Here is a 143,775-nt window from a genome sequence, read left to right on the forward strand (position 1 = left end):
ATGTCCCTTGTGCCTGTAATTACACTGGCTCACTCACCCTTCAAACCGGAACACAACAGTTTACTGGTGGTAGGGCTTTGTGCAAGCTCGTCTGGGTAGGTACCACCCACTCATCAGATATTCTACCGCAAAACAGCAATACTTGATATTGTTGTGTTCCGGTTTGAAGGGTGAGTGAGCCAGTGTAATTACAGGCACAAGGGACATAAAATCTTAGTTCCCAAGGTTGGTGGCGCATTGGATATGTAAGCGATGGTTGACATTTCTTACAATGCCAATGTCTAAGAGCGTTGGTGACCACTTACCATCAGGTGGCCCATATGCTCGTCCGCCTTCCTATTCTATAAAAAAAAAAAACAATACCAAGTACTGCTGTTTTGCGGTAGAATATCTGATGAGTGGGTGGTACCTACCCAGACGAGCTTGGACAAAGCTCTACCACCAGTAAAGTTATCTTATAAGGGTTTTTACCTTTAGACCTCTAAATGGAACGGAGCGGAACCCTAAACATATCAATTTCTTATTATTTGTAAAAATATAATATAAATAAAAAATGCATTAGGTAAAGTTTTTTTTGATGTTAATAAAATTGTCAGCAAGATTTTGAATCAATATATATATATATAATGTTATTGTTTGGATTTTTTTAAATCGCATTTCGTAAGTTCTATTTGATCTTCTCGGAATTTTATTTGAGTATTATATGAACAAAACTACAATTTATCGCTTATTCCATATTTACATTCATTTTACGTATGAAGTTTTTCGGGAATAAAGCGACGGTACAATATAAATGAGTCTGATAGATTTATTCATTCAATATTAAATTTGAAAGTACAAACATCTTCTAAAGCAAAATTTTACTTTTTTTAACAAATTACAGGGCAAATTATCATAACAGAAAAAGTAATCCATATTATTTTACAAATACGCTTTCGTTAGTCTCCTTATGTCATTGAAATAAATCTTCGAGTTCAAATATCAGTGATTGCGAAAATGACTTCGTATGTTTCAGTTACTAGATTCATTTTGTGTCGAAGGAATATCAATTATCATTCGTAAAGGATTATCTATAGGTATACCTAACATTTAACCACTATTTTGCTTGTGTAATACACTAAACATTGGTGATATGACATTGATGTCAGTAAGATTCAAATATATAACACGACCTTAAGCCCGTAGACATTTATTTGTTTATACTAGGTTCTTGTACAAAATAAATAGTTATGCTTTTAAAAAATACAATTTTTAAACTTATTCATTAATACAGGCAGCATGATTTTGAGTACTGTTATACGAGTACATTTCTCTTACAAAATCCCATCATAGTTTAAAACAAAATGGGCAAATGCTTTTGAGTCGTGTAAATTTTGATCGGTAAGTAAGTAAGTAGAATATACTACAAAATAATGGAAAATAAAAATACATATTTAATGTTATATAAAGAACATAAAATATGATATTGAATATACTTACATCTATAATATGTCAATCTCAGTGATGTCAGTAAACGTGGATCCTCTTAATTTTTTTTAATGTTTTATTTAAATAATATTAAATCTTCTGAGATTTAGCAAAGGTGGAAATTATTAAACTGGGATACAGATTTAATACTTTAAAGCCACAAATTGTCTTCTTATAGTTCTAAGGAATATATAAATTCATTACTAAAATATACATTAAATTAAATTTTAATTTGAAATTAATGTTTTAAAAAAATCGATTTATAAGTAAAACTTTCACACTCATAGTGACTAACTGACTCGGTCGTTTGAATTATTTATATTCACATTTAACTCTCTACAAATCTGGCGATTAATCCAGGGATATTTTACATTTTTCATTAAAGGTATCATCTTATAGTTCACTGATAAATATCGATACCCTTTTTCATCATATTTCATATAACAATAAATCACTTCTTTTTATTATATTATTTTTAAAATATTAAAGGTTATCAGTAACTTTGCTTTTTATATTTATACAATTTAAATTTTTCCTAACGTAATGTAATTTTAGTTGAACGGCCAAAGTTATAAGTAGATATGATCTTGCAAGCCACTCGAGCGAAAATAATTCCGAGTAAACTTGCTTTTATTTCATTTTTATGATTGTCCAAGTTTTTACAGGTGATGAGAGAAAAAAGGTATTATATATATATATATATTTTTACAACAAAACTTTTAGCCAAATTTAAAATTAGAATATTATTAGAAAAACTACTATAAAATAAACAAAAATTAAAAAAATTGACAATTAATTTTTAGTCTGTGACTTTTGATTAAATTAAAATTTAGTAAAATTAGCTTTTAATAAAAATTACATTAAAAATTTGAAATAATACATATATTAATTATGACATCATTCAATTAAATTTGTTAATTTTTTTTTCATTGTGGTTAAACTTTTCTGTTGCATAGAAAATATATCATTATAATAAATGTAATATAAAATAAATTTTTTCTTGGACAAAAATCAAACATATTTATAATTTTATATTAATTTCACTTTTAGCTCACTTGCAAATAACGCCCTTAAAAGTATAAATTCATAATTGAAAATATATCAAGTATGATATTGCTTATTATAGCCCTATTGCAAGCAAGACCAAACCAATTTGGACACATGTGCAGAGGATCCCTTGCCAACTTTGTGCACACTTAGCAAGGCGTTAAAACGCGCCTTTATAACGCAGATAAGCTCGTTGGGATAAACATCGTATTTATGAAACTAACCAGAATAAATTTTACTTAAATAGAATATATGTAATCTGGGAAATTCTAACGTTTTTGCAGTAACCACTTTTCTGTCTGTGCTTAATTTACTGTTTATTATAGTATATAATATAATAATAATAATATCCTGGGACAATTTACACACACGGCCATCTGATCCCAAATTAAGCTTGTACAAAGCTCGTGCTATGGAAACCAGGCAACTGATATACTACATATACTACTTTTCTTTTGTAAATACATACTTATATAGATAATTACACCCAGACTCAGGAAAAATAGGCATGTTCATGCACACAAATGTTTGTCCTGGATGGGAATCGAACCCACAACCTTCGGCGTGAAAGGCAAGTATCTACCAACCACGCCAACCGGCTCGTCAAAATTTATTATTTAAATAATTATACACTATTAATGAATATTATTCAAGTATTTTTACAAAAACACGTAATCTCACTCTGTAAGTTCCATACTTTTTATACAATTTTCGAAAACAAATAATTAACACGAGCTTGTAATTTATATACTTAGTAAATATTTCATTCCATTAGTCATTTCATTTTCTGACAAAAATAGTAAATAATTCAATTCCGCAATAAAATGTTCAAGTTCATATGTTAAGTTAATTACTATATAATTGTATTTTAGCAAATAACAAGTACAAATTAGTTTTAGATTTTTTATGTATTTAATATGAGATTTTTTTTTCTTCTATAATAATTACTATTACATAACTTAACATTTCATCAACTATTAGCTTGGAGTAGGTTTTTTTATTCGCTTTATTTCCTTTTATACATTAAGTATAAAACTTTTAGCCAAATTTAAAATTAGAATATTATTAGAAAAACTACTATAAAATATAATTGTCAATTTTTAGTAATATCAACTTATATACTACATATACTACTTTTCTTTTGTAAATACATACTTATATAGATAAATACACACCTTAATTATTATACAATATATAAAATTATATTAAAATTATTTAGTATATACATAAACTTTACTCGCTTCTGTATGTTACTAATTGTTAAGACATATTGCATTGCTTTTTGTTTTCATTAAAAACACAACATAATTATACATAATAATAACATAATACAAGATTAGGTACAATTATATTGACAATATTCTGAATATAGACAAATTCTAATTAAAAACACATAAAGCTAATGCTCATTATGATCATTTTCTCCATTTTATATTATACAAAAAAAAGAAGACTTGACCGCGTTTTTCGTTTTTCAATTCCGTTGAATTTACGACTTCGCATTACGTCATATGAATAGCTGGTTAGGTGTCATGGCACTGGCCGTTGTATAATGTTTGTTTTCTGTATTCATTAAAATGTACTAACCTGGTTGATATAGAACTTACATGTTATTTTTACCTTCAGGACGTCTTTACACTTTGTTTATATTATGCTGTGTATCTTTTTAGATATGGCTTATAATTAGGTTTCCCTAGTGAACGCTGCCATAACTATAATAGACGTTGGAAAATGTTGTATGTAAGTTTTGTATACGTTAGGAATATGTCAAAACTATAAAAAGTACTAAAATTGTCTAAATAAGAAAAAAAATGTCTAAAATAAGAACAGAACGCCTCAAGGCTGCGTGTGAGAAAGATCTATGTAAGTTAACTCAGTGACAATTAATACATTAATAATATATAGATGTATAAACAAAGACAAATGACTAATAATAACAATAATACAATAGCTTATAAAGGTTTCCCAAATGGACGCTTCCATAACTATACATGTAGGAAAATGTTGTATCTAAGTTTTGTATTTCTCTAAAGTGTACGTAAAAGTTTGCACTGCATATCTATCTCGACAGAAGTCCAAGTAACCATTTTCAGTAGATAAACAATGTAATTTACACTTTGAAATAGGATCAATAGTTAAAAAGATATTTGAATACTGTAATTATACTGTAACAACTGTGCTAAGGCCTCCTATCCTTTTTTTTTTGAGGAGAAGGTTTAGGAGCTTATTCCCACGCTGCTCTAATGCGTGTTGGTGGAATATACATGTGGCAGAATTTCAGTGAAATTAGACACATACAGTTTTCCTCACGATGTTTTCCTTCACCGTCAAGCTCGAAATGAATTATAAACACAAATTACTGAAAATTAATGAAATATAAACATATAGTTTGTGTTTATATTTGAATAATCGCATGAAAATAGATTTTATTACGCCTTATGCGATGCTCTCCCCTTTCCGATAACTTTGGTGCAAATTATTTTACACACAGCATTAATCCTGACCTAAATAAATAACGTTATTAATTTTAAACGTTTTCAGTAATTAAAAAATACCGTAGATACGCATTTCGTAGTTTGAACTAGTACTTTCGCACATTTATAATAATAATAATCATTTATTTTTAAACAACAAAAGTCCATATAAACGAGATAGAGATAAAAATTACAAATTTCTTACTGTATTATTGTTAGTAACAATTTATCCTTAAAACTATGTTATACTACATAATTAAACTATTTATTATTATTGTCGCAATGTAAGGCATGCCAGTACTTAATAATAGGGTTTTCAGGACACTCAGAGCATATCCTTAGAATCTCATTGTCGGAATTCCTAGTACGGCATTAAAATGCCGCAATACGCGACTTAACAATCGTAAAATAAATATATATAACAGATGTATATCATATATGTAAACATATGGTTTCTTCGACCTTTTGCCGTCCATTGCTGGATGAAAGCCTCTCCCATATCCATCCCCCATCCATCCTGTACCTGTCATCTTTTTTAAATCGTTGGTCCACTTTGCCACAGGGCGTCCTAAACTACATTTGCCTAAGCGTGGTCTCCACTCTAACACGAGTCGGCTCCATCGGCCATTGATGCGTCTGGAGACATGACCAGCCCACTTCCACTTCAGCGAGCTAATTCTACGCGCGATATCGGTGACTTTAGTTCTCTGGCGAATGTGCTCATTTCGGATTCTATCTGCCAGAGAAACCCCAAGCATCGCGCGTTGTGGACCAGTCCTACGGTGAGTGTCCACGTTTTGGCACCGTAAGTCATTACAGGTAGGACGCACTGATTAAAGACCCTGGTCCTAAACGACTGTGGGATCAACGATTCAAAAATATGACGCAACCTCCCGAATGCCGTCGAGTCCAAACGTATTCTTATTTTAGCCTCCTTCTCAAAGTTGTGCCGGCCAATTCTATACAAATTGGCCCAGTTAGATGTATTCCTGCACAACTTCAAGTGAAAAGCCATTTACGACCACGGGTCTCGGGGATACATGTTCGTTGGCAATAATTTAGGTCTTTCCAATGTTCATCCCGAGACCTACTTACTTACGAGGTCTTGAAGAATCGCTCAGGCTGTTTACGATCTCTTCCAAATCCTGCAGAGTCTCCGCCATGATGATATGGCGTCGTCGACAAATCGCAAATGTGTTGTGTTGGCCATTTATATGTAAACCGTTTTATCCGTGCAGTGACGGAGAAAGAATACATTTCACTGCCCCTCTCTTTCCCATGGGTGTCGTAAGAGGCGACTAAGGGATATCTGAGCGACCATCTGCTCATCTGGTGGTAGGATGCTAACATCCGCCTGGCTTGTTACCGCCGTACGCATGGTGAAAAACTCGTGAAGTGGCTTGCAGCCGCGTTTCGAGATCAGCCAGCGTACAGCCAGAGCCCGAGCGAGTATTGCCGCGATGGGTGTTGGTCCGATTGGAGACGGCTGTTGAACCAATGCCGGGGGAAACTGTATTGACCTGCCGGACAGGGAGACCCGAAGAAACGGCTGTTCCGCTGGCCGCCCGTGGCATAGTACAGGGGCCCGAGCGTGCCTAACCAGCTCGTGAGGCTGCCCCACCAGGCCACGCATAATCTCGGGGTGGACCGTCGTGCCGGTTGGTGACCGGTAGGTGGGGTCCCGGTGGCCACTTCCGGGGGGGTTCGGGGGCCCTTCCGTCTGGCGGGTCAGTGTACTTTTCCTTTTGGCAACCACTTGGGGAAACACGCCTCCACACTTTGCCCATCCCTATCGTGGCAATACATCGCTCGCTTCACGTCTCTTTTCCATTTCTTTTTTGTCACCGCCTAACTGTGACATCAATTCCATCGCGAACAAAGAAATTTGGCAACTCCTTTCTTTGTCGCACTTCCAAAAAATGGAATTCCTTACCAGCTCACGTGTTCCCCTCTTCTTACAACCCGGGTTCCTTCAAACGAGGCGTGAAGAGGCATCTTGCGGGCCGGCAAGGCGAAGGCGGCTAGTGCAGAACGTTTTTCCCGTCTGTACTGGCCGTCGTCGCATTTGGACTCTACTACCACTTACCATCAGGTGGAGTAGAGTCATTTGCCCTCCCGACGAATATAAAAAAAAAAAAAAAAACAAATGTTTACATACCGTAATACAATAGGCCGTGCTGTAAAATTTATAAGAGATAAATAGAACGGATAGGATACCTACTTGGCTCGTTATTAACTGTTTTATTATTTATTTTAAAAAAACAAGGCAGGCAGATAGTATATTTTGCATAATTGTATTTTTTTAACAGAATAATAAATGTTATTTTATTTTCAATAATTTATTAGAAACTCCAGTAATTAATATGAATGTAGATAAAAATAAAGGATCAGCTTCATATTATTATAATTTCACAGCAATGAACAGGAACTCTTCTATGTAGTCATACAATTGAAACTTTTCCCCGATGTAACCGCATCCTCGAAAACGGCGTGAATTTTTAGAAGTACGCGAGTAATTGTTACTGGAGTGCTTAAAAGCTTTACTTTCAAACCATTTTAACATATCCGGAAGCCTGGAGCAGTTACGAATCTATTCACTTATAATATTTTATTCTTATAATCGCAGAACTAGCGATACTTTTTACCTTATTATTAACAATTTAATAAAATCTTAATTTTATTTAACGAAAAATACCTAAAAGGCCAATTGTCATTCGAGATTAATTTGTTCAGTTTCACTTTAGTTTCGTAAATAGCTAATACTAAATAGCTCATAAGCTAGCTAGCCCACACATGAATCTTAATCGAACGACGAAAACTGCGGGTTCAAACCCGTTCATTTACCTACCATATGTGTTTACAAATATTAATTTCATGGTCGGTGGTAAAGAAAAATATCGGAAACCTCTTTGTATAGAACGAATATTTTATTAGTAATAATATATTCAACATAATGTAATAAGTTCCATCCCTTAGTCTCGATAGAACCTTTGCCCAGCATTGGGACATTTATAAGCTATTACCTTACTATTAGTAAAAAATAATCGTAGTGAATGAACGAATGGCCAGAATGTTCTCTTGCCTTTTGTGAATTTTTATATCATATAGGTGCAATAAAAGTTGGTTGGAATTATTTGAACGGATAATTTTTCTGATGGTTACCTGATCTGCTCTTCGCATTTAAGTTATTTTAGAGGTGGCTCAGTAGATATAGCATATAGTTTTATATTAAAGATTATGGTTTCAATTCGCGCATGTATAAGTGAGTTTATCATGTGATAAATTTGAATTTTGAAGCAAAACATAGTGAGGATTTCGTTTGTACGTGTCAAGGAAATCTGACGCACGTACCTGCTCTTATTTGCACAAACATGCAGTGGAGCAGCGAAATAAGCGTCCCATTCTTATTTTTGGCAGGTCTTAGGCTAAGACGTTGAATTACAAGGTGTTTCTTAAGATTTTATATTTTATCCAAAATAAATACTATTTTATTATTGAAAACTGATTTTAATACCACACATACACGAGAAAATTAAACAATTACGTTCCGTTGTGTAACGATTAATTTGTACATGATTACTTTATATACTTATCAAAATAAACCTATATATTGTTTAACTTAAGCTTAAAAATAAATAAGTTTTTTTTGAAGTGAAAATAAACGACCCTTAATTGTTGACACAGCCAAAAATACAAATTTAAATATGTTCTTTGGATCGTAGCGTCGATCAGTATGTGAATAGAAGTAGGTACGTAGTCTACCTGCAGATTTTATCCCAGCTAAATATTTCGAATTATCTTTTCATTAGGGTAATTCAAGAAGATAATTAAAAATCTATATGTCATACGCGAATATAACTTTAAAACACATTTTATCCCCAGTCCCGTCGAAAAAGTGCGCACATAGCATACATCGCATGTTCACGTTAGTTTTAGGTGGATGTCATACACAGTGGGAAAGATATACCGCGTAGTGCCAATAAAAGAGTTTTGCATTATATATCCCGGAGTTAAGAAGTTGAAAGCACGGCAAGAAAGTCAGTATGTGAAATTGCAAACGTAGCACGAGAAAATTTGTTGGAACAATGCAAGTACGTAAAGCATACTAGTACAATATGAATATTTTAGAGATAGGATAAGTATACACGCTTAGAACTAAAGTATAATTCAAGTGAGCCATTGCTTTATTTTACCACAATATCAGGGAATTTGATTCGTATTATATTGTATTTCCATTTACTAACACAAAAAAGTCGTCAACATTTATGCATCATCGATAATGTTAATATTTGTTTATTTGTATTTATGTTGCTGACTTCACAACTTTAACGTGTATTGTTCAAAACAATCTCGATTTACCGCAAGCACTCGATTGATACGCTTACAACACAATCGAAGCCTAAGTGCTTTCCACTTGCCACAGGAATTGTCGGTCCTTGATGTACCTACTCCAGACGTTTATTGTTTTATGTCCTCTCTGCTTTTATAAATACACAGATATAACTTTAAAGTTTATACTTACAATTTAATTTAATTACATTATCAAAGTTTATTTTAATAGCGTGCAGTGAGTATTTAAATATGTAGGGGAAGGCTGGGCAAAGTGAATACCTTAATCTTTGGCGGGCTATGGGAAGGGAAAAAGTACAGATAGATAAAAAAACATTATTGAGTTTGAAACAGTATTTATTTAACTTATCAATATAATCAACAAAAAACACATAACATCAGTACTTTACTTAAAATTATTAATCACATTAAAATTGGTACCACTATCCGCTTTGCCCAAACCACCGGGTAAAGTGGATAAGCTCTTAGGGCAAAGTGAACACACGGTTAATTAAGAAACAATTACCGAATAATATAATAAAACCTCGGTAAATAAAGGAAAGAATATTTAAAAAAATCAATTAAACAGTCATAAGTGCAGTTGTCACACTGAAATATGCCATTTCTCTCATAAGCTGTGCATTTCTCGTGACTCCATTCAAATCAATCAATCAACAGTCAATCGTTGTCCACTGCTGAACATAGGCCTCTCCCAATTTCTCCCGATTCGCGGTCTCCACTCTAGGACTCGTCTGTTCCAACGGCCATCGGTCCTACGATATACGTGACCAGCCCACTGCCACTTCAGCCTGCTAATTTTGCAAGCTAAGTAGGTGACTCCGGTTCTTTTCCGGATAATCTCATTTCTGATCTTATCCTTCAAAGATACTCCGATCATAGCTCGCTCCATAGCACGCTGAGCGACTTTGAATTTGTGAACTAATCCTGCAGTTAGTGTCCACGTTTCGGCACCGTATGTCATGGCAGGTAAGACGCATTGGTTGAAGACTTTTGTCTTCAAACATTGCGGTATAGACGACTTGACGACTTGACGAAGGTTGCCAAATGCTGCCCATCCCAAGCGAATTCTTCAATCGGCTTCCTTCTCGAAGTTGTTCCTACCGACTTGTATTACCTGTCCTAGGTAGGTATATTCACTAACAACTTCGAGAGGTTTCCCCTCGACGAATATCGGTCCCGGCACGACATGCCTATTGAACATGACCTTGGTTTTGTTCAAGTTTATACCGAGACCGACACACCAGGAAGACTCGCCTAGGCTACGCAGCATTTCGGTGAGTTGTTCCAGCGACTCTGCTGTGATGACGATATCGTCGGCAAATCGAAGGTGTGAGATGTACTCGCCGTTTACATTGACTCCATACCCAGTCCAATCCAGCGTCTTGAAAACGTCTTCCAACGCGTTGGTGAACAGTTTCGGGTGTGACTTCGTTGCTTGAAGGAATTGCATTGAATCCAGTCATCAACCGGTTGTTCCATAATTTCATATAATCCTCTCCAGAAAAACAGCACGTACATTTTACATCATTTTCTGTGTCCTTAGATCCTTTAGCTTTAATAATTTTGGTTATTTTAACATTTTTGTTCGTTTTAGCAATTTTGGTTGTTTTGGTTCTTTTTTTCGTTTTGGTAGTGTCAACATTTCTTTAATCTTTGTCAATATTTTGTTAATAATTTGATACTTGTAACAAATTTAACTTTTTGTTCCTCGTTTACAGCAGTGCTAAATCCAGCTTTGAATGCTAAATCATTAGCTTTTCCATTTTTATCCCAATTTTGTGGATATGTTAAATCGTTTCTTTTTGAATAAATACTTTAAAATCTTTAACTAGCAAGATTTCATTACACAGAGACAGTCAAAAAAGACAGGAATAAACTCAGTAAAAGCTTGTAAAATACTTACTGGGCCAAATGAACACCTGGTGGGCAAACTGAATACGGTTGCAAAGCGGGTACTTGTTGAATTAAACCCAACCTAAAATCAAATATAGAAATCTCAATAAAATTATTCGCAATATTTCAGCAAGAAAACATGTATTTTGAAGATAGAATCAAGCCAATACAGTAGTACTATATAAACATGAGTAATTACAGAATAATGTACCTTGAAGAGTCGTAAACAATGTTCACTTTTAATTTTTATTACTTTTTTCGCAAAGGACTCATGAGTCGGGTTAGCTTTACTTGTTTACAACTGAAGGGCGCGGGGAGCACCTCGTGACGCAACGGGAGCGCTCTTGGGCGCGTTATTTTGAAATAATGGAGGGTATCCGCTTTGCCTGGGCTGTTCACTATGCCCGGCCTTCCCCTATACATTACAAAAATATTAGATGTTATCTGTTATATGTGTGAGTAAATTATTCTTTTTTCTTTATCATACGAAATTAAAATCTAAGTTGACCTTAAACATCAAGCCTTTAGTCTCCGTATATTTAATAACAGGTACATATATATGTGTATCATTGTAAGGGTCATATACCATACTCATACATACCTAGCCACTACCTAGCCTTCGGCATACCAACTGTCAGATATAATATAGATATTAATCAAAGACAAGAGATGTTCCCATAGGCCATTCACAATGACAAGTTTTAACTAGTTAGATATAAGTATTCCTAATAGGGCATTTAATTTTACACTATTAGTAAAACCAGTTTTACTCTTCTGTTTCAAACATATAAGTTTTATATAATAGTATGCTTTTAAGAAATATACGATATTTTAATAATTAGTAGTTAGTTTTAAGAATTTATTTCAAGTACCTATGCAAACTTTTACGGGCTTACATAGTAAAACTGACTAAGTCGAACGAACCCTACATCACATAAACTGAAACTTCCTATCCGTAACTAAGTCTTAGCAAGTTGCGCAGTTTAACTTTACTAACTTTTCGAATGTTCTAATTATATCGTAACTACTATTGTTTGAAATGTAATGACTATGACAAAGGATTTAGTTAGCGTAATCCAGTGAAAACATGTTTTTTATTAATGAAAAATTTTGTTTATGAAGTAATTGTAACATATATAGAAATCAAAGGTAATAAATAATCGTATATATTTAAATAAAAAAATACTAAATAATACATTTGTCTATATTTTATTATTGTGTCATAATAATAATAATAAAATCATTAATTTCGACCAAACAGGGATCATAAATACAAAACAATAAATAGTAAAAAGACAAAAATTATAATAATAATATTTTACAGATTTTACATATTATAAATTGGATTAAATTAATTCCAATTATATTATAATACCAAATTAAACTAAAATCATATCGTTAATTAATTTTAATAAACTTTAAACCAAACACGATTTACGCCGATTTTCGTCATTCACTGGATATAAAAAATATATGTATCCTGTGGGCCTCGGCTACACATTGATAATAATATCGATATCGTATAGATTATACGATAGACAGCTAATACATTTTTTCTATTCCAATATTAAAAAAAAAATCTAATAAATCTGGTTTGATTATAAGTTCACAATTTTATATTAAATATCTGTTGTAAATTACGATTGACGTGATGTAATCCAGGATAATTAAATAAAAAAATTATTTCTGGTATATTCTTTACTAATTATAAATATAACAAAAAAGATTACATTAACAAGTTTAAATAGTTTGTTCGGATGTCGGTTTATTTTTTACTCTTAATTGGATATCTATGACAACGGGCTTTTTAAACATGTCTACTAAATCATTTCTAACGTGGGATTTTATTTGTTGAAGCCGGCCTCCACCAGCCCCACTAATTAACCTGACTAATCTCTCTGTGGGACATTCGACTGACACGGAACACGTAATTTTGTCTTCTTCTGCAACGTCGTCAAAATATTCTAACTTCGTTGTTAAGGTATAAGGAATTTCTTGGTTAAGAAAATCCATAAATTTCGCTCTCACAGCTTCTTCTATTAGTATTTCCGGAGTTTGGTCAGTCCATTCTGATGGATCATAATGCAAGTAACGAAGTTTAGCATTATTAATTAGATATTGCTGGAAAAATTAATATATTTTTTATTAAATACGAATTTTATGATAAAACTGTTTATATGGTTCATAAATTATAAAAGAAACGAAATCATAGATAGATTTTCCGGTGGTAGGGCTTTGTGAAAGCTCGTTTAAGCAGGTTTCCCATTCATCAGATATTCTACCGCAAAATAGCAGTACTTGGTATTAATGTGTTCCGGTTTGAACGGTGTGTGAGCCAGTGTAATTACAGGCCCAAGAGACATAACATCTTAGTTCTCAAGGTTTGAGTTGGTGTCGCATTGGCGATGTAGGCGATGGTTAACATTTCTAACAATGCCAATATCTACGGGCGTTGGTGACCACTTACCATCAGGTGGGACAAATGGTCGTTCGCCTACCTATTCTATAAGAAAAAAAAAAGATTTAGAATGGCAATGAACCCACTTAATAGGTTATCTCGCACATAAATCAAGTAAATATACATAAAGTAGTAGAGAGGGAAAAAGTTAAATGATATAATTAAATTATAAAAGTACTGTAGTATTATTTATTTATAATTATTCTTCTACGTAGGATTACAATATGTGTAAGCTGAATTGGTAACTTAGATACCAATAACTAAAAATCTAATAATGTATTATTATATTCTATCGGATACATTATCGATAACCCACTATTAGTACAGTACTTGTAATCACACTTGCATATTCACATCTCTAGTCTAAGTAACCGAGAGCACTACCTGCAATTTGTTCCTCGAAACAAGCAGATTGAAAGGTTATTCTCATAGGTGTGGCAATAATTATAAATGTGTAGTATCTATAAAAAAAAATATTATACCTTTATATCATATACACCATCTCCATTAAGCGCAGATACCAAGAACACATCGGAGAAGTGACTGTAACCTTGCATCTTTTCTTGGGTCTTCCTAGTTTTATTTGCATTAGGTATTTTACTACCGGCAATAATACCATTTGTAAGGTTATTAATTACAGTCAATAATTGTTTCTTAGACTTTAACATATCCACCTAAAATAATGTGAAAATGTTTAAAATACAATTTGCCGAGTATTGTCTTCTAAACTCTTAAAAAATATATATTATATCTAAGCGCCTTATGCAACTTCATGTCAAAAAAATTGCAGTAGAAGACATTTCTATTTTATCTTACACCTGAGCTGTCTTTGGTTGTGTCAGATTGTCATCCCGTCGAATTATGAGATTTGATGTTCTATATTTGCACATACACTGGAGATAACAGTTAGGAGGATATCATCAATTTTTGTTAGCAGTACCTTGTTTATGATCAAAAAACTAGGTATTTCCTTGACCATTTCTAGCATATTAATAACATCATTATGTAATTTGTCTTTTGTCCATTTATTGGAAACATCATGTACAACGCCTATTACATCTGCACATCTTAAGCTCTTTTGACATGCAGCAAGCATAGATTCAGGTAATTTATATCTGAAAATAGAAAAAAAAATTAATTCTCAATGCTTTAAAACATTATATGACTTTTATTAGTATAAAATTATTCAAAAATTAATAAGCTTATCCTTAATCTAAGTACTTATTATTGATGTTTTCTGGTTTGAAATCACAGTGAGTGAGTTATAACTGCGGGCATAAAGGACATAACACCTGAGTTCTTAAGAATGGTGAAAGGAGAAAATTGGTGGTGTAAGGGATGGTTAATATCTTACAGAGCCAATGTTTAGCCTCTTCACCAATCTGCCTTAAACAATATATACTACCCATAAAAAATACATAGTACTTTTATATTTATTTTAACTGTTCTTTTGTAGAGTAAAAAAAAATAACATCTGAAGTTAACAAATACTAATATTTTATATATTAAAAAATTTATTTACCTTTTTTGCTCCTTTTCTGTAACAATACCAGGAGTGTCCAAAAATACAATTTGGGTATCATTTTCATAACAAAGAGCTCTTATTAATTTAGTAGTAGTGTGTACTTTGTTGGAAGCAGCACATATCTGAAAATAGCTATTTATTAGATACTATCTATATCTAATATTTTATTATTAATTTTTAGTTATGTTAAAATAAATTAAAAAAAAATTCTGTCAACTCACTTTCCTCTCTATGATTTTATTAATTAAAGTGCTTTTCCCGGCATTCGGTGCGCCAATAATTGCTACATTAACGACTTTACCTAAGCTTTTTGTACATTCCTGCTGTGGTTGTGATGAATAAAACAAGGCTTGGAGGATAGACGTTTTACACTTTAAACGTAAAGCAACACAAAAAAGCTTAGACATTATATAGTATGATATAAAATAACCACCATATCAATATATTTTATTAAGCTGAACACTAAGTTTTAAACTATTTTCTTTATATTTAAATTCGTTTAGAAAGATTTTCGAAGACAGAGGATTAAATATACCGTAGTTATGCTTTTTCCTAACCTAAAAAAAGTTTTGTTTTGACAAATCATAGAAATCAAAACATCAGTTTTGTATTGCTTGTGGTACTATAGTTTCAGTGCACATGTTTGTAAATTCTTACTATATTACCTTAGCAAATAAAAATATATATTATATCAAAATATTTTTTAAATTTTAAATGATTTGTGGAATAGTCATTTTACTACTACTTATTTATTTTAATTATTTATAGTTGTAATTATTTATAGTTGTTTTTATGATTGCTACATTTTAGTGACGACTTAATCACTTTGATTTGACTCACTTACTCAATACGAGACGATTATAACTACCAAAAATTTATAAGGGGACATCACCACAGTAAAATAAGAAAAAAATCACAATATAGAAAAAGAGTAACTGTTTAGTTTGAAATGGACAGAGTGATTGACGATTACACATTATAACCGTAATCATTTTAATCTCATTGCATTTTGCAAAAGTCTTCACACACTGGAGTTTACATTCCACTCTAGTGGTAGCTTTACCTATAATTTAATTTAATAAAATGACTATTCAAAAGATTGCCAGATAGATGGACACGATGGCCAAGAGAGACTAGCTAACTGGTTAGAACATATTTTAGTGTACAAGTACGCAATCCAATTCCACTTACTATTGGCTCACTCACATAATCTGATGGGACACTAAATCTGACACGAATGAGTTTAAGCTCAGGACTAACGAATTCTTCTGGGGGCACAGCAGCACGGAAGTGTAAACAGTAAACACTTTAATTCTGAGAAAATAATCTATTCATATAAATAAAATTGAAGTGTCTGTGATTTCAAAATTACTGCCTCTTTTAAAAACCAAAACAATCATTTTTATTTCTTTTGTTTGTCTGTCTGTTTATCCAGGCTAATCTTGGAAATGGCTTTTTCATTTGACATTTCATGCTTCTTACTAAAAAAATCATAGACTTCCAAACAATCATTTATCCTTTCTTATAGTTAAGCACCAGCGAAGTCGCGAGCAACAGCAACATTATATAATATATATATTTTTGGCACGACCATGGGCTTGAACTAAAGACCACCACGTAACCAACTGAGCAGCCAAATAAATATAACATAATTAATATTGTTACTTCAGATAAGTACCTACATGATACGTTGTATTTATTTTTTCTTATTTTGTTTAAGGCACTGTATTATAATTACTTTTTAAACAATCTGTCTATTTTATATATTTATGCTATAATTTTAACAAAATCTTATTATCAGTAGGTAGTACTGATTCGAAGTTGTACTAAATCGATTTGTAGTCGGTGCCAAGCCCGAAACAAAATAATTTAATACCTAAATAAAATTTTATAAAATACCTTGATATTTTGTCATTCAATAAAGATCAACCTATACATGGCTAACTGCAACATTCAAATTATACTAATTACTTCAAGTTCTTTTTTTCGACAATTACAAGCCGTTACTATTATTAGGTGGGGGTCTGCTCGTCCTGTTACAACATGACGAGAAATGGAAAGATGAAGACGAATGTGTTATACATCCACGTCTATTCAAGAACTGGTAAGTAGTTTCTATCGACGTATAATTGCTTACTCCTAAGAGTAAAAGAAAACTGCGGTGTCCATTGTTAGCTCAGTAGCATTAAGTAATGACTTTCAGACTCAATCAACTAAATCATTATTAGATTTCATTTGATTTGAGAGAGTTCAAGAAATACACTATATAGCGTATAAAACTAGTAGATTTCCTATGGGATTCTCTCATCAGATTCAGACTTAGTGACAAAGGGACACCTCGTTTGTAACAACAGAAAAAACAGTAAACTTACATAAAAAAATATACAGTTGAATATAGAAGGCATTTTTTGAAGTCTTTTAAAAAAACAGGTGTTTGCTTAAGATATAACTATTCAACTGCTATTTTAATGAGCTATTTACTTTCATCCTTAAATGATCAAATCATTCACTTTGCTTTTTAGTAATGGCAACATCAGTCAAATAATCCCAGAATTAGATAGGCATAACTCATAAGGCACTTCTAAAGTTCTGATTCTGTAGCATATAACTTGTCTACTACTTTTGTAATTTTTATACTTAATAACAACTTATGTTTTTAAGTTTTTTTATTTTTCAGTTTTTATATTTTTTGTCCCCGTTTATTAAGCCATATCCGAATAGATTTAAATTTATCGGAATGCATTTGCTCAGGTATAACTTCATTTCTAGTCTTTGTATATATTTTATTTTGTTGTGCACAACTATCTAGTGTATTAAATAATGGGATATTATTTTATTTTTAGAAATGTCAGAGATAAAGTATAAAAATCAAATTCTAGCAGCGATCGATCACTTGCGTTCAAGAAAATCAAGACCAGATATAAACAGAATTTGTAAGTTTATGTTAAAGTGTTATAAAGTTACACCGAAAGACACCAAGGCGGACTTAAAACGTTGTTTAAAAGAAAAAAGTATATATAAAGTTGATTATAAAGATAATGTAAGCTACAGAAACGCAGCTAAGTGGCGGAAAAAGTCAACCCAAAATAACAGTATGTATATCGCTTATAATTATTTTGTTTATTAATCTGTAAAATTTCTGTAAATTAATACTTTTATAAATTTTAGAAATGAGTGCGACTGTTGCTACAAGTGAGAGACGTATAATAACATCAGCTATTGCAACCTTGATTTATCAAGATCAAAGTTATTTAGAAAATGGAATTGCCTTTGATGACTTAGTACGGGTAGCAGCTTCACAAGAGTCTAAGTACTCCAAGAAACAATTGGAGACTATTATTAACAAGGAACTCTCATCTGGAAGTCTGGTGAAGTTACCAAACGGAACTTTAGCGCTAGGACCAGCAGATCATGATGGAGACAGCTCAGATAGTTTTAAATTTGATTATAATGATTCAAACACTAAGGTAAATATATAATTTATTTTCAGCTGCATAAGTTTTATACAATTTAGTTTTCCTATTCAATTTTTTTTTATGTAAATATTAACTTAATAATATTTATGTACTAATATTTAATAGTAAATATTAGTCTGTCTTAAGCTTACATCTAATTCTACATTCTGTCATATTTAAATCTACATTTTACAATTAAATTATTTTGTAATTTTTATTTATTAAGTATTTCTTTACAGATGACGTCTTCAGCTAATTCTTCATGTAGGTCATCTCCACAGCGCACGAGGGGAAGACCTAAAAAGCGTGGAGGAGGCACATCCAGTAATAGCATGCACAGTAACAGTCAAAATGCAGGAGTAAGGGTTGGAGAGAGACGTAAAATGGCTAAAAAAGTATTTGATCCTTCTGACAATAATGTTCCTAGTAAGCGTAAACGAGGTCGACCTATAGGATCTCTAAATAAAAGTACTATTAAGAAGAGGTTAATGATTGCGGGAAAAGATAAAGAAGACACTCCGCTATCGGAAAGCCAGCAGTCATTAGATGGAAGTGGAGATGAAATGGAGCACGATGAACCAATTCTCCATGAAACATCTGGAGGTGTATGTTCAGTTTGTTTAGTACAAAAACCTCGTGGGTCTAATGACAGACTAGTTGAATGTCGTGACTGCAATAACAAAGCACATTTAAGCTGTCTTCAATCTGGCTCTGGTATTTTAAAACCAAGACCAGATAATACATGGCAGTGTCCTCATTGCAAGACTTGTGTAGTTTGCTGTGAAACTAATGATGCAGTAAGTTGACAAAATTTCAAATATATTTAAAAAATTGAAAAGTTTTAATTTTTGAATATAGAGTTTTAAATACTTACAAATTAACTTAAAAAAAATATTTATTTGATTTTTTATTTCAGGGTATATTAACTGTATGCAGTATTTGTTCAGATGCTTATCACACTCTTTGTCATTCTCCACGAATACCTGAAAGGCTAAAAGCTTGGGACCAATGGGAATGCAATAACTGTTTAGAATCTCGTCCTACTGTTGTAGGATCACCTGCCGTTCATCCAAATAATATAGATTACAGCACAAAAACGGCTACATTAGATCCATTTTTAAAACCACACGAATTAGATAGAGTGCAGACAAAATTGTCTGAAAATGTACCAATAGATATAAGCATACCAGACATAAGTAATTGGAATGTAGACAATGTGTATGACTATTTTCTAGAACACTTTCCTGAAGCTGCTCCAATATTACGAGATCAGGTAAGTTTTATTAACAATAAACGTAACTTAGTAGACAGATATGCTATTTAACAATACAATTATTTAAAAAAAAAACTCTTTGCAGGAATTTGATGGCCAGGCCTTAAGTATGGCATGCAGAGCAGATATTGTGAGAGGCTTAGGTTTACCCCTGGGTCCAGCTTTGGCTTTATATCGCATTATAGTCAAATTACAGACAAGAAGAGATGATTGGAGAATGTGTTGGGGCTGAAATATAATAACATTTGTTCATAATTATAATGTTAAAAAAAAAAATTTTGCTATGAATTACACCTTATATAAATATATAAAAAAATACCAATTTATGAGTTTTATTTTATTCGGTAAGACATAACCCATATAAAACGATTAAGTATATAATATTAATATACTAAAAATATATTTGAAACATTTTTTGATTATATATACTTACCAAATTTATCATAAGATATGGCTAACGAATACTGAACCTAGCAGAATGCGAAAAGATATGTGTATAATTAATACTAGATATTATTGAAAACTAAGGCTACTGAATAAAACAAAAACCCTACTACATATTTTAATCAAGTATATAAGTAAAAACAATAATTCATAAATCGTACTTACTCTTCACGACTCGGTTGTGAAAAGAAGCTATAGATGCGACGATAACAAGCGACAAGCTGATATGGTTGGTAAATGAAGTATAAAAGCAGTTTATTTCATTCGCAAAAGTCACTACAATTGTGGTACATATATGAACACAATAAATAAGAATAAGATTCTATGAATATCATGCAAAAATATAATAATAACATTTAAAGATATTTGTTCGCGTTTCTCGCCGGAATTTTATCAAATAATGAAATCAGTAGTAGTATCAGTAAGAAAAGAATACCGTAAGAAAAAAAGGCTCGGGCAGTACATATAAATGTATATATTTATTTTAACCTGCATTGTCCATGAACATATTTGTTGGTAGGGCTTTGTGTAAGCCTCTAAGCACCGCTACTTAATATTGTTTTGTTCCGGCTTAAAGTATCAATGTACTGAAACAAACTTTGAAGTTGTATGTAATATTAGGTCCTTACATATGAAATTGGCGTTTTGTACGGGAGGAATATAAAGTCTTTTTTTTGTAAAATATATTTAATTAATCAAAATAGTTTAGTAGGTAGTTCATTGGTCCTTTTACTAAAAAACCACGGGGGCGAGAATTAATACACTCTTTGAAGGCGATTTGGACTGCCGCATCGGAGTTGAATTTTTTTCCTTGTAAGAAGTTGTCCAAATTCCGGAAAAAATGGTAATCTGTTGGAGCGAGGTCCGGGGAGTACGGTGGATGTCGCAGACATTCCAATTGTAGCTCATCTAACTTAGTGGTTGTTTGTTGTGCAGTGTGTGGTCTTGCGTTGTCGTGAAGCAGCAGTGGCCTAGAGCGATTGACAAATTTCGGTTGTTCAGCAGCTAGTTCTTCCTTCATGGTTTGCAGTTGCTGACAATAGATATCTGCCGTAATCGTTTGGCCAGATTTTAGAAAGCTGTAGTGAACGACACCGGCGCTAGTCCACCAAACACTCACAAGTAACTTTTTCTGAGTCAATTTTCGTTTAGGGCAGGATTTGTCTGTCTCCAGGGTTCAGCCATTGCGATGAGCGCTTCCGATTATCGCACAGTATCCTCTTTTCATCACAAGTAATGATTCGATTTAAAATCCCTTCATTATTGTGTCGGTTGAGGAAAGTAACACGGCAGTCGACGCGTGTTTGCAAGTTCGATTCACTCAATTCATGAGGTACCCATCGTTCAAGTTTTTTTACTTTCCCAATTAGCTTCAAGTGGATTAATACAGGTTTATCACTTACCCCGAAGCCTGCAGCTATCTCTAAAGTGCTTTGTGATGGATCCGCTTCCACAATAGCCTTTAATTCTTCATTTTCCACTTTGGTCTCCGGCCGTCCACGGGGTTGGTTCTGAAGGTCGAAATTTCCAGAACGAAAAAAACGTTGAAACAAAAAACGTACCGTGCTTTCTTTTGCGACACCAGCGCCGTACACATCATTAATCCTTCTAGCTGTTTCTGCAGCACTGGTGCCACGGTAAAACTCGTACTCGTAAATATACCGATATTTCATGTTTTCCATTGTGCGGTAATAAGCGACGCCAAAGAAAAAAATAATGAGGAAAAGACAAATGAATGACTGTTTTCAAAACTCAAATGTACCAGCTAAATGAATTTATAAATTTGAATTTGGAATTCTTAACCAAAGAGATATTTCAGATCAAAGTGGTCAGTACGACAAAATGCTAATGCAAGGACCTAATATCTTAAGTCATTAAATATATAAACATTTGCAAACTGATCTGGTATATATAAGTAAAATATATTTAATTTATATATATATATATATATACATATTATAATGTAACAATATGAATTTTCTTTTATATAAATTGAATGAAATTAAGAATACTCTTGTCTGTTATAATTTATTTGCATTAGAATGCCCATAGTAAATTTAGGAATTAAAGAAAGGAATAATTATTAATTCTTTTAAGGCTTAATTCTCTCTCGGCTCTCTGTTCTAATTATTTTAAGGCTTTGGCTTCTTAATACCTCATTTCAAAAAATACAAGATACTTGTAGGTGGAAAAAAAACCGCTTATTGAATTATAATAAATATTATTTTACTCTTTATTATTTACAAAAATATTAACTATCACTTGCAATAAATTACTTATAATGGTCAAAATGTTTCATAAATGACAAAAATACATTATATATCATTGTTGCAACATTGATATAAAATACCCTGTAGTGTGTAGGCAAGAAATAAAAATTAATAAATTGCACTGGCGGCCAGAATAGACAATCTCCCTGCAACAAAAACATTTTTTTAGAAAAATTCCAATGATTGTATTACTAAAATAAAATACTGCTTACCCCGTAAACATATCTGAATTTTTCTTTAATTTCTAAGGTGCTTTGTTCGAAAGTTTTCTTTTCCAGGTAGCCCATTCCATAGAAAAAACATAAAATTGTTAATGGAGATGCAATCAATTGATCAGTCATAATCTTTTGAGCAACTGTTTTTAAATTTGCTTTAGGTAGAAATTTATCTAAATAAATATAATAATAATGATGCATGGGGCCCATTAATGTTCCTACAAGGAGCATTCTGCCTGAAAACAAATATGCGAGTACTGTTTTATTAATCAAAAAATTAGAATGCAATTGTATGGAACTATAGTTTACCTGCTCGGGACCAGTCATATCTTTTTGGTAAAATTTTTGACTGAAATTCAATTTCTTGCAAAATTAAATCACCAATAAGCATAAAACCACCAGATGAAACACTGTTTGTAATAAGCAAATTTTTTTTAAATAAGTAATAGACACCACGATTAAAAGTTGACCTCATCTTTAACACCACAATGTTAACGATTTCAGAGGAATCTGAAAATTATGGAATAATGTTAAAACAAAATGATTTGAATTTTTTTTATTTGATCTTTTTAGTTTTTTTTTTGTGTTAACTCTATAATAGTAGTAAGAAAACATTGTATTAGTATACAACGTTTAGTATTACAATGATTTCTTTAGGTTTTTTTAAATTGTTTAGGTCTTATATAATGAACATCATAAATTACTGCCTATATATAAAAAAGTATATTGCAAAGTTCAACGTAAAACATTAAATATTACCAAAAAACTAACATATTACACAATAAAGGCGCCAGTGCTTAGTAATTTTTAAGATATTTTTACATATTGCTACTTTTGAAAGTTGCGCCTACTTTTGTTCATATTCCCTGAAAGTTAACCTATCACCATGATCACGTTTCCTTTTTGCTTCTATAATAAAATTTGTTATGACTTATGACAAGCTTATCAATTCTGACAATTCTGTAATAATTGACAATATACAAATGTTGCTGGTAATAAAATTTATGTCACAATCACAAAATACATAACTGCTATGGTCACATTATGTCGGTTAATATTCAAATGTAGCATCATTTGAATATTAACCGACAATTTATACATTGTTTGATCATATTAAACATTATTTTTTAAAATAGTAGCATTACACATACTTATTGATAGTGAATATCTCTCTATAGTAATATAGATCTATTAACCTATTTGCAAATACGTGCTCGTGATCCGCCACGCCACTCGAGCAAGTGCTCAGCGAAATATTCATGAATATGAGTGATTGTTTACACATTCGCAACAGTTCGTTTCGCCACTCGCCCTTTGGGTGTCTAATAAAATCCCAACGCAAACGTCACGAAGCGACGCGAAACACGAATCTAATAACAATCGAGTTTTACACATGCGTGCTCGTACGTAATTCATCTCGCCAGTTGCTACTCGTCAGTAGTCTCTTACTAGTAGAGTACTCGTAGTAGTAGTCTAGTACTCGTCGTAGTTGTCTTTCTTGGCAAGATGTAATTTTTTATGAATAGTACTTTAAGAAAGGAAATTCAGAAGTTCCTTGTTCAATTTCAACAACGCGAAAAAATGATTTTGTGATCATTTATTTTCTAGGGTATGCCGGGCGATGCCGGGTAGTACCCGTAAATTAACAAATCGTGTAATAACAAAATCAAAATCTGAAGGACTTATGTGTGTAGTGTTGCCTCTTACAAATAAGCTGACCGTGCGCATAATCTCGCAAAAAAGGCAATTGGTGTAATCTAAATTTTTGACACTGACAATTACACCGACAGTGACACAGAAATTATACACATTTACTTATACCTACACTCTAAATAAAAAGTGCATAATGCATAATGCAGATGCGCAGTGTTTTTCTGTAACTCAAAAATTAAAGCGAAATGCGTATGAAATTAACCTGTAAAAATAACATTATATCTAAATTAAATAAACATCTTTATTAAATTATAAAGATACTCAATAACAATGTCTCAACAAAGTGAAAATCTGGATTTTTCTGGTCTTTTTAAATTAGACGTTTTGGCACAGTTTGATATCGCAAATCACAGTTTCTCCGAAGTTGGCTTAAAGAAATTTTTAGCATTATCTAGCGACAAAGAGTTATTATTTTTATACATAAATTCACAGTTTGAAAGATTTGATCATGTGTACGATTGGGATTTCGTTGACAATCCCGTGTATTGTATGTGTTTTGAGCCAAGTGGTACATGGGTATTGATTGTCAGTGAGGAAAAAGTACTACTTGTTCCTTTTTTACCTCGGTTTATACCTCAAAATACCTTTGACTGCAAATGGTCATTGTCAAGTGTTACAGTCTTACCACTTCCTGAAATTCCAGAACCTATATCTGTAGTGTGGTGGCTTACAAAAGAATCTGAGAATATTATTATTATTGCTTCAAAGGTAAGTTTACTTTATAACAAAAAAAATAAAGCTATTTTGAAAATGGAGTTCATATTCATAGCACATTTTTTTTAGTCAGGATCAGTCATTTTCTACTCTTTGGAATCACAACGAGTTGTTGGAGAAACTAAGGTTCAAGGTGAAATAGTTGATTTGCAAATTTGTTTCGATGATTCCCTAGATCTTCTTGCACTATTAGTAAGTGGTTTCTCTGTTTTAAAGTATATATTTTTTTAATCGAAACTCTTTATTGTGGATTAATTTAAAAAAAGCAAATTAGTAATGCATGTTTTGATGAATTTCTGAAATTCTAATTTTCTCACCCTGTTAAGTAGTAAGGATTTCAGTAGGCCAAGAACTTAGAATTTAATTCTCAGCAACCAATAAGCTATTGACATTGGTGATACAAATATTGTTTATTGTTAATAATTTAAGAATTAAAATAGAAACTTAACTTACATAGTGTAAAGAGATTTGTTTCTTGTTAGATTTCAAAAGGTCCTACTCAGCAATGGAAATTAGTGTTGGAGCACAGATCTTTCGGCTATAATTGGCTCCAACAAATGCAAATTCAAAATGATAAGGAGAAGAAAGATGGTTTCATGTCGTACATTAAGCAATTATCTAAAGACAAAATAACATTTTTTACACAAAGTGGTTCTAAAGGCAAGTCCTTTTATTAATTAAATGGATTGTTTACATTTAAATTCCATTGAAATTACTATTTATAAAATATGTACCTAAGCAAAATGTACCTATTTCAGATGAAAACAAAACACAAACTGTGGAGTATGTTTTGACTCCAATAGAGTACTTGCCAAAAAACCGTAAAAATTCTAACAGTTGGGCTTTGAGTGCACAATATGTAAATGGAAGACATTTTTTAACAGCATTTGAAATAAACGAAGGGATTATTACAGTAAGTTTATCTTAAAAAGCAAAAAAGTATTATTTTCAATAGCAGATATTATTTGAAATAAATTGTATCACTCAAAGATATTCTATTAAATTCTTCAGCTTGAAAGCCCTGCTGACGATGCACCATCGAAAACTCTTAAACCTCATATTAAAAATGATGGTTTATACATTCAGGGCCTATGCTCTCAAAGATTAGTATATCTTTTAAGAAAAAATCAATTGGAAATACACAGTGCTCAGTTCTCTCAGAGTCAGGTAAATCAGTTTCACTGTATTATATTTATTTTGTTTGACAATTTGTTCATTTTAAGATTTTTAAATAAATAAATGTCATAAAGTTACATTGTCATTATGGTCTGGGATTTTTTTGTCTGAAACCCCTTGTATTCTAATAAAATTTAGTTCTTTCCTTCTATCTAAAAGGTACCAAACCTATGGTAGTAAAAGCTTGAAATGCAACTCTTTGATTTTTAATAAACATTTTGATTGATTTGTTTCATTCTGAAAAAAGTTAAAAGGAGAAAATAACATACACGGTAAAATATATTTGCATTTGCATTGATGGATACTTATCGCGATATTTCTTTGAGTTTTTATCCCTGTATTAAAATAAAATAACACATGTGTCCTATTGCAATTTTAAATGTGCATGTATGGTGTGTGATAGGTTGCTTGTGATATATAGTAAAAATTAAGTATTGAATTTTGTGCAGGGTGAAGCACTTCTTGGATTAAAAAGAGATTTCTCAGAGCTTTGGACTGCTGAATTGATCGGCAATGTTCAACGAGCGTACTTGATGTCCGCAAAGGAGCCACCTTCGATCTCTTCTGGGTGGAAGGAACCAACCTTCATGTGCGACTTGCAGCTGCCACGTTTTACATTGGAGCCGTGTCTCATCGTGACCTCCTGTGGTGCCTACGTATTAAACACCGTGTGAGGCTCTTCAATATATAAGAATATGTTAATTGTAATCAGAATCATTCTCACTTCATTATTGAACTTGATCAATAAATATGCTGAAATGATCATAGTTAGCGCTAAATAAAGTTGTAAGTCTGCCTGCTGCAGGAGCGAGCCGTGCGAGTGGCTGGTGGGGCTGATCATGCGCGGCGGCGCGGGCGCGGAGCTGTCGGCGGCGGCGCTGGGCGCGCCCGTGCCCGTGCTGCTGCGCGCCGCCGCCGACATGCTGCTGTCGCGGGGCCGCGTGGCGCCCGCGCACTACCTCTACTCGCTGTCCAAGGTCACTACTCGTTATGGGGGAATTGGTCTTCTAACGTTTCCGAAGTCGAACTCGCTACATCAAAGAACACGTTATTTATACAGCTATTACTTACCATCGACAACATTAATTTATGTAGAAGTATAAGGCCAAAACAATAAATATAAAATAAGAGTGAACTTCGACGAGTTCAAAGTATATACGCACTTTTAACAGAACCAGAATAGAACTTTACCGACTTAACGTTATCCGAAATAGGACCTATTTTAGTATGCATACGCCGAGATGGCCCAGTGGTTAGAACGCGTGAATTTTAACTGAATTTTCATGTGCTTAATTTGTGTTTATAATTCATCTCGTGCTTAGCGGTGAAGGAAAACATCGTGAGGAAACCTTCCCAAAAAAAAGATGCTTTAGCCGAGCCGTGCTACATTCACAGGCTGTTACTTAGTATGCATGTCTAGAATAAAGGAGCTTGCTCTCGCATGCTGTCTCTTGATGGTGCTGCATAAACAAGTATTTGTTTTTATTAATTGCAAGTGACACATACAACTCACGATGTTTTTAGTCTCCCTTAACACAAAATTATTTATAAAATAAACTGCCCGTAGACAATGGCGATGTAAGAAACCATTACTGAAATCGCCAATGCGCCACCAACATTGGGAACCAAGATGCTATGTCCCTTGTGCCTGTAGTTACACTGGTAGAATATCTATATCATCCGTGTAGTGACGGAGAAAGAATACATTTCACTGCCCCTCTCGTTCCCATGGGTGTCGTAAGAGGCGACTAAGGGATATCTGAGCGACCATCTGCTCATCTGGTGGTAGGATGTTAAACATCCGCCTGGCTTGTTACCACCGTACGCATGGTGAAAAACTCGTGAAGTGGCTTGCAGCCGCGTTTCGAGGTCAGCCAGCGTACAGCCAGAGCCCGAGCGAGTATTGCCGCGATGGGTGTTGGTCCAATGGAGACGGCTGTTGAACCAATGTTGGGGGAAACTGTATTGACCTGCCGGACAGGGAGACCCGAAGAAACGGCTGTTCCGCTGACCGCCCGTGGCATAGTACAGGGGCCCGAGCGTGCCTAACCAGCTCGTGAGGCTGCCCAACCAGGCCACGCATAATCTCGGGGTGGACCGTCGTGCCGGTTGGTGACCGGAAGGTGGGGTCCCGGCGGCCACTTCCGGGGGGGTTCGGGGCCCTTCCGTTCGGCGGGTCAGTGTATTTTCCTTTTGGCAACCACTTGGGGAAACACGCCTCCACACTTTGCCCATCCCTATCGTGGCAATACCTCGCTCGCTTCACGTCTCTTTTCCATATTTTTTCCCAAATGGTAGCGCAACAAAACAGAAATAACGGTCGTACAGCGGTGCACACCCCCACCATACCCTCGCTGTTTGAGGTCGAGTTCTCTAACATCCGTGGACTCCACACTAACCTCAACGCTGTCCACCACCATCTCGAGACAGCATGGCCAGCAATATTGTTTCTCACGGAGACACAAATACTCCGTCCTGCCGATACTAGCTACCTTAATTATCTCGGCTACACGCTTGAAGAATCCTTCAAAGCGAAAGCCGGAGTATGCTTGTTCGTCAGGACGGATGTTTGCTGTCACCGACTGCGCTGCTTGGAGGACCCCTCCTTCTCCATGTTGGTGGTACGTGTGGACCTGGTTCGTCCAGAGTCGAGTCTACGAGTGCCTCTACAGATCCCACAATGGTGACTTGGAGACAAGCCGATTATTTGACCATCTTAGTCGGGTGGCAGATGCTGCGCAAGAGCAATTTCCTAACGCGGAATTGATGTTTTTGGGGGATTTTAATGCTCACCACGAATCATGGTTGAAATCCCTCAAAACTGACCATGCTGGAAGGACTGCTCATGCTTTTGCTCTCACACATGACTTGACCCAACTGGTTGATCAGACCACCAGGATCCCAGACATTGATGGGCAAGCACCTTCTCTACTGGACCTTCTGCTGACTTCTCACCCGGTGGAATATCAGGTTGTGGTTCAGGCTCCTCTTGGCTCTTCGGATCACAGCCTTATATCTACCAGAGTGCCACAGGCCAAGTTGCCGCCACTAGCGGTATGCAAACGTCGTGTTTGGCGTTGAACGTTGCTGACGAGATCATGTTGGGAATGGAATACTACATTCCTAGCTCAGATCTCGTCAGTAGGAGTACGCGTAACCGTTGGTTCACTCGTGAATGTGCCGATGCTGTATCATCTAAGCAGGCGGCATATCGCAATAATGTGCTCAGGCATACGATGCCTGACATCAAAATCAGGCAACGTGATGTGCGTGCGGAGCTGCAATCACTTGATGTACGGAAAGCTAGCGGTCCCGTTGGAATACCAGCCATAGTGCTGAAGAAGTGCGCAGCGGAGCTGTCTCCTGTGTTAACGCGCCTGTTCCAACTTTCTCTCTCTTCGGGATGTGTGCCGGAGGCTTGGAGTAGAGCTAATGTGCAAGCGGTTCCCAAAAAAGGAGATCGGTCTGACCCGGCAAATTATCGGCCAATAGCTATCACCTCAGTACTTTGTAAGGTGATGGAACGGATTTTAAACAACCAACTGATCCATTACCTAGAAGATCACTGTTTAATTATGTACCTGTACCTCTGGGGTGAAACTATCGACAAGCATGGAGAATCGTTGGCTGTCAGCCTCGATATCTCCAAGGCTTTCGACAGGGTCTGGCACAGAAGTCTTCTTTCCAAGCTGCCGGCATATGGTCTGCCTGCTCAGCTATGCACCTGGATTGCCAGCTTCCTACACAAGCGTAGCCTTCGTGTTTTAGTTGATGGTTGCGCTTCACAATTCTATGTAGTGAATGCTGGGGTCCCCCAGGGATCTGTGCTATCTCCCACACTCTTTCTTTTGCATATCAATGATATGCTCTCTCTTGGGAACATACATTGCTATACAGACGATAGTACAGTGCATGGTGGATACCACGGAAGCGCAGTGGCTGGGCGAGCGGAAATTGAGGAGAGGCGGAAGGATCTTGTCATTGAACTCGATAGGACGTTAGGCCTCTGCCTCGAATTTTGCGGGCAGCGGGGCGGCGGCGGCGGCGGCGCGGCAGCGGGGCGGGCAACGCATACCTGTTCTCCAAACCAGCGGGCAGATCGCGCGGCACTATAGCGGTGTAGTGTTGTGTTCATGGTTGTGTTGTCGAGATATTTGTTTTTATTCGCGAACGAAATGTCTGAAAAACGGCGACATCTTTTTGATTCAAATTTATACCTAACGCTCGATTTATTGTGGGCAAAAGAAGAAGTGGATCCCTACTATAGGGCAAGGAAAATAAATGGCGAGTTTTATCGAAATTATGAAGAACAGAGACAAAATCCCGACAAATTCTACGACTAATAATTGGTTAATTATTCTTCTATTTTTATGGTTCACATCTTTGCTGTTCCATATGGGTGTCCTCTCAAAGATTGCCGAAATAATTAGCTCTTGCACGTCCGAAGACATTTTGATACGTCACAAAAAAAATGTACAACACTATACCTACAATGCAGACGCGCAACGCGGGCGGTCACCGCTTGACTGGAGTGCACCGCTCGTTGCCCGCCCCCGCGCCGCTCCTGCACCGCTGTATTCGAGGGCCGGTCCATTTGATTATACGCGTAAGATCCTGCCGCTCCCGCGCCGCCGCCGCCGCCGCCCCGCTGCCCGCGAGATTCGAGGCAGAGGCCTTAGAGCTCATCGCCAAATGGGGCTCTGATAATCTTGTTGAGTTTAATGCCAAGAAAAAACAGGTATGCGCTCTCACAGCGAAAAAGTCAACATTTTCCCCTCTTCCCTCCCTCTGTGGTATTCCGCTGGTGATGCAAAGCAAAATCGCCATGCTGGGGATTGACGTTCGCTGCGACCTTAGTCCAAGGGATTACATCGAGGCTGTTATAAAAACAGCTTCACGGAAACTCGGAGTTCTGAACAAGGTGCGGCGCTTTTTCACGCCACAACAACTGTGCCTGCTGTACAAAACACACGTACGGTCTTGCGTGGAATATTGCTCGCACCTTTGGGATGGCTCCGCTAAGTACCTACTTGAGGCCTTGGACCGGTTGCAGCGACGTGCCGTACGCATTATTGGCGACGTAAAGGTCACAAACACCCTTGAACCTTTACAATTGCGTCGTGAGATAGCAGCACTAAGCGCTTTCTATCGACTGTATCACGGCGAGTGCTCTGAGGAATTATTCTCTTTAATTCCTGCTACCCCCTTCCTTCTCAAGTCCACGCGAGCTGGTTCTCGATGTCACCGCCTAACTGTGACATTAATTCCATCGCGAACAAAGAAATTTAGCAACTCCTTTCTTTGTCGCACTTCCAAAAAATGGAATTCCTTACCAGCTCACGTGTTCCCCTCCTCTTACAACCCGGGTTCCTTCAAACGAGGCGTGAAGAGGCATCTTGCGGGCCGGCAAGGCGTAGGCGGCTAGTGCAGAACGTTTTTCCCGTCTGTACTGGCCGTCGTCGCGTTTGGACTCTACTACCACTTACCATCAGGTGGAGTAGTCATTTGCCCTCCCGGCAAATATAAAAAAAAAAAACTGGTGAATGGGTGGTACCAACCCAGAAGGGCTTGCTCACTGCTCTATCACATAGGACATACGACACTCTCGGCGGACATCTCGTCTCTCTTACGGTTTTAACCGTGAGAGAGACGATGTTGAAATACTTTGATATATTTGATATGTTGATGAGATGATGAGATACTTTGTCAACAGAATGTAAAAGTTTTTTCATTACAGAGTCAACCGGATGGTTGGGTAGCTCGTTTGGGTGTGTTTGGAAGACTTCATGAACTTTCGATGTACAAGCAAGTTGGTAACGTCGGGAGCCTTGGCAATGCCGCCATTACTTCTAAACTGCTTGCATTGCTCCTAAAAATTGGAACAAATAGCGAAGAAAGTTTTGACATGTAAGTATTTCTATTAATTGTTATTTTTATTTCATTCGTTCCTCGTTCGTTTTTTGTTCATTCTTCCCTTATATGTAATATTCCTTTAGTTTTTTTATATAATATGAAGGCGGACGAGCATATGGGCCACCTGATGGTAAGTGTTCACCAATGCTCATAGACATTGGCATTGTAAGAAATGTTAACTATCGCTTACATCACCAATGCGCCACCAACCTTGGGAACTAAGATATTATGTCCCTTGTGCCTGTAATTACTCTGGCTCACTCACCCTTCAAACCGGAACACAACAATACCAAGTACTGTTTTGCGGTAGAATATCTGATAAGTGGGTGGTACATACCCAGACGAGCTTGCACAAAGCTCTACCACCAGTAAAATTAATCTAATCTAATCGACTCTATATTAATTTATTATTATTTTCAGGGATGTTAAGTTCACAAATCTTAGTACAATGGAACTCCAAGAGTTAACTTCAGTGGCTGCTGCTATAGGATTGTGGGAATTGGTTCCAGTTTTCAGTATTCACAGAGGATATCCTCATTTGCTACTCAACGCTATTAAAACAAGAAGTGATATTTGCCGAGGTGCTATTGTATGCCTATTGCAAAATAAGTGTCTTGTGCCGATACTTTTGGAGGAAAACGGACAGTGGCTTTTCGACTTTATCGCTGAGAAATGCAATAAACTCGATACAATCATACTGAAAGTACGTATATTGTTTACGATATCCAATAATTCGCTCCTTGATAAGACATTGATATCTTAAACGAAGATCTTGGGTTCAAACCAGGGCGAGCACCACTGAATTTGCATGTGCTAATTTGTGTTTATAATTCATCTCGTGCTTGACGGTGAATGAAAACATCGTGAGGAAACCTGCATATGTCTAATGTCACTGAAATTCTGCCGCATGTGTATTCCACCAACCGCACTTAAACAGTGTGGTGGAATAAGTTCCAACCTTCTCCTCAAAAAGGAGAGGAGGCCTTTAGCCCAGCAGTGGGACATTGTGGGAGTGGGACATTTAGACAGCAGAGGCTGTTACTAAATACAAATTAAATTAAATAAAATATAAGTACGCCTTTATAAGTACGACATTAATAAAATCATTGCATTAGATAAGTAAGCACATTTTATTACCATGTAGTTATTACCGAGAAGTAACAACAAGAAAGTATATTTACTTTCTTTTTCTTAAATGAAATAAATATTGAAATATAATATTTTGTAATGAATTATGTTATTGTGGAAATTATGTATTGTGTTATTGCAATTAGAGCAGCGTGGTGAAATAAGCTCAAACCTTCTCCTCTAAAAAGTAGAGGAGGATTTAGCCCAGCTGTGGGACATTCACAAGCTGTTACTATAATTAATAACTATTGTTACAGCGTTTATGTTTGTGGTTGAATCCATTACAAGATCAATTGCGTCCCGTGATGCGTGACTTGAAACAAGGGATAACATCAATTTACGTAAGTTTTTCTTTTCTATCGTTTCATGATTTTTGTATGTAATAGAAATAAAATGTTTGTAAAATAATAATTATATAGCGCACGATATATCCTTGATATAGAAGAATACGATTTTTAGACTACAATTTACCTACTGGTGGTAGGGCTTTGTGCAAGCTCGTCTGGGTAGGTACCACCCACTCATCAGATATTCTACCGCAAAACAGCAGTACTTGGTATTGTTGTGTTTCGATTGAAGGGTGTGTGAATCAGTGTAATTACAGGCACAAGGGACATAACATCTTAGTTCACAAGGTTGGTGGCGCTTTGGCTATGTAAACGATGGTTAACATATCTTTCAATGCCAATGTCTACTGGCGTTGGTGATCACTAACCATCAGATTATGCTATTAATAATAATTAATATGCTCGTCCGTGTACCTTTTCTAAAAAAAATTATGAATTGTAACGAAATTAATAAGAAACATTAAAAATACAACAGATTGCATAATGGTCTGCTAATAATAAGTAGAAATAAACTTATTAAAATTACGTAATAATAAATTGTTTTAAAATAGGAAATTAATATAAAAATAATTATTTTAATAGGGAGACCGACAATTACGCAACCTTCGTTTTTAGACTACTCTATGTAACATAGATAAAAACTTTATTCAAAAGTAAAAAAAATTACAGAAACAAATAAAGATAAATTATAATTGCTCGCTAGGCGGCCTTATCAATAATATCGAGATAGATAGAATTGAGATTAAACTAAGAGAATGTTAAAAAATATATAACAGAAAGGTATGTCTTTATTCTAGGCGACAAGAATGCTACAACTTATAGCAACATTTATGCATGTCGCTTGTGCAATAGAATCTCGGCAGCCTTGTCTTGAAATCCACACGGATGTCACACAAAAGCCCGAGACATGGAAGAATCAGTTTGCTCCAAGAAGATCGGTGTCCTGTGGCCTGGGACACTGGGCGGTGACCGATGAGGGCAACGCTAAGATAATGGTTGCGAATACATCCGTCAATACAGAGCTAACCGGTATGGTTATTGACGTAGCATGCGGGAGACACCATACGCTTCTGTTGACGGAGAATGGGGTGAGTAAGAGTAATTTTCGCATAGAAGTGATGAACCGATCTGGTTTGGTTTACTTATGGTTCTCATTGTATTTTTTTCTATTGGCTATAGAGAGAGTAAGAGAGTGTAAGAAACTGAGTGTTTACTGGAATTTAAAACGACACCTTTCGGTTTCTATTTGTTTAACCTTCTTAATTTCCATACAAAATCCTCCTCTTTAATTAAAATTCGTAATTTTAGATTTTGAGATGTGAAAAAAACATGTTTAATTTAAACAATTGCATACATTTCTTTCTTCAAATTAATGAAATGAACGATGCTAACACGAGCGCGGTAATGGTCGCCGGATGCCCCTATTCCACTCGCAAGGCTAATTGGCCCGCTCGAGTGATGTACATATATGTGATGCGTGCGGTGCGGCAGGTGTACGCGGCGGGAGACAACTCGTTCGGGCAGCTGGGCGTGGGCGCGGCGTGGGCGGGCGCGGCGGGCGACGGCGCCAGTGCGGGCGGCGCGGCGCTGCACGTGCACTACGCCTGGACCGCGCCGCTCGTGGCGCTCGCTGCCGGACACTACCACTCCGCCGCCGTCGACGTCGGCGGCCGCCTCTACACCTGGGGGTGAACGACTTGGACTTTCTGTTTCAGTTGACAGTGATTACAAAGAACCTGCATGTGTCTATAATGCACAACTAGTTTGTACAGTTGGTGCAAAGTAGACATAAAAATTGACAAACTTTGAATATAACTAAATAGATTCAACTCAGAAAACTCATGCAACGAGAAACGTCTGTTATAACACTTTTTTAGTAAAGGCGGAGGGATTTAACCATTTGTACCATAAGATGTCTTTTTTTAAACACTTGTTTAGATGAAATTGAAAAATACTTATTGTTGGTTCACCAATTAATTGAATGACACCGTGATCACATTTAATTTGCAGGTGGGGCGTCCACGGACAGCTTTGCCTAGGAAGCATAGACGACCAGTACACGCCTCAACTAGTGACCAAGTTTCAAGGCAGAAAGGTGACTGTCGGTCCCCATCGATTGAATGTGAACGATTGAATAGTAAGAGATAGGTACTAAACCGTTCTGTACTACACTACATCGCCAGGTGCTGAACGTGGGGTGCGGCGCGTGCCACACGGTGGTGCTGATGAAGAACGGCGAGGTGTGGGCGTGCGGCGCCGGCGTGTTCGGCCAGCTGGGCGGCGGCGCGCGCGACAAGAGCGCCGTGCCGCTGCGCGTGCCGCTCGCCGACGCCGTCACCACCATCGCCGTCGGGTACTTCCACAACGTGAGTGCGTCGCGACAGCATTCGAACTAACGAACCATTTTGCATGATACGGGGCTTGTACTCAAAAAGTTAAGAATTACTAACTCTTATGAACATAAACCAAACCATGTGTATTAATTTCCAGCTAGCGTTAACTTCGAAAGGACAACTCTGGTGCTGGGGAGCGAGCCCGCAGCAGGTGCGCGCGACGCACGCGCGGCGCTCGGGCAGCCCGCCCGCGCCCCCCGCGCCCGCCCCGCTCGCGCTGGCGCCCGACCCGCACCTGACGCCGCAACTCGTCGACACGAGGAACGTGCAGGGAAAAATTGTGCAGGTGATTCGTCCCGCGCCATTTGTGTTGTCCTTAATTGTAGAGCCACGCAGAACTTCTTCAGCTATTCACCCTTCAATTTGCTTCGTAGAAGATGTGCAACTAAAATAAGGTTTTGGTCCTTAGCAAAAATGGTTAAATCTAACTTTTGCCGTTTAATTTTGAAACCTGACAATTCGCTGGCTTTCTCAGTGTCTGACAAAGCAAATCTTCTCGTCTTCCAGAAGAATTTGATTGCTTCGATTCGAATCGGAGCTTCTGCTTAGCGACTAGTTAATTAAGGCTGCTATTCAAAGGAGGTTCTCAAAGAATTTCCACGCTCCTTTATATATGGAGTACTCTTGTCAATTGTGCGACTCAGCCAACAAAGAAGTATAAAATGAAAGCATTAAACGGTTGCACGTAACATAAATCATAGCTTATTTCAATTTCTCGTTTCATTAAATTTTTGGTTTTTTATTTTAATAAAAACAGTTTTTTAATTATATTTTGTGTGTAAATGACTCAATCCAAAACTCCAAGTATCCAAAATATAGAATATTATTGTTTTCGTTATAGTTATCGGCTGGTTGGCATCATTCATGTATTGTCAACAACTTTGCAACGATATACTCGTGGGGACTGAATTTTGATGGGCAACTAGGTAAAGGTCTCACTCTAACTAACAAATGTTATATATTGTATGAAATAAATGATTAAAATAAAGAGTATATTTCTAAGCATTAAATTTTATGATACAGTTTAAAAACTAAATTTAAAAAAAGTTAATAAAAATAAATTTTAAATTACATATAAACTTTATTTAATAAATGAATCAATATAATAATATTACAATAATGAAACGTAAAATATATAAAAAATAATGAATTATTTCATAGGAAGTGGAGATCGTAAACAAGTACAGATACCGACGGAGGTAAAAATCCGTTCAGAGACCCAAAACGAAGCGAAGTCAAACAATTCACCTACCAAGGAGATTATAAATATGAAGGCCCTTGTAGCCTGTGGCGGGGATTTCACCATATTTATAGATGATGACGGACGAATTTATGCGACTGGAAACATGCACTTACAAGTAATTATTTAATTTTTGTTTTTAATTTTATTCGTTCCTTTTGTTTTACATTTTTATTGGAAGGCAGACAAATGGGCATCTTATGTATGTTACCACCACCTTTAGATATTGCTACTGTAAGAAATATTAACTATTCCTTAGTGTCAATGTACATCTGCATGAAATAAGATGTTATACTCTTGGGTCTGTAATTACACTATTTCTATACGAGTATTATAGTTTGCCGTTACAAAAATTAATGAGCATGGATATAGATGAAGCATCCCTTTCAATTATTTTGGGAGTTTTATCAATTTATTACATTTAAATGAACACTCATTTTTTTAACATATAAGCTTTTATAAATCACTTATTGTTTTTTCAGGCTGTCAATGAAAAAGAGAAACCGAATAATCGAGTTATTATGATGAAGACGACGAAGCGGGTGATAAAGATACCAGCGAGCAGGACCAACAACAAGTTCCTATTTCAAGAAGTAGATTTCATACATATAATGTTCCCGTTCGATATAGACGGTATTGACAGGAAGCCAATTGAACCAAGATTGAATCCATTGAACTCTCTCGCTGATTTCAAGAAGAAATCGTGGGCAGATGACGTCATTATGCTTCTCAAACCGTGGATCAATGAAGAGAATTTAACGGGAAATCTAAATATGGCCGCTAAATTAGCGTATCACAGGAAAACGTATTCGGACTGTCTTAAATATTCGCTTGATAACTTAAATCGAGGTAATCAAAGTGACCAATTCTACGTAACACACCAAGATAATTCAGAAGACGTTAATCAGCTTCGAACGAAGGACGAGTCGAAAATCGCGATCACGAATATTATGTCGAAACGTATTAAGGATATATCTATGACGATTTTGAACGAAGAACCCTACCCGATAATCGAACCCAGTACCTTTCAAGCTATACCATGTTGCTGCGATGAGTTGAAATATACAACGAAACAAATAATATCAAAATCGATCACAAACATTGCTGATATCAACCTATCTGCGCAAGCAGCTCAAATAATAGACAAATGCATTAGTATTTTCCCCGTCGACAGCAAATTGTGGGAAACCTCCTTCCGATTCGCGAAAGATTTTTATTTGAGCAATGATTTAGATGTTGAAGAATTGGAAGCGGTTCTTCGCAAATATATGGAGACCAACGCGAACACAATGGCGGCAGCTATAATGTATTCAAATGATTGCACCCAGTATAGTGAGATATTGTCTCCAAAATTTTATTTAAATATGTGCAATGAAATTTTAGACACATGGGGTTGAAGTCATTTTAAAAATACGACGGAATTTCGTTATCTATTTGTGACATATTCAGTCATTTGATGTTATAAAACGAGGGTACAATTCGATTTCAATCATATCTTCGGAAATCATTAAATATTTCAAAAGACGACGCCGTCGTTCGGTTTTTTACCGAATGTATTGTTGGTAGAAATACTGAATAGTATTGACTGATGTATAGCAATATACTATATCGAAGGTTGCAACAAAAAAAAAAAAAAAATTAACAATTTGACACATTCAAAAATTATTCTAACCGCTAGGCAAAATCTTCTCTCCCATTGAGGAGAAAGATTTTAAGATTGATAAAGTATTTATCCATAAAACTATTGAAAGTATTAGTCTTTCATATAATTATTAGCATATTTTACAATTTTAATAGCAATATGTGTTACTTGTGTGTTATAATTACAATGTGCACATTTTTTATATTTTTTTGTTATATATTTAAAAAAATGTATTAAGATGTGTGTTACTCATTAATGTGTCTCACTTTTTCTCATAATAAAGTGGACTGTATAAGAACGTATGCTAAATTTTAATTGTTAAAATTAGTTGAATTATTAATTATGAAAAAAAAAACATCACAATTCTTTAGAAATTATGTTTTAATAAGATTATTATATTAATATGTTGCCATTTAAAAACTTAGTTTGTATGGAATTTAATTATTATGATTTATAACACTCTTATTGGCCTAGCTTGAGATTGAAATCATAAATATTGTTTTTTTATTATAGTCTGTCTAATTTTTAGTACGACAGAGTGATTTTAAAAAAAGAATATCAATCTTAATCGATAATCGCGTTTTAGACAAGTGAATTAAATATTGTTATAATAAGCGTGTATAAAATGTTACTACTCAAAGAAATTAGGAGATAAAAATCTTTAATATTCGCATATCGACTTTTTACGTGGAATTTTTGATTAAGAAAAAAAGATGTTTAAGAGTTATTTAAAGTAATCTGTTGTGGCCTCAAGTAGAATAATTTTAGTTATAGACTTTCCATGTTTTAGTTATATGTTATAAATACCGTTTTTATTGAAGTTTGTTTCTCTAGTCAGTAGATATAGTAATAATTTTTATTGCCTTATTTTCATGTTTAATACGCTATTTTACCGTCCGCAGACTTATTAAAACTATTATAGAATATTTTTAAAATGTTTATTTTTGCTAAATGAAATATTACAATTGATTAATACTTGTTACTTGTATAGGTCTTATTAACATATTCCGTCTATTGATTGCTTGCTAATATATATTGTGATATGTATGATAATTTGCAACACTTAGTTATTAATCCGATTTCTTAGATATATATATATATATATATATTTTATAACAAAAATGTTGTTTTAAAGAGCTTGGCATTATTGTGAATTTATTCTAGATTATTTAAATTAATTCCATTATTTTAAATATTTATACTACACTGCTAATAATATATTATATAATTGGCATCATGATTGTGTAATGGTATATATATATTTCTGTGTAAAATTGTTTATAGTATGATTTTTTAACTTAACTGTTTTGGAATTGAAGTAAATAGCATAGCAATAGTCTTATGCTTTTATATAGAAAAATAGTGATACGATATAACCCACTCTTGTTTTACTTTTATCTACTGAAATACTTGAAAAACATAAGTCATCTCACTCTTTATTTGTTAAAATAATTATGGTTGTTTATATAGATCAAAATGGTAAATTTAAAGTGTCTCAATTGCAAGGTATTATATAATATAGGAATTAAAACTATGCGTTAATTCTCTAGAAACTTGAAACGTGATCGGTTTGTAGTTAAACATAATTAAGGGAATATGTTTAGTGAATTATTGTTTAAGTGTACTACTGTTTGCTTATCAGTTTAAAGGGGTTGACATTTCAAAATATATCTTTTTGATTTGTACTACTTTATTCATACCTCGATATTGATTATAAAATAATGTACTATTTTCACAGTGTAATATTTTGTAAGTCTGTAGTGAAAATATATGTGTAATATCAAAATATTTGTTTCAATTAAGTTGAAATAAAAAAAATAAAAATAAAACACAATGACATTTATTCTGTAAATCTATTTACAACAGAAAATAAATACACGAATATTCACAACATTTACTTCAGAGTAAATGCAAGAGTTTTTAAGCTGCGGTGATACGGAATGAAGTATTTCAGAAGATAGAAGAAATATGAAATGAAATTATTATACACTAACGGCAGAACACTGTATTATAAATGGTCTTAAAAGTCTGGATAAGTGTTGGTATTTAATATTAATAATTACCAAAATGTTATCTTTAGAATTCATACAAGTTATAGGCTACGTGAATGTTTCTGGGATTTAATCGACGCATAAATTATTTGTACAATAAAATATAAATAAATTTTAAGCTTAGAAGTTGATCGGCTTTCCGCTGTATGCCGCCAGGTTAGCTTCTCGTAACGCTTCCGCGCAGGTCTGTAATCAGAATATATCAAATGAGTTATAAAACTAATCGAAAATAATATCATCCAACGACTTTTCAGCTAAACATATATATACATATTATATGTACTATCTATAATAATCAATCAATTTCCTAATACTTGTATTACTTAGAAAATTTGTAAAAAAATATTTTAAACAATAAAGGTGCACGAAGTACTTATAAATAGGTTACCCTATTCAGTAACAGCCTGTTAATGTCCCACTGCTGGAATAAGGCCTCCTCTCCCCTTTTGGGGAGAAGGTTTGAAGCTTATTCCACCACGCTGCTCCAATGCGGGTTGGTGGAATACACATGTGGCAGAATTTCGATGAAATTAGACACATGCAGGTTTCCTCACGATGTTTTCCTTCACCGAAAAGCACGAGATGAATTATAAACAGAAATTAAGCACAACACATTCAGAGGTGCTTGCCCGGGTTTGAACCCACGTTCATCGGTTAAGATTCACGCGTTCTTGCCACTGGGCCATCTCGACTTTCACCTTATTGGTATTTTAGAAATAGAAGTAGCCATATAAAAACTATTCCCCAATCTATGATAAAATTCAAATATATCTTGTTAATTTTTTATGTCAATTGATATATATTAATTACAACATAGTAAATATAAAATTTTAAATAAAGAGATTTTAGATAAGATTGATTTTATTAATATTGGCCTTAAAATAAATTGCATCATTCAATCAAATGGTAGTTTTTGTTTTGTTAAACTAAAGTATAAACTTCTATTATTGGATAAAGAAATTTGAATTGCATGTGCGTTTGTGTACGCTAAGCTCCAAACCTTCTCAAAATGGAGAGGAGACCTTAGCCCAGCAGTGGGACATTAACAGGCTGTTACTGTACTGTTTGTTGTGTACGAACCGGATGTGCGTGACAGACGCGCGCGATGTCTTCCGCCGCGGCGCCGTACTCCTGCGCCAACACCGCCTCGTTGATGAGCTCGCCGCCGCCCTGCAGTTACACCTTACGTTACTACTATACTTAGGCCGAACCGTGCTTGTAAACCGTGCGAACTTATACAGTGCGGTCTTCGTATTTATTAGTTTATTTTATATTTTAATAGCATGTCATTTGAAATAATTAGCGTTAAGATATTGACATATTAATATATGTCAATTTATAAATTTGAAGTGTGGGAGTGATTTGTATGATATTGAATAAAAAGTGAATATATTGACGCACGGGTCCAATGATGTGGGTGCCGAGGATGACATCGGTGGCCTTGTCCGCTAACACCTTGACGAATCCATCGGGCTCGCCGTTAGTCTTCGCGCGAGAGTTTGCCAAGAATGGGAATTTACCCACTTTGTATGCACGGCCCTGAAATTGTGTATAGTCTTATACAATATTAACAAAGTCCAATAAACACTTACTTATTTTAACGTTATATATTTAAATGAAAATCGTACTTTTTACTAATACTTCATTTAAATTAATATTTTTCATCATTGATTAACTAACATAAAACTTAAAGCTGTATCAAAATATATAATTATTGATTTTTTTGAACACAAACCTCTTTTTTGAGATCCTCCTCCGATTTTCCAACCCAGCCGACTTCTGGTGATGTGTAGATAACAGATGGAATGGCATCATAGTTGAAATGTACTGGCATTCCCTACAAATTAATATTAATGAATTAGCAAAAGAACATTAACAGTAAGAATAAAAAATATATATAATAAAGTCTTACTTTGATTCCTTCAACACACACAATGCCTTCATCTTCTGCCTTGTGAGCCAACATGGGGCCATGGATAACATCACCAATAGCGTATATTCTACAAATATGACCGTTGATAAGGAACAATAAAAAAAAAAATAATTTAAAGCACCTTCAAAGAGAAAAGTTTTACATTCTATGAGAGTTATGAGTGGATTTTTTAAATTTAATCACTATAAAATATCTGTAGATCATTTAATTAATAAACAATAATAAACCTACAACATATTATTATAATTGTCTTGTAACAGAAATATTTATATTCGGAGTTTTTGTTAAATTATGCACATAATATTAGTTACCTACCCAGGAACGGTGGTCTGGAACTTGTTGTTGACGGGAATGCGTCCTCGGTCGTCTAGGGCAATGCCTACCTTGTCTAGACCGAGACCTCCGGTGAACGGGCGACGACCGATGGAGATGAGAACAACATCGCAGTCCATCTAGAAAATTATTTACTTACTCATACTTTTTAATTGCAATATTTCTAATATGTTTTCATAGCAAAAAATCTCAATTCTATCTTAATTTTACAAAAACAATTGGTACATAATCTTAACAAAAAAATATATATCTGTAAATAAATATTCTAAAATGGCCTAAAAAAATAAAAATAATTATTAAACTATGTCAATGTCAACTAATTTAAAACCCTTGAAAAATATTTGAGATTTATTTATATAAACAAGAGTTGTATAAATCTCACACAGTTCAATTTTGTGGCAGTCATGTTTAGATAACATTTTATCACATACTGATAAGAAACAATATTAATTTGTTACTAAGATTGAATGTGCTCAAATTGAAATGACTATAGAATATTAATGTGGGCAAAAAATAGCTTTAATAACAGACTTTAAATTTAGGGCACTGTCATACTTACAGTTTCCTTATTACCACCCTTGGCAGCCTCAACGTCAACTTTAACAGCGCCTCCATCTTTTTTTACGCCAGTCACTTTTGTACCTAGTTTAAACTTCATGCCTTGCTTAGTAAGAATCTTCTGTAGGGTTTTTGATACCTCTCCATCAATACCAATACCTATAAATAAACATTTTACAAGCAATTTCATATGAGTCTATAATTAAAAAATTGAGCTTTCACTTGTTATAAAGTTAAACAATCAAGTATTCAATTTCTTATAATTACCTCCTATACTTTCTAGGAACTCTATGGCAGTGACATCTGCTCCTAGTCTCTGGTAAACTGAGCCCAATTCAAGACCTATTACACCAGCACCGATCACCAACATCTTTTTTGGTACCTTAGGCAGAGAGAGGGCACCTGTCGACGTGATGATCTGCTGCTCATCAAACTAAGGCAAAAATGTTTACTATTTTAAACTTCAATCTGAATTAGGCTATGACAAAAAAAATTGATTTTAAAACAAAAATAAATAAGAAAGAACTATAATTATAAAGGTGTTTGTGACGGTTAATAATAATGTTGGTGTGGTATCATTAAATAATGAATAAAAAAACATATTCTTACCGTAACACCAGGGAATGGTGTGACCTCAGATCCTGTCGCAATTAAAATATTCTTTGTATTAATGGTTTCAACTCCCTTCTCTCCTTGAACTTGAACTTTGTTAGGAGCCACGATTGAACCAACACCACGAACAAGTTGCACCTGTAATTAAATAAACAATTGTTTTTGATTAATCACAAATGTTATTTTTTTTTTCTTTCCTAATCAAATCAAAATACTGTATTTTAAATCTTTTTGAAAAACACAACTATCACATTAATAAGATTAAAACACACAACTTACCTTGTTTTTATTAAAGAGCATCGCAATACCACCAGTTAAGGCTTTTACAGCATTCGCTTTGTAAGTCATCATTGCGTTAAAGTCAAACTTAACTTCCCCAACTTCAATACCTCGATGTTTGAAATCATGTTTGGCCATGTGGTACAAATGGGAATTGTGCAGTAAGGCTTTAGATGGAATACATCCTACATTCAGACATGTTCCTCCCAAACTCGGATCTTTCTCCACTGATATTGTCTAAAATATTTAAAATAATTATGTTCAGTTTGGTCAATCATGTAATGGTTGTCTGTTTATTTATAATTGTTTCATAGAATATATTAATTTTTACTTAATTTCCATTTAGAAATATTGAGATATATATCACTATTAAAAAATCTCTATTTTCAATGCCTTTTTTATGAAAAATGTTTCTTTGCTATTAAAAAAGTTATCATAAATAAAAAGTGAAATGTAAAAGTTAATGACAAAAAGACTATTTCAATTACAGTGTTTTTTTACACATATTAAAAAATTGTAAAATTATAATAATTATAGTTTGCATTTGGATAGCTAAATAAATATTATTTGATGTAAGCAAATAAACAGTAAAAGTAGCATACCTTTAAACCTAACTGAGCAGCTTTGATAGCAGCTACATATCCGCCAGGGCCCGAGCCAATAACTACAATATCAGCATCATGAGTAGTGGCATACTGTCTGACTCCGATCCTTATGTTACCATTCTACAACATAATGAAATAATTTATTTGAAAATGTATACACAATTTGCTTGACCCTTTTATGCTTTTTTTGACATAAATGTGAATGAAACATGGATCAATGGTCAAATCAAATCTATGTTCTGGTAAGAATTTTGAGAAATTCTGAATATTGATAGTGCCGATTTGACAGACGGTCACATGTTGAAGGTCAAAGACAAGACAGTTTATATGTGAATATGAATTTTAATAAAATTGTAACGATTAACTTAATGTTATATATACTGTGAACACATACCTAATATTACTTCTCAGTAAGGAAAATAAGATCAGCCTCCCAGGCATAAGGTTGCATAACTTTTGACAAATTATATTATATTTTCTTATACAAGTAAATAACATAAATAAGACTTACCCTAATGGAAGATGATGCAAGTTTTAAAAATTTATAGCCCATATTTAAAATCAATATAAAGGGCTTATTTAATTAACCCAGATAAGAGTATTATTGCGGTACCCTGGCGATCAGTACAAATGACACTACTGTCATAAAATTAAGTGTCAAAAATTTGCACAGAATAAATATTGCATTTTTATGTACTTAGTTTCGATAAGACATTATTTATACGTTTTTTTTTTTAATTATAAATTAAAAAAGCGAAAATATTAATAATCATTCAAATTGTTGACAAGTTTTATATTATGATTAAATAAAGTTGATAAGACAATATTTTAAATATATTTTTTTAAGTGGCAATACACAATTGCGCGCGCTGCTAGAACGGAAGTTTTGTTTATCAATCAAGTGAAGCAGTATGAAACATCTCGATCTCGGTAGTGTTTGCTGTTGGTTATCGTTAAAAATATACGCGCATGCTACGTAAATCGATATAAAATATTTATTATATCTATTGTTCCACGTGTTTTTAATAACATTCAAGTGATTGTAAACGATACTATCGTATGTTTTAATAAACGACTTTGTGTTAGTTGGTGAGTACTTTGATAAATTAAAATTGCTTTTTGTTGTTTTTTTTGTATTTTATTAAATCATAATTTTGCGCAATATTTTTTTTCAAATATGGTTTAATTTAATTTTAAAACGTTTGTATTAATCGTCTGATATAAGAAAAATTAATGAATAATTTTCATTTAGGCTATCATGATAATAAATGCATGACACTTACATCATACATACTTCAAATGATAATAATAATGGCATTGTTTTATTCGTGTTACGCGTCTATAAACGAATTCGAGTACTGAGGTACTTTTAAAATAAATAATATATATTTTTTAGTATTAGTAGATTTTATACATTGCGTTAATATACTTTTACATTTTATAAAGTAATCATCAATTTTAATTAGCTCAAATTATAACAATCAATGAAATTATATTAATTAAAATTAACGTTGATAAAAATTGCACACGATTGTATTGTATTATTCGGGCTGCAGAGCTACACGATTCCTTTGAAATGAGCGGCAGGTGCAAGCTATTTGGAATATTTTAGTAGTTCAACCTTAAAACGGGCATTCAGTAGACGTTGAGTATTTTCTGTGGTATTTGCAGTGGGGATACAAAAAAGGAATTGGCGGTTAAAGTGAATAAAAAATTAACATAGAGTGGTCGTAATGGTTGGTAGTATGTTATAAAACAGGCTTTAAGCAATATAATGTCGTACACTATTTTTTTTATAAGGTATCTTTTAATATTTTAATTAATAACTCCCGGCTTCGCATGGTTACAATATGCGTCTACATAAAACGTTTATATTGATATACAAACATACAAAGAAAATAATCTTGTCTTTTTTGGGCCAAGGCCTTCGCTCGTGTACGCAGAACACCTCACCAAAGTTTTATCATAATCGGATGAACAAGTTAAGAACGCAAAGAAACATGAAAACGTTCATTTTTATTTATTAATGTGTTATTTTGTCATTAGTTGTTTGTAAACAAACATCGTTAATAATATTATATAATAGTAAATGAAGAAGCTTTTTATGTATAGGCGTTTTTTTATCATCCGACATTTAATAGTAAATGCAAATCATAATTAAAAAATACCTAGTGTACAAATCATGACAACGCCACATCAAGTAGCAGCATTTATTCGTGAATCGCTATTCCGATTCTCTGGACAAAAAATGGAATGTGTGTTTGAAAAGTACTAATATTTTAATTATACGTATATGTCAGACGATCTCTCTAGCAATCTCAGTCGTACAATAACATGTATCGTCAGCTTAAAGAAAATATGTTTAAAAACCAACCAGAACACAAATTCACTAGTTTGATTACTTTTCTGGGTATCCATTGTCAATATTGAAAAGTAATGTTTTTTTTTTACATAATTTTTCATGGTTTGTACATGATACGTTATATAAGCTATTTTGTGTGTAATCTAAATAAAGGGAGAAAATCTCAATCTCAAGTATAGCCTATACTTGGAAAATATGTAAATCCACTATTGACTTTTAGATATTACGTCTTTAATTTTTATTAATTAAATGACTGTAATAAAATATTTATTTTTATTTGTTAGTTACTCTTCATTAAAATAGGTCATTTCATAATAATATTACGTAAAGTATATTCGTTTACTTAGTTTTTTAATGACGACACATTCCTGAACATTATTCATCAAATGGGCGTACCTAACGTCGTTTGATTGTATTCATAAGTCTGCACCAACATCACGAAACGTCAATCACAACAAAGTGATACAAGACATTTGTCATAAATCCTTAGTAAACACGCTATTGTAACAAGAAACTAATTTAGATAACAAATGTATGAATCAATTGAATGAATTATTTACTTTTCAATACTTGTTTGGATGTTCGTTGATTGGCTTTAAATAACTCGTTTCGCCGCTTTTATTTATTTATTCGTCCATCGTTAATATTTTCGTCATCAAATTCTTATTGAAGATTCGTGAAAAATATATGTAACTCACAAAAACAAATTATTTAACAAAATTATAATCAATTTGTAGTTGATTAAATCTTAGATTGACTATCTAATCCAGTGTTGTTATAAGGGAAAGAATTGAACCAATTTAGAAGATATGCTCATTATTATTGGTTGTTAAGAAATGCCGATTTCAGTCTCAGTCTCCGTTTGTTCTCGGTAACTTAAGCCTAAGCTCCTTTAAAGGTCGAGTGGGATAAAGCTTGTGTCCGCTCATAATCCGAGCAATATCATAAGCCGGTTAAGGCATTTCTGGCCCATATCTATGGTTCAGTTTACCTGCGCAGTAGAACAGGTAATCCTGTTAGGTGGCCGTGACACGTTGCCCGGCTTCTGTGTGGAGCATTCAATTCAGTTTAGTTCGGCGCGCATCCGTACTCGCGATGTGCGACGCGAGAACTCGTAAAACTGCACCTGCCATACAAGAGAAGCTCGCCATTTATGAAAACGGTATAGCCGCCAAATAAAACAAATATCTACACCCATTTTAGCATATCATCTGTCGCCTTCGTGTTTGGTAGCGCTTCGTTTCGTTTTACGATCGAAAGTGTCCTACCGCGTTTATAATTATTATGGTGTTGCATATTCATATGGACACGCGTTTCTCTATGCCTAGTTGTCATTTAGTTCACGTGCTATTAGCGTAGGTTAAACAAAAGCACGTATATCAGGTGCTTTCACGCCTCGTGAGTACGACATTCGATCGCATTGACATACTGCACCGGCTGCGCAGACACCAGATATTACTTTGTTGCACCCATCCTTCTAATGAGTACACGTTCACTTTCATTGTTTTGCAATTAATGAGCAATGGCATCGAGCTTTATCGCTAGTAACTCTTTATGCAATTAGTTTGCACCAGAAACTAATAACAACGTTAACTCAATCTCGATAAAATTTTATTGTTATAATAATGTTAAAAGCAAACATTTTAATTAACGTATTGGACGTTATAAATGAAAACGGCGTTACAATTTAGTTCATTAATGTATTAACTGGAGATTTTTGTTTTACAAAACTATTAATATGCAGGTGCGGTGTTGAACTCGTCGGCAAGTTCTCATTAGGTGTCCTGTACAATGATGTCTTGTTCTCAAGTCACGTACGTTCAAACGATTAGTCCTATGTGTTACCGCTCGCGCCAGAGTAACAAAACACAGAATTCATTACAAGTCTTATCATTTAGTATAATAAGCATTTTGTGTTGATATTCGTAATACAGTCATTACGGTTCTTTACTATCAGAAACGGACGTTTTACTTTATTTTCGTAATTACTTTTTGCTACAAACAGTGTCTCTATTATATCGAATTAGAGCATTTTATTTTGTTGAATTTTAATATTACTAAACAACAATAAAAACATTCATAAACATATAATAATTTTATTTACCGCAGAATGTTCGATAGCTTGTTGTACACGCCATTAGTTAGTTATCGGCTACCTATTTTTTTTTTTTTAATTTCGACCTAATAGTCGATTTTAATGAAATTTGTGCATAATGAAGTAAACTTCAAACCTCCTCCTTGAAGGCTTTTACTTAGCAGTAAGACATGTACAGTATTTCCAGGCTCCCGCGGTTCAATCAAATAAATAATATACTTTGGGATATAACAGCTCTATAATATACTATACCAGTTCCGCCAACTTTAGCTGAATTCGTTGTACCAATCATTCACATTTTGAGTCCTAGTGATGTAATTGCAATTATTTAACATATCATATGTAATGTCACGGAATGATTTTCTTTATGCAACGTATGTGTTTTCAGCAGCAACTTATACCGTGATACCTATCCTATTTTGAGTGTAGGCGTGTATAGTCTATTTTATTTTTCTTACAACCTTGTGAAAATCAAATATACAATCGATGTTTATAGAAGCTAGTTAAGTAATAATTAACATAGCTTACGTTGACTTGTGGGCGTAATAGGGCTGCCATAAAATTTACAAAGTTTATTTAAAAACAAAACATATGTATGTAATGTTACCTCAATACATATATTACCATGTGTGCAGAATGTTGTAATATTTACGGAATTGTTTAACTGTAGTCCAAATGCGACACTACAGTTAGTCTTTTGCGTACTGCATGTCAAATACTTTGAACATATTGCATTATGTATGCGCCCCGTGCCATGGTGCATTGCGTACGACGCGCACTGGACTGATGGGATAAGCGACGCCCTGGGTGGTTTCCGTGAAACTAAATATATATATCATTTGATCTGCATTGACATTCGATTACAATATAGCTCTTGTTTCAGAATGACTCATTATAAAAAAATGCAATAAAAATAAAAACCGACATCCACATTTGCCTGATTGTACGCTTAAAAAAAACTTCAAAATTACAATATCGATGAAATTGACATACGACTGTTGGAGCTATACTGAACCCAACGCAAAAATATCATCAAACTCGGCTCTTAAATAAAAACCTTATATCCAAATATAATATATCCATATATGTTTTATAGTTTTGTTCAATACTGTCTTATAGTAATAGTGTTCGTCTGGAAGTTGAGTTTAAATCAAAAATATATAAATAGATCAAACGCGTGAACTCGTTCATACTTACAAGGAAATAAATTTCCAATGTTATGAGCACAACCTACAATTCTATTTCGCATGATGTATGTTGTCTATTGCAATTTAGTTTCTACAAAAGATAATATTATTCACATTGACGAAACATTTATTTCATAATTCTGTGATATATAAATTAAATATGCGTAGTTTTAATACGTTACCTATTAAGACTTAACGTAAGTTTTACTTACTATTCTAAATAGTTCTTATATATTATACTTGGTCACTGGTGAAAGTAGGTTTATACTTGCCTAACATAACATAATTTTTTTGTAGTAGTTAAATTATATGTACTATGATAAATGTTTCTTTATCACATCCATTTTTATTTATATATATATATTTATATATATATATATATATATATATATATATATATATATATATATATAATTACTAATAAATGTGATAAATAATGATGTGATAAAGAAACATTTATCATATTGCACATAATTTAACTACTACATATATATATATATATATATCTCAAAAACTACTATATATATATATATATATCTCAAAAATCTCTTCAAATCTCAAATATATAATAAATCTCAAAATTATCTTCATCCAACGATTGTTTTATCGACATATCTCAAAAAGTCACCATAGAGGCAATATCCGTGAACAACATCCTAAGAAAGTGTTGGAATTATCGTGGTTACGACACGGCTATTACGCATTTGTTGTAATTCCTTACGAGAGCGAAGCTAACCCGCTATCCGAGATAATCACATTACTGCTCAAACCTGTTGTATTTTATTTGTCGGTAAAACGTTACTCTCGCTGTGGCATGTCTCTGTGGATTTTGTTTATTGCTCGTTGAATCTAAAGATAACCTCTTGCGTCTCTAATAGCACGATAATCTCTGCATACTCGGTTATAAGTGCTTAACTATTTACTCATACAAATACACGATAAGCGTTCCGTTTAATATATTATTTATTAGTTTATTACGCGTTTTAAATGAATCATACTTAAATTGCTTTAACGAGACCCGTGTAATACATTGAACTGGTAATTGTTGTATTTTACGATACTGTAAACATAATATGTGATTAACAAGTAGGAAGCGAAAGTGCAATTGAGCCAAAGCCGCGATTTGCCCTTATATATATTACAGGTAGGTCCTGTTTTGCTAATACGATACTATTTTCTTAATGGTAAGATTATTGTTATATTAAAAAGTAAGTATATATTCTATTTATAAAAAAAAAATATGAGACATGTCTTTTTTAATTGCTATGTTAAAAAAGTGTTCCCGTTAATCGAATGTTAAACGTAAAATTACATAGTGAGCGTAGACCATTTGATTAAGCATGCTACTAACTACAACTGTAAAGTGTACGTATTCGTTTTTTTTTTTTATTTTATAACGTTAGAACATGAAACAGTATTAAAAAATATAAGTTTAGTATATATATGTATGTATATGTATACATGTTTTACTGGTGGTAGAGCTTTGTGCTAGCTAGTCTGGGTAGGTACCATGGGTACCACCCACTCAACAGATATTCTACCGCAAAACAGCAGTACTTCTTATTGTTGTGTTCCCGTTTGAAGGGTGAGTGAGCCAGTGTAATTACAGACACAAGGGACATAAAATATTAGTTCCCAAGGTTGGTGGCGCATTGGCTATATATTTTTTACAATGCCAATGTCTAAGGGCGTTTGGTGACCACTTACCATCAGGTGGCCCATATGCTCATCCGCCTTCCTATTCTATAAAAAAAAATATAGTGTTAGTTTGTTCAGCTAAATAGCATAAAGTCCTGAGATCAATTTATTTTTTTGGACCAGGTCGCTCCAAAAAATATATATTGGGTATTTCTGTTAAGAAATTTTCAGTAAAAGCGTAGATTTACGTAGTTAATAGTGGTAAGTTCCTTTGCTCAACAAGTATGTCGTTAAGTCGGTCCTGTGTTTAATCAATCTAGTCATGTCGAATTATCACTACAACGGACTATGAATGTAAGGAAATAGAGAGTGAGTGAGACAATATAACATCTTTTGCGCAGTTAGTTCGCTAATCTCTTTCGGCTGTCGAATCCAAAATCGCTATCACTTTAAGACTAAACTAAAACTGAATGAAACTTATTAATTACTATATAGGATACTTGTTCATCGTCGTTTCATCGTCGAATGAAAACAACATGTCATAAAACTTTTTCTATATTCAAAGTTTAGTTTCAAAAAAATTAATTAGCAGGCCCCTATAATAAACAGGGGGTCCGCTTAAACCTAGAATGTTTAAAGAAATGGCGAATATTTGGCACCTACTAAGTTTTGACTTCGTTTTCTATGAATAGTTATTTAACTAACAATCTTGAGCATCTCTCCTTATACATAATACGGTTTAACGTAGCGTTATTAACACATTTCAAAGGATTCGATAACGAGCTCCCAGAACAGGCAAATCGATTAGAAAACTACAATTTTTTGTATGCCAATTTGTAGTTTCATTTTATGCTATTTACTTCACGGTTTGTTATTTATATAACAGTTGATTTGAACAAAATAGCAAAATCCTAGTTCTTTGATAACATTTTAAGGTTTTATTAATACCGCATACCACTAGGTACCACTAAACATTTATTGTTCAATATTCTGATAAAAACGTGGTACACTTAACAGAGTATCTTCGTGTAATACTAAGACTCTTTTCATGAGCATCACTTTGTCAGAGTGTTCCGTTAGAACAGGGCCCTTAAGCACGGATTTTTGGCAGCTGACGTCACTTGAAAATTTATCCTGTGTGTATTACTTCCTCAAGTTGAGCCGTAAAATCCATAATTGACATCAAATAAAGATTTGTTAGACTTTCTATAACTTCTAAATGGCTATTGACATAACAACTTTCAATAGTAATAATAACCGTTTGAGTATTTGCTTTAACTGGTTTTTATTGAATTTGTTGTATACATTTTCTTAACGATATCTTATCTTACTTTGGCATACATTTCTGACTTTTCACAATTGCGTATAGTTACAAGCTGGGCGGGCGGCATGTAGGGCGAGAGGCGAAAAACTCCGTCTGCCTCAAGGGTTCAACGCCCCGAGAGCCCTGCCCGTGAATATGGCGAGGGATGCTCCCAGCTGTTATCGATACTCTGCGAATTATAGGGTGGAAATTCGACGAATTGTGATATTGAGTTATCGTACCACGTTACCACCATTATAACAGTAACCGTTTTTGTTGAACAAAACTATAATAAACATCGTCGTTGTTCTTCTAATTACGAAAACTAAAAATAACATTATAATGAATTATTATTAATCTCGTAACCATTTACCCAAAGGTTGTATAGAGATTGCTCTCTTAGCGACTTATTCTTAATAGTATTATTAGTATCTAATAGAAATACTAAGATTTTTTTCCCTTCTGGAATTTGACGTCACTAACGGTTACGTTGAAACTGATTTAGTATACGGCACTAAAGTCAACGAGACTATCCTACAGCCTTCCTTCTAAGTGAATATGTGTAGGATTTTGTATGAAACTGATTTAGTACTGCTATTTTTAAAATATTTTCTTTTACGAATATTACTAATTGGAAAATGCGGCTTTATAACTCGTAATATCGATACATCAATAAATGAATACCGTTACTATTTTGATGTTATTTGCTAAATTCATACGCATCACGCAATCAACCGGGAACGCTTATTTGTTAATGGAATAAAATTATTTTGTGAAATAAAATTATAAGTAATATAAAGATTACTGACTTGTGCAAAACATGACTGGAGGTTGATTTAATAATAATATCCTCCGGACCGATTTCGGCCACAGCGGGCAATCGCAAGAGAGATAAGCCAACAGCGCAGGATATATTATAGTGCACAAGTGTGTGCGCAAACATAGATACACTTTTTACTTTCGCTTTACGTGCTTTCCGAGACAGTACACACTTCCAACTTCCAGACTCCGGGCAGCTACTGAGAATTTTCGACATAAAAACTCGATAACTTTATTGGCCCGACCTGGGATTTGAATCCAGGACCTCCGGGTCTGCGGCCTTACATAAGATAGCAACTTGACCAATGAAGCAGTAATATTTATTTATTTAGAACACGGACTTGTTGATCTAGTGGTTAGCTTATAAGCCAGCGAATTTCCAGATTCATCATTCGGGTTGGGCCATCAAGAAGCTATCGCGTTTTTCTTTGGATTATTATGAGAGTGAGAGTATAGCGAGGGCGAAGGAGTGTTTGAGCAAACTCTTGTTTTCTATAATATGTCTTGGCTAGTCTTGAGCACGGTTGCAGTGGCCGAAAAGGACGCGACTTCGCCGGAGTTGTAAAGTATTAGGTAAAAGTAGCCTTGGGGTTCAAACTTGCTTCATACCAAATTTTATCAAAATTAGTTTAGTGGTTTAGCCATGAAAGCGTAACAGACAGACACATTTACTTTCGAATTTATAATATTATATTATAAGAAAAAATTATAAGTTTTAAGTTAAGTATTTAACAAATTTAAATTTATTAAATACGACTGTCCGATATGTTCTACGTTTAATTTTTAATTTTTAGCTATGTTAGTATTGATAAAGCAGGTGCCTTTGATGCTTGCAAATTATGCGTTGCGCTCCGATATCGCATATCATTGCTAGACCCATTAAGGGCCTCGCCTCATAAAGATGCATTTGGGTTACGGGATAAGCATTACCGCCGTACATTGCCGTGTTTGGAAGTGGTTGTAGGCAGTTCGTGCAATTTAAAACGACTATCAAAGTTTACTAGCCGCTTAATTATATTCCCTGAAACAGAATATTTTAAATTCTTGTGTAACCTTGTTAGTTAAAATAGGTGTTTAGTTTATAAATAGCAATCTATTAGAGTATCAAAAATATTTTCTGTATTTCTTAAATAAATTCAACTTTAATTTTATAATTTACGAAAGCTTATGTGGTTAATATGTGTTATTCAATCGCATATAATGCTTAACAGAATAAACTTTTACTAATAGGATAAATACTTATTTTTTTATTCATAAAATAAAACATTATTCACGCTAAACGAAGCGGGGAGAATAACGAAGAAAAGAAAATTTCTATTATACATTATTTACCTAATTATTGTAACGAGACAAGGTTATCATCAAAGTCTATGCCGGCATATTCAGTACGTCCCATTTATGAGACACGACTTGTATACAAATACAGAGGCGTTGTATTGAAACGAATGAGTCGCTTTGTCACAATGATTTATGAGCGTTTCCACTTTTCAAATGTTTGAACCAGTAGAATATCTACCTATGTATTTATGTTAGAATTACAAAATGATTTTATGTCTTCAAAACAATTTGCGTTCGAAATATGTAATAAATCATTACCGTTCGGAAATATAATTATGTAAGTTATACATATACTAACTGTCTTATGATAAAATGTTAGTAATTGTTGATTTCTGGTAGGATTTTCGTGCACGCATGATTTTACTTGTATTTAATTACATATTTTTATGATGAAAATGATAGAAAAGAGTTAAAATTAAAGTTCTCGTCGGTTCTTCGTGGTAGTATTTATATATTTCGAATCGGTGATAGCTTTACGTTTAATATTATCTTTAAGGTGTTTTAATGCTTTTCAATGAAGTTAACAAAATTAGGCAAACATTTGTTTTATATTTTAAACAATTAACCCTTGATATTCTATGAATAAAATATCTCGTGATGTTTATTATATTTACGATATGCCGAAGTAAAAACGCGTGAATCTTAACCGATGAACGTGGGTTCAAACCCGGGCAAGCACCTCTGAATTTTCATGTGCTTAATTTCTGTTAATTATAACTGTATAATTCATCTCGTGCTTTTCGGCGAAGGAAAACATCGTGAGGAAACCTGCATGTGTCTAATTTCATCGAAATTCTGCCACATGTGTATTCCACCAACCCGCATTGGAGCAGCGTGGTGGAATAAGCTCCAAACCTTCTCCCCAAAAAGGGAGAGGAGGCCTTAGCCCAGCAGTGGGACATTAACAGGCTGTTACTGGTTACTGGAGGTGCCTAGCGGCTAGATACGTGGATCTTAACCGATATATTTTGATTTCAAATTGTTTGTATTACTGTAACTTCATAATTAGCAAAATATATATTCCAAATGACAGCTTGCTAAATATTCATTCATTGATTGAAATCGAGTTTGCGAATGTACCTGTATGTTTTTTAAAAGTTATTTTTATATTTAGGACTAAACTTTTATGAAAATTAATCGTTTCTGATGCGAAAATGATTTTTTCTTACGTCAAGTGGATTTAATCTATAGAAAAATATTTCTTATTTATGTTCAAACATAAAAGCGAGCGCAATCAACGACGATGTAAATCAGATTCATCTTTCAATGTACATATGTATTTTAAATATTAAATAGTTTTTGAGAGGCAAGTGTTATGTTTAAAAAGATACTGCATTTTCTTCCATGAGGTCTAAGCCCGCTTTATACAAAATTTTATCAAAATCTTTAAAGTGGCATAGCCGTGAAAGCGCAACAGACGGACAGGACACAGGACAGAGTTACTTTCGAATTTATAATATTATTATAGATTTAAAATGTTCCAAAGAATACGGTAAAAGTTAACAAAACGTGTGCAAAAGTATGTGATAAATCGGTTTACATGATGGCTTCTTCCACGTGCAATATCCATCTAATCCGCTTAACGTCTTGTAAATTCAGGCACTTGACCGTAAAACGTTAAAGAAAACCACTAAGGAAAGAAATACCTTGACTGTTTTATGAGTACGGTCTCAGTTAATTATTTAAAAAAATGTTGTCTTTATTGAACTGCTGGCAAACTCGCAGCATTGTTTGAGTAAATAAAATTATGCGATAAAACTCGCGCGCCACTAACTTAATCGTTACGACAACAAGAGTTCAATCATATGAACAATGCTTGAGACCACAGAATACAAGTTGTCCAAAATGAACATAAACTAGCTGCTCTGCTAGGTTTTACCCGTGTCATCGTTCCTGCTCCGTCCTCGTGGACCGTAGTGATGTTAAGTATTCTATAAACCTTCCTGAAGAATTGAACTATTAAATAAAAAGCATGTTTCAATGTCGTTTAACTTCAGCTTTATTATAGTAGTACACCTAGATTACAAAGCATATAATGTTTAGTGAACTTTATATAAATTTATAAATGGAATGAATTAATAAATAAAACAAAGTAAAATACATGCGAACTAGCTTGGACTTCAATTACTAATCGTATCTAGTGTGTGCTGGCGATCTACTTTACCATCGTCCCCTAAATCGTTTTTCAACCCTTTCCTTTCCACACCCTATTTGTTTCTAACCGGACCATTATTTGTTGCAAGTAACGCCCTAAAATAAATTGTATGTTTGTGTTGTAACATTAAACGTAAACTTACGTAGTAAAATTTTACATGAATTATATCTATACGAAATCCTTAGGTACTAAAGATAAACCATAAGATAAACAAAAGGTAAATTGTATTGTTTATTTTTGAGCCACATATTAACAGAGTTAAGTATGTACATTTGCCTTATGCTTTAAATCTTTAGTGAACGGTGACCTAGAAGTGCTAATTAAAACAATGGACTTCTATTAGTTTCATTAGACGTAGTATGCGTGTAACAATGTCTTGGGGTCCATTCGATTATTATTATTTGACCTCGTCCTTTGAGGCCCACGAGAAAACGAAGCATTAATGCTATGACTGTCATCAACTTTAATAAGTAACACGCCCGCATCAGGAAGTAGCTTATTGATTGAATGACATGTCATCCAAGGGGATTCAAACAGTGATTGTTTGAGTCATCACCTGCTTTATATCTTTTTTAAAATGTTCTTCAAATTATTTCGATTATTTTTAACGATTTATTGCCGATAGTACGTTCGTAACATTTTGATTCTTATACCCTTAAAATAAAGAATATTTTTAATTGAACGAAACTCTTGTAACTTATAGAGTTTGTAAATATAATACTCTTGAGTGTTACATTGAAATACAAACCATATCTTAAAAATTTATTGGCTGTAAACTCACGACTCCACTACCGCGCTCGTCTTTCAAACGACTTCTCAAAATAATATAACTATGCGTTTTTGTCGGCACGTAAGCATGATACGTTTTTGTTTGAGAGTTACGCCTGTTTTGTAATGGTTATCCGAAGCGTAAACTATATTCAGGAATTCCCATTAATGTGACGCAATGCAAAAAATGTGGAGCGATTGAAGTTTAAAAGGAGGTTGGCCCACTTCGGCTTCGTCCCACTTCTCATAGTTTTTCTTGATATTGCATGCACCGTCTCGTTAAAAGGCAATAACAATAGACAAATAAAATGTTTTTTAAAACCAAAGCTTAAAGAAAAGTTACAATATTATTTTATTTATCTATCTATTTTTTTTTAATATCAAAGATAAAATCTACAAACTAAAAAGATTATTTTAAAAAAAATATTTAAGTGATATAATTGAATTTTTATGGGTATTTGTATTTTTCCATAAGCAACTGCTTCGCGGTGGCTGTGGGGATGGTTTATTATTCATAATGGAATAGTTTTCTTAACGTATACTACATGTTCAATGTAGCGTCGTAATATTTGGTCTTTAAATGCTCTTATAATGTATACAGTATTTCAAAATTGAGCATAAAAAATATAGTTAATATTTTATTATGTAGGTATAAAATTTTAAACGTAAAAGACTCAAATATATTTTTCTTCAATAGTCTACATTGACTAAACTTAATAATAAAATAATTATTGAAATTACTATACATATAAAGTAAACAATATTAATTTTACAATTGAGAGAGACTCGAATAGATGCTCGGCAGTCAATTTATTAGCAAACTGTTAAAGTATCAAATAACCTAACGACATTAATTCTCTCCAGTTGGGGAGCGCTTCGTCGATGATGGCTCTTATTAGATTAATCCACTTAAGTAGTTATATGAAAGATCAGACGAATACATTATATACATATTTATTATCCATTAGAGATATCATCCAGCCATTATGGTATAATTTGATTTTTCTCATAATGAAAGTATGTGTAATTAAGCGATGATACTAATGATGAAAGTTATGTCGTTTTTCCTCTACATGTGTTCGGACTTAATATTATATTGATTTATCTTTTGAATAGGAGATTAAAATTTGCATAGCAATCGTCGGTTCAAATTAAAGGGGCGAGTAATCTCATTTGGTCAAAAAGATATGGGAGTAATCCCTGTGATGTCCATTTGTCCATTTGCATGTCTATTGTATTCAATGTCAGGGGGATATACGAAGTACATAATGCGTAGGATTTTTTAAATTTAGTTTGTCTGTAAAATTAGTAAATAGGCTTAATATTAATGTTAGAAATTGTGAATAACAATGCCATATATAACATAATTTAATTGATATACTGCTCGTCAGCATATATTTTTTCTTGAAAAATAATTTTTAAATCATTCCATTTTCAAAATTTTATAATAATAATTATTGCGTAATTCCTACACAAACTAAATACAGTTTTTCATACGTCGCTTTACACTGAAAGCGTTGAGAAATGGAAAATCTCGGAAGAAGGTATTCAAAAGCATTTTCATCAAGCAGAGCCCCTCATAACAATGGGTTTGAAAACTTATGTTTAATTGCGAGAGAATTAAATGTTTTTATAAAAAATAGGTGGATGTATAGGCGTAAATATTACGATGTCGTTAACAAGATTGACGGTGTGACCTTTAGACGTATCGTGACGTCAATTGTTTCAGCAAATGAGCACTGGTTCGACCTTGCTGAAGCAATACGTTAGATGGGGTTCTATAAATAGTCGTAGGTCAGGGGTCAGGCTAAGTATCTCTCGATAAATGAAACTTTCGTATTTAGGAAATCTGACAATCATACTTACGGAATATTTTAGGAACTTTATTAATATGTATACAGTATACATTTTTATCAGATACGTACCATAACATACATACAAAGTGTATATACAATGTGACATCTGCGCCTTTTATCTAAGTCCCCATATTGTATAATGCTTAAACAGTCCCTTTAATTTCATTATCAAGTGTACTGAAGATAAAATTCTCGTGTATATGTATACATATTAAATGTTATATCCAGGTGTTATAAGTACAAATATGTACTATGAAATCTTACGTTGTGTATTTAAGTGGTTTACTCGATTACGTAATATCCGTAAATAAGAACTATTTCTTTAACTGAGTATTAAAAGATTTTAAAAAGTCTTGTTTACTATGAAATTTCTAAGTTTAAAGTTGAATGTATGTATAATTTTAACCGATTTATTATTATCGATGTAGAGAAATGCAGCGAGGGAGGATATTCCGGTTGGCGATAAAACAAATACTTTATAAGTGTGCAAAACATTGCCCCAATTTATTGTTAAAATATTTCATTTATAATATATTTACTTGATGGTGGGGCTTTTTGCCTTTATAGATAGCACCCAGTCATTATATAATCTACCGCTAAACAGTAGTACAATACCTATTATAATTATTGTGTTCTGGGTTGAAATGAGAGTGAGTCAGTGTAAATACAGGCCCAAGTGAAATATTTTTTTAGTTCCCGAGGTTGATGTCGTAATGGCGATGTAAGGGATGGTTAATATAATATGGGCGGTGGTGACCACATTGAAAGAAAGAAAAAAAGAAATTATTGCTTAAAATATTTTAGATACAGCAATAATTTTTTTAAAGACACATTGTAATATGCTTGTAAGGTTTTGGTTATTATAGGGACCGTTCCTGTTTTTTAAACCTTGAGATGGATTTTCTCTGGCACCTGCACGCATTGACCTTCAACGAAGTCTGGTTCAATAAGCGCGCCCTGTTTGTATGGCAACGTAAATATAACCTTTCAAGGGCGCTTCTTTAAACTTTTTATAGATAGAATTTACAATTTACTCATAAATACGGGTTTTAATGACGAAGCTGTGTGTTAAGCATTTTACGATAATATGTAGGTAAATAGATATCGGAAACTAATAAAAATGTTTGTTTCTTTTCTTGAATATTCTACGTCGTTTGAGAATGGAAAGTTACGATTTTTATTGCACTTATATAGCAAGTACTACTATGTTAAGTTAGTCAAATCCTAATTAATATTATGAATGTGTAAATTAGCTTACTTCTTTACGACGCTTTTCGTCTTAACTACTCAACCTATCATCATGAAATTTTGCATTTACCTCAAGGGTATAGATAAGGACATATTATGGTCCTTAACTTTCGCCTCGTCACACAGGCGGGCGAAGACGCCGGCGGAAACTTTAATAAATAAAATATTAAAATCGCGACGTGACGCTTTCGTTCAAATCCTATTATTAAAACTTTTTACAAATAGTAATTAATGTAGCATTAAAACATTACATGATAATACGTAAAATCGTATTTGTCATGCAAACTTCCGCTCGTAGAAGTACATCGTCCGAAGCGGTAGTGTATTTGTTTCCCGTATTGCGAATGGCTTACTTTCTGCGCCGATAATACTAAAACGTTGCAATTTCACACTTTAATGAACCTCTCATTACTTTGGCGCGTGAAAATTATAGGCATTCCTTTCATTGATGTTTAAAATAAATTAGTTATTTCATGAAACTAATCTCGCTTTAACATTTTTATGCTCTAACTAATTAACGATCATCTTAGCAGTAAAATACTCAAATATTTTTTTATTATAACCTTTTTTTAACTCAAAGTTGAATACCTTGAAAACGACTTATGTTTGAATATCCTATTAAATAGGTATGGTGTGTTATACTTATACTATCATATAATTATGCATTCAATCCACAATTAATTGTTAGTATTACATGTTTTTTTTACTATTATTTTCAAATGAATATGTGTCATAGTTTGGCTATCCTTTGTTGATGTGTATGTCCTGTTTTGCTTATCTTTTTTATGTCCGAAACTATTGACCATTATGACGTCTGTAACTCTTCAGCAAACCCTCTTTTAACCCAACCTATTTAGATATTTTTATAGATTAAAATCCATTTGACTAAAGACTTAACATTTAAATTTTAAATATTCAACACAATATCAAAAATAAATCAAGTCAAGTTACACACCTATATCTATAAGTGGATAGTCGTCATTGTTTCCTGCTGGTAACGGTTGTTACATAAAATTTCCTCTTACTACAAAGTTAAGAGACTGATAAATATTTATTAGAATTGTAGTGACATATTCCGCTGTCCTGTGTTCAAATCTCTGACTGTGCGTAAAAAATATTATAGTTTTTCTGTACAGAAATTCTTATTAGCAATCTGATGTTAAAGTAAGTGGTGCTAAAATGCCTCGGTAAGCACGTGAAGCCGTTAGTCCTGCGTCTGATCTCTCTCCGGTTCCATCGGTCAATGAAAGTAAACCTGTATTTACATATTCACCAAAGTGAGTGCCAAAACATTTAACTTATCACCTTAACAGTTGGATAGTTATTGATATTGGCCGCTTTGCAAGAAATTCGGATGATGATTTCAGATTTACTAACAAGTAAAAGTGTACTGAGATCTATGAAATTGCCAATTAACTTGATTTAGAAGTCAAAATGTTTCAGTTAATAAATAGTGCTGTCGTTCGTTGGAAAAACTAGGAACACTTTTTCAGCGAGCGTTAAACTTTGGTCCTCGTTATTAAATGATTTTTAAAGTTTATATTTACTGGTATTTTAATTTGTCCGAAGTACAGGAAACGGGGTCATGGCGTACGATAACGAGCCAGGAGCCAGTGGTTAAATTATTTGAGTAGCAATATAAGTTCAACTACCCTCTCAAAATAATTATGTATCCGTTAATTGCGTGCCAAATTATTGTTAGAGAAAGGTTGAAATATTATTTTATGAAATACTTTTATAGGTCATAGATGAAGGGAACGTTGTGGATCGTTGAATAGTAGTAGCGATTACTGTACATTCCTTTGAAACTGCGCCAACTCGGGAGTTGAACTAACAATTGATGAGTGTTATGTTATAATGTTAAAGAATCTAGAACGCAGCTTTATGGAAATTGCTATATGAAGGTTTATAGATGATTTAAAATTACTTAATTCTATTTACTCGTAGGTAACGAAAGTGAAAAAAAAATGTACTTACATGTGTATTATATTTTAGTTATAAATCTAATACATTGTTGTTTTTTCCTAAAAATGTTGTTTTGAGGTTAAAGGTTTTTCCTAAAACTAATGTGCGTCAGGTGACGCTTGAAAATACTTTTAATGTGAAAGAAAATATTCGAGCGCTTAGTTAGATAATCTGTTTGAAAGGTTTAATCAATTGCAGTGATTTTAGATTAGATAGGCTTGCGATATACATTTGCACTTGGCGGGTTTTATCCCTCGTTAATGTCACAAGTTAAAAACAAAGCAAGTTTTATCGTGCTTTGGGCGTTCAGGCTTCTCATTTGATTTGAATTTTGTTACGAAACACTAGCAAAACGTATCCTAAATGTGATGATATCATCGCTGATTCACAAGATTATTTTGTCTTGTAATCGTTTGTATTACGCTTAAGGTGTTCGGGGGTTATAAAAAACCAATGTTAAACAATGCATGTGAAAATATAATGGCCAGTAACTTTGAATTCTTTAATTATTAATATCACCTGAGTGCTAATTTTATAATAATTTAAAATAAAAATACAATCAGACAATTGACGTCATAATTATGAGAAATTCTTTTTTGTTTAAATTGTTTTGAATTTAATTGAATTTTTTGTTTAGTATTTAAATGTCTTACCGGACCGCAAAGTAATATAATAAATTTTATAAAAATGTGTATTTCCATGTATATTTATACATGAAAAAACAATATTATAATACTAATATGTATTTGTTTTGTCCACAGTACTGGCAGTGGGTACATTGAAAGAGTGCGGTGGCGTGGGCATCGGTCCCACGCTGTCCAATATAAGTCTGGGAGCCGTGGAGATGGTGCAAGAGGGCGAGGGTGCGGGCGACGGCCTCATCGCGCCGCGCCGCTTGCAGAACCCCTGCCTGGACAACCCTCTGCGTATGGATTTGCATAGAGAGCTAATGTTTAATCAAAAAATGTAAGTATCAAATTTGAAATTTTTCGATAATCATCCTTATTACCACATTTATAAAATGACGTATAAAAGACATTACAGATATTTTGTTACATTTTGATACGCGCTATTGCTCGTGCTAAAAGTTGGTTTGATAAATTAACCAATGGATCAGAGTTGAACTCGGGACATTAACATCAACAGGCAGTTTGTCTAGCGTTGAGCGATTTAGACTCGACTAACTGTATCAAATGTTATATCTACAGTACGTATATTTTTTATTTCGTTGCGGCATTTTCTTTTTGTTTTTAAGATTAAGATCTAATTGCGATGAGGCGTTGCTAGGCATATCAAAAACCCACAAGTATAATTTATATTCGTAATAGATAAAATTGTATAAAACAAAGGAATACAAATTTGCTTCAAACTAGTTTCATCCAGCTCATAGCTTGTACTTGTTTGCATATTACACTTCCAAATATATATGACGTCAGATCGTCATATAGAATCTCAGAAAAATGTCTGAAATAAAATGTATATAAAAAAGTTTAATATCTGAGAGGCTAACCATTTGTCAGCTCAAGATGTTGAGTGTACCTACCGTCTGACGCTGGCGTCTTTGTCCATTGTAAAGCCCTTCTGAAAGCACTTTGTGTCTCCTCAAAAGGTTCTTCAAAGATCGCAAGGTGACATGGCCGTGTTATATCTTTTCTACGAGAAAGAAACCTTAGCTCTGTAAATATTACAAGACGTTAAAAACATATATTGCGTATATAATTCTTAGAATTTGTCGTAATTCTAATATTGCTATTTGTAGATGATAATCAAACTCTTATCTAACATTCTAACTTCTTAATCTAAAGTAATAAAGTATGGAATTTTAGTGGTAAAATTAAATTACTATGTCAATTATGTCTCGTAGTGATTGTGTGAGCCATTTTTAGAGATTCGCAGTCAACAAAGAAATTTATTTGGTTCAAGTCTATCCTTTCGTTTGTTGTTATTTGTATAGTTTTAAATTAAATTATGCAAGTCGATGGTTCAGAGTAAATCATAATGAATTATTATTATAATAATGAATATTTATTATAATAGCAAAGAAATATAATATATAATATCCTATAAATCGAAAGTTTGTTTTCAATAAATATAATACAAAACGTTAGGAATAAGTTCGTTCATGTATTTCATTATATACAGAACCCTTCCAACTTGGTCTGATATACTGACTTACTTGAATTATTACACAAATCGATCACGTGATTTATATCTGAAAAGAAATTCGTGTTACATATCTAATAACAAGATTATGATAATTGTAAACTTGTTTGATTACTAATGAGCTACGTCAACATGTGTTTTTTTGTGATATCATTAAGCGACATTTATTTATAACTGTGTTTGTGTGTGCGTATGAGGGGGGAGAAGTGATCAGTACCCTTTGTCCTTTTCTGTATCCCTGACAACGTATATGCATAATTTCGTGATGACCAGTTAAGTAGTTAGACGTGAAAGGGTAACAAACAAACAAACTCAATTTTTAGCCTTTTTAATATTAGTAAGGATTAGCTGTGTCTTGAGAGTAGGAAAGTATGGTGTATAGCTTACTTAAAAACGAAAATTATAAATTATCATTACTGCATGTAGCAGAATTTACATAAAAATAATGACCGCGTGGAATGTCAGCAAGATTGCTAGCGGCTTTTCCCCTTAGAGTCGCAATTGCGATTCTTTGGGCGAAAAATGAACCATTCCTGCCAGTATGCAATAGTGTAGTATAATATTAATTTATGTAATTTGAAAGTAAAATGGTGAATTATTTATTTTTCTATGTCACGCGATTTCAACCACGTTTTTGGATTGCTCATGCCCGTTTCATAGTTTGTTTATGATTGCTGTTTACCCACCTACGAGCCGTAGCGTGAATTTATATAGCCTATCCTTCCTCAATGTCTAAAGTAATAAGAATTTGATTTGGTAGATTCCGAGGTAACTAAACCCCGTTCAAAACCCGAGCTATACAACATAAATATGTATATAAGTATGTGAAAAATTTGAGATTCTCATTGTCTATTGTTTCTAACTTCAAACAATGATTGGATAATTTTCATATTATATTTTTATCTATATATGTAACTAACTTATATACCATATGAATTAAAATACGCCAGAAATCAGTTATTTATTTAAAGAATACTAATTAAATCAAATATTTATTTATAAAGATAGTCAAGCTTGTGTAAATAATTTCCTCATCCAATTATGTATAACATATTTACAATATATATCGCCCTTATGGTTGCCGAATATTTATTTTCAATATTCAGAAATAAGTTTTTGCTAATCTATTATCCTGATCCTACGCACAGGTGCGCGACATCCTGTTCTCATCTCAACTGAGTATCGAACATCTGTCCGTAAACAGTATTGATGATGTGCGTTATTCCTAGACGCAAAAAGAATATAACGCAAAAAGTCGAAACGGCATATGTACGCGATAACTTGAATAGCAGTTTGCCAAATGTTTGTATAAGAGTTTATTTGTTTATTAAGACACAATTATTAAAATAGTAACATTTTACAATTATAACATCATATATCTTATAGAATTAAGTGATTGTTAAGATAAATATATAGATATAATTATACCCGCATTGGAGCAGCGTGGTGGAATAAGCTCCAAACCTTCTCATCAAAAAGAGGATAATTATACAGAATAATTCAATTAAAGAAAAATTAAAACACGATGTAAATGTTTTTTGAATAGTGATATATATGAAATGAAACATATTATTGTTTCATTTTAAAGATAAAATAATAAATATGTTTATTTTATCTATTTGTTATATTTCTATGTGTTAAAATAATATTGAGCTTAATCTCTTCACACAAGAAAGCATAATTTGAGTTGAAAATTGACCGCATGTTGTACTTTATATATAAATTTTCATTTATCCATTCGGCCTGTGATTCAGTCCTATTTCCCAGTGATTTGAGTTTGTCGAGACCTCCCGTCAGTGATTTCCGCGTCGCCCGCCATCACGGCGGAAGGAAGCAATTCCACCAACGGGAACTATTCTATACTTACTGTATTCTTCAACAATGAATTGAATAATGCCTACTCGAGCCTAAATTAAATATTCTATCAATGTAAGATCATAATATAGTGTATTTCATATTTATAATAAAACGATGTACTCTTTTCATTCTCATACATTCTCTAATCTATTGTTGATTTCTATACGAAAGAACATTTCAGTATTTTATGAAGTATTACACCGTAAATGTCGGTGCCGTAAAGTCAAACGATATTTCCTTATTTCGATGTGTATGCAAGCTCCTGTGTTAGACATATTTATGATAGCAATACTAGTTTCTTGCTTCAGAGAATACGCTGATTACCTTCTAGATTTAGTTCGCGATATATGCTTCAGACGGCCTATATTCAGTGTTCAAATACAAGCGGCGTTAGAGCTGTGAGAGATCCTAATATAGGCAGCGATGTTCCGTAAAGTCGGTGGCAATTAGCTGAAATTGAATCCTGCTGATGAAACTGGTAATGGCGTGGAAATTTCATTTCAGTACTCGTCAGATCTATATTTCATACACAAAATTGAACGCTGCAACGGCTTGAGTTAATTTCTTCAATGCGTATGAACAATTACATGCGAATAGTGTACTAGAATTTCGCTCATTTAGTTAGTTGCAAACCTGGCGTGGGTTGCTATTATGGAAATACGAACGTGCTTCAAAAATAAACAGGCGCTGTTAGTTATTTGGCATTGACGGTTTTAGTTATCCTCCGGGTGGTGTTGAATCACCGGGATCATTGAAAAGTAATAGTAAACACTCCGCCAGAAGTGTTTTAAAAGTGGACTTTTATAATGCCGCCTTATTTGCATTGAATCGTTATTACGAATTTAGATAATTTATAATTTAACCTTCATTATGCGTATGTAATAAAATGGTACGGTGGTTTATGTCTGTAAAATTACACTTTTGAGGAATAATATTATTTTTTTAGGTTTGCGTTGTAAAGGATCGTAGTAATTTAATATAAAAATAATATTGCGATAAAAAATACATAAAAATATTCGAAAATAAAATCAACCAATGATGTTTTATTTTTACTATGATAATGTTTTGAGCTGTTTGAGGAAATAATGTAAAAAACGCTTGTGATAATTTTGTGCAAACAAAACATATCAACCAACAAAAAATGCTTTCAAATACCTGAAGTTACTACTATGAATACTTACCAAATTGAATCTGTAAAATAAATAAAAGGGTGTTTTTCCATAAATTTCATGCAACTGGAAAGTTTGTATTGTTGAATGTACTATTCCTAATTAAAAAATATATATTTGCCTTATATAGCCCATTTTATATGGTATATATATTTAGGCTATGAGCTTACGGAGCGAAGCAATAACTGTAAACGTCAACCGATCAGCGAATTGTAGGCAAGTAGGTGTTTGACATGTGCATGTAATATAACACGGATGAATCTTTAAGCCACGCTAGTACTGGCTAGTAGTAAATATATTTTCTAAATGGCTTATTATATTAAATTTACTGAACACCCTGAATTATATTAAACAGCATTGTCGAATCAACAGTTACTATCAAATACCATTAAATATAACATTATTATTGCATTTTAAAGGATTTCTTTACTCGTATTAGTATTATATTCCAAATTATTGATGTTAAATTTCCCATTATTATTTGTGTAAGAAACGGTTCACACAAATTGTTCGTCTTAAGTTACTTAAAATTATCGTAATATTTATCCAATCTGCATTCCTAATGGTACAGATGTGCAACAAAACAATCCAAGTCGTTGACGTCACGCCACTAAATAGTCCTCACTCCACACATGCAGGTAGTAGGCGTGGGAAAGCTATGAAGGAGTTGCAGTTGAATAAAAAATACAGTGTCGTTGAGTAAAGTCATTTGTCGTTCAATTACTTGTGTAATTCTAAGCGAGTTTAGTTAGATAGTTTGATATGAAGACGATAAGAGTTCGTTTTCAATACGCTATCTGTCACTAACTGTCAAAACATTAATAAACGTCTAGAAACGAATTTGTCTCAAATAATATAAGACTGAATAGCGCTGTTATTTCGATTCGTAATCTTTTAACACAAAAAAAAATAAAACATTGCACATTTTTAACTTGCTAGTAGATTCGTTTTGCGAATATACGAGTATATAATTTTTTTCATGTTATAGGAATACGGACGGGCAAATTGGCCACCTGATGTTAAATGGCCATAATCGCCCATAGACATTCGCGATGTAAGAAATATTAACCATTCCTTACATCGCTAATGTGCCCCTACCTTCGAAGCGAATATGCTGCCCCTTGTGCCTGTAGTCACACTGGCTGACACACCCTTCAACTCGGAACGCAACAACAACAATACTTAGTATTATTGTTGTTTAGTGGTAGAATAGCTGATGAGTACCCAGATGGACTTGCACAAAGCCCTCTACCACCTATTTGTCCTAAAATTATTATTTATGATCATAACGGTGTTCCAATAAATAATTATTTCGTTTATCGATTACACTGTCTATAAGATCATCATGAAATGTAAATTATAATAATAATCATTCCCCGAATCGAGAAACGGATATTAAAGATAAACTGGCATAGACAACTGGGTAACTATTGGTTACTCGATAACGGTTTCAATAATCGTTTACGACCGCACGCATCTAACTCTTTAGTGTCGTCAATATCTTATGAAACATTCGCGAAATAATGTGGACACTGTTAACGCAACTATATAATAATACCTTGTCGCTAAGGTAAGTATTGATTGATTATAATCCTAACTATTATAAATGCGAAAGTGAATTTGTTTGTTACGCTTCACGACCCACTACTAATCGATCATTGTAAAATTTTGCACAAACATTGTGCAGAAGGACAAGGTACTTAACACTTGCGTAACAGACCTCACCCCCCAACACGCGGATAATACCGCGAGCGGAAACTAGTTAGTTATTAAGGCAATTTTTTAATCGATGTAATTCCCAATCATATCATAATGACCTCGCAGCCGCTGCTTGTAGTAATCGACATTTTATCTGAAACAAGTAAATCGATTAATAGAGAATGCTCGATAAGCTTGTATTTACATTTGAAGTCAGAATCTATTTTAGATTTTATAGAAATATTTTTTTAGTATTATTTTGACCACATTTAACATATACATGATATGATGATATAGTGTTGATAAAATACTTCATGATATTTTTCGGAGAGTTTTTTTACATTTAATAGTAAGTTATTGATGATTTATTTTCAAATTTCACTTGGTAAGGACTGCAACTACATTTTTAACATCGGGTATGTACCTATCTAACGCCTAGGCGTTCGAAACCCTGTTGTGACTTTAGTGCTTATAATAAAACGATATTATAATACGAATTCGTACAAATCACATATGAAAATATGTATAAGGTCATTATCGCACGAAAATTTAAATTTGATACATTTCTCTGTGCCTATCTGTAACACTTATCGTTTAGTCGACATTGCCTTATATGGTAGCGAAAAATACGTTTGATAAGATTATACGCAATCAACTCGAGTCTGTTGTTGACTGTCTATATCATATTACGCCACTCTAACACGTATTCGTTTAGATCACCATGCTGTTTATAAATAGCAGTCATTAAACTTAAATTATCTATAGTAAAATGTTTAATTCTATTAAAAGAAATGTGCTTAACACACACACACACACACACACACACACATATATATAAACTTATATATTATTAAACCAATATATCAATTTCGAAACAAATCAAACGAATGTTTCAAAATGAGTAAACTGATTAATGAATAAAAAATGTTTGTCTGTTACAGAGGAAAAAATGTTCTCAATCAAAAAAGCGAACTTCAAAAGGCGCTTTCAAAACATAAAGAGAAGCAGCTCATGAATCAAGTAAAGGACCACAAAGAAACACCAGGTAAACAATTTGCGAGCGATATTAATTTTATCATATGAATATTGTAGATAGCAATTTTAATATCGGACGTAAGATAAAGTCATAGTCCTGAAATTTCTCCTGGTAAGAAAAAGATTTGGAACTTAGCCACCACGCTCTAGTGCGGTATCGTGGTACATATATATGGCGGATATTTATTCGATGAGTGCTAGTTTTCTTATTTTGTTTTCTTTCACCGTCGAACTAAAAAATACAATCACATAAATACTCTGTAGTACTTGCCCAGATGCCCAGATTAAACGCGTGGTCTTCGTTTTATCTACTGAAACACACACTCAAACTCCTTAATTCATTATAGGAGGATAACACTTACTTATCGATTGGCAATTTAAATCTCCTATCTGTTCGGAAAAGAAATAACTTGAGAAGAACCGGCGAAAGTAACTCAGCGGGTTTGTTTTTGTTACATTTTTTAATTGTTTACAATTTTCAAAGAAATAGCCAGGAGGCCATCGTGTCAGTTCCAAGATGTGCTATCCATGAACTCGCTGATTGTATAACCTTCCTTTCCTGAATTTGACGCAAACATTCCTTTTCAATTTTTTCTCAAGTTAACAAGCACCTCGACAAAAATATCTACTAAATGTTCGATGTGAGTAAATTATATGATGTTAATATTTTTCAGGTTTCCAAAATACTTACAGTAGCGTTTTTTAAATTCGTCGCCAAATCGCTTTTTGCCGCTTCAATAATAATTGAATATTAATTAGCCTTATCTCTATGAAGTCATTGTAGATAAGACATTACACGATTTCACGGCTCGCGAATATTAAATTGTATGAGGTACACAGTGTTACACAAAGAAAATCTAGTAAAAATTAACTTAGATATATGAATTATCACAATATAATAATGTATTATTGCTTGTTGTCAAAATTTGCATTTATTGTGTGCTTTAATATAAGCATATATATTACAGAACCTTACGAATTGTATGTTTCCTTTCTATTTTTTTATTAAGAATGCGGGATCAATACTAATACATATATGTACGACAATTTTCGATTCGCAATTAGATACAATTATATAACAATCACGTGTTAAATATCTTATGTACATATATGTTAGTTATTGCCTACGAAGATGGAGTATGTATATATATCATAGTCGGTAGGTATGTCAACTTAGAAACGTAAACTTGTATGTTATAAAACCAAAGCAGTCATTCATTCATTTACTAATGTTGTAATGTGTAAAAGGAAGTTGAAACGTAACTGTAACCTTTGGTATGTCATATTTCGTAACTAATTGCTGAGACATCATAACATGAAGTGCTTAAGAATTTATGTCAATTTTTTATGGACGTACTTTAATACAAACATATAAGGATTTTATTATATAACTTTATAAGTACAATTATTTTTTTACAATTAATAACAAATAATTGAATAGTTAAAATGTATACTGAAAAGATTTTTCATTTATAAAAATCTATCGATTTCTAAAAGAAAAGTAAGTTAAAAATGTTTAAGTTTTTCATCCCTATATCGGAATACTTATCTATCTCTCAGCGTAAAAAAAAAGTTAATAATTTGGTAACAAATGTACTTTTAATATAATATTATATATCCTAGTTAAGATGCTTAATGTTATAGTCCTTATAGGTAGAAATTATTTTTATCATCTAGCTAAAATAATTTTAATACTATTTTATGCAAAATCTACCCGGTTTTTGTTGTGAACCCACACAGCCCTGGCATACTATTTCGATATGTGAAATTTGATAAGAGCGACCGAGTTCTGCAAGCGCTTTATCCGGTTGAATTGCGTTTCCTATACCGTATAATGAAGAGTGAATTTTGCAGTCTCTGTAATAAAACTGTAAACGTCACAGATAAAATATTATTTCACTGGTGGTAGGGCTTTGTGCAAGCTCGTCTGGGTAGGTACCACCCACTCATCAGATATTCTACCGCAAAACAGCAATACTTGATATTGTTGTGTTCCGGTTTGAAGGGTGAGTGAGCCAGTGTAATTACAGGCACAAGGGACATAAAATCTTAGTTCCCAAGGTTGGTGGCGCATTGGCTATAAGCGATGGTTGACATTTCTTACAATGCCAATGTCTAAGGGCGTTTGGTGACCACTTACCATCAGGTGGCCCATATGCTCGTCCACCTTCCTATTCTATAAAAAAAAAATTATCGCTAAAGGATACATTGAATAATCAAAAAAATCAAAATCAATCAACAGCCAATCGTTGTCCACTGCTGAACATAGGCTTCTCCCAAGGTGCGCCAAAGCTCCCTGTCCTCCGCCTTCCGCATCTAGTTGGTGCCCGCCACCTTCTTAAGGTTTTATGTCTTTTCTTGAATAATCAATTACGTCATAATTTATATATGTAGGATTCATCTAAAATAGTTCGTAAAGATTCGAACCTATTAATTTTATTGCTACTGTTTAATTTTGTGCCTAAAAGGCATAAAGAAATCATAATACAACATGTTTTGCCAATATTTCTATTATATCAAAAATTGTATAAATAATACAAAAGTGACATGGAAAATAAAAATGGCTACGTTAAAATGTATACTTATTTCAAGAAAAAAATGTTTTTAATTTTTAATTTATTTAAAGAAGAAAAATATTCACTCGAAACTTCATGGTTAGTTGCCATTAACATGACGAAAATAAAGTCAAAGTCAGTCAAATGTAAAGAAAATATAATTTAAAAAGAACATTGCATTATTGCAAACTTTAATCGTATTTATTATGGATATAATACGTCACATTTAAGTTGTCTATTGTTTCTAGAATTTGAATGGGTAACAGGCATCCGTGAAAAATTCAGATGCTTTGTTTTGTATGTACATATGTTGAGAGTGCCAGGACTAGTTTGACAGCTTAATATTTCACCGCACAACCCGTGGGTATAATTTTTTTCCCGCATATTTGGCGGCCGCTATCCGGTTGTTTGGTGCAGGTGCATCGGACGTTCACCCCGTCAATCATTATGTTTAGGGCTGTCATTCATTAAAATATTAAAACTTGGTCATGATCATGAAACTTTAATAAAAAATTAATTTTTAACTTCTTATAAGCTCAGGAATTTTTATCATTTTTAAAACATAAATATATGCATGTAACTAAATACATATATTTATGTTTTAAAAATGTAATGGCCATATTTTTGATATTATTTAATAATATCCTGGGACATTATTCACACACGGCCATCTGATTTCAAACTAAGCAGAGCCTGTACTATGAAAACCAGATATACTACATATACTACTTTTCTTTTGTAAATACATGACACCCAGATTCAGGACAAACAGACATGTTCATGCGCACAATTGTCTGTTCTGGGTGGGAATCGAACCCACAACCTTCTGTGTGAAAGATAAGTGTAGATACTTACAACCACGCCAACCGACCCGTCCGTCGTAATGTAATTGTGTTTATGTATTTGTATTATGCAATTAATGAAATGTTTATTTCGTATTGATATGTTTCAGTTTTAAACGAATTGTAAATGAAAAAAGTACGTAACTTTGTAAATAAACTAAACGTTAAATTACATTTTTTGTTCTAGCAACTCTAGCCTTAATTTTTCACGTTTAAATGCCGTTATTTATCTTACATATTAGATATAAACATTAAATATTTCTTTAATTAAATTTTAACATCAAATCAAATAAAATAAAAATACGGTTAATGTCATTAATATAAATACTCATCATTTATTTAAAAAACGCGTTTAATTATATTGTTCATGTTTACACAATAAATGTCTACTATATCGGATTTAATTTAAAATTAGGGTTTCCCGTGACTGCCCATGGCCCTAGTCGTCAGTGACCACGGTTGGATGAAAGTGAAATTCCTATTTGCTAACTCGTTCCTATCTTTCGATTGGCCGATTGTCAGAGAAATTAGCACAGATAATATATATATTGCATTGAAAGCCGGCAATGCACCTGTGCAATTTTCTTGAGATACAAATTACCTCTAAAATGTACCTTTTAAAGATAATACTTAGAAGTGTAATGAGGAATTCATTTTCATTGAGGAAAAGACAACGTCTGTTGCTTTTTTTTAAATAGATTAGCTGAAGTTCAACTGAGGTTATGTCTCTATGTTACATTGTCTTCTCAGACTATATAATTTTATGCATAATAATGTTGTGATCATTATAAGAATATGATTAATGAAGTTACGACAGGAAGGTTGACTTTTTGTCCTTGCATGTACCTATATTTTTTGTTATTTAACTTCTTTTGAAAAAAGTAACGTTTGTAAATAGAAGCAAAAATAAGCGGTCGATATTTGTATCTATTATAAATTTTGCATCGAAGAGTATTCTCTTAGATCAGTAACTATCAAAATGAAAAAAAAATAAAAAAATGCTTGTAACTTTGTCCTTGAAAATTGAATCTGCAGAAATATTCACTAACACTATTTTACTATTTTTGTCGGCTTTATGACAGATCGAGTTTACTTTATTACACAGTAAATTTAGTTATTATATATTGGTATTCATTCTATATACCTACGTAATTATCGCGCTGAAATTTGAAGTTGTTTTTTTTTTGTTTGCCAAAACATCGTATAGATAATATTGCAGATTAGTTCACACGATTGCGAGGTCAACAAAATATTCCCTTTAGCGTGCCGTGTTATAAATCTAGAATATAACGTAAATGCTGGTTTTATTCTTTTACTTACTTTGATGTCGTTAACAAATAATAAAATAGTCGTCGTTATGATCGTACTTTTCTTCGTAAATATAATTCATCATAATTTATGCTATCTCCAACAATTAAACCGAAGGTTAAAAATGCAACTACTTGCAAGGTAGACCTTGTAGCGTTTTAATTAACGCTTGCTTGGCTAATTACAGATGTTTACGTTCTAGATTCGAAATATTTGCATTAATTTTATTTTTAGTATCTAAATTACATATGAGCGAATTAAAATTGCAATAATTAAATGTGTTTTTATTGCAACATTTTGTTTTGTCTTACAAATTCCAGGTACTATATAAGTGTACTGGTGACGGTGATGAATGATTCATAACGGTGATATAATAATTTTTATTTCAGAACTAGAACGAGCAATCGCAGAAAGAGCGAGGCGTCTCGAACAAGCAGAACAAAGTACGGAAGAAATAGAAGCCGGTACAAATCCAACGCTACAACAAGTTCGTGCTCGTCTGCGACACGCCGCACCGACGCCATCTCCCGCTGCATCTGCGCATTAGGTTTTATTTGACATTCCAAATAAAACGCAATTCATAATCATATATTAATCATATATTTGATTCCGAAACATTTATAATGAAAATGATTATCGAATAAGGATTTATAAAAAATCTTATACTATTTTGTTGTCGAAGTTACCAATCATCGATTACAGCGCCATCTGTTATTGTAGTTAAATATCGACACGCCATATTTACTAATCTTCGTAAAGATATACAGATGTCGCTGGTGTGACGAAGCGTAATAAAAAGCAGCTGTCATAAATATTTTCGACTTGTAACGGTTTTGGGTTTCGAAGAATGACGTAAGATGCGCGAGATTGTAGGTATATGCCTATGCTTTGAATGCAAAGCTTGTAATTGTTTGTTTATAATTTTAATGATTGTATAGTTAGATAGGAATACGGTGTTTATTGTTTGTCATTGAAACTAAGTCACTAAAAGTGTCACAAAAATAAACTTTTTTATATAGATAGTTTTATCCTGTAAAATAATCGATAATTATTAAACATTTTGTTTCGTTTTGGTATACATTTTTAATCGATTGAATATATTTTTTGTTTAAAAATTATAGTTACGATGTTGAAGATATAATTTGACGTGAATTGATGTATTATGTTAATAACAAACCATTGACTGAGGAAACGACTGCGTGAGCTGTAACAATAAGGGTATCGTCGTCTTCAACAAGAGAAAAAAATATTTTTCTAAACTTTTTAACGTCGCAATACTAACATTTCATCGTGGTCATCTATAATCGTTCACTATTCTCGTAAGGCACATTTATGATTCTGTAGGTCTTATCACTATATTATATACATAGATTATATTATCATCATTATACATTTTTGACTAAAACGTATAGAGTGTAGTTAGATGTTAAAACAATACATTACGGCTTAGACTTGAAGATTAAAATAAAATTGATTATATTATCATATTTATTAAAGTAGAGTTCTTATGAAAATTAGTAAAAATTAACTTCTACACAGAATTATTCCCATACCAATTTTAATAAATGTTATCTTTCCCATGTACCAAATAGTTGTCCAGTTAATAATTTATATCGAAGTGTTCATGAAAGTGATAGAAATGAGAAATATTTTTGTATTTTTATGTAATACCTAAAGAGCATATTTGTGTAAAACTTCTAATAGTACGTAGCGGTTCTCATGAAAAGCAATACGAGTATGTTCTAAGCGGACGCTGCATTCATACATTTTACGGTACTTTTAACATTTCCTCTTATTGCTCGACTTCTGTTTTTTGACTGAAAATATTTTGTTTTTTTTTTTTTTTTTCAATATAACAAATTAGTTCATATATTTAACAACGTGATTGCAGTATCTGCTTCGAACATCCTAAATATATAAATATTTTATAAATATGTAATGAATTATAGAATCTCTGATACATTTAAAATAGTTTGAACTATAACATTAAATAGTTTTCATACTAGAATATAAATATTTTTTCAATGGAGTACGGCAATCGACATAACGTTACATTGTCAATACTTTAAAATATTTTTTTAGTTGTCAAACTTATTACCATTGTCAGGTCACCATAAAATATTGTATTTTTTTTATCTCGCTCTTGCACATTGTCTTGGTTTTATGTAAGAAAGAAATAGAAGATTAATGTTTTATAAGAAAATAAAAATTCTCTCCCCATTGTGCCTATGAATTGATTGTTATTTAATTTCAGGAGGTTATAATTAAATTGTATTTATTTAAAGGATGATGTCTCTCACTGAATATGAAATCGAAAATAAATTCACTTGTTATTCTTTCACATCCTCCTTATGAATTTAGTTTTTGTCAAATTGTAATGTTTATTATTTATATTAGATTGACTTAGTACAAAGATCGCCTTCAAAATATGAAGAGGTAGCTTCGGCTTGAGAGCTGTGTGTCGTGGCCATTTTAAGTTTGATATTATGTGACTAATCTAGTATTTAAGTGATTTAATTCTTCATAAAGTTTACAATGAAAATGTATCAAAGTTTGATCATTTACATAGAATAATAAATGAGTTTTAGCACATCGGCATTTTGTATTCACCCTTCCTCAAAACATTCATCGGTTTGTTAATCGAAATCTTAATGGTGATTTTCTTTACAAAATATTTCGGTAGTGCATTAGACGTGTGAGCGCTCAACATATTAGAATTAATATTTTTTAATGCTTTTATCGTAAGTACTCTTATATAAATTCTGATACTGTTGATTACAATTATTTATTTTTAGATAACTAATCTACGAAGGCGTATTCTGTTAATGAGAATTATTATTTAGATAAATAAATGAAGCACTTCTATAATATATCAATAAAAATTGAGTATTTTCGGTACAACGGTATCACACCAAAGGTTAGTTTTACTTTGTCCAATGGCGAGAAGAAAAGTCGTTTCGTTTGTTCGTCGTTGCGAGTTACTACATAAATATTAATCTCTTATCGTTAGAGAAATTGCTATTTTGTATAAAAGTAACGTTATAATCTTAATTATGAATAAACAGTATCACGGAAAAACAAACAGTATTATGTCAATTATAAATCATTTCATTTCTGTGTGCGATATAAGTGCAGGAAGGGAATATAATGTCACGAAAAATTAATGGTACATGATAATTTTATGAATTATTAAAATTAATTCAATGCTATTAGCAAACAATGATAATGATCGGGGGAAATTTGCCGGGTTCACAAAGCGTAAACGCTTTCGTTTTCGTAGGACAACCTGAGAGTCACGTTAGTAGTTAGTTCTACGCCCCAGGCACGAATCGAGACCGTTCAGCGTTCTATTAGTTCAGTCGCTACTCGGACACCTTCTACTGTCCACGCTTTCGGACAATGCTATATGTGTGGTTACGGTACCAGTGATCGATATGTATACCAAGTTAATTCGGGCTACTTTAATTACATTAGTCATATTACAAAACGCCGATGGAAAGAAATCTAAGAAAAAACGCATTAACAATGACGCAGCAGAGTCGACCCCGCAACCGAATGTGCTAACGTACTCTACTTTTGGCTTTAATGATGTCGGCTCTTACGAGGGTTTCGTTCCAAGTTCTCCTGACTATGCCAATTACCTGACAAATACTAAACAGGAATCTTCCACACGATTATACGCACCGGCATTTCCTTCAGCTTTAGAGTCTACAGGATTGGGTAGTTACTATGATCCTCAGCCGGACGTAGGTTCTTTTAGTATTAGTAGTGACGGATACCAAAGTGGTCAGTCGTATCAATTTGGACCACAAAACGTTTTTACGTCTCAAAACCAGGATGGAAGTAGTGACCAAAATCAAAATGGTGAAACAAAAGAGGTATACCTAAATACCAATAATAATAATTCTCCTAGTTATGGAACGAAGATAAGTTCGAAGGGTAAAAGTAAACATTTTGAAAATTTTAATCACACAGATCATAATATATATGGAAGTATTTCACCTACTTTAAATAATGATGCGGCATTTAAAAACCTTAACAACAATTATCCCAATTATCCATCTAAATCTCATTCCACGGATATTTCATCATCACTTAAATTTCCAAAGGTTGTAGATTTTACTCATATTAAAAATTACTATCCTACCAGTGTTGATACAAATTTTCAAGATCAAAAACCTTTAAATTTAGATTTACATAACAATGTTGCAATTGATACAAATTTAAGCCCTTATAAAAGTTATACCAAGACCGATCTCAAAGAAGAACAACTATTAAAAAACAATTATAATTACAAAGATGAAAAAACAAAGAGTGAAAATGAATTTTCGGAACCGAATTATTTTTCAACCGAAGATGTTGGCGATATTAAAATCAATTTTAAAAATAATAGAAATAAAAGTGAGTATAAAGATAAAATAAAGACTAAGCCGTGGAATTTAAATAACAATAATAATGATGGTAAAAAGTCCAGACCATACCATACCATACCAACCAAAGGATATGATTATTCTACAAATTATAGTACAACAAGTTTTAGATTTGATAATGGTGCGCCAAAGAAGCCATTCAATAGCAGCATTGATGAAGTTGCTCCAGCAAGTAGTAATTTGGATTACGTAGGCTATAATTTTCCTGATAAAGATTTTTCTGGAATGAAACATACACAAAGCGTAAAATCTCCTTTTGATATTGAAAGCTATGGCATAGTTTCAAATAGTTACAATGATAAGTATAAACCTTCCGAAGATTATTTAAATTCTTTTAAAAACTTGTATTCCGATGTTCCTAGTACTAGTTCTCACTGGGGAAATATTTTTAAGACAACTGATTATTCGCCGTACAAAAATCACCCTAAAAATCCCGTCTATAAGGATGAGATTAACGATGAGGTAGTGCACATTCCAAAAAGACATCAGAATTTAAAAAATGGAAAGTACTTTGATAATAAACTAAACGATTTTTCGTTTTCCAACACATACAAACTGTATAAAGATAATGATGATAAAGAACAATTGGATTGGACAAAAAATATTTTTAACACAAGGTTTAAGTCCGAAGAAGATTTGCTAGGGCTAAGAAATCATGATACCTCACATCCCTCTTATATACCGACGTTTAAGCCAAGCTATAATGATTTTGCTGAAGACATAGATTACAAAAAACTAGTTCAGAAATGGCGGCAAAACTACTTGAAATCGAAGCTTAGAGACTCCAATCGGGAATACGAAACTTATGCATCAGAAACAAAACCCGTCCACGTACCTCTTCCAAAGCCTTACCCGGTAAGTAACATACAAGATTTAGTAGATTGTAAAATTTTATGTGTGCACTGGCTTGGAATACTTCAAATGCCTGATCATCGTTTATGTAATTAATCAATAAAAAATAGTTGACGGAATGCGGATCGTGTAGGCAGACTTCTCGCGTCGCGCACTATTTTCTTCGTTAGCTCGTGGTCAGTAAGATGATTCGCCTATATGATTACACGTTTAGTAGGTGAAATGCGAAATTCAACACCATGATCTACTTTTGATAGATATTATGTTTCTTTCTACAACATAGTCAACAGGTCTTTTTTATTAAATATTAAAATATAAATAATAAAATCGAACCTATGTTTTTATTAGATTTAAGGTTATCAATATTATACAAAACATTTTATTATATATAAAACCGTGTGATAATTTATGTTTTGAGAAAGGAGAAAACAAAGATTGACTATTTGCAGTCGTCATATTACAATGAATTATTCAAATAGGTACCTATTCATAACGGTAGTACACCATTAAGAACTTTTTAATTTTCTATATTGTTATATTCATAAGGCTATTAAATAAACAATAAAAAATTATTGGATAGAAAGATTAATTTCTCATTTATTACAAATAAATTTTCCTAGTTATAGGCTGTCAACAGTACAATTACTTTACATAGTAAGTATAAGTACATATCTGCCGTAAAAATATAGCGAAAGCTTCTTTTTTTGCGTACCTACGTCTATAAAAATAGTATGATTATTTATCGAATCAAAGTTTCACTACAATCATAAAAATATACAGTCTATTGTTAGGTAAATTGCCTAGGTAAATATAATCTAATATATTATATAATTTAACTCCAAGATAAAATAGTTGTTTACAAACTAAAGTATTAATTGTAATATGAGACGAATATTATTTTTATCAATAGTGAGTGAGCCAGTTTAATTACTTTTATTAGCGGTGCATTGACGGCGCAAAGAATAGGAAATCAATATTTTTAAAAAATGTGACGACGGGCTGTCATGACCATTTGAATTAGGTTAGGTGGTCTATTTCTCTATTCTGCATTCAATTATCTATTGCTCCCGCTGAGCGTTATGAATATTTGAAACATTATCTTTTATTCAACTTAGTTCCCGTCCTGTCCTGTCCCGTCCGAAATCGTAAGAAAATCAGTTTGGAAGTTCTTGAGTTTACCGCGTTCAGACAGATAGACAGACGCGGCGGGGGACTTTGCTTTATAATATGTAGTCAAATATATATATATAATATGAATCAGTCAAATGATGAGTAAGATGAAAATCTTTTTGTCCATGGAATGAAGTTGATTGTTAAAAGATATACCTAGGTATATAGTTTTCTCTTCTCGTACTTTGTTGATCCATATATTTATTAATAATTTATATATTGAAAATCCATCCATCGTAGATTCGTTCAACATTTTGCAATGTAGGGATACTTTTTATATTCGTTTTAATTATTCTTATTTAATAAAAGTACTAGGTGTTATTTCAATTATTTTATGCAAATGTTTTATTAATATAATTTTGTTTCACCATTTTTATATATACAGATGCACGATGTACATACAAAGGTATAAATTGCATGATTACATATTTCGTTGATTATTGAATATGATATTGCACGAATGCACGTTTAAGCATTTTCACATTTCAAATTATGCAAATACAAATTTGGTTTATATTAGTGGTTTTGGTTCTACCGCACACTTAGTTTTCTTTAATAATCGACTTACAGATAGAAGTGCCGCGTCCGGTAATCGTGCCGGTGCCGCAACCTTACCCGGTAAAAATTCCGATACCAAAACCGGTCGCTGTGCCGGTTGTAAGGGAGATAACCGTGCCTATCGAGAAGCCAGTGCCGTACCCGGTTATCAAAAAGGTTCCTTATCCTATAGAGAAGCTAGTTCCTGTACCTGTTGAAAAACAGGTGTGTTTTATGTATTGGTCTATTTCTAGATATTTTGATTATTCATAACATATATTAAAATACGATTTTAATCACAAATATGTCTAACGAGTAAAATATATTTATATATAAATTTACATTGTAGTCGTTTATGTAAATAAAACGTTTCACCATCACAAGCACTGAATCAGTATTTATATTTTTGGAGCACAATCATGTAGTTGCAATTTCATCACATTTTCGTATTATGCTTATTAATTGTGTAACAGTATAATTATATATTTATGTTTTTACCAAGTGTTTAAGGTCAGATTGTCTAAATATAGTTCGGCTGAAGGGAAATATTTACGGAATTTGTATTATTTGAACGTAGGTTAAAAGAAAAATAAATGGTATCATAAGATTTTTTGTAAAATTACTCTTTATACTCTAATACAGATAATAAATTGGCTAAGCTGTCTTTGTTTTTATTTTAGCGAAACCATATTTGCAAGTATGATAAGATTAATTATGATCGACAACGCCTGACAGGCGTGTCATCATTATCAATATCTGTGCAATATTAATAAGAACGAGAAATCTTTGAAACTCAAAGAACCTCTTGTCTTAGGATTTCATTGCTAAATAGATGTATTGGGCCACGCTGACCTAGTCACTATCTATCTACTTATAAATAGGTTATGTAGACATATAAAACAAAAGCGAAGATACTAATATACTCATAACTATATTGTAATATCTGTAATTAAGATATGATTAATGGTCACTGAATAATTTAAGTAAAGCTGATTTCGAGAACAGATTTTCATATCCCAAATAACCCTTTTTTATTTAAACTTATGTTACAGGTACAAGTGCCAATAATGAAACCGTATCCATTGCATATTCCGCAAATAAGACCCGTCTTTCATCACACGAAACCTCACGATGACAATGAGTTGGAGTCAGATGAAGATGACTATTATTCCCGTCCAGACTCTAAAAGACCGGTTTATAAACGTCCAAAAAGGTAACCAAAAATATGAGATTACCATTTTTATAAGGCTAAGGACTCCTCACTCTCGAGAAGGCTTTGAGTTTATTTCACCATGCTGCTTCTATGCAGGTTGTATATGAGAACGAACATATACAAATATATCAAATAATTAACCTGAGCATAATCGGATGTTTACTGCAATTCTTTTTAATATATTACTATTAGTAATTATAGTTTCACGTGGTTAATTATATTTTATAACTTACAGTTCTCGTAACCGACCCCGTGCACCGTCCAAAAGACCATCACGCATGACATATCAAGATCGCAACAGGAGACGTGTGCCAAATAGAAGACCATCTTTTCCCTATCATAACCAAAGACCCAGGAGACCTTACCCTTCAGATATTCGCTCCCCACAGAGGTACCGCGATGATTTCGAAGAAGATGACAGTGAAAGTGAATTTGAAAATTATTGTAAAAGAACTGGCAAATGTTAGTTTAACTATAGAAAATTTAAAGGCACGGGACAACGTTTCAGCTTCAATTTAGTGTCTCGTACCAAACACCTAATTTTATCTTTCTTAATGTGCTAATTTATCCAAAAATCAAAGCGCCGAGAGAACCACCCAATGGTATAATTATAACAAATTAATGATAACCGGACATCATTAACTTATTTTCCGATTGATTGAGACCCTTTTTAAATGTGAGTTTCAAATTTTTATTATACATACTCTAGTAATTATTAGGATTAGATAGGCGATATTCATAATCCATGCATTTTTTTTAGTATTGTAGACATATTAAAAAGTAAGTTAATACATATACAATATATTTTCTACACTATGATTTTTTCAGTATAATTTTGTATTTGGTATTAAAAAAATTGCTGTGCCAAAATCTTATTATTTTTAATTATGTATGCAATAAAATGAAGACATAATAAGTTCTTAAGATCGTATTTTCTTTATTTATACATAAATGTATGCTTAGTTTAATCTTACATAATTTATTTAATGCTATTCATTCTATTTATAAATAAGCAAATTATATTATTATTGTAAATAAAATAAATATTTTAAGAAAGAAATCATTTTTTGTCATGCCATGTCATAGCGATATGCTTTACTAAAACAGGAAATAAATTAAGGAATAAAAAACGTATGAATTAAGACGTTAATTATATTGTCGTAAATCTTATAGCCAATAAAACAGCAATCCTTATTGTCAGCGCGCACGCAGCGAGATCAACGCACGGTCGCGCTTGGACGCGCACTTTTCCTAACGCTCTGCTAAACAAGTCTCATTCCGTGCTCATTCATAATGTGATATAAATATATCAATATTGAAGTAGAAAAAGAAAAATTTTCACTCATGAAAACTAAATTCATGTGTTGCTTATCAATAATTTTCACAATATAACTCTCTCTCTTTCCCGTTACCGACATAAGTTTAAAAGTGAAGTCCCTGATCGAATCTGAATATTAACACAAAGCTTAAACCGTTTTAGAAGACGTTCCTTTCGTAGTTTAGATGTGCACTAAGAAATTACATTGTGAAATTTTCATTTTATGAGGCCGCTTTAATCTTCAAACTACCATATTGGTAAGGAGTGTTATTTCACATTTTTAAGGATACCACGACGAATTAAAACGCTGGTTTTGGGATTACATAATGCCGCATTGAATGTACAATTATAATTTTTTTGGTGAAGGAAAACATCGTGAGGAAACATGTATGTGTCGAATGATGATAATCTGCCACATATGTGGTTGGTAGATACATACGGTGGTGATATAAGCTCCACACAAAAAACAAATGCAAAAAAATTCCTTGAATTCGCCTCTCAAGAAAAAGGCTTGAAGTTTTTTCTAAGGCTCTTTGTTTACAATTGTTGAGTTATGAGTAATTTGTTTACACGTAGGATTAATATTGAAGTCTATTAGACTAGATATATTAACAATTTATTATTTTTATTAAAATCAAAGTAGGATGTTTTTTTGCGAAAACCTTTTACTTACTCTTACAGGAAGGAAAAATGTTATTTTTGAAATTTATTATTCATATGAGTTTCAAAACGAGTTGGTGGCGTAAATATGCGTTGTTTATTTCACTGCATTTATAATAAAGTAACCTTTTTATATTTAAATTGAATTATTATTCTTAAGCAAGGCAAGTCAAGAAGATAAAATATACATTTATTTTACGAAATTGAAATTGATCTAGTGTCACAAGGTTTTGAGGTTTATAGCTTTTAGCAATATTTAGAACTAGAATCACATAGATTAAATAAAAACAAATATTACTTATAGTTCCTGGTACTTATAGTAATTAGGTAGACACAATTGCAAAAAAAACACAAATACATCTCTAAACTTGATTGATGAATATAGAGATATAACATAGGCTTAATAACGAAGAAAAGGGTTACAATTAGTTACTTAATAAAAAATAGTCAACACTAAGTTATCGAATATCCACTGATCCGGATAATGAAAAAAAAAACAATTTTTGCATCTCGAAGAGACTTAGCTATTAATTTACGCTTTTAACAACAGTGGCATAAATGTGGATGTCACAGAAAGATTTATTTTTAAACCAAATGACGAACATTGTTTTCATAAAATACCTCCTGCAATATTGCCATGGTGGCAATGAAGCTTTGAAAATGAAGCATTTATTTTTAATTTAATAATAGTCACTACAGTTGATATAAAAGTTTTAAAATTCTAAAAAAAAAACGAATTATCTTGTTTCGGTGAAATTAAATAAAAGTATCATACAGGGTATTGCTCCGTAAGGTCCTAGATTTAATTTTTAGTAAGTGCTGGGACACAGGTTTATTGCTTAATTCATAAAAATATAGTAAAGTTTTAATAGGTCTGCTTTTAAATTTCTACATTTTGGATTTACTAGAATTGGCTCGAAAACTGATAACGAAATAGCGCTTACTAGACATTCTGTGATTTATCCAAAACTTCTGACTTCTGATAATTACTGGCTGTGTATTACACGAAACGCTTTACATACTCTTGTATACTTATGAATTGCCCTTAAAGTTAAGCCTTTGATCTTATTGCTTTATACTTGTGTCAACAAGTTTCATTAATGGAATAAAGTCTTCTGAATCTGAAAAAATGGGTGTTTCTAAAATCAAAAAAATCGAAATAATTTGGTTATAAATATCTCTCCTCTTCTTCTGATCTTCCTTTCTATGTTAAAGGTATTTATGATTTTGTATTGTTTAACAATTAAAATTAATTTTAAGGTAACTGAAAGGAAACGCATAGTGACGTTATGAGCATAATAACATCTCTACTACAAATATACCTACATTTTAACAGGAAATATACCTTCTATTATAACATTTTATAATGAAGTACAGATACAAATTCGATTCAAAACTCATTATAAACAAGAACGAAACGTAGTACGTGAACAACGTGAATCAATTACATGCAAAAAAACAATAAACAGTGTACAAAGTAAAGTAAGTCCGTAAGTCTGCGTGGAGGCCAAGGCTACAGTCGATGTGTCTTTAAATGTGACTCATTTCCATAGGTTTAGCTGACACTAGAAAAAACTTTAGAAATAAAAATGTTACAAGAGCACTTGCGTGTTCGAATAATAAATTAGCCTAACATTACCCAGAGTACATATTTATTACAGTACATATTCATATGTTAATATTTTACACTAGTATAGTATGTGCATTAATACCAAAATAATTTCTTTTTAAGATCTTATTTTGTATTAGACTGATATTATTATTTTCGTAACACAAATGTATTTAACAGAAACGTTTAACGTAGATTAAACTTCGCGGAGCAGTTGGTATGTTATGATTTTTGTTAAAAATATAGGTTTTTTATTAGAAACGCTTAATATTAACCAATACAAATTCTTGAAATTACACGAAAAGTCATATTTGATTATTGCATATATTTAATCATTGCAACTTTTTCTTAAAGGACATTGTTTATAAAGCCCGGTCAATTTAATATTTTAGACAGTGATTATCATAACGCTCTCATTAAGAGCATTATTTATAATGTCTGGGCTTTATTAATAATGTCCTACCTATCACTTGGTCCATATCATATTTATTGTTTAAGGATTTTAAGTTGAACCCTGAATTCTAGGATACTTACTCAATATTCATATTAAGGTTTTAGTCTAAAATATGATTACCAAATAAGTATATTCTTCATTATGTATATAATATCGACTTTATTATTTAATTAAACGTTATAACAAGAACCAAATGAGTAGGTTGTTTATCAATGGCAGTAAAGCCTCAAACTAATTATGTTTATGAAATTATACAATTGAATAGACGAACATACGCGTCAAACATCAAGTAACTTTCTCCTTTTTTTGAAGTCGGTAAAAAATTACATTCGTGCTTGATGTGTCCTTGAGTTAATGTGCTTAATTGATGTGTTTGCTAGTGATTTCATGTAATCGTGGTGTAATCGATCCTGGAAACAGGTTTGGCGTACTGACAGTTTGAATCTAAATGTAGACAGATTATTCATAGACACTATTGTTTCTATATGAACTCTGTATGTATATTCCCAAAGCCTAATTATATTATAATTTAGTTGACTATTGTTCACTTGTCTCTAGATATAAAAGTTAAAAGGGACATGTCCCTTTTCACTTTTATATTTAAAAGTCTGCCTTATGTTTGATACTAGAGCTGCTTCACGGTTGAACATTATAACATCTCCGCTCCTATAGGATTGTAGTGTGAATTTATAAAACTTTACTTAATATATGGGTTATCTAACTTAATTTGAGGGTTTAATGAGAGGGCGATATGTATGACGATATGATCAGTGTGTAATATTAAATTGACCGGGCTTTATAAATAATGTCCTTTAACAAATCATTCTTCTTCTTCGAGTGCCACTCCTACTAGCGAAGGTTGGCAGTCAGCTTTGAATAGTCGTCTTGTTCTTCGCGAGGCGAAAAAGTCTCTTCTTAACAGTCTTCAAAAGTTGCCGTTTCTGGTTGACGCGTCGCAGAACTTTCAGGTTCGAGACCTTTTGAGTCCAACTAATGGCCACGTCGTCTATATGCCTACATCTCGAAAGCTTCTATACGTTTCTTGAGGTCTTCTTCAATTGTCCACGCCTCACATCCGTAAAGAAGTATAGGCCAGATGTAACAATGTAGGAGTCGTATGCGCACAGAGATCTTAAGTCTGTAATTGCAGAGTAATTTTTTTTAACACGCAGAAGGCACTTCGAGCTATTTCTATGCGAGACTTTACCTCCAGTTCACAGTTCCAGGTGTCATTAAGCCATGTCCCTAGATATTTGTACTTGCGCACCCTATCAATTTTTTGGCCCGCTACAATGATAGCAATGTTTCTTCAAAAATAAATCATTAAAACGTTTAAATATATGCAATAATCAAACATTACACCTACATGTCTTTCGATGTAATTTCAAGAGTTTGTATTGGTTAATATTAATAAACATGCATGTTTCATATCAAATATGAAAAGTTCGTTGCCCCCTTAATCAGATGATTCGCATATCGCATATTTCGCGTTAATTTAGTATTGATACAATATGAATGGTTTTACTAAATAATATTTTGTATTGAGATGAGCATATTAAACGACATAATTTTAGACATTGAAATTATTGTGTTAATGTTTTAAAATTATTATAGTTATGAAGAATGATTTTTAAATATAATAAAAAAATGTTGAATTTCTAGGTAATTTATAAACTGCTCGTATGAGAATAAAGTAAATAAATAAAATTTCTATTTCCATTGAGATAAACTATAATATACAACATCAAATGCAACGTTTATCTCAATAACACCAAGTCGCTCAACTTGGTAATATAAAAAGAGGCCGTACCATTAAAACACATAGGCGTTTTAGTATTTTATTTTACTTGCTTTTACGTTGTTTTATAATTGTAATAGCAACAAGGACAGAACTTTTAAAATTAACATTAGCTTATTAACTTTATTACTATATTTCATTGGAAATGAATATAATATCCATGAAATTAACTAGCAACGTCACATTCAATCTCTATATATTTTAATTAAGTGTTAAGTAATGAAATGGCAAGACGTTGAAATATTGGTTTAGGATTACTGTTAATATATACTTTTTATTGAATAATTAGGTGGACGAGCAAATGGGCCATCTGATGGTAATTGGTCACCACCGCCCATAGACATTGGCATTGAAAGAAATGTTAACCATCGCTTACATCGCCAATGCGCCATCACCTTGGGAACTAAGATGTTAGTACCTTGTGTCTGTAATTACACTGGCTCACTCACCCTTCAAACCGGAACACAACAATACCAAGTAACTATAATATCTGGGGCCCGTGGCAAATTCATTGCATGGGGCCTTCCCAGTAAAAATAGTAATATATTACTTAAATATAGAATTTTAGTCTCTACTTAAGTAATATAATACTATAGTCAACCAACAGTATTACTAATCTTGCGTGCAGCTTAGTTAAATATCTGATAATATTTTTTTTTCGAAAGCAATGTCACATAATTTTAATGAAATAAAAATTTAAAATTAACAAGATATTTATTAATAAATGTTTATAAATAAATATATCGCGCCACCAAAGTAGCGTGACAATAAAATTAAACAACCAATGGATGCGTTTTAAAATCCTTTTCTTATGAATGCTTCGAAATTTTAATAATTTGAATATTATATGGTCTTTATTTATGTCTAACTATGATTAATTTAAAGTACTTATAAAAAAATATAATTTATACTAAATTTTTGGTAAAAATATTAGACTACTGCTGAACGCGCGGCATCTCGGGCCCCCAGCGAGTCGGGGGTTCGTGGCCGTTTGCCAGCCACCCAATAGTTACGCCACTAGATAAGGTTATGAAAATTAGTATTTCGGTTCTCCATAATACTATGTAAAAATATTATTGTTGAAAAGGTAAAGTTATTTAATATGACAGCAATTAAAATAAACTTTATTATATCTTTTATGTTTTAAATATAAAAGATTACGTGTATATTTAAGTTTGTTGATCAATCACACTGAAAGGTCTGCTCTGGAAACCGGTTACGTCGTAATATAGAATAAAGCATAGTTTTATTATTAAATGTCATATTTTAATAAAGAGCGTAATATTTTGACTGGCGGGTAACAGCTAATATTGATAATATATAAACTATGAAGATGATAATTGTAATCATAATTAAAAGTAATTTAGGAAAGGATTTTTTGTTCTTATTTTGTAATTGCTTACAATTTTCAATATGAAGCCAGAAGCAATATGGTTAAATTCCCAAGGAGTGCTATAAAATGTATGAACTCAATGTATTGTAATTTATGCACATTAATGTCCTGTCAAATGTTTTTAAATTTGGGATAAATAATATCCCAAACAGCGTTCATATTTCAAAATAGTTTAAAGCATTTCCTTTCTAGTATTACTTTCGGAGATATTGCAACATGTGTGAAAACACCGTTCGTTAACATTTATTAGCACTAACTACGGGCGCTGCGATCTTGTGGCATGACGTTGATATAATATAATATTTGTTTACATCTCATTATTTATAAATAAAACAGTAACATCTATTATTTATCTTAGAAAGATTCGGTCTCTAGCGACCTCTGGAGAATAACGAATCTCTGGAGATTCGTTATTGTAGATAAGTTATACACATTTCAACTGTTTTCATCCAGTGGATTCGGAGAAAATACGCTATGGCAGACATATAGACACGAGAGTGATCTTCCAATTATTTTCGTTTTTTCATCAGATATACGAAATCGACGCTAATCCTGAACAAGAACAATTTTTTTTACTTCTTACACACTTTGTTTTTAGCAATACCATATTAAAACACAAAAACCGTTAATAACCATTTAAACCACTTAACGCTTAACTTCACATATGCAAAAATGTACTTATCTAAGTAAATATGTGATTTGTCGATTTTTACTTTTATTATTAACATGAAGGAAATTCATATGCATAATTCCTGATTACAGATTTTAATTTGGTCAGCTTAGAAGTAAAATTTTTATTCTTAATAGGTGAATGGACCCACCCGTTGTTAAGTAGTAATTCTATATCCATACTTAAGAATAATTTCGTTATAATATAGTATCTAGAGTTATCAAGAATTGTAGTGATAGTTACAGACGGGAAAAAATGTTATTTCCTCTTAAAATAAGCTCACAAAATTAAATTTAAATACATTTGGAAGACGATATTGTTGATGTGCCGGTGACCAAGGGAAGATGTTACGTTTGTTATATCTGCAATTTATTAGATGTGATACCCTTCAACCTACGACTCAATAATTGCAAATTTTATATCGATATTAGTCTAAACCAGGCTAACACATTTTTAATTATTTTATTATTATGTGTCTCTTGTATATTAACTTTAACAAGTTCGATATTATATTTCAATATTCAAAGACAAGCCTTAAATGTTAATTTAAAAGTAGATAAATTAATTTATTCTCATAAAACTGAAGTTTGTTTACTATAATAACTTCTCTCTGAGCAGCATAACGACGTGAGTTTTTGAACCGAGTAGCTCACAGACCGAGAATGAAGAAGGCAACACGAAAATCACACTAGCTTAACAGTTAGTGAAAAATGATAATAATTAATAGCTCAGAAATATATGATTACATTATAAATTACCTATGTAGTCCCTCGTGACATAGTAGACTATCGTTAAAACATTTACGGATAAAATTGTAATAAATATTCAGTACATCTGTCAATTCGCTGTCGAGCTGTGTAATGGATTTTGTTCCGAATACTTCTCTGTATCAGGAAATGAAGCCGTCTTTGCCAGCCGTTACACATTAATAGGCTCTTACCAGTAGAAAGTTGCTGTAGAGTCAACTCTATATAATAAATAATCTCCGGTAAAAAGAGAGTTAGCCAGCTAAGGGTATTATTTCATATCTTTAGGGTACTCAGCAGTTTCACTAAATATTCAACCGAGCATGATATTTATTTATAGATAAATTCTATGTCAGATTTGTAGATTTATCACTTCTGTTGTGGCAAATTTATAATCATTCAGATAAATTATACTAGGATTTTATATACAGTTTTTGTGTGGAAATATATTGTAATACTTTAATATTACTTTAGTTGACACAGACCGGATGTCATGGGTTCAACTCGATGCAAGCAACACTAAGCTTATGTTGTCATAGTAATTTATATTGTCTGTGTTCGGTTTCAAATGAAGATTTTTGTAACAACACCAAGGAAAAGCAAAGACAACATGGCCGATTTTTTTTTGACTGTAAATAAAAAGATCCCTTACGCTGAAGTAATATATATTGGTTAATTAAATTATTTGTATTTATGTCTTTTACATCGTAATAAGTTGGTACATTTTAAATATTTGCCTACTATCACATATTATTTAAAGCGTGTTACACCGAGTGAATAGCAGCGGATACGTGGATCACGAGGATAAACCTTGAATTATCTGAATCGAATTCACAACAGAGTTCGCGCAATCAGTGTTAAACTTGACACACTAACAACTTATACTGTCTATAGTTTGGTGATATTTGAAATGAACAGAAAGTTTAATTATTACAAATATTTGAATATTGGAACAGACAAAGTTTTAATTTTTTTTCTTCCGTTACGTTACGGGACAATGCAGGTTATTTAAAATTTTTATGGATTTTTTAATTGGGATAGGAGCATACTAATGCGACTCCGCATAAAGCGATTTCGCCCGCCATTTGACAGCATGCACTTGGTATAAATATATCTATATACCTCAGCATGCAACGCCCCTTGCATTGCTATTCGCGTGTAATAACGATTTATTAAAAATAAAGATAATTCAAAGGCTTTTGTATAAGTTCATCTTTGGTACAGTAGGTAATTTACTGATATTTCAAATGATACAAATAAATTTCATTCTATTTGTTTTATAACAAATACTAAAATAATTGACAACATTTTTTGAATGTTTTTTTTTTTAATTTCACCTCTACTATTTCAAAGTGGACGTTGAAGCTGTTGACAGTATACATTTTATTGAATAATAATGTTTTACAATACTCAACCTGCCTACACAAATACACCAAGTCATACTTAAATCTCGGTACTCACAGTCGCAGGGAGAGGTACAGTACCTAGGGCAATAGTCCAGGACTTATTTTTTCTTTTAATTGATTAATTTTAGGGAGAAGTAAAAAAGCCACTTGCTGGTAATTACATCTTTACCCAATGACACTGGCTCCTTAAACTCCTTTCACAGTTAATATGCCACCAAACCTACATAGTTTGGTGGCATATTAACTGTGAAATGTTTTGTACCTAGGTAGGTACTTGTAATTATACTAGCTCAGACTTAAATCGTAAAACAGTAATAAAAAAATATAGACTACTTTATACTATGTTTTCATATAATAATAAAATAAATAAAATTATGAATTACTATATTTTAATCTAAATTAAAGAAAGGAGGCTTTTACAAGAGCTTTGAAGTTAATTTACAAGTAAAGTGACCACCGGGTCCAAATGTAGATATTAACGAAATGTTAACAGAAAGGAAAAAATGAAATTCTTAATGTATTCAAATCGATTATATACAAATGTTATATTATATGCAAAAATGACCGTTCTTATATAAATATTAACCATATATTTCAAAATCAAATATTACCTCAAATTAAGAATGAAAATAATGAAACACAAAGTGTATTTAGTTTATATGTAATGTGAGTATCAAATACGTATTTTTAAATAAATAGCGAAAAGAAAAAGCAAATGACTCACGTGTAGACGACAGGCAACATAATTTCAAACATAATTGATGTAAATTCCTTTAAGCAATTATACGTTTCAGACATTGCTCCCGACGTGGCTCCATTTATAATTTTGCAGTAACAAACACCTTACTTATGAACGGTTTAAAAAATATATTCCTGAGTTAAAGTCCTAAATAAATAGAATTTTTGAACAGTGACTTCTAAATAAAAAGGCTGTAGGGGCCTCGAACTGTTTAGTCTGTGATCGCGGCCTCAGTGAACCGGTCGCGGATTGACCTCACACGGTAAATCCAATTATTTCATGTAAGTTGTTTTTTATTTATCAAATATTTAAAAAAACGTGGAGAGAACAATTTTGTTAATAATAATACTAAATTCAATTCTCAAATTCTAAAAAGTGACTTGTATCTAGCATATTCTAAACACAAAATATATGCTTTGCTGGTGGTCCTTCCTGACTGATATTATTCGCAGACAAAAAAGAGTGAAAAAAAAATCTACTGATTGTGATTATAATTCTAGTCATTATTATAAATTCTCAGTTAAATGTTAAAATTTAAAAGTGACGATTCAAAAAAGCCTTATACATATTGCTTTCGTTAAAAATATTTTTCTAATAATTAAAAAAAAAGTAGAAATTTAAATAAAGTATATATATATATATATATTATGCTATATATATATATATATATATATATATATATATATAGTATATATATATATATATATATATATATTATGCTATACAGTAACCATATTGATTTTATCGTACAAAATACATTTATTATAAATAAGTTCAAAAGTTATATAGTTTATTTTGGTTCATTCAATTAAGGAAATAATATTGAATAATTTTCGAAACAATTGAATATATTTTTTCCAATTTACAAACGTACCAAAAAATATATAAATAAAACATTATAAAAAATGGTCCAGCATGTGGTGACTTACCAAAGCGCCTGTCTTCATCCTTAGTAAAAAAAGTAAATTGTCAAGATTAATTTTATTAATTTATATATTTCCAAGCCGAAAGCCGAAAATGGTGTGAGTGGTATTACAACTCTTGGTCGCCCAAGCCCACCTACACGGGTCTACCCACCCATAGCCCACCGATAGGAAATTATACTATTTATTATATTCAATAATAATTAATCAATGGATGTTTTCTGACTATCGAAATACTACTTGCTTACAAGAATCTTCTAATTATTTTAATTGACGTGCGCTATGGCTATGGGTCGATCCATTGACACCTTTCATGACAAAAAAAGAACATTTAATTTATGATTATGACGAAACAGACGAACAAAATACTATTCCAAAATTAGTAACTAGAGTAATAATAGTGCCAAAAATATTTATGCGATCTAACTTTCTCTCTTACTTCCTCTACCGATAACACGACTGCTGACTGTTGTTTCCCGACACAACCAGAATAATGATCAAACGGAACGGGAAAATCCTGCAAGCGTTCTCATAAACATTCCAGTTAATACTTTTAAGTATTTGTGACATATTATTAATGCAATACGTACAATGAAATTTACGCTCTTATTAAAAACGAAATGAATTAAATAGCCGGAACGCAAATTACCGGAAAAGAATGCCTTAAAATAAACATATTTTTAACGAAGTCACGAAGTTTATACTTTAAGTACTTTAATACTTTATTGTACATCACACCACAAAGAGAAAAATACAAAACATGTATATTGCCTAAATAATTGTACAATTATGGCGACCTTATCGCTACACAGCGATCTCTTCCAGGTAACCGAGTGTAAGTAATTACAGATAGGATATGGGGTAGGTGGTGGTATGAATAAAATAATATTAATATTTAATTAAAACAAAACCAATTATTAAATGTAAATATAAAATACACATACTATACATATATCCATAAATAAATTATATTATCAGTACATACAAAATTATAAGTGTATGATATAAATACATACTACATACAGCAACAATGAATAAAACGATAAGTCCTCAAACATAACAAAAAAGAAAAAAGAAAAGCAGATGACTAATACAAGAAATACTGAAATAAAAGAAATTATCGGTGATAAGGCATTTAAGACAAAAAGTTTTTACCTTAGGTTGTAATTAAATGAAGTTGTTTAGTAAAGAATTTTCAAAGACACGTTCTTAAGCATATTTGTTCTCTATTTAATTCATTAGGTTGCACACAAAACAACCGCAGACCTTGAATGGTCAAAACAAAAAGTCATGACTTAACAACATTCTCTTAATCTCTTCCCCAATCAATAATTGACATGAGTTGCGAAGTTGAAAATATTTGGCTGGTTTCTAAGGTAATTTGCATAATTATGAACATACTCGTAGTAACGTAAATTAAATAGGTACTTAAATAATGTAAAAATATATCTTGTTAAAGTTACTGCTTGTATATTCATTTATAATATCAGTATCACAATGAAAACCAGTATTATTAATTCAATGTATATTGTATAGCCTTTGTTACATCTCATTCAATACTAAGTTGTGTAACATCTACTGCCACAGTTCACATGATATCTAAGCACTTAACGAGGCAGATTTGTCTAGATAAGGAAGGCTTCTCGATGCACCAAGCGTTTCTCAATAAATAATAAGATCATCCACAAAAACGTGAGCCAACATTATTATAGAGAACAGAGCACTACTACAATTCTATCATTATTAAGTTACAACACTATGACAATGAGTTATGGAAGGAAAACCTGTACAAAGTATTTGTATGCCGGACGTGTATTGTACTGTGTTATCTTGATTAGAAAATATTACGGACATACCAAACTCAAAAACACAATTAGCACGCTTAATATATTGTCAAAAATGTTCTAATTAGTCGTGTGGAAATAAGGTTTATTATAGTTATTGTTTGTTGAAAATCTTGTTACGTACATATCGTCACATTTATACTTCATTGTTTCAGGTTAAAAATGAGGGCAATCATTTTAATAATTGCAACAGCAACGGCAATAAGTTGCCAGGCAGCTTTGCCTGAAATTCGCTTTGCTTGGAAAGAAGTTGACTACGTTTGGGATACACCGGCTCAGCGTGAAACAGCAGTTAAAGATGGACTTTTCGTGCAAGCCAATAATCTTCCTTTGGGTTTAGCTAGGTGGAAGAACAAAGTGTTCGTAACAGTACCGAGATGGAAGAACGGGGTGGCATCATCGTTAAATTATGTCGATTTGGATGGAGCTCAGGATCAACCATTGAAACCCTATCCATCTTTAAAGGAGAATCTTGTCTCTGATTCCGCTAAAGAATTACCGTCAAACAGTTCTATTATATCAGTTTTTAGAGTATTTGTTGATCCTTGTGACAGACTTTGGGTAATGGATTCTGGGTTGGCAGATATTTTAGGTAAGTTGAATAACTTAAAATGTACTTATCATTCTTATGCACGTACATATCGACACATCTAACAACTTAAATGAAGCATCCTACGTAGTACAGATGAGAGATAGTCATTTTGTATCCTGGAGAAAGTTACGTTTATAATATTATTAAAAATTTGGATCGTGATTACATTTTGATCGTTTAAGTTACTTTAAAACATGTGATTTACTTGGTAATATAATTAATAACAAATTTACTTTAAAGGATCACCAAATCAAGTAGCCGGACCTTCATTGGTTATTTTTGACTTGAATACAAATCAATTGATTCACCGCTACTTCTTCAAAGTCTCCGACATGAAAGAAGATTCATTCTTCGCTAACGTCGTAAGTAATAAGAATATACTCAATTAGGTTAAAGATATATTTAGTCAGAAAACTAACTTTAACTATAAACATAAAATAATTTATTCTCTTATATTGATAGTTGTTTCATTTAAAGAATAATTTTATATTTCCGTAAGTCATGTATGTATTACATAGTCGAAAAATCTTAGACGTAACAAAATATTGAATTAAAATATAGCTATAATAATTGTGTAGCAATAAATAATTGGTATCGACGTCGTTTAAGATATCAAATTTAATATTTTCAACGAACTTTTTGTCCGAATTTTATATTTGAATATTTAGTGTTCAGTTTATAGTGTTTTTTTTATTTTATCAATAAGCGCTTATATAATCACATTAAAATAATGTAATTAAACTCAATTATATAATACTCAAAGTAAAATATATTTGTAGTTCTTACCGGATTTTATTTATTATTACTGAAATTGACATACATATTTTGTTCTTAATTTTATAAAACATGGCGTTAATATTAAGAAAAAAATAGTTATATCATTTTAATCTATGTTATATTAAATATATGTTGTTTTTTAAAAGCTTATATACCAACATATTTTAGCCTAAATGTCCATAACGGAATCTTATGGTCAATTATCCGAAGTCACGTTTTGCACATTATACTTTTGAATTTAAAATTATAGGTGGTAGATGTAGACAAAAATACTTGCGACAATGCCTTCGCCTACGTGCCAGACTTGGGAGGTTACGGAGTCGTGGTTTACAGTTTGAAGCAAGATAACTCTTGGCGAGTAACCCACCACTACTTCCACTTTGAACCATTGGCTGGAACTTACAATGTCGGTGGCATCGAGTTTCATTGGACCGATGGAGTGTTTGCTTTAGCGCTCTCCGAGCCGAGAGAGAATGGGTGAGTGAATCACGTACCTACTCTTTGGACCTTGATCGGCTTGTTTTATGTATATCGAATTGACTATGCGTTTTGTCCGTTACGCTCTACTAATTATACACAAAGCACTTAAAGCTCACATTGAGATGTTTATTTGCTTTTATTAAGCTGTAGTAAGGATGTTCTGTTAAGAGTTATTATTATTTTGTTTAATTTTTTCGAATTATTTAAGATTTATTTGTATTGACTATGCGTATACTTATTTTATAATCAAATGAATGGACAATGTTCCAAACCGTTTTGAATCGATAAAACTAATCATTTATTTAATAATACGTTAACAGTATATATTATGTGATATTATTATAGTTGTAATTTTTTCCGTTATAGGTTCCGTACAATGTTTTTCCATGCGTTCTCGAGCACCAAAGAATTCTGCGTATCAACTGAACTCCTCAGAAACTACACACACATTGACAAAACCGAGGCATTCCACGACTTCAAGGTTTGAATACCAAGTTAGATATTATGTACCGTTCGATCTTAGCAAATGTCACAAGTAAATATAACGAAACTGCTTTTTTATTTACATTGCATAGCTAGAATGCTGATTAATAGAAGGGGCCATTGTCACGATTTTAAGTTGTTATTTTACAGTTTTATTATTTTTGCAGCTTTTGGGCGATAGAGGAGAACGTACCCAATCTTCGGCCAGCTACTACGATACAAACACGAGCGTACTGTTTTACACGCAGGTAAAAAAAACAACGTAGTTTTATTTATGACAATATATACATATATATGTATATATATAATTGACTTTATTTATTTACTGGACGCTATTCCTCGTCATCATCATCGCGAGATTTTAGTTATTCAAGATTTAATTTATGAAATGTAATGGAAAATAACAAAATGATAAACATATTAAATATAACTTAAACTTTGGAAAAACCACTATCAGGAAAATATATCGTATTATAATTTCTTATGTGATCGATTTAAGGTAATTTACATAATTATTTCTCACTTTAACAACAAAAAGCATCATTATTTATAATCACATAAAACAGTATAATAACATATAATGTATGAAACAATATCCAATTGCATCTCTGATATCATTTTTATATAATTTATTCTTTATAAATAGATGTATTTATATATAATCATTTTTATAACTCTCATTCGTTTCGATTCGTAATTAGATAAATATTAAAATTAAAGACTAGTTTATATAAAAATAGATTAATTATATTAATTCTGAATATTAATTTTACAGTGTGAATTAGTAATCGTCAAATCAAGCTCGTAAAAAGTCAAGCTATCTATAAAATAATTTCATCATGTCTATAAATGGTAGTATTACAAGGTTTTCTTGTATTTACTGCGGATATCTATCTGACTTATAATGTCAATGTTTACTTTGATCACGGAGATCAATATGGTAAAAACTTGACATGTGTATGTATTGTTATAATTATTTTCACTTATAATTTATATACATATTAAGAGTTACTTTAAACTTTGTACAGGTTTAATATTCTTGTTAAAATATATATGGTTTACGTTGTTTTTTTAATAAGGCCATAACGACTTACGGTCGCTACTATATTTAAATAGTAGGAGTCGAAATAAAAAATCCTTAAATTTACATATTCCATGCCATTTTCTAATAGTTCTGTTATATTTTACACTACCAACAGTTCTTAAAAAATAAACCTTTATTTATAATACAATACTAGTCTACTTGTAGTTACTTTCTAGTAAAAACGTATTTTTTCACGAATACATAATGAATACCAATTATTTCAATCACTTCAAGGTCAAAGTTATTTATTTTTCTTTATGCCTCTTGTCATTGGAATAAATATTATGATAGTAAGTAATAACACTAGGGATAAAAAATATTTGCTTATATTTTATCGTTATTATAATATAATTATTTAAAAAATACTATTTCTTTTTAAGATTAATCGCAACGGTATTGGCTGCTGGAATTCAAACAAGCCCTACACTCCTGAAAACAATCCTCTGCTCTTCAGTGATCCAACATTGTTCGAATTTCTTAACGACTTAAAGGTAAACGTCAAACTGCATTTCTGCATTAAATGTTTAGCTGTGCACCATGAATTCATGGTCTCGGTGTTATTTAGTTCGCCCAGACGAAATAAATAATTATAGACAAATAGGTATGATATTAGATATAATTCAATCATCAAAAAAGTTAGGGTTGTATCTTGTCTTGCATAATCTTCATCTTCAAAATATTCATATGACCGTACCAATTTTCTTGTCGTTGCATTGATTCAAATATCTTTTATTTTATGTAAATTTTTACTTTTATTTATTTTTCTCTCACAGCTCAATGAGATCGTCGTGAAAATTGACATATGATAGATAATTTTAAAACCTGTTTATATATTTTGATTGACTATTCACCGACCGGTAATAGAGCGGGATAGCGATATAATAAGCTCCAAAACCTGCTTCTTCACATGAGAGTAGACCTTCGTCCAGCAGAGTGATTAACTGATACTGATTCCTTTTATCTGATTGGTCACTTGGTGATGGGGCTTTGCTCAAGCCCTACCCAGAGTAGGTACCATACGATCATCAGATATATCTACCACCAGCTTTACTTAGAATTGTTATGGTCTGATTTGAAGGGTTAGTGAGCCAGTGTAACTATAGGCACTCGGGACAAAACATCTTTATGACATATCATATTTAACTAATGGTTAATATTTCTTACAGCGCCAATGTCAATGGGCGGTGGTGACCACTTACCATCAAGTGGCGTATTTGCCCATTCGCTTATCCATTTTATAAAAAAAAAAACCACTGTATCAACTAGAAGGAATCCGCGATTGAACCAATTGTATATATCATTGTTTATTCAGGTTGACAACGAGGGCACTCTATGGTTGCTAAGTGACAAGCTGCCTCGCTTCATTTACAAGTCCCTCGACCCGAACGAGATCAACTATAGAATATTTAGTATGAAGGCGTCGGATGCTATCGCTGGAAGCGCTTGTGAATAAATGACTATTAATTTTAATTTACAAATGTACAAATGTGAGATAAATACCTATTACTTCATAGATTTCGCTAGTGTTATGTATGTAAGTTTCAATTATCTTTATATATATGTACCTCTGCCTTTATATAGTATATCAATCATTTTAATCAAAATTACATTACAATACTGATATTATTTTAATAAAAGTAAAAACTTGTATGTGGTGAATATTTTTTTCGTAATGTTTATTATTAGAAGAGAAAAATATCTTTATATAACTATTTTATTTTTCACTAATAAAATAAGCCTAATAAACAGAACACATTAAACAATTATAATTAAATGATTGTTTGACAACTCAGTAAAATTTGTTTGTTTATGGATAATACCGTTTTCGAAAGAACTTTCGCGAGAACTGTATTATAAGATTAAATGTTTCTCAGTCGGCTTTTAATAGAACTTTATTTCTTAAGTAATAATAAATAACTAATATTATTATAATCATTTATTTAATATAAATAATAATATTAGATGTTTACAAAACTCACTTTTTTGTTTTATATCAAATTACAGTTCATATAATTTGTAAATTTCAATATATGTTAACGTAATAACTAGAGCTTATCTGATGGTCAATGTCAGATGTTATCAAAACGAGGTCACAGATTGTAAATTTGAATACATAATTATCTAAATAATGGAAATAAAAAAGGATAGAAAGAGAAATTTCATGGTTTTATTTTTGTCTTAAGCTGATAAAGATCTTATTTATTGTGCCTACGAACTTAATCACAATATAAAACCTTAAGTTAAATTATATAGTCAAAACATTAATTAAACATAAGCACTAATTAATTATTTTATTTAAAAATGTCTGTCTAGTAAAGTTATTTTACAATACACAATAGAATATCATATACGCCTTGGTGGTGGATTAAAGTAGATTACTCGATATCGCTGTTACAAAGTAACATAACAATATGTGTGAATAGTAACTGTTTTTAAATCATTTATAGCCGAACTAAACCATTTATCCCCTTAACCATCTTTGCTTGTTATAGGTTGCAAGCTATTATATAATATGAGTATGCAACTATAACTCAAAATGCTGTTTAAAAAAATCTTTGAAAAAAAATTTGGAGCCAAAGCGTTAATTAACCGTATCAGTATCAGTACCTGTTATTCTGTACAAAATATAAATAAATGAGCTGATAATAATTATACTGCACTACAGCTAACTTATTATGCCTTGTTACTTTTTATTTTATGAAAACGATAGTCGCACTGGCAAATGGGCCACCTGCTGGTTTTTGGTAACCATCGCCTACATCCATTGGTGACTTAAGAAATAATAACCATTCCGTACATAGTCAATGCGCAACCAACCTTGGGAACTAAGATGTTATATCCCTTGTGCCGTAGTTACTCTGGCTCACTCGCTCTTTAAATCGGCACACAACTATACTAAATATTTCTGTTTGGCGGTAAAATATGAGGATTGGCTGGTACCCACACAGACTGGCTTGCACAAAGTATATACGTAAATATAAGCTACCTAATCTAACTTCGTACAGGCAAAATTTTATTTAGGCTTACGATATATTTTTGAAATATTGAGATGATACAGCGAAATATTAAATTTTTTTTTTTTTTTTTTTTTTTTTTTTTTTTTTTTTTTTTTTTTTTTTTTTATAGAATAGGAAGGTGGACGAGCATATGGGCCACCTGATGGTAAGTGGTCACCAAACGCCCTTAGACATTGGCATTCTAAGAAATGTTAACCATCGCTTACATCACCTATGCGCCACCAACCTTGGGAACTAAGATGTTATGTCCCTTGTGCCTGTAATTACACTGGCTCACTCACCCTTCAAACCGGAACACAACAATATCAAGGAAATTTTTTACATTGATACAATACGTAGCAACCGATGGAAGTCTGTCAAAGTAATTTATTTACGTTTAAATGAATCTCATTTTGATCTCCATAGATAGCCCCGGATTTATGACTAGTCCTACAAGGCAGCGGCCTTGAGGCCTCGTCGCTGAGGGACCTGATCCAGCCAAAAATAATATAATTTTACTATAACCGCTTCGAATGGGACAATATCGCAATAACCACGTCTAACCTTTTCAGCTGAGTAATCATAATTTTTTAAGATTACTCGGAAACAAAAACACTTTCTGCATTTGCACGATACAACTTTTTTTATCTAAATGAGAATACTTGATATACCTAACGTTATCTTTACTGCACTTTTCATTAATGCAGCAATGATTGTCTCCTATAGTGAATCGAAGTGTGGCGCTGATTTAAAACTTGATGCCGATAACTAGTTTACGTCAGTTTAGTTGCCCCGCTAACATTCAAGTCTCCAATTCACCATTCTCTCGAGTGACACGATCGAAGGATATTGTGTTGCAAATCAAGAAATTTGTGGAAAATGGCGGCAAAGCTCAAGACTGAAAAAGTTGGTATAGTTGGCAGGTAAGAATTTATAAAATTGTTAATTGAAATTATGTTGCGACTTTTTTATGTTTGAATATACAATTCATTATAATAATAAATTATTCTTACGAGTATTTATTTAAGAAACCAGTTTTATATTTTCCTCATTACAATTTCTGTTAATTTATATGCCTTTGCATATAAATTATATCAAAAAAAAATATATGATGATGATATTAATGAAAAAATACCTACATTATTATATAATGATATAAAAAAATATAAATGTTAAGTAAGTATTATTCCTCTATTCCGAAAATACTTGTACAAAATATTAACAACGAATGAAATTTGTTTTCATTTTTGTATAATGAATGTTGTTGAAAGTGTACAAGTAAACACTAAATAGCCCTAGTCGATACGCACGACCTTCACCTACTCTTTATACTTTCCATGGAGATGTTTTGAAGCCATGTTGGTTTCGCTTTAGGCAGATATGCATATTATTTATTGAAAATGTATTTGGTATTTTTTTACTTTTTGTAGTATTATCGTAGTTTCTACTTTAAAAAAATGTAATAAAATACTTCCTATGGTTTTCGAATATATACCAAGATTACATATTATCTAATTTTGAAACACAAATTAATATATATTGGTAATATAGATATATAGTTTGTAGTGAGTGGCTTTGTTGTGTATAAATATATTATTTACTTTTCATTTCGTATTTCGTTTCATAATGTAAAATGTTATCAACATTCTGACTTCTTATATAAACATTCGAATATCAAACCCGTAGTCAGGTATATTTTTAAGTAGTTGTAATAGTTAGTATGATTGCCTAAGGGTTGATTTGGAAATATAAGTAAATGTCAGCGTCCATAAAAATAATAGTCATGCTCAGTTAAGTCAGAAATTACAATAAATCTTATCTTATCGTGTATCTAGCATGTGTGATTTATTCATTAAAATCATACTTACAAGTAAAGACAATATTATCAAAGGGTAAATATTACATGCAATTTAATAGCTATTATGTAACCATGTTGACGAGCCGGTTGGCGTGGTTGGTAGATACTTGCCTTTTCACGCCGAAGGTTGTGGGTTCGATTCCCACCCAGGACAGGCATATGTGTGCATGAACATGTCTGTTTGTCCCGAGTCTGGGTGTAGTTTTCTATATAATTATGTATTTACAAAATAAAGGTAGTATATGTAGTATATCAGTTGTCTGGTTCCCATAACACAAGCTTTGTACAAGCTTAATTTGGGATCAGATGGCCGTGTGTGAAAAATGTCCCAGGATATTATTATTATTATTATTATTATGTATAGCCTCATAGATCAGTTAATCTCTATATATAAATAAGTCTCTTATTTTCATTACACAGTAACTGCTTAATATACGTAGTAATATACAGTTAAAGCAAATGCAAGTAAAAGCAATGACATAGTTCAAAATATTGGTGATAAATTATTTATTTATTATTATTATCAACACGCAATATGAATAATAAAATAGAAAAAATAATCAACTAGTTGATTATTTTTAATGATTTTCTATTTTATTACGCGTTTCTATATCATGTAAACATCTCACTTGAAGATAACAAGATATTGCCAAGTTTAATAATAATGTTAATTTACAGAAGATAGTATTCTAGCAGTTGCTTATCAATATTGTTTTATATGAGCTAAAAAAACTTACATATAATACATATTTAGGTATAAACGAGTATTTTTTATTTATAAAATTATTATAATGAGATATGATATAATAATAACTCTAATCAAATGTTGAAAAAATTACCAGTCATTTATTATGTCAAAATATTTTTTTGTGAGAAACAAAAAACAACTTAGAAAACAATTTGATACGAGACAATAAAGAACAAATAACTTAAAAGTGAAAGATAAATATTATTAACAACATTATGAAGTCAATGCCAAATAAAACAAAAAAACCTAGTATTATAATTTAATGAATAGTTTTTAATTTCGGCAAGACTTATCATTATTTAAGTTCTAACAAATTATCGCTCCCCAAAGTAGTATTATTTTTTTGGATTAATTATGTTTGATTGATTTTTTCAGTGGTCTGATTGGAAGATCATGGGCGATGCTCTTCGCTTCAGTCGGTTACCAAGTGACAATCTTCGATATAATTCCGAAGCAGGTCTCGGATGCACTTGAAGATATTAAGGTTCAACTAAAAACTTTGGAAAAAGACGGCTTACTGCGTGGCAGCCTCAATGCTGAAGAGCAATTTAGCTGTGTCAAAGGTATATTTCGTTATCACATACACAATGCTCTAAATATTACAATTTAATTAAACACTATAAACCAGCACACTTTAACTATTCGAATATAACTATTCGAATAAATATAATATACTTCTATCGATCGACTTAAATTTTATAAATAAATAATGATGTCGTTCGATTTATTTGCTATACGAAAAATATAGATAGATAGTTATTAATGGATTACGGGCAGAGTGACTGTATTAAGTAATTTAAAAGAATAAACATTTTATATAATTCTTCAGGGTCTACTAATTTAGCGGTAGCTGTAAAAGATGCGATTTTTGTCCAAGAGTGTGTACCAGAAAACCTAGAACTAAAGAAGAAAGTATTCCAGGACTTGGACAAGGTCGTGGATGACAAAACTATTCTCTCCAGTTCAACAAGTACAACGCTACCTTCTCTATTCTCTGCGGAATTAAAACACAAATCACAAGTAAGTAGATCTTACTGAACTCGATACCAATTTTGAAAGTAATTGCTGCTGGATGAAAATGAAAAATTAATCTGCTGGGATCCAGTTGCGATGATCTTTACCACATGTGGATCGTGGCGTGCGCTTGATGTTAAATTATTTATAATATTAAATTGTCCTTTATCAATAAATAAGCTATCTAACGCTTATAATAATAAAAAATCGGTGTAAATAGTTGATCCTTTGATTACAAACAATCTACTTTGTGTATTGGTTACAAGTGTCGCGATAAACTCAATTCATTTTTGAGATAATGTAACAACATATTACATCGTTCAGATATATTGATTACTATATTTAAATAAGCCACTAACACAATCAAAGACACTGGTTGAAACTGTACTATCAAAGAAATAGAAAAACAATGTTATGTAATTATAAAATGACATCTTATGTAATTGAATTTAAATGGAACTAACATTACTAGATTTGTAACTTTTATACTCATATCTACATACCCTACATACATGTAAATTAGAAAGTTTTATTCTGTACTGCATTAGAATTATTTTTTTAACGCACGTAATATATGATATATAAACTTAACTAAAATGAAAAGGATAACTAAACTGGTTTTGATAATATTGTTTTTCTAATGTACTATGCCTCGCTATATTTAGTGCCTCTCTGATCTAGTGGCTAACTTATATGTCTGTAGATCCCAAGATCCTCGGTTTGAATCCTAGTTTGAAAAAAAAGTATCGAATTTTTCTCATAAAGACTGCTTAGTAGCAGCCAGGTTTAATAAAGTTGTTATATTCCCTTGCCTCGCAAAGCACGTTAAACCTTTTGTCTCATGATAAGAGATCGTCATTGTTAAAAAAATCGGTTATGGTATTTACTTATTAATGTTGTTTTCTAAAATATTAATAATTAATTTTTAAATCAAGTTGTTTATCATTTTGTCAGGTCGTAGTATCGCATCCAGTAAATCCTCCTTACTATGTGCCGTTAGTTGAAATAGTACCAGCGCCATGGACGAAGCCCGAAGTCGCTAAGAAGACCAGAGAAATAATGATAGAGATTGGACAAGAGCCAGTATCGCTATCCAGAGAAATTGACGGCTTTGTTTTAAATCGCATTCAGTAAGTAGCGGTTAATTTGCGTAAAAAATATTTTTATGGTTATTATTAAGTGTATATATATATTTCTTTATATAAATGGGGCTAATTTGAGTCGATCAAAAGTATAGTACTTCGAAAAATATGACTGTTATTACTCCTAATCATTACTCTAAAGTACAGTAACAGCCTGTTAATGTCCCACTGCTGGTCTAAGGCCTCCTCTCCCTTTTGAGGAGAAGGTTTGGAGCTTATTCCACCACGCTGCTCCAGTGCGGGTTGGTGGAATACACATGTGGCAGAATTTCGATGAAATTAGACACATGCAGGTTTCCTCACGATGTTTTCCTTCACCGAAAAGCACGAGATGAATTATAAACAGAAATTAAGCACATGTAAATTCAGAGGTGCTTGCCCGGGTTTGAACCCACGTTCATCGGTTAAGATTCACCCGTTCTTACCACTGGGCCATCTCGGCTTAAATATCTTGAATTATCTCGATAAGTTGCGTATCCTGTACGGTATACTAATTCTTTGCTTGCATACATACCGAACTTACCCGTTTACTTCTAGATACGCCATTTTAAATGAAGTCTGGCGCTTGGTTGAGGACAAAGTTGTAGACGTCAAAGATGTCGATAAAGTTATTTCAGAAGGTTTGGGAATGCGTTACGCTTTCCTCGGGTCATTAGAAACTGCGCATCTGAATGCTGAAGGCATGAAGAGTTACATTGAAAGGTAAATTAATATTTGTGTTATTTTAATGAAATATATGTATATTCGAAATGATAATGTTTTCTTCCTCGATTGAATATTTTCCAACTGTTTTCATAATATAAATGCCAAAGTAACTGTGGCTGAGGGTTCAGCTAGTATTGTCTATAAAATTCGTCAACAGTGCTTAATCTTCATAAATCAGTACGCCCTTCCCTCTTGGATAATCTGTTAATTTAATAACATTATATATCTGATTTATAGACATTTAGCGGGATATGGGAATAAATATGGAAGGTTTTAGAAGAGATCAGATTCAGATTACTGGTGGTAGGGCTTTGTGCAAGCTCGTCTGGGTAAGTACCACCCACTCATCAGATATTCTACCGCAAAACAGCAATACTTGATATTGTTGTGTTCCGGTTTGAAGGGTGAGTGAGCCAGTGTAATTACAGGCACAAGGGACATAAAATCTTAGTTCCCAAGATTGGTGGCGCATTGGTTATAAGCGATGGTTGACATTTCTTACAATGCCAATGTCTAAGGGCGTTTGGTGACCACTTACCATCAGGTGGCCCATATGCTCGTCCACCTTCCTATTCTATAAAAAAAAATCTAGGTAGACTTCATCTAAAATTAGTCTTAGTTAGGAGCATAACATTGTCAATCACCCACCTTTTTTTAATCTGTTATTTTTTAGATACGGGGAAACTATCTATAGCGTGAGTAATACGTTTGGCGAAATACCGAGGATGACTACATCAAAGAGCGCGGATACAATTTGCGCTCAGCTGGACGCAATGGTCCCCGTGAAGCGCCTACCAGAGCGCCGCGCGTGGCGGGACGCGTGTCTCACGCGATTAGCGCTCCTGAAGAAGGAAATGAACACCAAATATAAAAAAAATTAAAGAGCTAAAGATTAATGTAAAGACAATGCACGTGATAAATTTTAAGGGCAATTCAACTGTTCCTATTACTTCGTTAAGCAATCAAATATGTGATTAAGATACGTGCCATTATTTGTTGAATATAAAAATATTAAAAGCAAAAAATATAAATATTAAAATCTTTTTACTATTTACAAACATGTACAAAGCAACTTTGTCAATATTTTATTGAATAAATATTTAAAACAATATAAATGTGTTTTTCTATTAAGCTTTTTATTACTCATCGGTAAATCCAATTTATTTGAAGTACTTCCAGAAACAGGATCAACTTCATGAGGATAGCTGGAAGCGATAACAACAAAGCTCCTATTTTACTTTTGTTTGATGATTATTTCGTCGTTTGATGTTATAGTAGGCGAACGGGCAAATGCACCAATTGATTTGGTCACAACCGTTAATAGACATTGGCGATGTAAGAAATTTTAATCATTTCTTAAATCGCCTCTGTGCTGCCAACCCTGGGAACGAAGGTGTTATGTCCCTTGTCTCTGTAGTTACACTTGCTTTTTAACCCTTCAAACTGTAACGCAACAATACTAAGTATTGCTGTTCAGCGTTAGAATATCCGATAAGTAGGTGGTACCTACTCAGATGAGCTTGCACAAAGCCATCTAAATAAAAAAGTAGTCTTATAATTAATCCAGACAATTTCCAGAACTTATTTTACAAAAATAAAACGAAAGAACTAATAACGGTGTACATAAGTAATTAAATACTTTTATACTTATATAAAATTTTATGGATGGTCCAAATTTTCCACGATGAAACGGATATTTGACGAGCCGGTTGGCGTGGTTGGTAGATACTTGCCTTTTCACGCCGAAGGTTGTGGATTGGATTCCCAACCATGACAGACAATTGTGTGCATGAACATGTCTGTTTGTCCTGAGTCTGGGTGTAATTATCTATATAAGTATATATTTACAAAAGAAAAGTAGTATATGTAGTATATCAGTTGTTTGGTTTCCATAGCACAAGCTTTGTACAAGCTTAATTTGGAATCAGATAGCCGTGTGTAAAAAATTTCCCAGGATATTATTATTATTATATTATTATTATCCCAGGATATCCGGAAATTCGGTCTCTGGCCTTATTTTGCTGTAAGGGATACCGGATATCCGTAACGCAATATCCAGCCGGATACCGAAAATTTAAAAATTACGTTTTTTTTTCTCTAATATACTCAAAAAAAATGGTTAAGTAAATAATAAAAAATTAACATAAAAATCAATAAATTAAATATATTTCAATTTATTTCCTTGATAGAAGAAGAACAAAAACATAATTAACTACTAATTTATTATTAGCATTTTACTCATACTCTAAAATATGAAACCCTAATATATTTGACTCAAGTAAATAGACTTGTTGTATACAAGCACCGATCGCCATTTTGCAGGACTTCAAGCTACTAGATGCCTTATTTGCCTTTAAAAGAATATCTTGCGTCATGAAGGATTTATTAACTTTAGAGAGTCAGAAGCAATTATTAAAAACTAATTATAATCTACCGCTAGTTAATTTTATGTATAATAATATCTAAATTTTCGTTACATGCGCTTTTGTATACGAGGCCAACATCTGAAAACAGTCGAATACTTTATTTTATTACTTCGAGAAGTGATATTAGACCTCCCGCCTAAAAAAAAGAAATATTGGTTCTGATATATGTTTATATAACATTAAAAAGAAAATCTAATTTATTCGTTTAAAATACGAATTACGAATAACACTGGCAAATGCCAAATATTGACGATTACATACGAATAATTGCTAAGGACAATTCGAAATTTGAATTGCCCGCTCATTAAATGCCGAAGCCACTGCTCTTGACGATGTGTCAAAGCGGGAAAACTGTCACATATAATCCTTGCCATTCTAAAATAAAGCGACATTATATAAAAATTGTAATTTGCTGTTCATGCAAAAAAACGATTCATAAAAATTAATTGTTATTTTTTATAATTCACTAAATCACCAGGACTTTAAAATAATGTACAATCTTTAAAAGACAAACCATAGAAAAATTTTGATATATAAATATTATATTATCTGTGGTTTCAATGCGATGTTTCAATTTTCATGGATTCGTATTTTATTTACCTTCAATCATCGCAAACACAAAGCTAATTTTTATAAAAAATCTTTTGTCCACCATGTACGGATGGAATATATTTTGAGAGATGTCTAAATTAATTTTATAAATAAAGTTATTTGTGACGGCGGGAGGCTTCGAAGTCTATTTAGATCTACAAATAGTTTTTCCAAATGTGTTGTTTTGATAGATAATGGATCCAAGAATGTGTAGGAAAATCTGTAGTAGTGAAAGTCTTCCAGATGCTGAAAATGAGGAATTTGAAGTATCAAACATTATTGCACCACAAGAAAGCGAAGATAATTTCTTACTGGAGGGCAGTCCTGAACGACACTCCGTTACTTGGCTTGACGACGATCAAATAGATGATTTAGATCTTAATTTAGACCACACTAACCTATTTTTTCATAGAGTCGATAGTGCAGATGTAATATACAGAAGTAAAAAGAAAAAATGCAAAATGGTAGGAAAGTACGTAATGGGCGACGTGTTAGGTGAAGGTTCGTATGGCAAAGTTAAAGAGATGCTGGACTCTGAGACCTTATGTAGAAGAGCTGTTAAAATATTAAAAAAACGGAAACTGAGAAGAATACCAAACGGTGAGCAAAATGTACAGAGAGAAATACAACTACTGCGAATACTTAGACATAAAAATGTGATAGAACTAGTCGATGTTATGTACAATGATGAGAAGCAAAAAATGTATTTAGTTATGGAGTTTTGTGTAGGCGTACTTCAGGTAAGCGAAGAGTTAAGATTAGTATAAAATAAAAAATAAAACTGTAATAATGATACATGCATCTTTATTAACAGTTATATTTGATTAAAATTTTATAGGATATGCTTGAATCAAGCCCAGGCAAGAAATTTCCTCAGCGTCAAGCACATGATTACTTTATTCAGCTGCTGGACGGCTTAGAGTATTTGCACGGCCAAGGTGTGGTTCACAAAGACATTAAACCGGGAAATTTATTATTGACATTGGACCAGACACTGAAAATAACTGATTTTGGTGTTGCTGAAGTAAGTATTTCTCAGAAGTAAGTTATTAGTTTCAATGTAATTCAACTTTTATTATATATATTTTAAGTACTTAACAATAAGTCAGATTAAAAAATATCATATTAGGTGAGCAAATAGATATTATGAAGGCCTTATATTTAACTATTAATTTCATGAATTGTATAATGCATTTAAATTTTTCTTAACTCTTTTAGGCATTAGACATGTTTTCCCCAGAAGACACATGTTACACAGGACAAGGTTCTCCAGCTTTTCAACCACCGGAGATAGCCAATGGAGCTGAACAATTTTCTGGTGTCAAAGTTGATATATGGAGTAGTGGAGTCACATTGTAAGTTGATTTTAGGCTTAAAGAGTTATTGAATAAAAATTAAATAAGGATAAACAACTGAATTCAGACAATACTTGATAATGATAATATATGTTTACCATGTAAATTAGATCATGTGTAAATATAATGTTATCATTTAGAATTTAATGACGAACATTTTGGTACAAATTACAAGGCACAGTTTACTGAGATTACAATGAACATTGGAATCTTTTATACAATTTTTTTTAGTTTACTATTTTCTTTAATTTAATTTACAAATATTTTAGGGTGTCTTTAGCAACACTTGATAATTTACTTCCTGAGTTGTCTATCTTCATAGACTCTTACTAGGTATAAAGTAAAAAGTTATATTTAAACAAAATAGTAGTGATTAATTTTATGACTTTACAACATTATTTCATCACTGTCTGTTTCCTGTTAGTAGTATGTGTCAGCCAATAGGTTTCTGTAAATAATATATAATTAAAAAGGTCATTCAACTTTCCATAAACTTCACAATTATTTTGTTAAGTATATATATAAATTATTAAAAAAGCAATTTATCGCTCCACTCACTTTTTTAATGTATTCTTGTGATCATGACTTTTAATGTAAATAAGTGTGTTATAAAATGATTCATGAGTGATTTAAGTATGTATATATTGTCAACAGTACACTTAAGAATAAACTGACCTAAATTCCTGTCTAACAATGGAAAATTCCTTTTGTATTTTTGTATAGGTATATAAATTATACATACAATTTTAATGTATGCTCTTTTTACCGATATTATCTTTTCTAACTAAAATAACATTGTGATATATTCAAAAATTTTTTACTAGAAAGAATTTTAAGTGGTAGGTAGGTTGTATGTTTATTTCATATAAAAAAAACTACTAATAAAATATGACTTAACTTAGTCGTTTTTTTGTATTTAATAGGTAGGCAGACTGGCAAATGACAACTTTATAGTAAGTGGTCACCACTGCCCATAGACATTAACCAATCCTTTAGATATGTCACCAACTTAGGGAACAAAGATGTTATGTATCTTTTGTGCCTGTAGTTACACTGGCTCACTCACCCTTCAAACTGTACACAACAATAGCGCTGTTTATACACATATTACAGTAAATGTAATATGAGTGAGTGCTACGTACCCACACAGGGTTGTTGAAAGCCACCAATCAACAATTGAATTATTTAAACTTTAAATACGAATGATAATTTTACAAGTCGTAAGGCTTATTTATTTTTATTTTACTACTCAATACATATTTTAATGAGTGAGCTGTAAATATCGGCATAATATAAAATTTAATGCTAGGCATCATGTTAACAATGTGTAAGGTGGCTTATGCTCTTACTGTGCGAGTATACACCTAAAAACGAAAAAAAAAAATTATATCATTTATTAAAAAGGCAAATAATACAAACTCAAAAGAAATAAACATTGAATATGTATCTTATAATAAAAATATTTTTTATTTTATATTACAAACAAATTTATTTCACAGATACAACATGACAACTGGGAGGTATCCGTTTGAAGGTGACAATGTGTATCGGCTATTAGAGGCAATAGGTCGAGGGGAGCCAGCCCCACCACCATCTTCAGTTGGGGTTTTACTTGAAACTCTTTTAATGCATATGTTGAAGCGGAATCCAGATGAGAGACCAACTGTACAGGAAATAAAAAGGCATGAGTAAGTGATTACTTAAATATGTAATAATTAATTAATAAAAGAATTCAATTAAATTTATTGGTGATTAGGCTTAAGTGTAAGCCTGGCTGGGCAGGTAGCTCTTAGTCATTAGTCTTATCCCCTTACAACAATACTGCTTATTGTTGTATTTTGATTTTACAGATTGAGTGAGTTAATTTTAGTAATAATAGTTTAATAGTGCACTCACCGAATTTTGGTCACAGTGATGAATCTCATAGTCATGTAGGAAATATTATAATGCATAAGTGTTTGCTTTGTTGCGCACTTATACACATACAAGTGTACTTTGTATTTTATCTCTCTCATAGTCCCGTAGGACTACCGTCCGCCTCGAGCCGATCTGATGTAGGAGTTTCATGGCTGTAATGCTTTATGAGACTCATTCCAATTTTCTACATAGAATGTCCTTATAAAATGTCTCAATAGTTTTTAGTGGCTATGATGCGAATTTAAGTTTAAAATACAGGCACAAGGAACATAGGAGCTTAGAGCTATGTTGCTTGTGCGCGTGTGCGTGTGCGTGTGTCCGTGAGTGACGTCACGGGGTGCCGCAGCTGGGTGCGCGCGCGGCCGGCGCTGCGCGCGGGCGAGGCGGCGGTGGGCGCGCGCTCGCGGCGCTCGGACGAGCTGCACAGCTCCACCGTCGTGCCGTACCTCGTCGAGCGCCACTACGCCACGCCGCACCACTACTTCACCGAGCACGATCTGCGCCACGGTAACCCCTCGTCCCAGGGCGAAACCTTTACGTCTATACATAATATCATATGATCGCCTTTTTACAAATCACTTTTTACGAAATTTCGACCTTATGATTCAATCTCATTGCGATTAAGATAATTGCCTGTTCGAAGGCTGATCTCGATAAGCGATTGGCCGAGTTGTAATTGGAACGAATAACATAAAAAAAATTGAAAGTGGGATATGTGAACAAAAGTATTGTTTTTTTTTTGACAGAGAGACTAAAATTTTATTTACTTATAATTTTGCACCGAATTGTTCAGTATAAAATTAGGTATCTTACATCGAATGATTACTTTAATTATTGTCAAACACATTAGGTCATAACAAATCATACAAATGATTAAACAATTGTAAATATTATTATTCATCGAACAAATAAGTAACTGTTTGTGTATTTTTGTTATTTATATTACTCATTATCCTCAACCTTCCATTTTAATGTAAATAGAGTAATCCTTGTAAAAATATCGACGTAATCATAACGATTAGCTAACAAATATTACAAATGACATTGACCTCGAAAGACCATATCCGACCGGAAGAGATTGTAATGCACATCACTTTCGGTACTGCAAATGATTGTATATAAAATTTAGTTTCAATGTAATATTTAAATTAATCGCATATTAACGTTTTTTTTTTTAATTTATGTATTTAATTCCTTAAAGAAAATAGTACAGCAAAACTTACTTGGTGGAGGGCATTGTGCAAGCCCGTTTAGTTGGTACCATCCACTCGTCTGATATTCTACCGCCAAACAGCTATACTTAGTAATGTAGTATTACGGTTAGTGTGAGCACGTGTAATTAAAGCACAAGGGACATAACATCATAGTTCTCACTAACTGCGCGATTCCGTATGGCCGGTGGTGTTCGCTAACCATAAGGTGGCTTTTGAAGTACGCTGTATTTTACATACGACCTTTTGTGAACTAAAAGCCATATTGATTATGACTACGTTACAGATTCTGACGAATTTCAGAAAGCTGGTCAAGTTCGCGCTCGTATTTGTTCATTGAGTTAGGTTCGTAGCATGGAAATGTTCAATGGCCTTTTGTATGTAACATACTTATTAGATATGATTATTAATGTTTTTTTTTTTCGTTTGGTTTGCGCAATCCCACTTAACACAGCCATATAATTAGTTTGTGACGCATAGATATAAGGAATATCTCGTGCTAATTCATCACAAGCAACTTGTTGATTTCTAATAACTTTGATCATTAAGTGCAATTGATTAATAAAAATATTTTATCCGTAACTAACCACTAGTTAGTATTTCATTGTATTCTATTTTGAGTTACGTCGTCAATGTATTTGACTTATGACTTCATTCTACAAGGATATGAGATAAAATCATAGCCTAGAAAATTCTTAGCAATACGACACATATTGTGAAAATATATTATTTTTTATACATAATATACATATAAAAGCTACTAGGAAACAAATATTTAAAGTTAATAATTAAACCCGGTCCGGATCAATGCTCATGCGCTACCCTGACGTTGTTTAAATGTGAATACATTTGTGTATGTAATAAATGGAATACAAATTTTATATCTAATCCGGCTCGTGTCTGTTACGGAGTCCGCAGAAGTGAATCGAGCTTCGGTATTGAACTGTCCAACAACAATTTGCAGAGCTGGGCGACGGCGGGTCGCGCACGATGTCGACGGCGGAGCTGTCGGACGCGGAGTCCACGCAGTGCAAGCGGCGCTGGCACTCGTCGTGCGGGCGCTTGCCGTCGTGCCGCCTCACGTGATCGCGCGCGACCTGCACCCTTCATTTCTAGAATATTCGTTGGAATATTTGTATGATCGACGGATTTACGTGCAGCGTGACGTCGAGATCTGCCATCTTCAATGTTCGGTTTCCTCGAGCGTCTCGTTCGATGGTCCTCGGATAGTTTAATGTTTTCGTCCGTTGCACGTAAATCGTAACATCGCGTGTTGGCGTTGAACGTGATTTATTTTGTGAGACTTAACGCTACTTAAAAATAATTTCGTTAATTATTTGTCCCTGTTGTTAGGCCGATGGAAAATAAAACTCACTTGAATATTTTCTGTAATTGTACTTGTAATTACAGAAAATATATTTAATAATATAATCGGAATGATGGTCGAAATCAGTAAATCTTACCATGCTAGCTCTACTGGTACATTACTTGTTATTTATATAATCGAATAGGATAAGTACTGATTACTTTTTTTGTACCAAAAAATAATATATATGTCCAATAGATAGAAAATAAATATCGAAAAAGTAAAAAGCATTTAGTTTTTAAATATTGAAAACTAATCGAATTTACTTTAAAATTAAAAATACTACTAGCTAAAACAAAAGCTTTTGGTTAAATTTTTGAATTAAATGAATATAATTTATAAATCGAGCGATTGCAACGCATTCGAAATGAATTTAAATCTCTTTAATCTTAAGTAATTAGGACCCCAAATTTCGCAGTGTGTTTCATCGCATCTGTTTTTTTTTAAATATAAAATACTCCAATCTATCACATCAAGCGACTTCTTGACTACTTCTTAAATCGTATACTAAATTGCTATTATATTAAAAAAATTAAAAGTTTTACTGCCGAATTAAAAAATACATATAATTTTCATGTCACAAACTTACTTGTGAGTTATTTTATAAATAACCATTGTGCCTTGTAGTGCGTGTTCAAAGTAAGAATCTTGCCAGTATTACCATAAGAAAAAAGATAATGAAGTGTTAACAACGCACAAGTAAGGAGATGATATTAAAATTAGACATAAATTTTGAGTACTTTGTCATTATGTTATACACATACAGACAGGAATCATCCTAAAAACAAAAATTCTCAAACCGTACAGATGTATCAAAACTTTAGACTTACAAAAATTAATTACAAAGCAAAATAATAAATTGTAAATTGATTGAAGATAAAAAAGGTAACAATAATAATAATAATATATATAAATTTAGGTTTATAATGTATTATAAAAACAATAAGAATGTGTCTCGTAGAGCTAGCATTGCTTGAACTTGCATTTCATTACTACTATTTCCTTAAAACGTTCAATTTTTCAGACACATGAATCCCACCGACGGAATTGTTCGAAATTTTTCACTTATTAAATTCTTATATAAAAATCTACCCTATTAATATTACCAGAAACGGAAGCTTGTAAATGTTGTCATATATAAATTATCGCATGTGCATAATTGCTTTTACGTTATGTAATTCTGACAACGAAACGATAATAAATATTTTTCCAAAACAGTTCGACTAATTTTAAATATTTGCATTAAATTTTAATTAAAAATTAATCGTATATGATACGTGTGAAATATGGTAAAGTTCGAGTCGTGTAACTATGCAGCTGTGACGTAAGCAGTAATTGACTTCGCAGTAGTCGATATTCCGTAATCGTCTTAATGTCGACTAGTGACAATATTCGGAACATCTGATGACAATATTTCAAATAATTGCAGTTCCCGTCAAAAAAAAACTCGTACTAGGCGCATACTACGAGTTTAAAAATGATTAAAAATAATAATAATGTTCAGCTACTTGATAATAGATGGCGCCACAAGAAGTATAATTTTTAAATGTATAAATATTATAAAGAAAAGTCGCTGAATTTTAAATATATGACCTTTTCTGTTAAAACTAATCATAAACGAAATCCTAAAATAATTTTCCAAAAACACGTTAGGTTCTAACGGATTAATGACCTTTTATATTGTTTGGTAAGTAAAATACGACAAAATATGGTATATATTTTTTATTATTGAAATGTACCAACATGGAAACAAAAATATTAATAAAGGCATCGTGTTGTTTTGTAAAACATTTATTAGTACGTAGTGAAATGCATCTTCATTGGAATTGCATATTTGCAACTTTATACCTTATCTTGCTGTCACGTTTTGATCTCAAGTGTAAAAAGTGGCAATACACATAAATATAATATTGTTTAAAAAGAAACCTATATTTCTTTCTCCGGGAGTCCAATACCACCAAATCGATGTAGCAATATTTTATTTATATAGTTAGTATATCACTTGAGGGCTGTATAATTTTTGATCTAGTGTTAATTATCTGTGACAACTTTGGATTATACATGTCAGTCTCATACACGTAGTACTTGCTTACTTGGCTGGAATGCTTTGGTCGTGACATTTAGTTGCATAATCTAGATTCTAGAACCTTCGTGAATAGACAGACAATGTTTTGAAAAAAAAAGGAATGACTTTTTTTATATGATCGCATTGCAATTTATGTTTAGCAATTAAGTCATGATTAACAAATAAACACTCACATAAAAAGAGCAATAATTTGATGACACCTACTAATGGAGTTTCGAATATTCGAACACCGCTTTTTTTCTTATAAATATATAATATACTATACTTATACATGTTATATTAAGTATTTTATGTTGTAATGTTAAAGTGCGCGCTTTGTCGCGCTCGCTGTTCTTACGAAATGTATAAAATTAGGCGATACTAACTAAAAAAGGAAACTACAAAATGTGTAAATAAAAATTGAAAATTAACCATATTTATAATGGATAAGAATGAATGAAACTTGTAATTGGGAAATATGTTTTATCATATACCAAATACATTACGAAAAATTGCTTTTCTAAAACCCAGCGAGATTTTGATACTATATAAGTTGTATTTGAAATCGCATTATCATCGAGGCGCGTTCGAGAACGGCCTTAGCGAGTGATTAGTTAAACAACGTTGTTTTCTTTCAATCAAATCAAATAAATAATGAAAGCAAGAGCGAAATTAGTAACTAACTAGACGAACGTTAATCACCAATTATAAGTAAGGACGTAAAATATTACTACACTATTTACACGTATTACCGCACCGAAGTCTTGATATGTACTTAAATGTTTTGTGTAACATTTTGTGTTTTTTTTTTATATCTAAAACAGGCAAACAGCCCTCAGTGATATAATGTTTTTTTAAATTGCATGTTAGGTTAATATTTGTTAAATATAAATTAAATGTGTAATTCGATTTGTATGCATACATTTAAAAGTTCCTCAATGTATTGTTGATGTTAAAAATTATCTCGTGGCGAGAAAGCGTTTTCAATTTTTGTTTCAGAATTAAATATAAAGCTCTCGATCTGACCTCACTTTTTCGTCATGAAATTCTTATTTCTTTTTTTAATAAAATTTAAGTATAGTGCTAGTAACATATATTTATAAAACCGTCGACTGTGTGATTAATTGCTAATAAACCAATTAGTTGAAATCACTACTGTTCTTAAAAAGTCTTATAAGATTAGAATTAATATTATAAAATACGTAATATTTTCATACTAACATTTTCGTGAAAAATTTCAACTCATAAAATTACTCCTACAAATATATAAACATTAGAATGTTATAACGGTTTGATGTAGATAAATAAATTATAAATTTTATAATAAATCAATCTATAAAATTTTCTAAATTATTAATAATATTTAATAGAGGTCGTAACATTTATTTGATATTCTTTATGTGTAGTTATAATAGAGCCCGTTTACCGTCAACAGTAGTGATACATCGTAAAAACATCTGTTTTCGAAATTTTTAATTCTTCTCAGCCTAATTGTACTAACCAGTGTGTGAGTATCGATTCTCGTTTGGTACTTCATGTATTCAGCGATATTCGTTTAAGCCAGGGCCGAATTTAGAGGAGAGCAAAAGTATTGCACGTTTTCAAAAAAGAGTTTAAAAAAATTATGGCGTCCATTAAATCCAGCCCTGATTCGATTAGGAAGATAAATGATACCGCACTATTTTTGCAACCCAACATAACATTTCCATTTGTTTTGTAACAGTTGTGTATTTTTTTATTTGCGATCGTAGTCAGTAGTTAATAGATTATAAGTTAAATAAGCCATTGTAATGAGATTTTTGTGCAGACAATATAACAGCGCCAAAGGCGAATGGAAACCTTTTAACCTTATCGATCGTTTTCAAGAAAAAGTGAGGTCCTAAATGTTACTTAAATTTTATTTGTGATGCTTAAACTGATGAATGTGCAGTGCCTGAACTGATTATGAGCAACGTTAAACATATTAAATACAGAGAATATTAATATATTGTAAATAAAATATTAAAATAATTTCATGTTTGTTTTTTATTTCCATCTTTCACTTCGACAAAAGTATAAGTTTAATTGGCGTCTTTTTGGTTACTCTAAATAAATATATAAATAAAGGTATTATTTGAAACTTGGATAAAAGTTTAAATATGGAATCAGTAATTAAAATACTGAAAAATTTGCTTCGATTATTTTGACTGATAATTAGTCTATATTCACTGCAGTAATATGTTGTCCATGGATTTTTTTCTATATTGTTTTAGTATCTCGAACGTAAATAGTCCCTGACTCCGAACCTCTATTTACAAGAAACATAAAATCGCAAATTATTATGGTGTACTATATTAGTATTGTAACTCTTAAGAATAAGTTAAAAGTCCATCTAGACCAGATTTGCTCAATATACTTAGGATCAGTCTAACATTTAGAGAGGATTTCGCAAAAAAAAAAATGCAATTGGCACATAGTTATCATTTTTTTTCTGAATTCCACATATTATTTCACCTTCGCACTTCTAGTCTTAAGAATAAATTAAACTTTAAAGAATTTACTTGAACTAGTTACGTTTTCGACCATCGGTCGAGATATTTAAAATATATTAAATTGCATCTTTCGATTTTTAATCTACTCTTATTTCCTAATTGTTTTATTAAACACAAGCTCGTCAATAGCTACCAAACAAAATAAAAAAAAATATATTGAATTGTTTTGTCTCTGCCTATTAACATATAGATTATAAATATACCTCGAGTCGAGAAATAACTATTTAGGTAACGTTCAATGGAGTAGGTAACAAGAAACGTAGTGTTGCAAGTGTCCCGCGGCACCATTCCCAGCCACAATGCACGGAAGTGCTTGTACTTTAGTTTTAGTACCACAAAGCCCCTTCCGCTATATCAAGTCTTACCAATTAGATCAGTATGCCACCCCGTGCAGATAATTTATCGCAATGTTCGTTCAAATGTATTAGTCACAATATTTTAAGAATTTTTCTACATTTGGAAAGGTGTGTCGTTACCAAATCCGTTGCTAGTTTGAAATTATTTCAAATATGTCGCTATGGTATAGCTCTTATCCTGTGTGAATAAACATGTTTTTGAAGAGATACCAAGATGATTATTAAAATAAAGTATTTCTGAAATGTCCATACGACAAATATAAATAGATTTTTATAATATTAGGTCTTAGAACCAAAATGACATCGTTCAAGGCCACCAAGGGTTTGAACTAATAAAAATAGGATGACTGTTTTTCGTTTTATCAAGCTTTTCATGTTTTAAATACTTATTTAAGAAAAAATATATATTCATTTCACAATGCAATTATATTTTTAATATTTACGATTTTTTTTCAATAACTTTAAAAATCGATATGACTTTTTATTAATAACAAGATACTTTCGAAGTAACTGCAAATAGCCTGAGGTGCGTACGCATCGGAATGGTGTCATCGCTTGGGTACAATCCGAGTGAAGGGTTGCGAACGAACTCCATTAAATTGTTTTCTCATTGTCAGTATTTAAAGGTCAAGGCATTTTCTCAACCTAATCGCTCTTTATTTTTTATTTAATTGTCTATTAATGCTGATATCGTGTTCGTGAACGCTTACATAATATCAACTTTAATAAGTTTAATATGTATCTTCAAATTTTGAGGTTTATACTTACCTACTCCTTGTTTTGTGTACATTATAATGTACATAATACTATAATGGTGATAAATTATGTACAAGTTATTGCCTATTTTAGCGTAATAGTTTTTCGTAATCGTTATCCTCTTGTATTCATAATTTGGGTCATAGAAGCGATTTTCCAGAAGATACTTAAATTTTATATAAAATATTCGAATATATTTACATACCTAGAAAACCTTCAGCCTTTATGGATTTTATTACGTAGGTACATTTTAAAATATTCACAAGTATTCGCAAATGTTGTAGTTACGTAGAACGTGAAAGGATGTTCCGAGGATATCGGCTAGTCGCTTTAGTCCTTGGCTTAGCAGTAAACACGTTATAAATATACATACGAATATTAACTTTATAACGGGCTAATACAATATCAAAGAGTTAGTTTTACTAATTTTGTATTTGTTACCATTTAGATACTATACAGTAACAGCCTGTGCATGGTCCACTGCTGGGCTAAGGCCGCCTCTCCCTTTTTGAGGAGAAGGTTTTGGAGCTTATTCCACCACGCTGCTCCAATGCGGATTGGTAGAATACACATGTAGCATAATTTCAATGAAACATGCAGGTTTCCTCACGATGTTTTCCTTTACCGTCAAGCACAAGATAAATTACAATCACAAATTAAACACGTGAAAATTCAGTGGTGCTTGCCCGGGTTCGAACCCACGATCATCGGTTAAAATTCACGCGTTGTTACCACTGGGCCATCTCGACATTTTTATAGTTTTATTTTTAATAATTAATATGATAGATTAATATGTATATGGCAGCTTAATAGTGCGAAGAGCCGACTCGAAAAAGATGATAATGAAAGATGTAATTAGTCTGTTCAATGTTGAATGCCGATGACAATAGCAAAACGGATCGCCTAAGTGCTTGCTTTCAAACGGTCCATGTGTGTTCATTAGATGAGGTAGATAGCTGGTCATTTAGATATTATAGATTTCCTCCTTGCGTCTATCTTTATCTAAGCTTAGAGGTTGCTGCCAACGTTTAAATCTAAATTTTAACTGATTTTTATGAAGGTTTTTTTCATGATATGGCCGAAAAATTTAAACCACACCTACCATCCTTCTTAAAAACAAAATCTAAATTTACTCATCTACAAATAGAACTATAACAATAACTTTAAAATGAGAAGTAATATATAAATAGAAGTATAATGGTATATGTTATTATAACGATTTTTGCGCATGCGTAACAGTCGTGTGCTGTAATATATTTCCCATTACGGCTATTGTTAAAAATTATTAATGATTTTAAGATCTTAAATAGGCGGAGATCTATAGGTGATGAAAAGACGGATCAGTGAAAGCGATGCTATAAAGTTCTATTGTTATCTGTCTTTTAATGTTGAACAGTAACTCACCTATCTTCGTTACTCCATTGTTCTTCTTAAAAACAATTTGAGTGATTGGCATTTTAAATTTAAAACCTGTTTGAGTTGAAATAATACCTCTTACAGATTAGTTACAGATGCGTTTTCTTTTCAACAATTGTTTTATTGCTTTTACGTAATGGTTATCGAGGCTTATCGTCAATCTATTTGATTATGATGGCATTGAAGCATTTACGTTACGACATTTATAGATTGAAAGAATGAGATATATTAATGTCATTATAAAAAAAAGACAGGCAGTCATAGGCACTGCCTGTCTTTCTGAAGTGAAAACTTGATAATGTTAAATATATTTGTACAAATTCCACAATTTTATTCATCAAAATACACAGTATGTCGCAAACTCGGTACAAAATATTAATATACCTTAATTTAAATAAATAATAGTTAAATTACACTTATATTATTTGTTAGTATTTATACTGTTAGTTTTTACATAAATTCCAATCATTATTACCCTCATTAATTTCCACTATACTTAAATTATTTGTACTTTCAACGATTTTATTCATTATATTAACATTAGCATGTCGGTGACGAGAAACCACTAGTCTACTATACCTTACGATAAACCAGCGCAACGCGCTTAAAGAAGTTTTCACTTTAAAAAAAATTATGCAATATCAACAATTTTGAGTACTTTACATCTCAAAAGTACAATTTTTAAGAAAAGTGTTTCTTATGCTTTATTTGGTAATTAATATATTTAAGTAAGATAGATATTAGTGGTTAGGAAGTAAGAAAAGTGTATACAGGTATTTTTTTATAAAAAGCTTAAATAATAGTAATAAACATTATTAACATAATCTCTCAATATTGTTCAATAAAGTTTTTATTAAAAAAAAGCAACAGCTTGTAAATGTCCCACTGCTGATCTAAGGTCTCTTCTCCTTTTTGAGAAGAGCGTGGTGGAGCTTACTTAACACCGTTGCTCCAATGCGCGCTGGAAGTGGCAGATTTTCGTCAACCACATGCAGGTTTTCTCGCAATGTTTTTACTTTCACCGCAGAAGACGAGATTAATTTAAAAAACAAATTAAGCTCAGCAAAATTAAGTGGTTTTACCCGAGTTTGAACTCGGAATCATCGGTCTTTCTTGTTTTCTTACGACTGGGTCATCACGGCTCACAACAAATTTTAGTATGGTATCGAAAGATAATTAATTTCTAATATCAAATCATCAATGGTTTGTTTATATAGAAACAGCTTATAATATAGCAGTAAATAGCTATGCCTGTGCAAATAAAATTCAAATAGTCTTTTTGTAGGTCAATATCAGTATGTTTATCTACCTTTAACATCAAAGACATCTCGGTCGAACCTTATGCAATCCTACAAATTTAATTTGCTTATGCCATCAATTCTGATCAGCTTAACCTTTCGCCTTAGTAATTATAACGATAATTTATAGGTTTTTTGAAATTAAAGAAAAATTGCTTAAAACTAGATTATTACCTAGTTTTGAGTCAATATATACTTTCGTATCGAACCATTTATATTTAATTTTTTTTAAACTATTTTACGTATAACATTTCATAAAATACATCCGCGTCTTAAATAATAAACATAGTTTGTTTCTTGCATGCAACTATGCAAAACAAGGACGATAAAAATGTAAACACATTTATAAAATTTTAACAGAATAGTAAGATGAATAGGGTATGAAACATAAATTTTAATCACTATTGACTTTACTATTTAAGCCCATATGACCCAATGGATAGAATATATCAGTTTTAACCGATATTGCGGGTCGAGCCCGGGCAAGCACCGCAGAACTTTCATGTGCATAATTTGTGTTTATAACTCATCTCGTTAAATCAGCACGTGTTAAATGAAATTCTACCTCATGTGTATCCACAAAATCGCAATGAAAAAGCATAGTGGAATATTATTTGTATTCAATAATATTAATATATAATAGGACACAGACAGACAAGCAAGACAATTTCCTGATTCCGAAGTGGTTATCTCTATTATCTTTATGTACTACCAACCATTGAATCCATACAGTAATCATCTTTAGACCGGAACAAAATAATAGATGCAAATTTGCAAATTAATGCGTGCCTTTTGTTAAAAATAATTATAAAATTACAAAATATCGTACAGGAAACTTATTATGTTTTAACATTTAGAGGTGATGCCTATCTTCTACCTATTGACCTGACATGACAGAAGTAAATGCGAAGAACTCCAAATATAGTTCGCTTCGTGATTTTGAAAGAATATCTAAAACATCGAACATGTCAAAGGTCACGTATTAAAATGACAAAATTCATTTGTTGTTCATTTAATAATCATATTGTTTTCGAACCTATTGATATGATATTGTAACCGACTACCTCAGAAATAAGGTATTTTTAAGTTTGAGTACATATATTCAAACTAATAAGAATAATATCATCGGTATTGATAAAGGATATGTTTTAATGTCGGCAAAGTTGTTATCGAATCTCTGAACGAAAAATTAAATTTTATATAAGTAGATAAGTAGAATAGTGTTGTTTTATAATAGCGATATATAAATCACGGATTGTTTGTTGTGCAAAACATAACCGAGTTTTTAGCAAATTGCTTGGAATATGTAGATTTGTTTATCATTTGGTTTGCTTATCATTACTCCTGTGATTTGAATAGGTTATATACATATAAGAATATATATGTATCGATAGATCTGGAGTGTCAAGCAAACGGATATGGAATAGTAGACAAACAAATAGGTAATCGACGAGCGACGAAAACTTTTTGGACGAATTCTCATATTTTTTTATTTTATCCCTTACTGCAATCAAAAGTTAATTTCGCTTTTACTAAATTCGCAATAAAACTATACTTTCGTATTTCATTATGCACGTAATAGAAATTGTAAATATCTTAGTGTGGGGTCAGGTCACGAATCGTTGGGTCGGCTTCGGGCTATATAAGGGTTATATCAAGCGGTTTTATTTTGAACTTACAATGAAGTATTTACTTGTGTATTTTTTAATTTAAATAGTGAATCTATAAAATGTGTTAATTATAAGTTAATATATCATTTATTTTATTGTATTTTATTATACTTATGGATGATATTAACTTTATGTAACGATATTATAATAATGATTACATTTATTTCAAATGTTTCATTTTGGCAAATAAACATATCTATAACTCCATTCATTTTATAATTAATTAAGTAAATTTGTTCACTTTTTAAATATTAAAATATTTGATATTGTAACTGGCCGACAGTAACCCTGTTAGAGGCAAGGGTCTCTTCGTGATATACCGGGAGTGAAAGCAGATTACCTAACCCGGCCTTGGCTTCGGGGCTGGGAAGCCGCAAATGTCACTCACTGCTCACTGTCAATTCATCAACAGTTGTAATAAAATCGCTTGAGGGAATGTAATGAATCGTTGACTTCCTGTACATTAAAATAGTTGTTATTATGTCACTAAAATTTATATGATCTATTTTATTATAAATACAAAAATTAAACAAAATCGTATAAGAATATATGCTTGCCTAGCTAAAGGCAGATAAGAAAAATGTATTTTGATAGCATTTGCGTAATATCCGTTCTTAGTAAGTGTCTACGTCGGGAAAGGAGTAGCTGTGACAAATTTCAAGTCAATTGAGCGAATAGTTTAGGAGATCTCGTGATGAGTGGTATTTCGCTTATAATATATATATACATATATATTACGAACAGTGACGTAGTTATTCTTAAAGTTTGTTATTTAATTTCGTATACAATAACATAATTATTAACTGAGTTTTTTATCACTCACACTTGTATTTAATATTTGTTAAGTTGGTATTGAATTCTTATTCCTTTCTTATTTAACAATATTACATTAGACTATCATATCAACTTGTGACTGATAATTTTGTGTAATCAATGCTATAGAGTGGCGTACTGGCGATATTAATAAACTGAACTAAATATAGTTAATAATAAATAATTAATCAACAGTGCAATCGTATATCTTTATATGTAATAGTATTTAATATATATTATATGTAAGTTAAGTCTTATATATTTAGATGCAAATATATATAATTAATGTAATTGGTAATTAAATTCGCTATTGACGGAGCGAAATATAAACAAAATAAGGATAACCAAAAACGAAAATCTCATAAAATCGTAAGGAAGCAAATGTATGTAAAGTTACAATTATGAATTAAAAAAAAACTATCATTTTCCAAAAATATACAGTACTACTACAAAACTGGTTAAATATATAAAAATGTAGATCACATTACTGACAAGATATGCTCTATCTGCTTTAGCTAACATGATACACGGCTAAGATCTAAAACTGCAAATATTCAAAATATGACTCATCCTAATCACCCGCTAAATACGCCCCTGGGCGTTATGAAATCAAATTATTTAAAGCGTGTTGTAAGAACAAACTTATCCACGACCTTCGGCAGCCGTGAGAATCATCGGCGTGCTCTGCGTGCGACCAAACATTGTCTCCTTTGAATAATCGACAACGGTTATGCACATGTTGCAACCGCTTCACGAAAACAATAATTATTTTCGTACGATCGCGTGTTATAGTCTTTCAGGAACAACATTCTATTTTGACATTATTTTTGTAAAAATTGAATTAAATGGTATACTAAATATAGTAAATAATTTAAATATAAAAACTTGCAATGGTGAATGATGTACAAGACTTCCAAACTTGTGTCCAAACTTGAGAGGTTTACTAGTAGCCATTGAGGAGTTCCACCATTAGACCGGCTCGATTGTAGCTAATTTTTATATTTTTCCTTCAAATTATATATATTTGGAAGTTTTAAATCGATACGAAAATTAGAAGTCCAATATACAAAACCACATACGAAAACTTCTTCCTACATTAATTGTTTACATATTGTTTTTATTTACACATTTACATTCAGCAAAGCGTGTAATAAATGAAAAAATACAGTTGTAACTCACAGAAGTTTTTCTATCAACTCGTTGAAACACCACTACAAAATTCATAATTACAAGCAATTATCGTCACAAGGATACTATCGTCAGGTATTCATACAATCTCACATTACCGTTATCACAATCAATCAAAACAAAATAATTGTGTGAAAGCTTCAAGAATGGAAGCCCAGAACGAAAGCGAGTTTCTTGTCGAATCTTCTGTTTATAAATAATCAGATAAATGAGAAGCCTCTTACTAAGATTTCGTAGATTTGTTTTTTAGATTGGTTTAGAAACTATCAATTGTAGTGCTGAATTTTTATTTTGGGTTATCATTTAATTTGTAGTCCTTCCGGTAACGTTATTATATTAAATATATATATTTATATATATGACTGATTATTACCTTTTGATGTGTAGATCGTTAAAATGATAGAATATCAAATTCCGTGGCAAGAAATAGAAGATCCTATTACGATAATCATCGTCCGTGAGCTAAGTTCCGTGTTCGTTAAAGGATGCGCAAAGGTTACGCAAAGGTTTTCTGAATCGACATTTACTTCTAAACAAATTGTTGACCATTATAAAGTGTCAACATTACTAGTTGTAAAATGTTATGCGCGTAAATGCTATAACACTTATAATGTGATGTATACGCACTTATTAATTATACTAGAGGTAAAAACTATGATAGAATCAATTTTAAATAAATATTTTGGTTACATGTGATTTATTTATTTATTAATAAAGTTCAATAGCAACAAATTAAATTTGAAATATAACCCAGTTAAGTTTCTAATTCATAATTAATCTTAATTATGTTAAAGATACAAGAAAAAATGAAAACGAATGGGGTGCGCTGTGTAAATTGTTAAAATTATAAGAAAAATGAAAATCGGCACTGGATTTATTTTTTTCAAACAGTCCTGACTTATATTGTAATTTTTGATAAAACAATTAATATAACAACTACTGTTTTCGATCACATTTTTACTAAAAACATTATTTGACTTATTTTATTTACTACGAAATACAGAATACTATTGCCAAGTACCTACAGCATTTACCAACTCATTGTCTGAGTACATAAATGATAAGAAACACTGAAATGTTGCTTAATTTAAATAAGCTAGGTGACACTATGTGTAATATGAGTGTGAATTGTTACTAAACACTTTCCCACGTAAATCCACTGAAGCATATCAAAATTATTAAAAGATTCGTCTCAGCCCCACCGTGAACGATCCGCCTCTATCAAATATAAAACTAAACTCTCTTGTATAGAATTTTCGGTCATAACTTCAATTAAATATTTTGTAATATTCAAAGTAATAATTAATAACCTCTAATTGTGTTAGGCTAAGGCCTCCTCTCCTTCTAAGGAGTTGGTTAGATACACATGTGGCAAATTTGAATCCTAAGCATGTAGGCTTTCTCACGATAATTTTCTTCACCACTGCCTAATTTGCCTAGAATAAAATCACACATTTGTTGATGGTTTAGGACACATGTCCTAAACCATCTTGGCCATCTCTATTGTAATATTTATAGCCAAGCTACGATTGACGGGATTAACATTTGTCGCGCTTTTGATTGTGAGCTGTTGTGATTGCGGACAATTTGCGAATATCCAAGCTGTATTCGTTAAAATTACTCATAATTTTGTCGTAGATTGCAACCGTTGACTGCTAATATTACTCCAGTGACAAATTGCAAAACTGCGGCAAAGCAGTTTTTACACAAGTGGTGCACATATTCATTCTAAAACAATGCATGTTATGGGAAACTTTTTAGGTACACACAATAACAGTTTTAATTTTAATTATTAAGAAATCACAGGCGTTCAAGTCGGATTTTATCTCTAAATGTTCGCGTCTAAACATAATACATTAGCGCTTATATTAATGTGAATAATCACAGCGAAACAATTTAAATAGATTTTACTTATCCTTTAACTAATTTTAAGGATTTATATGAATAGTCAATGTCTTTAACTAACAATACCAATTCATACCTTTTTCTCCTCGTTTGGTAACCAATTTTGCTTTAGTGTTGTTGATAATAAAAATTCTAAGCAAAACGTTATTCAGTATAGTTAATGTTAGAGTTTAAGGGATTTAATAGTAATTCAAAGTTCATGCAAATTCATGGGCATTATTTTAATTCCGTATCGCAAGACGTGAAATAAAAAAATATGTGCTGATAATGTCCTCCTGGGCGATTTCGGCCATGGCCACCAAGCTCAAGAGAGATTAGCCATCTACGCAGGACATATTATAGAGCACAAGTGTGTTAACACAAATGCACTCCCTATTCGCTCATTCTCATAATCCGATGGGACGGCAATCGAAACAATCGGAAAGATTCAGGAGACTTTATTTGTTTTCCGAGGCACGCGGATCTTCATCAGGAAAACCCAATAAATTTTTATTCGCACTACCTCAGATTTAAACCCAGAACCTCAGGATCTGCAGCCTTATATCTAGCTACTAAACCAACGACACACTTGAGAAACATACAATATGATACTTTAAGTACTACTTTATTTCTTATGTAAATAGGTTACATTGGATTCGAGTTTCGTCACTAATGAAAAAATAACAATAGATCATATGCTGTTATTGAGGAATTGTTGCACCAGTTTGCCCGAGATACCTTCAGCAGACGGTCCATGTAGCGTGAAGAACATTTGGTTCACGGTCATCACTCATATTGAAATAGCGTTAGGGATACTTATATTGCATTAGTGTATTATAAGTAAATCCAGCAAGTAAATGTATTGGTTTTGATTCCATCCCTCTACTCTTATACAGGTTTGTGAATCTACTTGTATATAAACTGGAATTTTATCCTATAAAATGATGTTTTCATTCACCGCTGGAATGTGGAGGTATAAACACAATATAAGCACATGAAAACTCACTGCTTGTTTGTATTTGAACACGAGACCTTCATTTGTGGTATGTAATCAATCTTTTGATATCAGGAAAAATTATGGATATAAGAAATTATTAAATAATTTGTTTTGACTTACTCAATGTATTTATAATTTACTCCGGTGTCGCAACGCCGGTTTAGACTTTGGTGTAGCTTCCGCGTGCAACTACTTACATGTTTCTACTACGAGTTGCATAAGAAGCTACACGAGTTAGAAGATGTCATTTAGCTATAAAAGGTTACAGCTAAGACTAAAGTGCTATTCTTAGTAATCTTTTATACCTTTTCCATCTGTTTATTACGAGTTAATTTGTTTTCGCCATATGTCTATGTTTTACGTTGGAACTATAAATAAAAAAGTAACATAAAACTTTATTTATATATTGGCCTTTTGCTTCAAGTTAATTTGAAATTTCTATATTCTCACAAGTTATAGGCTATACCGAGTGTTTCAACACATACATAGATGGTGTGGGAGCATACATTTAGCGTCCGCATTTGCTATCAGTATCGGAAGAGTCTACTTATCATGTATATTCTTCTATAGAAAAATTATAAGTTCATTTAAAAAAAACAGGTTAGTAAATATCTTCATTTATTATCTATGGCAAATCGAGTATACAAAAAACAAACATATTTCGGTAGATGGGCGGATCACGTTTTAAAACTGCACGTATTAAATTTGCATACAATCATTGGATAATCGATTTGTAACGATGATGTTAATATTCTGCTTGTATTGTAAGTTCATTGTTTCAAAGAAAATATATGAAATGTTTTATTTATTAAGGCTCGTTACTATATTTCGTTATTTTTGTCAAATAATCTAATTTCATAAAGGCATAAATAATTTTTGCATCGATTAAGAAATACAAAATAAACCCTCTATAAGGCTCTAAGTGATTACTCACACATAAATACTCGTTCTATGAACATTAACAAAGAACATTGTTATTAAAAGAATGGAAAGATAATCAAATTATACACTTTTTGTTTTCGTAAAATATTTTACAATGTCTTTAAATGATGAGATAATTATATAACAACATATAAATTAATATTTAGTTAATATGAGTAAGTAGGTAAACTACACTATAAAATTTGAAGACTAAGTTATTGGTTTAGACTATACCTGAAAACGGTGAACATAAAAATTGAAAATAACTAATGTTGGAATAAATTTTTTTTTTTTTTATAGAATAGGAAGGTGGACGAGTATATGGGCCACCTGATGGTAAGTGGTCACCAAACGCTCTTAGACATTGGCATTGTAAGAAATGTCAACCATCGCTTATAGCCAATGCGCCACCAACCTTGGGAACTAAGATTTTATGTCCCTTGTGCCTATAATTACACTGGCTCACTCACCCTTCAAACCGGAACACAACAATATCAAGTATTGCTGTTTTGCGGTAGAATATCTGATGAGTGGGTGGTACCTACCCAGACGAGCTTGCACAAAGCCCTACCACCAGTGATAGTAGATTTAACGTGACTTAAAAAGTACATTTATATTGAAATAATATATTTACATTTTATCATTACATATTTCAATTTCAAAACATTTTTATTGTCAAAATGTTAAGATACTTTTTTTAGTAGTTTTATAATAATTTTATTGAAACCTTTCATCTAACTAATAATATTTCTGAATGGGCATTGAATCACAGAAAGCGGTCAGCCTTGTGTATGTACATCTGAATGAAACATCCCATCGGATGCTACAATTAATATTAAAAACGTGATTAATATTTCTCTCAATTATTGTACTCAAATTACTTGTGAGCTGTGGGAATTATGTAGCGATACATAATAGTCTACAAATTGCTTTATAAAAGACGACCTTTATCTAAATGTTTATGTTAGTCCAACAACTTTCGTGGTAAGTATTCAAATCATGTGGAAAGTAAACGGCAGTGAGATAAACGTATGGTATTATTATTATATATTTACCAAATATACGAAAGCACATTATGGAATTTGTAGATCACCACAATGCCTAAAGGTAGACCGCTAAGGTACGAGTAGCGTGGAGTAGCTATCTTGTTTATTGCTATCTTGTTTAGTTAGTTTAAGCTATCTTGTTTTATGTAAAGGATGAATAAGCCGTATGAATTATAAACCAAACTTTTCGTATATTTGAAATAACGCAAGCAGACGCGTGGTACGTGTTATGGCATTAAGTAGGTACAGGGATACGAAATGGTATGCTGCAACTGATACATATGTATAATATATATTATCTTTATATAAGAAAATATCCTAATGATGATAATGATTCTTTAAAAATTTGTTTTATTTTAATAATTTCATTTAAAAAAAACATATACTAATTGATTGATGTTATTCGAATACGCGACAACCAACTAACTACAACTACTGAGCACGACGATCTCACCGACTTGTTTTATCGTTTTTATACTACTTCATATATATAACTATAATTACGTATAAGAAAACTTTTGTAATAATATAAGTCTTTATAGACGCATGCTTGGGAAATCTTCACCTGTATGGAATGTGAGCATCCTCAGCTAAAGGTCACCGCGAGGTCGAGACGGCCCAATGGTAGTTAGTAGCTAAACATACAATAGCAATATTACAATTATGTAGAAGGTGAGCTGCACGTATTGTAGCGGCTCGCGTGAACACTCTCAATGCGATTTAAAACGCAAAATAAGGTTAATTAGTTCAAGTGACCATCGAGATAATAAAACCACAAAAACATACCAAAGTATCTCTTAAAAGTTGATTTTGTGAATTATTATTATATAAATTATTATTATTATTAATAAAATATAGAAATTGATCAAGAAATTAAAAATGTATTACAAATCTTAAGTCTATTGAATAGAAAGATTAAGTAATGTGATATTATACTTTGTAAATAAACATAAAGTATAGTACAGTTTTACTTCTCTATAATATAACTCGTTAGTGTGTCTGTTATGACGTAACAAGAATATAATGAGCAATGGAATAACGGTCAAGAGATACATACTGTTTGATGACCCGCGATATCGTTACATTACATTACTGATTAAATCTTTACATTTTAAAATTATTAAAACAATTACGTCTAAATTCTTTATACTTTAGCCTTACGTAACTTTTGGTTATAAGTATTTATGAATAAGAACAAAAATGTTTTATGCTTATCTTTTTTACAATTTTTGTGATATGTAAAACGTAAGAAAATATTTTAGTATATAATCAATCAATTATTTGTGCACATCTTTTTATATGATTTAAGTTACGTTTCCCACCTTTAATAATAATAATAATAATAAATTCTAAAAAAATGTTCGCTATTTTCGATGTTTACTGAAATAATTATGCATGCTAACAATTAATTATATGTATAACCATAAAAATATGAATTAACTGTAGTTTTAATTTTTTTTTACCTAAAACCTTTTAGGTTATACTCTAAATGTAATTTTCTATTTGAAGACACCGGCACTAATATAGTCAAGTGTATGTCTCCTTGCTAATTAGAAAGGTATAGATTTTCTAAAACTAACCTGTCAAGGCCTCAGCCTAAATAATAATTAATTTTATGGTCATCTGCAGATAGTATTACTACTAAGAAGGCAATAATTTGCTTAAAGTATTTCTGTGCATTTATAATATAACTATGGATGTGAAAAAATCGTCCAATTTATATTTGCTTAAACAGAAAAATTTCAAGTATTAGCATTAATTGCATAGAAAGAAAAATTATTTTCGAATTAAAATTAAAATATTACGAATACGGAAAAACCGCTACACTTTAATTAGTATAGTTATATTCTGAACACTTTTGTACTTTTATTTGTTTTCTTAAGAGAATATATTTATGTAAAATTAATTTTAATAAAAATTCCATACAAAAGATTTCAACGACTAACAATCTTCGACTCCGAAATGCCTCCATACAATTTTTTAGCTTTACATTTTTTTTTACATATTTTAGATTAATTTTGTTATTGAATGTAAAACAAATAAATGTTTTTAGATATAAATTTCTGATGAATCAATGAACAATCGTAAATGGTCGTCATCGACTGATTCTACAACTTCAATACTTATATCACCGAGAAGTTATTTTTATGTACCTCATTAATTATAATATATGTCATTTGATGATTACTCGTGTAAGCATTTGTTTACGTAATAGATAGTTAAAGCAGAACCAATGTAATAGTCTAATGACCGCATTCTGGCGATGTTGGAGACGTCCTGAGACATACTGTACAAATTTATTATTTAAGCGATTCATGTTATATGCATAGTGTTTGACGAATTTATATAAAGTCAAAGAATACAGAAACTTAAATTTTATAGTTGTCAAAATCTGGGAGCTGATCTTATTGTATATATAGTTCTTGTTCGTTCGTGTTAATGAACTCACTATTTCTGTCAAGGATTTTATTCTGTGGTACGAAAAGCCTACTAGGTGACTACAAATATAAGTACATACTATTATGCTGTTTTATTAAATCAATTCCGAAATTTAAAAGTAATTTGCGATTAGACTAGAAGTAAAATATATTTAACTTTGTACTTTTGAAAAAAAAAACACACACACACAACAAAGTTGTGTATTCAATTTAATTTGTGTATGATATAATATATGGTATATTGCGCAACACATACGTAACGTAAAAATCTTATTAGCTTAAGTATTACGTATAATTATTTTTTGTTGATATATAAATAAATAAATAATTATCGTAATTTTTAATTAATTTAAATTTTATTTTACCAGTCAACTAATTGTCCGTGAGTTAGTAACAGTAATATTGGTAATCATCATTGCATTACTAACTCCGTATCCCCTTAGTCATATGAAAACTAGTAGTATTGTTACTTTACTTTCAATAAAACATAACTTATTGCAACAATATAATTATAATTATTAGCATATTATATAATTACAGATGTAATACAATACTGCATCAGCATATAGGTCAAATTATATTCAAAGACCTAGCCTGACAGATGAAATTATTATTATTGTTGTAGGACAACCGCAATGACATTGTGCTCAATATGTAACATTCAAGTGAATCTTTGATTACTTTGACATTAAGACTAATTTATAGATCAATATCCGTATTAAATAACGGTGAACCTGTTAATGAAATTATACCTATACATGTGTGCGTTGTTCCATAAATTACATTACATGAATTCACACTTCAAAGTTAAATTGGGAACTTACATAGAAGAAGTTTCGTTAAGTGTAATGTAATTTAATGATTTTAAAGGAAATCGTCACGTAGAAACCACGCGTATGAAATTAAGGAAATAGTACATACATAGGTGGTACTTTTTTAATGCTTACATTTTGTAAATCCTACCTCTCGAATGGAAAATAAGGGATATAAGGATTGTATGTAAATTCCGTACTACGATTTAATATTTTGCATATCCTTGAATGTGGCAGCATGCTTTTTTACCTAAACAAAGTTGCAGGCCACGAGTAACGAAAAACGTAACGAATATTTATTTTCGGTGTTGTTGTATGTACGATAATAGTCTATCCAGAATTTTAATAAATTGACTTGGAATTGTTTGATATTGAAACTTATATAATGACTAAAAAAGTTCAATTTAGTTTTTTTAACCGAAGAAGAAAAAGTTTACTATCATTAAATTTGAATGTATTTATTTATTTATATATAATTTAGTTATTGCTGTACCTATTTTTTAAATACAGTGCAGTAGTTACAGTTAGCTACAGTTAGTAGTTAGGTTAGTTAATTAACTGTGTAGCTTTTGGTAACAAGCATATAAAATTGACTAAATGTCTGAAGGTATCTTTCTCAATTACAAGTGAAGATCGGGCTTTAAAATTGTTTTGCGCATCATTAAAATATACTTTTATACATTACATTATCGAAATCGCCTGTATTCATTTGGTACAATAGCAAACATTGTACTGGCTGGCAAACTTGTGTATGTATATGAATGTTAACATGTTACATATGTTACACATGCCCATCTGTAACTATAAACGACTGTTTAAATTCCTCCTTTAATTACGGCCGCGGCCGCCAGTGTAAAGTCCAGCGCAGGACATATTATAAGTACACAAGTGCATTATTGTAACTATTCCTGTATTTCTTTATTCATTTTTTTTTTTTTTTTATAGAATAGGAAGGCGGACGAGCATATGGGCCACCTGATGGTAAGTGGTCACCAACGCTCTTAGACATTGGCATTGTAAGAAATGTCAACCATCGCTTACATATCCAATGCGCCACCAACCTTGGGAACTAAGATTTTATATCCCTTGTGCCTGTAATTACACTGGCTCACTCACCCTTCAAACCGGAACACAACAATATCAAGTATTGCTGTTTTGCGGTAGAATATCTGATGAGTGGGTGGTACCTACCCAGACGAGCTTGCACAAAGCCCTACCACCAGTAAAGAGTCAAAGTCATTGACTCACTTAATCACTTAGCAGGCTTATTCGGAGGCAAGGGAATGTAAACAACGTTAATTTACAAACTCCAGATTCCTACTGAGATTTTTGTTACTGAAAAACCCAATAGCTTTTTATTAGGGATTTGCAGACTACAAGGTATCCGTTTAACATAAGGTTAAACGACGATATATCTGAAAGTGCAGTGTTGGTTAATATAATAATAGGTTACAAATTGTTTAATAAAGTCGTATTATGTTCAGTGAAGCGTGAATGAGGAAAAGTTGCGAAATGAGAAGATGGCAAAAACAAATGCGTTTAATGTGTTAACAGCCATTTAAACGCACGTGTGTGAGGCAAAATAAATTACGTCTTAAATATGAAGTTATGTTATTCTTGACGCATATTTACCTATGTACATATCTAAAGAGCTAAATCCTACATTATTAAAAAATATTGTTTTTTATAACTCGAAAACGTCTCCATTATTTTTTTTGAGTTTTTGTTATTAGTATACTCCGACAAGATCAAGTCAGACGACTCATTTAATTTATACAAATGCAAATGTTTCTAATTGGTTTCTCTGTCTACCACTTCGTTTGCATTGACTTGGGACTATAGAGTTAGATTTTCCCCCTACCAAATCAACTTTTCGAGTTTCTTTTAATTTCATTCAGTGGTTGGGACGTGATACGAAAATATGCTACCAGTCCTTTATTGGTAGCATTTAACAACATATGTGTCTTCAAGACATAAGGTACAAACAAGGCCTTTAAAATTAAATATATACAACTGTTTTTTTATTTATTTTTTCTTTACAACAAATTCTATTATTTATCTTTTTATTATTTCGACTTAAGTTAAAAGTTTTAGACTGTTTAACTTGCATAACAATAGCAACTATTTATATTACGTGAATGCACTAGGTTTTAGAAGTAGGCGTTTCATTGTGTGGGTTCAAATACCATTCAATCCTACTTTGTGATTCATGACACAACTTCCTAAGTTATTTTAAAATACTATGGACAAGTATTTTCAACAATGGTTTATCCTCTTTTCGTTTAATTACTTTTTATAATAAATAACATCTCAAAGAAAGCTTTGTGGGTTTATGAAATAATAAAAATAAACTAAGACCGTATTCATAATATCTATAGATGTATATATGCTCTTTTTATGTTTTATTATAATGAATGGCTAAAGGTACTTATACAAATTTATTCTTTAAAAAAAATTATAAAATGACAAATATGGACTTTCGTTGCTCGTGAAGACAGTGTAGACTGTGGACTATCACGACGTGTATGACATTTGTTTTGTCACGTTTGAAGTATTTACAGTTCGCATTTAAGAGAATTTCTTACTTTTGCTAACATATAACACATACACAACAATTATATTGTGCAAATGGAAAATGTAATAAAATTGGATGTTTAAGTAAAAAAAAACGAATTGTCATAATATAGAGAGAGTTATAAGAGCTGGTAAATGTTCCAATACTGGGCAAACGTCTTTCCTCTTAAAAGGAAGGTTTGAAGCGAGCCATTCCATTGAGGGTTGGTACATCTATACATACCTTAAATTGCATCTGACGCAGGCAGATCATTACTGAACACGAAACAAATTTAAATTTAAATAAAAAATATAAAATTAGCTACGCTTGCCCTTGATCTTTGGTCCACGATGAAGTACGAATTATCTACTAGGCCATTTTAGCACCTATATTATGATAATAAGTTTCCTTTTTAAGACGAAAAATAGTGTAAATATTACAAAATATCTCAATTTTACCATTAACCACGATAAAAATTCTTATTAAAATCAATTGGAAAGTTCAATAACGCTTGCCCAAATTTGAACCTTCGGGTAAGAACCACATGTTAATCCACTAAAAACGCTTGAGAGGTGCTTAAAGTATTGAGAGCCTGATGAAAATGTAACCAAACATTTCTAAGTCATTCCATGTTTATTTTGCAAAGGCGCCTGTCAAAGAAGAGGATACAATAATGTTGGCAGATTTACATTTAGGTTTGTCAATGTTCCTCACGCTAGCATTCTATTTACACAACAAGTTACGTGAGTCGTGTGCGTACTTTGTTTTCTTAACAAGATGGAACTGGCACGATTAGATTGTTTCCATATGATAAATATAAATTTTGGTGGGATGTACACATTGTGAATTATTATTTGTGTATGTTGAACTTGTATTTTCTGGGAAATATACATTACATTTAAATACTACGTTATACGTTGTAACACGTTTAATGTTATTAAAGAATAATAATTAATAGTCTAGAAAAATCTGCGCATGATACTTATTTAACGCGCGCCTACTAATTTTTGAAATATAAATGCATGTTGCCACGGCACTGTATTGTATTGGTGCCATTATTAAATGAATCATTCTTTTGTGTATTCATTAGTAACTTTGTGATAAATTTAAAAAATCTCTACCCATAACTTATTTATATATAAATAAAAAATTACCTTCTTCCAAGACTATAAAATAAATTAAGGGTGAGAAGGTGAAATTTAATAGTGTTCATTTTCAAGTTATATTTATTGTACATTACAAATTCATAATTTGCATATTCAAAATAAATGACAACTCTATTGTAACGTAATGTGCTATAACCAATAATGTTCCTAATGGACAGCCATTTCAAATTTTCGTGATGTAACTTAACGCAACATTAGCTTGTCTGGTGGCTTCCAATGCTTTACAGCAGCACGTTATACTTTTGAATAATAAGTAACTTAAAAACGGTCAATTATATCGAGACACATTTTTCTCCTCTATTTGTCAACCATTTTTTTTTAAATTCTTTTTTGTTTAATAAAAAAAGGAAATAGATACAAAATGAAACATGTAAATTCATGTTTTTCTTAAATTTTCAATAATGATTACTATTATAGTCAAATTCTTCGGCATCTAGGCGAAAACTAGCTTGAGTAAATGTTCAAAATGATATCGTCGGAAGTTCTCT

At 32.2% G+C, this 143,775-nt stretch overlaps 10 protein-coding genes across 13 annotated transcripts; 7 read left to right on the top strand and 3 right to left on the bottom strand.

The window, feature by feature from the left end:
- Positions 1 to 12,865: 12,865 nt before the first annotated feature.
- LOC126768826 (GTPase Era, mitochondrial) lies at positions 12,866 to 15,824 on the bottom strand. Its single transcript, XM_050487174.1, has 5 exons — positions 15,436 to 15,824; positions 15,212 to 15,336; positions 14,630 to 14,804; positions 14,172 to 14,363; positions 12,866 to 13,352 (listed from the first exon to the last, which is right to left on the bottom strand). The coding sequence occupies exons 1-5, from the start codon at positions 15,619 to 15,621 to the stop codon at positions 12,972 to 12,974; spliced, it is 1,059 nt and encodes a 352-aa protein (XP_050343131.1). The 5' UTR covers positions 15,622 to 15,824; the 3' UTR covers positions 12,866 to 12,971.
- A 1,963-nt stretch (positions 15,825 to 17,787) lies between these two features.
- LOC126768815 (uncharacterized) lies at positions 17,788 to 20,264 on the top strand. The gene is made up of 6 exons (XM_050487159.1): positions 17,788 to 17,965; positions 18,058 to 18,306; positions 18,383 to 18,681; positions 18,909 to 19,466; positions 19,586 to 19,942; positions 20,028 to 20,264. Exons 2-6 carry the CDS (start codon positions 18,060 to 18,062, stop codon positions 20,172 to 20,174), a joined length of 1,608 nt encoding a protein of 535 aa, XP_050343116.1. The 5' UTR covers positions 17,788 to 17,965; positions 18,058 to 18,059; the 3' UTR covers positions 20,175 to 20,264.
- A 2,307-nt stretch (positions 20,265 to 22,571) lies between these two features.
- LOC126768843 (mpv17-like protein 2) lies at positions 22,572 to 23,809 on the bottom strand. Of its 3 annotated transcripts, none has more exons than XM_050487196.1 (4): positions 23,631 to 23,803; positions 23,181 to 23,346; positions 22,869 to 23,107; positions 22,572 to 22,802 (listed from the first exon to the last, which is right to left on the bottom strand). In XM_050487196.1, exons 2-4 carry the CDS (start codon positions 23,344 to 23,346, stop codon positions 22,659 to 22,661), a joined length of 549 nt encoding a protein of 182 aa, XP_050343153.1. In that variant the 5' UTR covers positions 23,631 to 23,803; the 3' UTR covers positions 22,572 to 22,658. The 3 variants fall into 3 exon arrangements, with proteins under 3 accessions (XP_050343153.1, XP_050343152.1, XP_050343151.1); XM_050487195.1 differs by having other exon boundaries at positions 23,181 to 23,381; positions 23,631 to 23,802; XM_050487194.1 differs by having other exon boundaries at positions 22,573 to 22,802; positions 23,181 to 23,381; positions 23,643 to 23,809.
- Positions 23,810 to 24,673: 864 nt separating this feature from the next.
- Positions 24,674 to 40,371, top strand: LOC126768808 (uncharacterized). The gene is made up of 18 exons (XM_050487149.1): positions 24,674 to 25,292; positions 25,368 to 25,490; positions 25,781 to 25,958; positions 26,057 to 26,211; positions 26,310 to 26,465; positions 26,924 to 27,144; positions 27,280 to 27,451; positions 32,212 to 32,381; positions 32,808 to 33,090; positions 33,773 to 33,856; positions 34,660 to 34,950; positions 35,354 to 35,550; positions 35,873 to 35,957; positions 36,046 to 36,228; positions 36,353 to 36,541; positions 37,097 to 37,181; positions 37,417 to 37,613; positions 37,978 to 40,371. The coding sequence occupies exons 1-18, from the start codon at positions 24,855 to 24,857 to the stop codon at positions 38,890 to 38,892; spliced, it is 4,122 nt and encodes a 1,373-aa protein (XP_050343106.1). The 5' UTR covers positions 24,674 to 24,854; the 3' UTR covers positions 38,893 to 40,371.
- A 590-nt stretch (positions 40,372 to 40,961) lies between these two features.
- LOC126768820 (dihydrolipoyl dehydrogenase) lies at positions 40,962 to 46,163 on the bottom strand. The gene is made up of 12 exons (XM_050487164.1): positions 46,020 to 46,163; positions 45,506 to 45,628; positions 44,904 to 45,140; positions 44,622 to 44,762; positions 44,280 to 44,445; positions 44,014 to 44,171; positions 43,437 to 43,573; positions 43,101 to 43,188; positions 42,924 to 43,025; positions 42,590 to 42,727; positions 42,269 to 42,358; positions 40,962 to 41,374 (listed from the first exon to the last, which is right to left on the bottom strand). The coding sequence occupies exons 1-12, from the start codon at positions 46,059 to 46,061 to the stop codon at positions 41,309 to 41,311; spliced, it is 1,488 nt and encodes a 495-aa protein (XP_050343121.1). The 5' UTR covers positions 46,062 to 46,163; the 3' UTR covers positions 40,962 to 41,308.
- A 2,790-nt stretch (positions 46,164 to 48,953) lies between these two features.
- On the top strand, positions 48,954 to 79,459 carry LOC126768844 (protein FAM107B). Its single transcript, XM_050487197.1, has 4 exons — positions 48,954 to 49,032; positions 65,004 to 65,208; positions 72,071 to 72,174; positions 77,259 to 79,459. The coding sequence occupies exons 1-4, from the start codon at positions 48,966 to 48,968 to the stop codon at positions 77,414 to 77,416; spliced, it is 534 nt and encodes a 177-aa protein (XP_050343154.1). The 5' UTR covers positions 48,954 to 48,965; the 3' UTR covers positions 77,417 to 79,459.
- LOC126768387 (probable serine/threonine-protein kinase clkA) lies at positions 79,298 to 85,807 on the top strand. The gene is made up of 5 exons (XM_050486412.1): positions 79,298 to 79,305; positions 80,192 to 82,154; positions 83,892 to 84,083; positions 84,911 to 85,071; positions 85,307 to 85,807. Exons 1-5 carry the CDS (start codon positions 79,298 to 79,300, stop codon positions 85,536 to 85,538), a joined length of 2,556 nt encoding a protein of 851 aa, XP_050342369.1. The 3' UTR covers positions 85,539 to 85,807.
- A 10,177-nt stretch (positions 85,808 to 95,984) lies between these two features.
- Positions 95,985 to 104,200, top strand: LOC126768824 (L-dopachrome tautomerase yellow-f2-like). The gene is made up of 8 exons (XM_050487170.1): positions 95,985 to 96,145; positions 98,787 to 99,223; positions 99,464 to 99,585; positions 100,251 to 100,477; positions 100,847 to 100,961; positions 101,131 to 101,211; positions 102,428 to 102,538; positions 103,360 to 104,200. Coding segments are annotated over exons 1-8 (1,236 nt in total). The 5' UTR covers positions 95,985 to 96,143; the 3' UTR covers positions 103,501 to 104,200.
- A 1,530-nt stretch (positions 104,201 to 105,730) lies between these two features.
- On the top strand, positions 105,731 to 111,625 carry LOC126768828 (lambda-crystallin homolog). Its single transcript, XM_050487176.1, has 6 exons — positions 105,731 to 105,966; positions 108,025 to 108,212; positions 108,479 to 108,669; positions 109,618 to 109,793; positions 110,343 to 110,507; positions 111,184 to 111,625. The coding sequence occupies exons 1-6, from the start codon at positions 105,923 to 105,925 to the stop codon at positions 111,389 to 111,391; spliced, it is 972 nt and encodes a 323-aa protein (XP_050343133.1). The 5' UTR covers positions 105,731 to 105,922; the 3' UTR covers positions 111,392 to 111,625.
- A 1,888-nt stretch (positions 111,626 to 113,513) lies between these two features.
- LOC126768822 (serine/threonine-protein kinase STK11) lies at positions 113,514 to 123,454 on the top strand. 2 transcript variants are annotated; one of them, XM_050487168.1, is made up of 7 exons: positions 113,514 to 114,267; positions 114,366 to 114,551; positions 114,746 to 114,882; positions 116,382 to 116,570; positions 117,146 to 117,306; positions 118,297 to 118,355; positions 118,975 to 119,088. In XM_050487168.1, exons 1-6 carry the CDS (start codon positions 113,722 to 113,724, stop codon positions 118,353 to 118,355), a joined length of 1,278 nt encoding a protein of 425 aa, XP_050343125.1. In that variant the 5' UTR covers positions 113,514 to 113,721; the 3' UTR covers positions 118,975 to 119,088. The 2 variants fall into 2 exon arrangements, with proteins under 2 accessions (XP_050343125.1, XP_050343124.1); XM_050487167.1 differs by lacking the exon at positions 118,297 to 118,355 and having other exon boundaries at positions 118,975 to 123,454.
- Positions 123,455 to 143,775: the final 20,321 nt, after the last annotated feature.

Source organism: Nymphalis io, chromosome 5 (assembly GCF_905147045.1).
Source record: "Nymphalis io chromosome 5, ilAglIoxx1.1, whole genome shotgun sequence".
Taxonomy (NCBI): Eukaryota; Metazoa; Arthropoda; class Insecta; order Lepidoptera; family Nymphalidae; genus Nymphalis; species Nymphalis io.

What these genes read in the sequence shown, in the direction of transcription:
- LOC126768844 (XM_050487197.1), top strand. Translation starts at nt 48,966, where the DNA reads ATGTGCGACGCGAGAACTCGTAAAACTGCACCTGCCATACAAGAGAAG. An exon ending in GCTCGCCATTTATGAAAACG is followed by an intron (nt 49,033 to 65,003) that starts GTATAGCCGCCA and finishes TTTTGTCCACAG; the next exon opens with TACTGGCAGTGGGTACATTG. An exon ending in GGACCACAAAGAAACACCAG is followed by an intron (nt 72,175 to 77,258) that starts GTAAACAATTTG and finishes TTTTTATTTCAG; the next exon opens with AACTAGAACGAGCAATCGCA.
- LOC126768843 (XM_050487196.1), bottom strand. Translation starts at nt 23,346, where the DNA reads ATGAGGTCAACTTTTAATCGTGGTGTCTATTACTTATTTAAAAAAAAT. An exon ending in ATATGACTGGTCCCGAGCAG is followed by an intron (nt 23,108 to 23,180) that starts GTAAACTATAGT and finishes ATTTGTTTTCAG; the next exon opens with GCAGAATGCTCCTTGTAGGA. An exon ending in AATTCAGATATGTTTACGGG is followed by an intron (nt 22,803 to 22,868) that starts GTAAGCAGTATT and finishes TTTTTGTTGCAG; the next exon opens with GGAGATTGTCTATTCTGGCC.
- LOC126768826 (XM_050487174.1), bottom strand. Translation starts at nt 15,621, where the DNA reads ATGTCTAAGCTTTTTTGTGTTGCTTTACGTTTAAAGTGTAAAACGTCT. An exon ending in ATAAAATCATAGAGAGGAAA is followed by an intron (nt 15,337 to 15,435) that starts GTGAGTTGACAG and finishes AGCTATTTTCAG; the next exon opens with ATATGTGCTGCTTCCAACAA. An exon ending in ATGGTGTATATGATATAAAG is followed by an intron (nt 13,353 to 14,171) that starts GTATAATATTTT and finishes TAATTTTTCCAG; the next exon opens with CAATATCTAATTAATAATGC.
- LOC126768824 (XM_050487170.1), top strand. An exon ending in TGGGTTGGCAGATATTTTAG is followed by an intron (nt 99,224 to 99,463) that starts GTAAGTTGAATA and finishes TTTACTTTAAAG; the next exon opens with GATCACCAAATCAAGTAGCC. An exon ending in TCCGAGCCGAGAGAGAATGG is followed by an intron (nt 100,478 to 100,846) that starts GTGAGTGAATCA and finishes TTTCCGTTATAG; the next exon opens with GTTCCGTACAATGTTTTTCC.
- LOC126768387 (XM_050486412.1), top strand. An exon ending in CTCTTCCAAAGCCTTACCCG is followed by an intron (nt 82,155 to 83,891) that starts GTAAGTAACATA and finishes ATCGACTTACAG; the next exon opens with ATAGAAGTGCCGCGTCCGGT. An exon ending in GTTTATAAACGTCCAAAAAG is followed by an intron (nt 85,072 to 85,306) that starts GTAACCAAAAAT and finishes TATAACTTACAG; the next exon opens with TTCTCGTAACCGACCCCGTG.
- LOC126768828 (XM_050487176.1), top strand. Translation starts at nt 105,923, where the DNA reads ATGGCGGCAAAGCTCAAGACTGAAAAAGTTGGTATAGTTGGCAG. An exon ending in GCAATTTAGCTGTGTCAAAG is followed by an intron (nt 108,213 to 108,478) that starts GTATATTTCGTT and finishes ATAATTCTTCAG; the next exon opens with GGTCTACTAATTTAGCGGTA. An exon ending in ATGAAGAGTTACATTGAAAG is followed by an intron (nt 110,508 to 111,183) that starts GTAAATTAATAT and finishes GTTATTTTTTAG; the next exon opens with ATACGGGGAAACTATCTATA.
- LOC126768815 (XM_050487159.1), top strand. Translation starts at nt 18,060, where the DNA reads ATGTCAGAGATAAAGTATAAAAATCAAATTCTAGCAGCGATCGATCAC. An exon ending in ATAATGATTCAAACACTAAG is followed by an intron (nt 18,682 to 18,908) that starts GTAAATATATAA and finishes ATTTCTTTACAG; the next exon opens with ATGACGTCTTCAGCTAATTC. An exon ending in CTCCAATATTACGAGATCAG is followed by an intron (nt 19,943 to 20,027) that starts GTAAGTTTTATT and finishes AACTCTTTGCAG; the next exon opens with GAATTTGATGGCCAGGCCTT.
- LOC126768822 (XM_050487167.1), top strand. Translation starts at nt 113,722, where the DNA reads ATGGATCCAAGAATGTGTAGGAAAATCTGTAGTAGTGAAAGTCTTCCA. An exon ending in TTTGTGTAGGCGTACTTCAG is followed by an intron (nt 114,268 to 114,365) that starts GTAAGCGAAGAG and finishes AAAATTTTATAG; the next exon opens with GATATGCTTGAATCAAGCCC. An exon ending in CGAGCACGATCTGCGCCACG is followed by an intron (nt 117,307 to 118,974) that starts GTAACCCCTCGT and finishes AACAATTTGCAG; the next exon opens with AGCTGGGCGACGGCGGGTCG.
- LOC126768808 (XM_050487149.1), top strand. Translation starts at nt 24,855, where the DNA reads ATGTCTCAACAAAGTGAAAATCTGGATTTTTCTGGTCTTTTTAAATTA. An exon ending in TTCTGTTGACGGAGAATGGG is followed by an intron (nt 34,951 to 35,353) that starts GTGAGTAAGAGT and finishes GCGGTGCGGCAG; the next exon opens with GTGTACGCGGCGGGAGACAA. An exon ending in GAATTTTGATGGGCAACTAG is followed by an intron (nt 37,182 to 37,416) that starts GTAAAGGTCTCA and finishes ATTATTTCATAG; the next exon opens with GAAGTGGAGATCGTAAACAA.
- LOC126768820 (XM_050487164.1), bottom strand. Translation starts at nt 46,061, where the DNA reads ATGGGCTATAAATTTTTAAAACTTGCATCATCTTCCATTAGG. An exon ending in TGCTCTTTAATAAAAACAAG is followed by an intron (nt 44,763 to 44,903) that starts GTAAGTTGTGTG and finishes ATTTAATTACAG; the next exon opens with GTGCAACTTGTTCGTGGTGT. An exon ending in CACCATTCCCTGGTGTTACG is followed by an intron (nt 44,446 to 44,621) that starts GTAAGAATATGT and finishes TTTTTGCCTTAG; the next exon opens with TTTGATGAGCAGCAGATCAT.